This window comes from Equus quagga, chromosome 1, assembly GCF_021613505.1.
Source record: "Equus quagga isolate Etosha38 chromosome 1, UCLA_HA_Equagga_1.0, whole genome shotgun sequence".
NCBI classification, from domain to species: domain Eukaryota; kingdom Metazoa; phylum Chordata; class Mammalia; order Perissodactyla; family Equidae; genus Equus; species Equus quagga.
This window is the reverse complement of record NC_060267.1, coordinates 180,676,392-180,795,106: the sequence shown is the minus strand read 5'-3', so window position 1 is coordinate 180,795,106 and position 118,715 is coordinate 180,676,392. Positions and strand designations below refer to the sequence as shown.

The 118,715-nt window shown below is 42.1% G+C and overlaps 2 protein-coding genes across 8 annotated transcripts; one reads left to right on the top strand and one right to left on the bottom strand.

Annotated features, from left to right (window-relative positions):
• The first annotated feature begins 13,728 nt into the window (after positions 1–13,728).
• On the top strand, positions 13,729–73,644 carry CP (ceruloplasmin). Of its 4 annotated transcripts, XM_046684862.1 has the most exons (20): positions 13,729–14,086; positions 22,115–22,362; positions 24,140–24,352; positions 25,886–26,059; positions 27,650–27,904; positions 29,218–29,389; positions 32,068–32,207; positions 33,882–34,034; positions 35,305–35,516; positions 46,489–46,639; positions 47,955–48,167; positions 49,259–49,469; positions 50,772–50,911; positions 52,016–52,144; positions 54,523–54,629; positions 56,058–56,274; positions 56,683–56,822; positions 57,891–58,053; positions 68,167–68,271; positions 73,191–73,644. In XM_046684862.1, the coding sequence occupies exons 1-19, from the start codon at positions 13,944–13,946 to the stop codon at positions 68,268–68,270; spliced, it is 3,285 nt and encodes a 1,094-aa protein (XP_046540818.1). In that variant the 5' UTR covers positions 13,729–13,943; the 3' UTR covers position 68,271; positions 73,191–73,644. The 4 variants fall into 4 exon arrangements, with proteins under 4 accessions (XP_046540818.1, XP_046540837.1, XP_046540827.1 ...); XM_046684881.1 differs by lacking the exons at positions 68,167–68,271; positions 73,191–73,644 and adding an exon at positions 66,946–67,079; XM_046684871.1 differs by lacking the exons at positions 68,167–68,271; positions 73,191–73,644 and adding an exon at positions 61,289–61,429 and having other exon boundaries at positions 13,730–14,086.
• On the bottom strand, positions 62,101–100,742 carry HPS3 (HPS3 biogenesis of lysosomal organelles complex 2 subunit 1). Of its 4 annotated transcripts, none has more exons than XM_046684913.1 (17): positions 100,392–100,742; positions 93,613–94,104; positions 92,883–93,054; positions 92,689–92,774; positions 89,116–89,308; positions 85,296–85,377; positions 82,217–82,371; positions 80,361–80,469; positions 77,908–78,089; positions 76,508–76,688; positions 75,398–75,631; positions 73,721–73,906; positions 73,188–73,376; positions 71,611–71,718; positions 66,928–67,134; positions 66,168–66,258; positions 62,101–62,927 (listed from the first exon to the last, which is right to left on the bottom strand). In XM_046684913.1, exons 1-17 carry the CDS (start codon positions 100,606–100,608, stop codon positions 62,800–62,802), a joined length of 3,012 nt encoding a protein of 1,003 aa, XP_046540869.1. In that variant the 5' UTR covers positions 100,609–100,742; the 3' UTR covers positions 62,101–62,799. The 4 variants fall into 4 exon arrangements, 3 of the variants coding, with proteins under 3 accessions (XP_046540869.1, XP_046540890.1, XP_046540881.1); XR_006891882.1 differs by having other exon boundaries at positions 62,795–62,927; positions 66,168–66,262; XM_046684934.1 differs by lacking the exon at positions 93,613–94,104.
• Between the last annotated feature and the right edge of the window lie 17,973 nt (positions 100,743–118,715).

Genomic DNA, 118,715 nt, shown 5'->3' with positions numbered 1-118,715 from the left:
AATACCTATTTGTGGTGTTTAAAAAAAACCAACCAGGCTCAAAATGGAGTCACTTATGCTAAGACCCACGTCACCAAACTGAGGCTTAATACTGAATTTAATTACAGTTTCAGCCTCTCTCAGGAATGAAATCTTAAAACAGTCAGTTAACCTGGTCAGTACTAGTGAGGTCATCTGCCTGACAGACCCCTCCTGTCTCCTAAAGGAAGATGACCTTGCCACAAACAATCCCTTCTTTGCTAATATAACCTCCTTGCTCCTCTCCCTTCTGCCTATAAAAGTTTTTAGCTCTGTATAGCTCCTCAGAGCTCCTTTCTGTCTGCTAGATGGGGTGCTGCCTGGTGCGTGAATCATTGAATAAAGCCAATAAGATCTTCAAAAGTTACTCAGTTGAGTTTTCTTTTCTAACAGTTTTGGTAGCAGTGATGGGATTTGAAGGAAACTTCTGACTGCTTTGGGGACAACAAGAAACACAGGCGCTGGTACTCAAAAACCCTTTGAGTTCTCTGTCTTTCCACTGTTTCCAAGGGTCGTGGATAAGTTCCTCTTGGTTCTGAGCTTCCCTCTCTTTGCATAGAGCTCCTGATTGGTTTTCCAGTCCAGGGCAAGTCAGCTTGAGCTAGCAGACAGTTCCACCTGGAACCCAAGCCCCTAGCCCTTGGTTCAGCCTGCAATTCCCCATTTGACTGGAATCCCCTCCCTTGGGTTAGTCCCCAGATTACATGTTGGGAACTGCAGGTGGCTCAGTCTGCAGTTCCCCGTTTGACGGGAATCCCACTCTGCAGTCCCCATTTGTTGGGGTCTACGGGTTCAGTCCATTCCCCATCCCTAGTTCCACATTGGCAATTGCTGGTGGTGCACACAAAGCCTTCTTGTGGCCAGTCCCCTGTAACATGTCTTTGGTTACTGCTGGTGTGTTAATATGCACGTGAGGTCAAGGCTATTGCAAGGGGAATCTCGGAAGCCAAAAGCCACAAAACTGGTGGGCACAGGTGGAGCACTAAAAGCTGTCAGAGCACTTAGCACCTACCTCTAAGACTCCTGTGTTAGGATAAGTTGGTCACAGAATGGGGTAGATTGACACTATGTCACCCACTGATCTCAAGAAAATTTCTATGCAACAAAGTACGCTGTAAAACACCACAAAATCCCCAACCAGTGGCACATCCCTCTTAGGTGTTAATCTGTTTCTAAGAGACCCAAGGCTCAGCTAAAGAAATGGGATCTTTAATTTCCAAAGAGTTGAGCACACCATCTGCCAGCACACCTGCTTACTTCATGTCTAAGAGCTGTGGTCCTGGACTCTGTAGATGTCTAGGAAAATGGCAAAATCTTACCAAGATAACCTAAAATTACAATGGTCATCATGAGGAATGTTCCAATTAGATAAGATCAATTAAAGAAGTGCACTTGCAAGCAAAGGGTCCCAAATCAAACTAACAGAATGGGACACCTATTTCAACTGGCATGCAGAAGCCTCCAAATGACTTCGAAATTCCAAAATAGCTTCATTGAAAGATTCAGTGCAACAGGCTAATGAAAAATTAAAGACACAAGAGGTACCTGACACGGAAGCTGCTAAACTAACGTGACTCCGACTGCTCCCCTCTGTTTTCCTTGACTTCAGTCCTCATTTTCCTAATCTTCTGAAATGTCTTTCCACTCGGAAGAAACTACATAACCACAAACAGAAGTCTGCTGAGTTAGTGGCCTTACAGGCACCCCCATACCTACCGTCAAATGAGGGCCCCCATATGGGCCCCTCCCAGGGTTGATGGGACTCTGAGGGATTTTGTGTTAGATTGCTAGGTCATTCCCTTAAACAGCCAAGAGGAGACCAAAGCTAAAATTAATGGAAAACCTTGCCAAATTCTGGTAGACACCAGAGCCTTCAGATAGGATCCTGGAGAAACTGGTAGAAGCCAGTGAAGGGCGAGAATTCCCGCCAGAGTCAGCTCTCCCAAATCTCTGTCTGTAGGGCCCAGTCAAGACAGGAAAATAAAATTTCACATGTTCCCTGCCTTTCCCAAATCCATACCCATTAATTATTGATCCTTTCTCTCCCAGGAACAGCTGTTACCTTCTTGTTCATCTTGTTTTGCGTTCTAAGAACTTGGCTTGGTAACTGTCAGGCTGGAGACCACAAAATACAGCCCAACAGAAATTTGGTTTGCACCCCATTTGCAGCTAGATATGGCTGGACAGAAACGTGAGTTGAACTCCAGTTGTGGCTAGAGTCTATTGCCAGCCCCCAGAGGAATTGTCTGAGTCTTTCTTTCCTTTGGCTACGTTTGGGAGTAGCTCTGGACCTTCGGAGGATAATGTCTCTTGCACCCCCTTTGGAGTTCTTCTGGAGTCCATGGGGTTGTCTAATACTCGAGGAATATTTACCGTTTGTTTGAAACCTGACAAGAGATTTGAATAGATTTTTTAAGTAGCTCTATGGTCAGAAGTTGGCCAAATTGGAAGCTGACATTCACAGTCTGACGGGATCCTTATTTTTAGGCCTTCTCTTAGTTAAAGGTACCCAGATGGAAAGAAAAACATTCCAAAGCCAGAGCTCTAAATCTAGAACATAGGAATCCTTTTGACTTTCATCTTAGTTGAAGATCTTCTCCTTGACGTAAAGAAGCAAATTGAGGATACTGTAGTTGAATGGCGGTTCAGCCTCTTGATATCAGTTAGGCTGCAACCCAACTCTTTGAAGAATTGAAAGCAGCTGTCCTTATCTTACAAATCTTTGCAAAATCAGAAATGCAGCTCTAGAAACAGCTCAAAGTTCACCTAACCTTTTCACCAATCCCAAAACCTCACCTATTTATCTCAAAAGGCTCGGTAATTTGTAAAAATTCTTGCCTTAGGAAACAAGAGTTCTTAAAGGAACTTGCATTCTCTCCCTGTGCCTTTAAGGTGTAAGTGTTCTACCTGGTCTCCAGGAACTCTTATCCAGGCCATCTCTTTGAAGTGAAAACTTCAATGAGGTAATTCTCATTTTAAAAAAAAGGAAAGGCTATTTTAGAAATTAGGTGAATAAAAATACTTTTGTCCTCTCCACAGATATGAATAAAAAGCTTTAGCCATGTAACCTTAACTTATCCCATCTTCCAGAAACACAATTTGGATCCAACTACTCTTTTATAAACTAGTAAGTTTTGCATTATCATACCTGTCTTTTGGCTAAAACTTTAAAGTGAAAGCTATAAGATCTCTGTTTGTGTTTGTCTGAAAGCTTGTGTATGTCTGTGTATGTACGTTTGAGATGTGTGATATTTTTCTGCCTCCAGATGGTGTTGCTAAAATTCATTTGTAAAAGAGCTCTAATTAGCTTAAAAACAAGGAAGCACATATATGAATTATGGACTCTTAAAATGGTAGGAAATATAGAAACTAACCCAAGTATTTTTCAAGTTCACATGATCTGATGTAATCTTTGGTAAATGAAAGCTAGTTTAAGTTTGTTGGTTCAATTAAAACAGATATGTCCTTAGAGTTGTCAGCGCTGAAAATACTGCAGGCATATGACTTTTTTTCTACCTTGGTTTAACTCGTCAAGTAAGTTCATGTTATCTCTGTTACAAAATTTGTCAGCAAGAAAAATAACTTGGTATGATGAAATTTTCATGAGTAATCTAAACAGAATTGTTAAAAACAACTGAATTAAATAAATATAATTGGGATACAAGTTTATAGGTAAACTTTTCAGCAATAATTATGTTTTATGGTATGTGTACTTAAAAATAACTTCCAAAACCTTTTGGAAACTTCCACCTTTGAGGTTTACTAGGTTAAATGATGGAATCCACTGAGTATCCAAATAAGATAAAATAATGAAATATTAATTACTGAACATAGATTTATCTAGTTTTGCCTTCTTATTACCGAGAAACTTAAGATATTTGGGTCTATTAGTAAACACATTTCGTGCCACACTGAAAATTGACTATGAGGAAGAACGTACTTTGAGAAATTATAAAATGTATTTGTAAGTCTGCAATCCATGGGATGCTAGTGTAAGAGTCCATAATTGTTTACTTTTTAGTTTTCCCTAGGAATTAAGGATTCTAAGGGTTAAGAATTTGAATCCGTATATGTAATGAAAATTACTTAGAAATAATAGGATGACGAGAAACAACTGTGTATGGAAAGCAGAATAATTGGTTGTTCTAGATTAAGAAAGAGGAAAAAACATAGGAAAAAACTGTAGAAGTTTTGTGGAAAAGGAATTTTGGGAAATAAGTTTTATGTGTGGTCAAGCTGGCTAAGATTGGAATGAATTTATTTAAGTTTAAGAAAAAGAGCTTTCATATCAAAAGTACACTGGTACAAAAACAGAATTTTATTTTCTCCCTGTTAAAAGGGCAAAGTTTTCTTGTCCTTTTTGTCTGCTTCTGGTAACAGATTGTGAAAGTTTCTTTACCTTTTAAGTAATCTGCCTGGACAGTAAAATATTGTGTCTTACCAAAATAATTTACTGCGCTTCATGTTGTCTTTATCAGGTCTTTGATTACTTAGGAAAACCCAATCTTTTCAATGTTAAAAGAGCTAAGTTTTGCTCACAACTATGTAGCCTTTTGTATTTGTCTTTAACATCTTCCATCATCACTTTGATTAAATGGATATTTTTGACAAACTTCCCAAAAGTCAAACTCTAAATGAAATCTTTTTGACCTCAAACTAACTGAGATTTCCCAGAGGGCCCTTAGAACATCTCAAAAGATTTGTTCTCTCTTCTTTTTTAAAGATGATGAGATGTTAAAAAAAAAAATGAGGTTTATTTGGCGTGTTAAATTACATAGGAAGCATTGTCAAATAAACCTTCTTTATGTTGTACTTGTACAGGTATATGTTATAAGTGTTCCAGAAATTGTGTGAAATTTCTAAAGTCTGATATGTCTTGATATACTGTTATCAGTTATAATTCTAGTTGTTATCTTAAAATGTACGTTACAGAAATAACCAAATTTCCTTGTCAAGTCCATTATAATGAACTCTCATCAGATCTTACCAATGGGAATTTTTAAGTCTTTTGTCATTTACAGGCAGTTATTGTTTTACTCTGATGCTTTGCAAAAGTGAGACTTGTAGAAAGGACCCTACCAAGAACACCTGATCACTAACAGTGCTGTCAAATTACAAGATGTGGAAACAGCTGCGTATTTTACCGTGGAAGAAGGCTCTACCTGATATCTGATCCTGTGCAAATGCTGGAGACCTCCAAATCAAATTGACTAGAAAGAGAAGTAGTTGATATCGAGGTAGATTGCTTCTACCCATGACACTGGATCAAGACTTCATACTTTAACTAAACATGAAACACTTTCTTTTTCTCATTCTCTCCTTCACTCTGGCATTGGTCTGGAAAGATAACACCATCACCTGTATCTCCCAGGCCATTGCTAATGGGGTGGGGGTGGGAGGTTAACTTTCGAGAGGCTGGATTTGTCATCAAAAACTCTGACCTACTCCTGATGCTAGAAAACCTCTGGTCCTCCCTAAGACCAATTTTCTTCTATTCCCAACGTCACCATAAACTACAACTGACCTCCCTTAGAAGTCACTTACAGAATCTGACTTTTATGGGCAGAACATCCAGTGCCTTGTTTTTACTTTTCTCTGATTATAACTGTACTTGCCTAATTAGACACAAATACCTACACCACTTGTAGTACATTTGCACCCCCACGTTCTTCTTCTTAAATATTGGCACCTGAGCTAACATCTGTTGCAAATCTTATCTTTTTTTTCTCCTCCTTCTCCCCAAAGCCCCCCAGTACATAGTTGTTTAATCTAGTTGTAGATCCTTCTGGCTCTGCTGTGTGAGACGCCACCTCAGCATGGCTTGATGAGTGGTGCTAGGTCCACTCCCAGGATACAAACTGGTGAAACTCTGGGTCACCAAAACAGGGGCGAACTTAACCACTCGGCCATGGGGCCGGCTCCCACCTGCATGTTCTTATGATTATCTAAATCAGATTTGCCCCAATCGTGAAAAGATCTCACAACACCATACATCTTTGCAAGGAATTTAGTACAACTTTTTATTTCAGACTAGAAGAGATACTTCTGGAATGGGCTGAAAAATCTGACCCCTGGTTTGAATGAGCAAATTCAACAATCTCTGGGAATGAATCCATTAACAGTGCCACCTTAACAGGAGTGGTTTTTGCCCTGACAGGATTCATCTTTGTCTGTGGTGGTCATTCTCCTTGGGCCTATGAGCGCCTAGATGGCTAGCACAAAACTGTGCAATGCCTCTTAGTTATCTAACTGTCCACAAGCATGAGATACCTCACTGGTCACCTCCCCTGAAGTTACATTGAGTTAAAAGGGACCTGCCAGGAGGCAGTCATGATTTAGGATTTGCTTCCTTTGGCAGGTCCCTACTTCCCTGGCTAGGAATAAGTGTGAATGAGGCTACAATCAGGAACCCCTCCTTAACTCTTGAAGATGCCGCAGAATCTGCTCTAAATCAATAGCTGGTCAACAAAAATCTTCAGACTCTCTGGCCAAGGTTATTCTTGTTAATAAGATAGTCCTTGATTATCCTTAAGCTGATCGAGGAAGTGTCTGCACTATGGCCAACACCACCTACTGTACCTGGATTAACACTTCTGGGGAAGTTGAAAGTCAGCTATGTAAGATCACTGAACTTGGCGTAAGAAAGTGACTCCTCCAACAGAATCTTTCTTTGACTTATTTGACTTTGATTGGCTTGGGTCCTGGGAACATGGCTCCGAAGTGCACTCCCAACATTGGGAATTATCCTGCTCATAATAATCATTGCAGTCTCCCCAGTGCACCGTATTCTCTCAAAAGCTTTAAATGCATGCTCACAGCTGCTAACCACAAGCAAATAATCTCCCTAAGACTGAAACATCAGAAAGGGAATAAAGAAAATGACTGACTTAAAAAATGTGAACCTGAGGTTGTGACCTGAGAATTCTACAGAGATTTGGCAAAAAGACACCATGACCTGTAAATAGCACAAAGAGGATCAGCAAAAACTGCAAGAACTTCAGAGCAATAGCTGGAAATGACACTAATGCCTTAAATTTTGATCACGTCTCTCAGTTAAGATGTGATCAAAAGGGGGAAAACTGTTTAAAAAAGAAAAAAAAGGCATAGGCCCAAAATGGAGTCACTTGTGCTAAGCTCCACATCACCAAACCAAAACCTAATGCTTAATTATAGTTTTGGCCTCTCCCAGCAATGGAAACTTAAAACAGTCAATCTGGAATTACCCAGTCAGCACTAATGATGTAATCTGCCAATAGACCCCTGCCGTCCCCTAAAGGAAGCTGACCTTGCCACAACCAATCCATTATTTGCCAGCATAACCACCTTGTCCTGCTCCCTTCTTCTTATAAAAGTCTTTCATTTTGTACAGTTCTTTGCAGCTCCTTTCTACCTGCTAGATAGGATGCTATCTGATTCATGAATCATTAATTAAAGCTGATAAGATCTTCAAAATTTACTCAGTTAAGTTTTGTTTTTTAACAGTGGTATTCTGTAGGCAAAATAATGGCCCACAAAGATGTCCACATCCTCCTCCTGGGCACCTGTGAGTACTTTATCTTACATGGCAAAGGGGAATTAAGGTTGCAGATGGAATTAAGGTTGCTAATCAGCTAATCTTAAAATAGGGAGATTATCCAGGATTCTCATGGTGGGTCCTTAATAGTAGAAAAGGAAGCAGAAGAACAGGTCAGAGTGATGCAACGTGAGAAGGACTCAACCTGCCATCCTGGCTTTGAAGAGGGGAGGGCGTCATGAGCCAACAACTGTGGGCAGCCCCTACAAACTGGAACGGGTCAGGAAATGGGTACTCCCCTAGGGCCTCCAAAAAGGGACACAGCCCCACTGACGCCTTGATTTTAGCCCAGTGACACACGTGTCAGATGTCTGACATACAGAACTATAAGATAATCAATTTCTGTTGTTTTAACCCACTAAGTTTGTGGCAATTTATTACAGCAACAATAAAAAACTAATACATCTATCTAATTGGTTGTTGTGAGGATTAAAAGAAACAGAACTCTTTTTTTCCCCAAATAATTTTGTTAAGACCATAATGGTTTATAATATTCAGTAATGGAATACTACTCAGCCATAAAAAAGAAACGGAATTCTTAAAGCCCTTGGCACTCTGCTGGCATGTAGCAATCATCTGATAAATGTTAGTGACTGATTGCAGTTAAGATGTATGCGTGTTTCAGTGTTTATTAAGCCAGGTGCCAAGCATTATGTTTAGCGCTTGGGATTCAATATAAAATAAGGCAGAGTCATTGGCCCCAAGGAGGCCCAGTCAAATTGATGAGATGGTCACAGAAACAGATAATTCTGATATAAAATATGCACTAATCATATTTTTAATTTTCAATATTTAATGATGCTTTGACATCTTTGGGGGGCCCTGCTAGCTGGGGAGAGAATGCCTCTTCCAGAGCTAGTCAATTCCTAGAAATAGTGAACAACTTGCTAGTGAGCCAGACTTCCATATTCAAACCAACCAATCCCAAGTCCATGTTCCCAACAAGCTCCTTTATCTAACCCTCACGCGTCAAGCCGATGTTTCCCATGCCCTACATCCACCAGAGCCAAGCACCAGACAGCTAGAGACAGTCCCCAGGCCCCCAAGGCCGCTGGAATTATTCAAACTAGTCAGTTCTGAGCTGCTCACTCAGCCTTGCCTTCCCTTTCCCACAGAAACCCCAACAAAGCCTGTGGCTCTGCTTCCCCCTGGTTCTGCCTGCCGAAGAACTCGGGGACCTCCCCATGTGGCCCTGCGTGACGTGTGCCTCTCATTTCTAGGGTAGCTGTGAGTAGCAATAAACTTTTCCTTCAATGGCATTGGCCTCTTTATGCCATCACTCAGTCACCTTTTATAAATTAAGACCCGGGCACAAAGCAATGTTTTAAGCGTCATGCAGAGTGTATTCCCCCAGCACAGAATAGAGGCAAGAAGGAATGAGATAGGGTACAGCAAGGGAGGACGACATTTCAAGAAAGTCACCCATTGAAGTTCAAATATAGTCAAGCCTTGTGAATAACCTATTCCTTAATCTTTCATAAAAATAATTCTAGTGTTGTGGTCCTCTTTCACTGTTAAATCATATGCTTTGATTTCTACATCATTCAAGGTAGTAGAGAACGAGAATGAAGGAGTAATTGAAATCCTTATGCCATTAAAAAAAAATTCCCCTTTCCCATAGTACTGTAGACACCGACACCATCACGGCTTTCGCTGGATTAGAGGCTGGGCTTTCTCTCTTTCCCTGCCTGTGACCCCTCCACACTCCAGGAGAGGATGAACAGGGCCCTGACCCACTGATGGGCAGCCAAAGAGGATGGAGTGACCAAAGAGCTATCCGCACGATCATCCCCTGAACAGCCACAGGCTGACCAACAGAGGAGAAGAGGGTCAGCCAGACTCATAGGGTGCTGGCTCCAGGCAGGGCGCTCAGCATCAACGCGCTGTACGTGACCACACTCGCTGACGAAATTCCAGAGTTACACAATTTCCTGTAAAAAACACAGCACAGGGCAGTCAGACTGGTCATGGACAGAAATGACCTGCTATTTTATAGTTAGCGTCTCCTGCTGTTGCAAGGTGAGGGGCTGTCCTTGGTGGTTCGTTTCTTAGTAATTGTGATGTCATGGAGTAGAAGGTAAGAGCCAGTTCTAGACAAGATCGAGGAGAAAGAAACTAGAGGGTAGAAGCAGGAGCGGTAGAGCAAGAAGAGACTGCATCTTGCCAGACAGAATATAAGCCGAAGTGATGTTCTGTGAAGACTGCTTCCTTGATTTTAGCCATCGGCAGCCCCAGAATCTTGACTGCTAAATGCAGGCGAGACTCATCTCGTCCAGAAATCTTTAAGATGACAAGAAAAGAAATTGAGGAAAATTATTAAAACTTGTGCCACGTAACTCTACTCAGGCTACTAAACAGCAAACGTAGGGATACGGTAATTATTTATAACGAACTACAAAAGCATAGCCTAAGGTTCTGAGATAAAAACCTTCTGACAGGCACAGCTGGAGGACAGGCTGCTTGTTCCTGTCTAGAGTCCTCTCTTCTCCTCTTTCTTGCAATGCTCTAAGTCTGCTGAGCCTTGGCTGGTGGGCCCGCTGCTTCGCATGACATATGACACCCGTCTATGCTGTCATAATGCATTTCTCGAGTGTGGAAATTCTCAGTTGCAACATTATTCAAAGTCCACTTTTATAAACCAACTCTGGAGTCACTGTAGTGAAATTCCCAGTGTTAAACAACTCTGTCAACGGCTGGCCACTTATTAGCCCCCAGTGGCTTCTCCCTCTTGTTTAGACTGTCCTGAGGCTCAGAGCCTTCTCCCGACTTCCTGCCGCTCAGCAGCTACATGCCCTTTCATGGGAGGACTGACTCTCACCAAACAGCACAGAAATATGGACCTCTTGACCCTGTCTGCGTTACACCACAAAGCATTCCCACGTGCTGGTCGGGGGTGTTCCCGTTTAACCATTTCATTTCGCCGCCAGAGTGAGGGGCGCTACAAGTACGTCCTGGAGCCCTCAGCTCAGTAACTCTCTGAGCAGTGTTTTGGGATAGAATTTGCTGGAAGAAGTGACTCCAGGGAATGGTCCTGTGCTCTGATCACTGTCCTTCCACCCCACAGGGCTCAGTAGGAGCGTGGAGTAGGGAATGAGAAAGAAGGAAATGCCAGGAAAGCTACTGGCTCGCATAGTGGCTTCCTGCCAGTTTGAACAAAAGCTCCCCTCTGGGAGAACGGGCTGCTCAAAGATGCTCCTCTGTGGGGACCATTTGGGAAAAGGAGCCCTCTGGACACCAATTTTTAAAAGGAGCAGCACCTTGCCCTGGCACAGTGTTTGGCCCATGGAGTCTGGGCAAGATATTAGCCCCACACAGGTCCTCTCAGTGGGCGTGAGGGCACAGTCATTTAAGAAGGTTCGAGAAGTTCTTGGGACGTCCTGGGGGCTGTAGCTGTCAATTTTCTGTAGCAGGACAATTAGTAAAGATCATTACCAGCTGGTGAGAAGAGCGTCTCCCCTATGTGCCTTAACATGGACCATTTCATTAGGCTGGACAGCAGCCCTCTGAGACTGAGATTTTACGGATGAGGAAACTGAGGCAGGGGTTAGGTCGTGGCGCCATCAGGTTCAGATCTTCCTGATGCAGTTTCCGGGGGACTCATTAGTGTCCTTCCCGGCTGACGTTTCCCTGCGGCACACTGCTAACACTGCGTACTTCGCGCTTCGTCGTCTGTCGTTGGTCTCTCCCCCGTGGCCTGGGAGCTGAGGAAGGCAGGCTTCCTGTCTGCTTTGTCCACTGCTGCGTCCCCAAGTGCAAGAACAGGGGCTGGCACGCTTGGGCTTTCTCAGCAGTGCTCACTGAGTGAATGGGCTGTTCAAGGGCAGGGCGCCTGCTCCTGGACCAGTCTATTTCCATACACTACTTTCGGCAAATACTTACAGAATGTGTTCAGGTATTCTAGAGAAAAAGGTTACATTAGCACAAAACGTGCACCATTATCATCAGGTTTTCTTCCGCTCTAAAAAGCTACGTCGTGACTAAAGACAAGGTTTTAATAATAACATTTTACCCTAAAATTCACATCCACATCAAAGAGAGAAATCCCAGGTCAACAACTAGGGCACTTTCTGTTCACTAAGACCAACCTTTGCCTTTGAAGACAGTTTTATTTATGTCCGATTTCTTTGATGATTAAAACATAATTATCGAGAAAGGAAAGTCTCTTCAATAAATCGTGTTGGGAAAATTGGACAGTTACACGCAAAAGAATGAAACTAAACCATTATCTTATACCATAAATAAAAATTAACTCAAAATGGATTAAAACTTGAATATAAGACCTGAAACCATAAAACTTCAAGAAGAAAACATACGCAGTATGCTCTTTGACAGCAGTCTTAGCAGCATCTTTTTTTTCTTTTTCTTATTTTGCTGAGGAAGATTCGCCCTGAACTAACGTCCGTTGTTAATCTTCCTCTTTTTTTTCTTTGCTTGAGGAAGATTAGCCCTGAGCTAACACCTGTGCCCATCTTCCTCTACTTTTTTTTTATATGTAGGTCACCACCACAGCATGGCTGAGAAGTGGTGTAGGTCCATGCCCAGGATCCGAACCTGTGGACCTGGGCTGCCAAAGCGGAGTGCACCAAACTTAACCACTGCACCATGGGCCGGCCCCAGCAGTATCTTTTTGAACATGTCTCCTCAGGCAAGGGACACAGACGCAAAAATAAACAAATGGGACTACATCAAACTAAAAACCTTCTGCACAGCAAAAGAAACCATCAACAAAATGAAAAGACAATTTAATGAATGGGAGAAGATATTTGCATGTATGGTTACACATTCAATACAAGGTTAATATCCAAAATACATAAAGAATTCATAAACTAATGACAATGACAAAAAAAACTCAAGTAAAAGAGGGACAAAGAATCTGAACAGACATTTTTCCAAAGAAAATTTACAAGTGGCCAACAGGCACATGATAAGATGTTCAACATCACTAATTATTAGGGAAATGCAAACCAAAACTACAATGAGATATCACCTCATGCCTGTCAGAATGGGTATTATTTTAAAAAAACGAGAAATAAGTAATGGAGAGGCTGTGGAGAAAAGGGGACCCTTGTACACTGCTGGTGGGAATGCAAATTGATACAGCTGCTATGGAAAACAGTATGGAGGTTCCTAAAATAATTAAAAATAGAGCTACCATATGATTTAGCTATTCTGGGTACTTATCCAAAGAATACAAAAACATTAATTTGAAAAGACATATGCACCTCTATGTTCATTTCAGCATTATTTACAATAGCTAAGACATGGAATCAACCTAAGTTACCATCAATGGATGTATGGATGAGAAAGATGTGGCATGTATTTACAACGGAATACTACTCAACTATAAAAAAGATGAAATCTTGCCATTCATGACAACATGGATGGAACACGAGGGTATTATGCTAAGTGAAGTAATTTAGATGGAGAAAGAAAAATGCTGTATGATTTCACTCAGATGTGGAAGATCAAAAACAACAAGAACGAGCACACATATAAACACATATAACAGATTGGTGATTACCAGGAGAAGTGGGGTGGGTGACAGAAGGCAAAATGGGTAAAGGGGTATTGGTAAGTGATGTATGGAAACTAGAGTGGGTGGTGAATACAATGTAATGTATCCAGATGATGAATTATAATGATGTACACCTGAAATCTCTATGATTTTATAAACCAATGTTACCTCAATAAGAATAAAAATAAAACAGAATTATCAACCCCTATTATGCTCTGCTAGTTATTTACATACAGCAATCCAGAATAATCTGGTAAATTTTCTATGCAGATATGTTCAGAGCTTACAAAATAGATAAATCCTTCAAAATAAAATTTTTATTTTGGTGTACTTGTGTTTGGCATGCTAAATATCACGTGTTGCATCTTAAAGTTGCAATTAAGTATTTTTAGGCTTTTCAAAAGTAAAGAGCTACAAGTTTTTATTCATTTTGCATAATCTTCATTCTGATTTATTACAGTTCACTGTGTGCAGGGCACTCTGCTGTGGCATATTGTTGGAGAAACAAAGAAAGCATTTAGGGCTGATCTCTGCCCTCCTGGAATTTGTACAATGAATGGACGAAGGCACAGAGTTATGCACACTCTAGAGCCTCCAACAATAACTGTTGACTTTTTGTTTGTAATCGGAGAAGCCTGGCAAGCGAAAACTAGTCTTTTTCTGGGTTTACGAGAACAGAACCGGAGTGGAAAATGTTATTTACTTCAAGGAAACAATTTATTCTTGCGAAACATTAAATTTGTCAATCAAGCAAATAAAGGAAGAAAGCCTTATTTATAAAATTGCCTGCTTCTGATTTCATTCCATTGCTTCTAAGGCTCCAAGAGGAAAAAAAAAATGAAGACTTTTTTGCTTGGTATTTTTCTTTTATGTTGTAACTCAGCCTGGGCGAAAAATAAGCACTATTACATTGGAATTATTGAAACAACTTGGAACTATGCCTCTGACAATGGGGAAAAGAAACTCATTTCAGTTGACACGTAAGTCACTATTTTTCTTGTTTATAGACCAACTTTATAAATTATCAATTTAAAAAATAAAGCCTATAAGATAAAATGTTTCTTTGTTGTATACAAAAACTGCAAAACGTGGACTTGAAACCCAAGACACTTTAGTAAACCTCCCCCAAATTCCCGGGTTTTGTTTGTGTCTCGGAGAGGCTGCCCTGCTCCTTTCCCCGAGCTCCTGGGAGCTGTGCCGCCTTCGATTACCTCTCCTCTTGCTATTGCATCTCCCACCAGGGTTCAGTCTTTCTGTCTGTTTATGCAGAAGTTTTTAAATTTAAAGAATGTATAAAATGTTGCATTTATTCTACCATTTACTGATTAATAGTGGTAAGGATAAAAAGTTTTTTAATCCTTTGACACATCTTTTATAGAAAGCAAATATAACTTTAACAGATACGCCTCTGCCTAATGCTTGTTGGATGACTCTGGACAGTTCACTGTGTTCCTCTCTCCCAGCCTCAGTGTGCTAATCTGTAAAACGGAGGTAACAGAAAAGCCTCATCCGACTGTCTGAAGAGCGGGTGCATGGAAAGCTCTTAGTACAGTGCTCGGCACGTCATATATGTGCAAAAATGTGAGGTATCTATTATGATGGCCCCCCCCCAAAAGTGGATGTAACTTAAAGGTTTTCATGTTTCAGTCGAAAGCCCCCTTATTTCAAGTAATATTTGCCATACAGAAAAACAGAGTACATTTCTCCTTCAAGTTTTTTGTGATGGAAGTTTATCTATACTGACGTCATCATTTTTTTGCTCTTTTCTTTGCCTCTACCCCTGCTGACATCACCGCCCCTGGTTTTTTTGGGGGGGGGGGTTTCTGGGAAAGATTTGCCCTGAGCCAACATCTGTTGCCAATCTTCCTCTCTTTCTCTTTTTTTCCCTCACCAAAGCCCTAGTACATAGTTGTATATTCTAGTCGTAAATCCTTCTAGTCCTGCTAAGAGATCATCATTTTTAATAATGTTAATTAAACATTTACCACCAAATTGAAATTTGGCACTTAAAACCAATATTCATTGCATTTAAAAATGTATTTTAATGGTGATAAATGTATTTTAGTGGCGACACGTAAAAACACATGTTAATTATGATAAATGAGCCCAATGACCACCAGCTGCTAAGACTGTGTCTTTAAAAAATAGCTAAACAGGTATGCCAAATTTCGTGATTGTTGATTCTGTTGGTGGGTATATACTTTTCTCATTAACTGTATGTATCTTTGAAATTTTTCACAGCAAAAAATAAATGCAAAGCTGATAATAGTATCTAATTGTTAAGTTAGTAATTTAGTAATATACAGTAAGGAAAGTTTCTGACCTAAGGGTAACTGATTATAAATCAAACTAGTACTCTTGAAATTTTTTTTAACTGGTTTTGAGGTGGGATTCTCTTCTTAGGAATATGACATATTTTCATGGCTTCACCAGAAGCATTATTTTGTGTGGATTCAGTATTTTCCCTGATTAAATATAGTGTAAATTATAGGCAATTTTTATAGGAAAACCAGACACATTTAAACAAAATACTGTCCTACTCCAGGCCCCTCCTACTATCCCTCTACCATTATTCATGATCAAAACTTGAGTCAGCTTTACTAGGCATAAACTAAGCACAAGACATTGTCATGAGCACGCTTCAGTAAAGAAGGTTCTAATTCTAGAAATCAGAGAATAGAAGAGAGCGGGAGCTTCTTAAGCATTTTTTTGCGGGGTGGCAGGGAGAGAATTCCTTGTTTTTAAGCACTCTTGTGTCCTGTCTGAGCTGGGCACGTCATGCACCATTGGCTTGGTAATCTCCTGCGGCTGCAAAACAGCCTGGAGTCGTGCAAAGTCTAGACGGCACTGCTCACTGCCTGTGATTTTTTTATACATCTGAACAGTGAATATTGGATAGAGCTTCAGCACTTTTGCCAACACTATGCTAAATGTTTCATAGAGATGAGTTTAGGTGGCATCTTCTCGCTCCCTTGTTTGTCTCCGATTACCAGCATGACCAGCTGTCTTGGTCCGTTCTGGCTGCTATAACAAAATACCACAGACTGGAGAGCTTATCAACAACAGAAATTTGTTTCTCACAGTTCTGGTGGTGGGAAATCCATGATCAAGGCACCTCACGGTCACGTTCTAGTGGGAGCTCTCTTCCTGGTTCATAGCCTTTTCACTGTGTCCTCACATCGCGGAAGGGGCTGAGGAGCTCTCTGGAGTCTCTTTTATAAGGCACTTATTCCACTCAGGAGAGCTCCACCCTCATGACCCAAGCACCTCCCCAAGCCCCGTCTCCGAGTACCACCACATCAGAGGTTAGGATTTCAACAAGTGAATTTTGGGGAGGACATAAAACATTCAGGCCTGGCGCCCATCCAGTCAGCAAAGGATGATAGGCTATCACCAGATACGACTGGCTTCCTTGTTGCATGACAGCTGAAAAGGAGTGGAGACAAACAGGCTGAGAAACTAGGCTGAGAGAATGCAAGATGGGTGCCAGGCAGAGGATTAAATTTAAGCTGAGGTTGACCCTGAAGATCTGGGACAATGCAGAGGAATATGTGTATGGAGACGGCAGGAACTCTGTGATGTTTACTGCTTGGTCACTAGTACCTAGAACACAGGAGACACTAAACAAACATCTGTGCGTAAATGAAAATGAATGAATACAAGGTATACAGGAAATTAGAAGAAATTATAGGCTGTGTTGTAAAAACTTCACGTACTCCTAATGTGGACAGATTCACATGGCAGAGTAACTCAGACAACGAAACAAAACAGGAAAAATGAGTTTATAGAGTTACGTATAGGGTTAGTAAAACTGAAAACAATGACAGCTATTAAAGGAGAAAAATGTATGGATTTTTGGTTTTTACTAGTAAAATAGAATTTACCTCTCTTGTATTAATACCAGTAATATTTATTTCTGATGAGATGAGCTGGAAAGTAATTTCCTTATATTCAGTACTGCTATTTACTTAGGTCTGTGCCTTATCTGTCACATTAACAAATCAATTATAGTTAAAGATTCTATAAAATATAACTCCTGCTCCTGTTACTTATATTTAAATAAGAATAAAAGACATACATCTAAAAAGCAATTAGTAAACACAATGATGTGTTCTGAGACCATAATAGGCATTAATTAAATATTTATTGAGTTTATTGGCTATCTAATAGCAATAAATAATACTCCTGTTATTGGCAAGTTACGTATTTTTCTGGTGACATACAGGAAGCTAAAAGTAAGTGAAAAATTATTTAAGCACAAGAACAGCCATTGCAAAACCCTTTTACATCGGCTTTGAAGGCGCTCACTCAGGCTTGGTGACTGTCAGTTAACACACAGTTCTTACAAACTTTGTTACCTAGTTTTCCAGACCATTGTTTGAGAAATAAATCAGAAATGGTATACTGAAGATGTCATTATAAGCAGAAGCAATCACCAAAATGAAATAACGGCTCAAATTCTGCCAAAGAAATAGAGAACAAACTAAGAACGTCACCCCCGCCGGTATAACGATAAGTATTATAATTATGATATGGATATAATGATGATCAGGATGCCAAAAATACTCAATAAATTTTAATATTTACAGTTATCATCAGAGAAAAAGTTGAAATGTTTTTCCAGAATCCCCTGTTTAAGAAAACAGGAAAGGAAACTAAATATTCTTAAAGAAAAACTTGCACTGAAGGCATTCATTTTACCCCTTCAAAAATGGTCTTAAATTTTTTTAAATGATTCTTAAAGAGGTACAGTTATTAGCTAAAATTATCGGGAAAAGTCACTTATAATGACTCATACTTCAGGGTCGCCAAATAAAACCTTGTAAGCAACAGCTAGTGTGGGACAGACACTTCATGCACGACGGCCTGTTATGAAGGAGCTCATTAGGAGACCGTAACATCTCACTGTTTTCAAGCTCTGCAATTTATTATCGCAGTCGCTATTTTCTCTCAGAACTTATCCAGAAGGAAGTTGACAACTAGATGTTGTTTTCTTGCTGTACTGGTGAAGTGAGGCTAGTTAGCACCTATAATTCACTTCAGTTTGTGCTATGTACACCTAGGCTGAGTCTTTGTCTACCAGTTAGTTTTTGACTGTTTTCCTTGTGGTTCCGATGTGTAGTAGGCAGAATTCTCTAAATAGTCCCCAAAGATGTCCTGCACTAAATCGCCAGAATCTGTGAATATAATGAGCCATCACTCTCACGATTTAGGTTCTCGTCGATGGCACAGTTGATTTTAAAACAGGGAGACGATGAGCAGAGAGTTCTCTAGTGGAAGAAGAGGAGGTCAGAGAGATTCAGAGATCTCATGGGGAGTTAAAAACTGTTGCTGACTTGAAGATGGAAGGGGCCTCTTGAGAAGGAGTACGGGTGGCCTGAAGGAACTGGGAGAGGCCCTCGGCTGACAGCCAGCAGGAAACAGGGATTTCAATCCTACAACCACAGGGAACTGGATTCTGCCCATAACCTGAGTAAACTTGGAAGTGGATTTTTCCACTGAGCCTGCAGACAGGTACTCAGATCCGTCAACACCTTGATGGCAGCCTTGTGATAACCTGAGGAGAGAACCCTGTCTTGCTGTGCCAGACTTCCGACCCGTAGAACTGTGAAATAATAAATGGGTGTTATTTTAAGCTGCTATGTGATAATTTGTTATGCTGCCATAGTAAACTAAGATACTGTCTCAATTAATGAAGCCAAGAATCCGGACACTTTCCATGTATATTACCCACATTTTAGTAACCATTTTTAAACAGAAACCAAGACCACTTGAGTGCATTCTGAATTTATGGGCGAGAGTAGCGTTATTATTATCTTACTAAGTCAGTATAAAATTTTTTAAAATTTCCCTACCATTGAAAACTCACTTCTGGGTCTGAATCTACCAGAAATTCTAGGAATTGGCTATAGGATTATAGGAATTGGGGGGCTAAAAAAGAGGGATGTGATTACTAAGAAGGGGATATATCTATTTTAACGAGCAGAAAAGAGCACGTTACAGTTGTCAACAGGAAGAACTACAATTAATATGAATTATTTGTTTGGTTCAAAGAACAACTATAATAGATTCTTTAGACTGAATATGTGTCTGGCAAGCTTCCTGCATGCTTTCAGTAACTGACCCTTTGTCCCCAAGCTGTGCTCCTGAAATTAAATAAACATCCCCTAATGACCCTTTGATGTTCCTCTGAAGACAGAACATGAGCAAATAGACTCCCCCACAGGGATCACATGGTGTGAAATATTTCCCAATTTGGTGAAGACAGTTTTGTTTCCCAAAAAAAAGAGAAGACGGGAAACATATTTGTATATTGCTATGTATATAATAGGAATTTCAAATGTTAAAAACCCTGAATATATTATAACTTCAGATCAATTATTTTAAAAGTAATTTTCACCCCCCTAAACATCTTTGTATATAAAAAATGAATCCCAAAGCTTAGGCCAGGCTCCTCCTATTCCAGGAAATGATTAATTCAGTAGAATGTCAACGCAATGAAAGCATTTGGACAAAGCCCACCGAGGTTTATTGAAACAGGATATGACATATTCCTAAGTGCCTTAGAGTCACATTCAGAAAACATAAATACACACTGTATTTAAATGAGGCCTTAAGAATTTGAGGGCTATTTTTAAACTTTGGCCTTATGTAAGATGTGCATCAGGGCATGATAGAACACAGATTAGAGTCTCTATTTAAATATCATGGGGACCAGGCTCCTCGCAACAGGAGTGCATGCAGACCCTGGAGAAAGTTTACCCCCGGGTTTAGCCGGGCCTGTGGGCGATTCAGTGGTCCGGGCTCCCCTGGTGGCAGCGGAGAGGAGTCCATCGCTGCACACGGAGCTTTGCGCCCCCTCGGTGTGCTCTGACTGAAGCTGTGCTCTCGCTGACCTCCTCTCACTGTGTGGACTGGAGGATTCTACCTTTAATCTCAGCGGCTTCAGTGCCTTGGGATTTTGCTGTTCATAAAACGTCTAAGACTACTCCTGTCCATGAGAATGCTGAGGTTTCGGGGGAAGTATTCATACCCCTGTCCGGCTGTTTTGTCCGTGCATTTTGATGTCCTTGAAGTCTCTTGGAGCCTTCCTGAATTTCTTCTTTCTGTTTTGTTCTAACAAAATGGAAACTGCAACAATTAGGAAATGAAGACAAATAGGAGCAATGAAGGCATAAGCATAGATTTGCCACTCCACTCCGGTTATGCAAGATGCCTTTTCTTTATTCTTCTAACTTCCAGCTTGACTCTCTTCACACCAGGATAGGGGGTGGGGACCCCAGCTCATTCATTTGTCAGTGAACAATTTGACAATCTTGGGGTTTACACAATCTGGGAAAATCAAGGCCCTCGGAATAGGGTGACAACTATGAGATGCTCATTGTCCATGCCCCTTCGTCAGTCCAGAACATGGAGGCTCTGTTATCTCCAACACCTGCTTCCACTGCCCAAACACAGCCACCAGGACCACTGCCAAGCGGCCATACCCACTGGTCCCAGCGCTCAGGTAACTCTGATATCCCCATGCAACCACACCAGCAGAAGTCTGGTTACTACCAGGGCATGGCCTGGAAACAGAAACTGCTACCTTTCTGTTTCACGGACTCAAGGACTCCCACTGCCTCTGGGATTGGGCAGCTCTCCTCCCCTTCACCTCAGAGCCTACCCCACTCAGGTTACCCACGAGCCCAGAGCGGAGGGGTGTTTGTTAGTAAATGCAGGTGCCTGGGCCCCACCCCAGATGCACAGAATCAGAATCAGTGGGGCAGGGGCCCAGGAACTTGCATTTCATCAAGGTCCTCAGTAGATTCCCATGCACATTGGAGCTTAAGAAGCATTAGGCTCGAGCCCCAAATCTTTTAAAAACCAGGCCCTTAAACTCTGCAGCAGTGAAAATCAATCCAGAGCTGCAGACGAGACCTACTCTTGTCTTGCAGAAAGGAAGGGAAAATCTCTCTCACTCTTTCCGATGGGCTCACAGCTGAGGCAAAAAGAGAAAGTGTATTCCTCCATCAGGTTAGCCGGCCCCACAGGGGTGAGTGGAAAATGGTAAAGCATCAAAGGTCACTGAGATGAAAGTGGGCAACACACACACACACACACCCCCCCAGATCATCAGCCTGAGTGTTAGCAGTCTTTCGTCTGGTGAAAGAGACCTCGGCTGTGCAGGTTTGGCAAAGTCCAGGTTTTAGGTGGGTCCTCCTAAATGGCTGGATGGCATTGCCCCCAAATGGATCCCACGAGCTCTCCAGAGCCTTCTGTTAAGGACAATAACATAAGAATCAGTTCAGAAGTTTGAATACCAAACTCTCTTTCTTTCCTTTTTCTTTCTGGCTACAATTTGCTGATATTTTTAGAAAAGTTTTGAGCAACTATTAATCAGCCACTAACCAGAATATAAACATTCAATGTTCAAGTATTTTTGGCAGCAAGGGATTAAAAGAACACGGGGGTAATTTGAATTCAAAGGTAATTTTAAAACCCACACACATTGCATGCCTAACTTCCAACCTTGATTTAACGCTGCTGAAAAAATAAAAATGATAGAATTAATTTAGCATCATTAATTTTAGGAAATATATATACACACATGCTTTGAAGTTTCAAATATCCAGATTGTTTATAAATTCAAATTTTTACGGTAGCTGAAAGAATGACATCATAAGTGAGTAATGTCTCAACTGCTTTACGTAATATTTCCCTTTTATTTTATATTCTATCCTATAACGCCTCTCTATTTTAATAGGAAAATCATGTAGGAAATACTCTGGTAAGATACATCATATTTTTATGGCACATTCACAGATGGTTCTCTGCCACATACCGGATGTGGGACATCTCCCTTAATTAAAATAGCAGGGTTAGTGCCAGTTCTCATCTTCATTTTTTGGAGGCATCCTGTAACAATAGGCAAACATTTAACGTGATATGGTCATTAATTTTTCTTTAATTATAATGTTATTCCTAGAATGATGGCTTCTGATAGAGTTGTCTTTTTTGCTTTTCAGGGAACATTCTGACATCTATCTTCAAAATGGCCCCGATAGAATTGGAAGGTTATACAAGAAGGCCCTTTATCATCAGTACACAGATGGAAGCTTTACAACAATTCTAGAAAAGCCTGTCTGGCTGGGGTTTTTAGGCCCCATTATCAAAGCTGAAATTGGAGATGAAGTTCACGTACACTTAAAGAACTTCGCCTCTAGGCCCTACACGTTTCATCCGCATGGAGTAACTTACTACAAGGAGCATGAGGGTAAGTTCAGCTCATATTCCAGCTGGAGTTTCCTTACTTTTCAGTGAGAGCACTCTTTAACCTCTAAGATTATGGTCTCCCCTCCTGGATAAGACCTGTAACTATGCTGTTTAGCTCTACACTATTTTATTAATAGGTGTTTTGGTTCATCGTAATAATGCCGTGTTTCTCTTTGTTCTGCTCGCTTGTGTGCAGTGTGAATGGGGTTTCTGGGATTTCTGGGTGGACTCGCATAGAGAGAGTCAGTGAGAGCTGGGACTTCCCTCCCAGGGCCCAACTCCTTTCCAGCCAAATAGTCAGAATAAGAGAAATAGGCAACGTGCATTAAGGCCTAGAAGAGGAAAAATTCAAAGGGAAAAGAAAGGATTCAAGACAGGGATTGTCTTATCTCTGAAGTTCCTACATGTGAACATACTGTGGCCACTGTCACCTCCCACCCTAGCTTTGGATGAACTGTCCCAGCTGAGCAGCTTTGTAGTCTCATACATCAGCCAAAAGGTGCACATGACCCCGGAGTCAATTCATCTAAGACAGTTAACTAAAAGGGTCATTTGAATGTAGGAGTTGGAAGCCTTAAAGATGGTACAAGAAGAACGAAGAGCAGGTTTGCTGCCTGTGGTCTCATTCTTAGGATTTCAGGATGATAATGAAAAGAGGTGGGGTTCTGTTGTGGTTAAGAGCAAGGGCTTCGAAATTAACAGACCAAGGTTCAAGGACAGCCTTGCCTTTTACTAGCAGAATGACCTTGGGCAAGTTATTTAAATTCTCTGCACTTCAGTCTCCTCGTTTATAAAATAGGGACAATGAGAGTACATAGTAATAGCTCAATAAATGTCAGCTATTATCATAAGCAAAAATGCTGGGGCCATGCTATAGTTCATTGAAATCATAAGGATCAACTCTGGAAATTAAGATAAAATTAGACTTGATTAATTATTAGTCTTCTTTTTTAACAAAGTATTGCTTTAGAAGGTGAATGTTTTGACCATATATTTTTAGATTGTTTTTCTGAACCAAACAATTACATTCATAGCATAAAGGCTGATGTCCATCTCATTTCTTTTTTACAATTTCATGATATATTAGGATATTAATCATTTTTAATTATCTAATGATAACTGTATCGTGGTTATGTTAAAAGAAAAACAGAGTTCTTATCTTTCAGAGATACATACTCAAGTATTTGTGAATACCTGATATGTTGTCTGTGATTTGCTTTAGAATAAGTCGATGGGGACGGGAGTGGGTGAGAGTGGGTGTCAATGAAACAAGATTGGCCTTGAGTTGATCATTGTTAATGCTGGGTTGATGGGTACATGGAGGTTCATCATATTAGTCTCTCAACTTTTGCATATGTTTGGAAATTTCCAAAATTAAAAGTAAAAAATTTTAAAAGTCCATGATTACTTCCTGGGCAAAAATCTGATATAAGAAATTTCAAATTATGGGAGAGGTTGGCCATTTTGCTCATGCTTCCATATCATGCCCCTAGGGCAAAAGTGGTGTTCTAAATTGCAAACCGAAAGTTGCTATTCTCCTGACCTATCTATTACTGCTCCCTGAAGACTCAGTCAAATATAAAAAATAATAACAAAATCTCCTGTGAAGCTTCCAGACCCCCACCCATTAGCCTTTGTGTTCAAATAGGAAATCACTGCATCCCCAAGATGGCACATACTAGATGTTGAATAAATGTTTGCTGAATAAATGAACCATCTATTCTCTCATTTAAGTTCAAAATATCCAATTTGTAATTTCATTGCATGTTGCCTCCTAGGGGCCATCTACCCTGATAACACCACAGATTTTCAAAAAGCAGATGACAAAGTGTATCCAGGTGAGCAGTATACATATGTAATGCATGCCAGCCAAGAACAAAGTCCTGGTGTGGAAGATGCCAACTGTGTGACCAGGATTTACCACTCTCACATTGATGCTCCAAAAGATATTGCCTCAGGACTCATCGGACCTTTAATAGTCTGTAAAAAAGGTACATTTTCTCATTGTTACTCACAATGTATAACCAAAAGACAAGATACAGGGCAGTTTGTTTTTTAAATATGTCAAGTCTTCCGTGTTATGATTAAGTAGGTAAGGTAGGGAGGTGGTGGGACAAGGAAAAAAGAAAAGAAGAGCAGCACAGGATAAGGAGAAGAAGGGACAAATGGAACAAGTATTTATATACATCACTAAACTGCAAGAAATACGCTCTCCTTGGGAACAGGCTCGCTGTATCTAACTTCCAAGAGTGGCGTTGAAGAGAAGTGTGACCTCCTTTGTGGCCACCAGGGTGATAGATCTGTAGTTATTTGTTTTGTGTTGGGATATATAATATCTATTTCTAACATCATGAAAAAGACAACATAGGTCAGGAGCTTGAAATCTAATTCTTACTCGAACAGTAATTAGTTACCTGCAAAGACATATTGTCTCAACTCGTGGCTTACACCAGAAGATGTATACACAACTTTGAATTCTAACCTTCTCATTTGCCAAAAAGCATTTAATGTGGGGCCAGCCCCGTGGGTGAGTGATTAAGTTTGCGCACTGCACTTTGGCAGCCCAGGGTTTTGCAGGTTTGGATCCTGGGCGTGGACATGGCACCGCTCATCAAGCCATGCTGAAGCCGCATCCCACATAGCAGAACTAGAAGGACCTACAACTAGAATATGCAGCTATACACTGGGGGGCATTGGGGAGAAGAAGAAGAAAAGAAAGGAAGATTGGCAACAGGTGTTAGATCGGGAGCCAATATTTTTATTTTTTTTGTTTTTTTGTTTTTTTAGAGATTTTATTTTTCCTTTCTCTCCCCAAATCCCCCCAGTACATAGTTGTGAATTTTCTTTTACTTGTCGGTCATTCTAGTTGTGGCATGTGGGACGTTGCCTCAGCACGGCTTGATGAGTGGTGCCATGTCCGCGCCCAGGATTCAAACCGGCGAAACCCTGGGCTGCCGAAGCAGAACGCGCGAACTTTACCACTCCACCAGGGGACTGGCCCCAGGAGCCAATATTTTTTAAAAAGCATTTAATAGTTATGTGATCAGTGGACATCAGCATATATACGAGTGTCCTCCAAGCCCTGGATACTGAACATAAAATTTCTTAAGTGTTTCCACATCTGTAAAACAGGAGTGACTAGTCCAGATTTGTGGTTTGTTAGGAAAATAAATACTAAAAGTTTTAAAAACTATAAATCACATGCTAAAATACCTGCTAAAGGTTAAGTACTGGGGCCGGCCCTGTGGCCCACTGGTTAAGCTCGTGTACTCCACTTTGGCAGCCCAGGGCTTCACCAGTTCAGATCCTGGGTGCAGACATGGCACCGCTTGTCAGGCCATGCTGAGGCGGCGTCCCACATAGCACAGCAGAGGCACTCACAACTAGAATACACAACTATGGACGGGGGGGCTTTGGGGAGAAGAAGAAAGATTGGCAACAGATGTTAGCACAGGTGCCAATCTTAAAAAAAAAAGCTTCTAAAAAAAGATTAAGTTCTACTAAAATAGTCATTTTCATTTCAGATTCTCTGGATAAAGAAAAAGAAAAAAATATTGACCAAGAATTTGTGGTGATGTTTTCTGTGGTGGATGAAAATCTCAGCTGGTACCTAGATGACAACATTAACACCTACTGCTCGCAACCAGAGAAAGTTGACAAAGAGAACGAAGACTTTCTGGAGAGCAATCGAATGTATTGTAAGATTACAGAAGATGTGTTAACTTTATCTTATTTTCTTGACCCATTAATTCTGCTGGGTTTATTCCCTCACATGAGTAAACGGTGTGTTTCTAATCTGTGGTCCTTATAACAAAGCATATTGGACATGCAACTTCATACTCAGCTAAACAAGCCAAATCGAAACTCTCAGCCGGGTAAAGCCAGATACACCAAATTGTTTCCAAACTGATAAAGACAAAACATCAATTATGGCTTAATGCATATGCATGTTACATTTATATATTTAATTATCCTCCAAGGTCATTCTAAAAATTATTTGAGGCAGCCTAAAATTATTAAACTAAATGCTTAAATTTATACTATGGTAGAGCATCGAACTGTATTTAGGAAATTGATTCAAACCTCTAGTCTGAAAAGGTGTTTCTTTTTCATGTACATTGTCCCTCTCCGCTCTGCATCATTTTTTTCTATATTTTAGTTCACTTTATTTGTTCTAGAAATGCTTTCTCCACTGCCTGGGCTTCTCCTTAATTCTCAGACACAGAATAATGAGCTTAGTAAAATTTTCTATCACTCAAAATTTGCATAAGAAATCAAATCCCTTAACACCAACTAGATCAATAAATATAGATTTTTGTTTGTTTGTGTTCCACTTCTTAAAAATAATCTTTACTCAGAAACTGAGAATACAAAAATAACTGTACTACCCAAGCAGATAAACTAATTAACAAATGCAGATTTTTATTTCCAACTTTTGCTTATTTCTGGCTGGAAGGTCCTCTTTCCATACTTTCATCCCGCCTTTGCGATGTGCTAACAAAAACAGATGTTAGAAAAAAACACTCACACTTCTAGTCCGGATAGGTCTGCTTTGGTACCTCTGTTGCGTCTGGTGCATTCCTGGCGCCTTCCGGAAGAGATTTCCACCTCCCCTCTAGGACCACCCAGTTTGAACAGTGACCCCAAGTTCCTTCGAAGGGTCTCAGGCCACCCTGCTTTTGAACATTTAGGTCTTTGTGGATCTGGTCACTGGTTCTTCCCTTCCCCTGCGTCTCTTCTTTCCTCCTTCATATCTCTTCCGATTTCGTCTTCCAGTCTTTAAAAAAACAAAACAAAACTTTCTTTGTGTTCTTATTACAAAAGCAATTCATATTCATCGTAGAAAATTGGAAAAGTTCTGATAAGCAAAAATAAAACATTGAAATCATCATACTACCACTGCCAACATGATTAATTTGATTTCTAAATTAACGTCAGTCTTTTTTCAATTCATTATATGTGTGTACATTTTGTATACACATATGTATATATGCACACACTTGTGTTTCCAAATACACACACACCAATGTGTATAGTTTACAACAAAGAGAAAAAATAGGTTTTATCCTCAGTATTGTGTTCATCTGTTAATCTCAAGGCTAAATTCAGGTCCAAAATGAAAGAGTGCTGTGATTGATTAGCAATGTCTGATGTGGGTACAGGAGGGAGGAATGGCAGCATGTGTGCCAGGTATTTTCCATCCCAATTGATCCTATTTCTGTAGAGGTAACTATCACTATCCCAGGCACCAATGCCTGCTAGTCACAAGCTCTGCTCTTGATCCACAGCTGTGAATGGACACGCTTTTGGAAGTCTCCCAGGACTCTCCATGTGTGCAGAGGACAGAGTGAAATGGTATCTTTTTGGTATGGGTAACGAAGTTGACGTGCACGCAGCTTTCTTCCACGGGCAAACGTTGACTAATAAGAACTACCGTATTGATACAATCAACCTCTTTCCTGCTACCCTCTTTGAGGCTTTTATGGTGGCCCAGAACCCTGGAGAGTGGACGCTTAGCTGTCAGAATCTGAACCATCTGAAAGGTAAGGCATCTTTACCTGGAATTAGGTGTCTGCTGAAAAAAGAGGCATGTCTCAGTGACTCTGTCAATGAGGTGAATATTGGGAATCAGAATCTAAAGCTCAATGTCTCTGGAATGATCTGAGCTTTAAACTGGTAATTTAATTTTATTCCTATGATGGGATGCATCATAATGTAATAAAGAAGACTGGAACATTAATAAAGTAATGAAACATGAAAATACATTAATTTTTGGAAAAAGAACAATTGGCCCTGAATGTATAGTCCTGCTCTAAAAGTATAGTACTATATACAATTTGTCAGCTTTGTAAAACACACAATATTGTGAACACCAGATGATTTGCATATTGTGCTGAAAAGTACCTTGTTTTTTGACTTGGTTCCATCAAATGTAGCCAACTTTGTTGTTTATTTGAGTCCAGCTATTCCACGGTTTAACTTGCTAAATCTCTCCAAGTCTCTTTAATATAAGGCAATAAAACATTTCTAGTTCTTCAAAAATATTAGTTTGCAATATTGGTCTCCTGAAGAAATTAGGTCTAGTCTGGATCTTAGGGTGTTTTACTTTGATCCTCAAACATAATCGCGCCTATTGAAGGTGACCTCGGCCACAGAAGGCCCAGCACAGCGGGTGCACACCCACTTTGTCTGAGAGAGCAACCGTCCCACCTGCTCATTCTACTCCTCCTCTGCCCACCCTGTCCTTTAAAACATGGCAAAGCCTTGGTTCATCACTGGTCTATTAGTGTGTCCTTTTTTTCTCATCAAAAGACTTCCAAATGAAACCCCATAGAAAGAGGTCCTATATTTTTGAAAACCCTAGTATTCAATATCTCTTCTCTGTGCCATATAGAGACATTTTCTTGTTTTTTTGGTGAGGAAGATTTGCCCTGAGCTAATATCCGTTACCAATCTTTCTCTCTCTCTTTTTCTTTTCTGCTTGAGGAAGATTAGCCCTGAGCCAACATCTGTGCCAATCTTCCTCTGTTTTGTATGTGGGATGCCTCCACAGCATGGCTGATGAGTGGAGTATGTCCACACTTGGATCCCAACCCGTGAACTCAGGCCACCCAAGCAGAGCATGAGGAACTTTAACCACCTGGCCATGGGGTGGGCCCGAGAAGTTCTTTTTTTAAACTGCTTGAATTTTCCATCAATAATTTATTTACAACTGTCTATTCCAGTTTGTAATGTTGTTTCTAGCTTTCTATTTCTTCAGTTTCCATCTGTCATTTCACCAGTAGTGTTTACAAGGCAATAGGAGAGGAGAAACATTGGCTCCATTAACCAATGTCTCCTTCTGTGTGTTTTTCAGCTGGTTTACAGGCCTTTTTCCAGGTGCAAGACTGTAACAAGCCTTCATCAGAGGACGATATCCGTGGGAAACATGTTAGACACTACTACATTGCTGCTGAGGAGATTATCTGGGACTACGCACCCTCTGGCATAGACACCTTCACCAAGGAAAACTTAACAGCACCTGGAAGGTAATTCAGAAAAAAGACTATTGTTTCAAAATATGCCTCCCCTTAAAAAAAGACTCATAAAAGGCTCATTCAGAAATTACAATTTTAATTGGTAGGTGAAATTAAGTAACTAGACTGTTAAATATTTATTAAGGTGTTTGGTATGAGTCTGAGTTTGAGAAATATGACCTTTGAGTCCATGAAAAAGGATGGGTTTAAAAGTGATCAAATGCTCAACAAAGTCCTCAGAAAACACTCAATATAATAAGACAGATCAAGTCATTTGCCTTCCATTTCTGAAAACATAGCGTTGTACAATCCAGCAGCTTTAAGTACATTCACAAGGTTGTACAATCATCAACACTGTCCACTTCCAGGACTTTTTCATCATTCCAAATAAAATCTCTGTATCCATTAAATAATAACTTCCAATTCCTTGATTTTCTGTCTCTGTGACTTTGCCTCTTCTAGGCACCTCATACAAATGGAATCATGCAATATTTGTTCTTTTTTGTCTGGCTTATTTCACCTAGTATAATGTTGTTAAGGTTTATCCATGTTGTAGCATGTATCAGAATTTCATTCTTCTTTAAGGCTGAATAATATTCCATTGTACACATACACCACATTTTATTTATCCATCTATCTGTTGATGAACATTGGGTTGTTTCTACCTTTTGGCTGTTGCGAATAATGCTGCCATGAACAATGGAGTATGAGCACCTGTTTAGGTCCCTGCTTTCAATTCTTTTGGGTATACACCTAGGAGATGAATTGCTCAGTCATACGATAATTACACTTTTAACTTTTTGAGCGACCTCCATACTGTTTTCCACATCAGCCACAACATTTTACGTTCCCACCAGCAATGTACAAGGTGGATTTCTTGCCCACATTTATTTTCAATTTTTTTGATAATAGTCATCTTAATAGATGTGAAGTGGTATCTCATTGTGGTTGTGATTTGCATTTCCCGGGTGATTAGTGATGTTGAGCATCTTTTCACTTGCTTGTTGGCCATTTGGAGAAATCTCCACTCAAATTCTTTGCCATTTTTGAATTGGGTTGTTTCTTTTTTTGTTAAGTTATAGGAGTTCTTTATATATTCTGGATATTAATCCCCTGTCAGATATTTGCTTCTTTGCAAATATTTTCTCCCATTTTGTGGGTTTTCTTTTCACTCTCTTGATAGTGTCCTCTGATGCACACAAACTACTCTTTGTACATGTCTGATGACTTCCACAGCCTCCCAGCTCTTCTTCCTTCCTCAATTTCCCTTTCCTACTCTCCGCTCTCCATAAAGCAGCTAAAATGATCTCTCACTCCCAAGTGTCAGTGAAATTATGCCACACTCCTGCTCCAAGTCACTGCTCAAACATCACCTCCTCAGAGAAGCCTTGTTTGCCACCTATCTACTTGGAAAGGTTAAGTAATTTACTCAACGACGCACAACAGGTCAATAGCTGAGCCTGGCTCTACCCCATCTGTGACTCCTGAAGCAGAGATTTAAGTCCCACGCTACACTGACATCTGGATGCAATGACACCCAAAGCTGTATCTCCAGCCCAGAAGGCTCTTATAAATTGCTGATTTGCACTTCAGACTGCTTAATGGACGTCACACTTGGATGAGGCCCCTCCAAATCAATGTGTCCAAATCTGAACCCATTGTCTTCCCCACAGATCTGAGTTTCCTCCTCTCTGTGAATGGATCACCATCCACCCATTGATCAAGCCCAAAGCCTGAGCACCATCCCTGACTCCCTTCCTCCCTTCCTCCTTCACCAGTCCCTCCTTCTCTCCTCAAGTTCTGCCTCATTGTGTCCTAAATATCTCTGAAAGTTGTTTACTTCTCTCCATCCTCTTTCCCAATTCTTCCGAAGTCATCACCGCCTCTCCCTGAGATTTTAAAAGCAGCCTCCTGACTGGGCTCCCTACTGCAGTCTTGCAGAGTCCAACACATTCTCCGGGCAGCCGCCTCAGAGATCCTGAGAAAACACTAATCCTGAAAGCTTAAATCTTCCCCGAACCCCAGGAGAAATGCTCCATAACACCCTGTGCTTATTACAGGTTATTATTTTGATCGGTTCGTAGTCTGTCTTCTCTGACTGACGTAAAGTTCCTGTGGACAGGGACAGCTTCAGCTTGCTTATGGTTATGTCATCAGCACAAAGCAGGGTTCCTGGCAAAGACCAGGTGTTCAATACACTTGTCAAATGGAAGAAGAAGTGAATGGGGTGGGCTTGGCAAGTCGAATGCCTTTCTGAGATTTTATTTCTTCATTTGTCAAATGGGGAGAATAATACCAACTTTGTTGCGTTGTCACGTGAGTTTTGAATAATAAACGAAAGTTCCTGAGCAACTGGCTGGTGCTAATACACAATAAACAGTAGCCGCTGTATTTTTAAATAGTTCACAGTTTGTTAAAAAGATTCTATTGGGGAACAATTTACTAACTGTTGGGTTGACACAGGCCCTCTTGAAATTTTTTCACTTCTCTTGAAAAAGTGCAACCTCTCCTCAGAATTCTCTGCTCCTTCCCCGACCATCATGCTGGGAAGTGAAGGGCCCGTACTTCCTGCTTCTGTGTGAGGATTGGTAAATCATGGGTAGAATTCTGTGAGCACTGGCCAGAATCGCTCTCTTCGATTGGCATCCTACGTGAATACATGCTTTCACTGCCACCTCTTCTTTTGGCAGTGATTCAGAGGTGTTTTTTGAACAAGGTGCTACAAGAATTGGAGGCTCTTACAAAAAGCTGGTTTATCGTGAGTACACAGATGCCTCCTTCAGGAATCGAAAGGAGAGAGGCCCTGAGGAGGAACATCTTGGCATCCTGGGTGAGTCCGTGTAGAATATATATGACTACTGTACTCCCGCTGGGGTACACCAACCTCAGAAAGAACAGAAACTTCCGAACCCGCAGTGTGATTCCTACATATAAACCAGGGTCGGGGAAGATCAATCAACAAAGTACAGCAGCTGATTACTTTTCCGAATGTAAATTACTGATAGTAAGCCTTCATCGTTAAAGGCCACGCTGACTTCAAAGGATGATTTTTTTTCCCTCAAAGAGATAAGGGGAATTGTGTGTTTATGTGACTTTGTTTAGACAGACAACGAAGCTGTTAGCCTCTGCTCTTAGCTGAAGTTACGTTCCCTTAGAAATAAAGTCCAGGCCACTCCGGAGACAGGCAGGGTCCGTCTGGGAGCCTTTTGCAGACTGCCCTCAGGCAAAGCCCGGAGACCCCTTCTTGCTCAGGGACTTGGGCTGAGTAGCACGTGGGTGGGTGCAGACCGTCCTCGCTCTTCGCCTGTTAACTGTGTGACCTTCGAAAGGGCTCCACTTTCTGCGCCTATTCCCTTTCTATAAAATGGGAACGATAAAACAGTCCTTGCTTCATACAGTTGTAAGGATTAAATGAGTTAATACACATAAACACTCAGAAGAGCACGTAGGAAGCTCTCAATAAACACCATTTTATGTATTGTAGAAAATATCTATGTACTATATATCTATGTTTTTATTCTATATTTGGTAATAATATTAATTTTGGTGATGAAAAATCCACAGCAGTGTTACTCTTCACATCCAAGACAATTTAGTTTACCTATCCCCTTTGGGTGGTCAAGGTTCATAGCACCCCCTGACTCTTGGGACAAATAACATTGTGTAGCCAACAGAAGGCTAGGTGAGGAGAGTGTTGTAGACCCCCGAAATAGTTCTTTTTAGATGTAGAAAGCTTGTGAACTGACTTGGGTACAAATGGTAAATTTCATTAACCTGAAGCTGAATCAAAAGCCGTGCTCATCTCTTCCAGCCTCGCCATGTCAAACTGATAATGACTTTTTAAAAAGTCAAGCTTTCCAACTGCCACACATAAGCATGTTGCTCCCAGTGGTTCTTGCCAAAGGACAAGCCAAAGAAACAAGTGTCTTGTGAATTCTGCATGCTACATACCAAGGGAATGTGGGGGACTGGAATTGGCCCCCCCAAGATATGTCTCTTTGGCATGAGGATTATTTTGGGCTGGTTACTTTTAAAAACTGCAGACAGGAAAGAAACTCTGAAAAGTAGAATTTACTTACCCTTTGATAAGAGACATTTACATTTGCAAAGGAGATATCCATCTGTAAAGGTGTCTCAACCTCTGTACCGAGAGGAAGAGGGGATGAACTTATCTCTAGAAACTCTTATCATTGCTGCATAATAACCTTACCCTGTTTACTGTGCTTTTCTGGTAATCTCCCATAAATGACTTCCCCCACCCCCAACATCCTCCTTTGCCTTAGCTGAGGGTGGTATTTAAGGGGAGAGCTTCCTCCATTTTGGTGAGTTTCTCAGTTTTCCTGAGCCTCTCCCATGTATACATGTTATAAAGCTTTGTTTAATTTTCTCCTGTTATTCTGTCTTACGTGAATTTAATTTGATGTCCGGCCAGAAGGACCCAGAACAGGTAGAGGAAATGTCTTCCTCTTCTACAGGAGAATAATAATTGTCTCTTTGTCCCTAGGTCCTGTCATTTGGGCAGAGGTGGGAGACACCATCAGAGTCACCTTCCATAACAAAGGAGCACATCCCCTCAGTATTGAGCCGATCGGAGTGAGGTTCAGCAAGAGCAACGAGGGCACATACTATGAGTCACAGTACAAGCATCCGAGAGGAAGTGAGTACAGCACTCTGTAACCAAACACCTGTGTCTAATGACCCTCTGTGCTGGTACCGCCGGGAAAACTGTCCTGCGAAACTGAGGGCAGGAACTTCCGAGGAACCCGCTTGTGTATCATTCTCGGGCATCACCAGGAAGCAAGCAAACCTCTTCTCCTACCATTTCCAACCGATTTATGGAATTTTGTCCTGCTTTTGTTGGATGATGATTGACAACGTTAGTGGTAACTTATTTGGATTTTATCAATTATACATTTCTAGAGTATTATTTGGGTGATTTTTAAATTTGAAAAATGTTCTCACAGTTATAAGAAGATTAGATGCTTATTTTAGAATATTCAAAAAATATTAAAAAGTATAGCCGAAAATATTATCCATAGTTCTATAGACAACCACTATTATATTTTTATATAATTCCTTCACTCTTTCATCTGTGCACATTTATATGTGGTTGAGATAGTAGTGTATAAATGTAATTTTAGTTACAATTTTGTACCCAGAGGTTGTTTTCTTAGCACTATAAGCATTTTATAAATATAATTTCAATGATACAAAATATATTCCATTATGTGGACGTATTTAGATATTTTTATAAGTCAAGGCTGACCAGTGAAGACTAGTGGCTTTGCCACCCTTCCAGTATAACTGTGGGCAAGTTAGTCAATCTTTCTGGCTTCAGTTTCCTCAAGTATAATATTGGGAGATTTGAACAGGATCATCTGCTAGGTTCCTTTCAGTTCTAAAATTATTTTCAGTTCAGTTTTATTCAATAGAAAATTTATTGATTACCCCCTATTTCCAAGTGTTATTCCAGCTGGTGGAAATATAGAAACAATGCTCACTTTCGATAAGGTTAAGTTCTGTTTGAGGAGGAAATATGCACAATGTAAAGTGAACGGTGCTAGTGACATTCTCAGGGGCTGTGAGGGCACAAAGAGGGGCACTGTCTTAGTCCATTCGGGCTGCTATAACTAAATACCACAGACTGGGTGGCTTATAAACAATAGAAATTTATTTCTCACAGTTCTGGAGGCTGGAAGTCCAAGATCAGAGTGTCGGCATGGCTGGGTGACGGCCCTCTCTGGGTCTCAGATTTGTTGTTGCGCCCTCATAGTCTGTGACCTAAGACAAGAGCACAAGTAGGATTACATCCTAGTTCATTACAAAGAACTCAGGAGTGGGTTACCTAGACTAAACCCAGTCTGCTTTGTGGCTCAATGGCCACGTTAGAAAGCATACTAATCTCTCCAATATGACCTTTCTCACAGGTGTGCCTCCTCCTTCAGCCCGTGTGGAACCCAAAGAAACATTCACCTATGAATGGACTGTCCCCAAAGAAGTGGGACCCACTTACAAAGACCCTGTCTGTCTATCTAAGATGTATTATTCTGCTGTGGATCCCACCAAAGATATATTCACTGGGCTTATCGGGCCAATGAAAATATGCAAAGAAGGAAGTTTACAAGCAAATGGGAAACAGGTAAGGCCAATCAGGGAAAATGGAAATGATTTCCCAATCTCTTTGAATTATCATTATCTTAAGGGAAATTCTCGATTTTGAGGCTGTAAGGATTCTACACATAATGTTTTTTGTAAATTTTTCTCTGATTTATTAGATCTTATTGTGCAGAGTTTCCCTGGCTAAGGTGATTGTTCCAAGATAAGTTGAAAACAGGTTCCCTTGGAATCCAAGGTTTTTGTAATACAATTAGACTTCAACACACATATTTTAAAAATCACCTGTTAATGATAAATGTTACTCAGTATTCACTGAGGAAAATATTGCTTAAAATATTTTGGGGGGCCAGTCCTGGTGGCCTAGTGGTTAAATTTGGCACACTCGCAGCCCAGGTTTGGTTCCCACTGTTACCTGCCATACTGTGCTGGGGACCCACACACTAAAAAATACAGGAAGATTGGCACAGGATATTAGCTCAGGGAAAATCTTCCTCTGCAAAAAAAAAAAGAAAGAAAGAAATTTGGGGGGGGGGATCTGTGAAAATGATCCTTTGACTAGAAATAAAAATACCTAACCCCATCATTATTTTTATCTCTAAAATATATATTTTAATATGAATTTTTAAAATATAAGGAATCTTTCTAAAAATACCTCAATACAATTATCATCCCTTAAAATAATCATCATAATAATTCCTTAACATCAATCAATGTTCACATTTCACCAATTGCCTTTCAGTTGTTTCAAGTTTGTTGTTTGAATCAGCACCCAATTATTTACACACATTACAGTCAGTAGATATGTTTCTCAGGATTATTCTCTTGCATTTTTTCTGCTGCTAGTCATTTATCCTGTGGAAATTTCCCATGCCTGGCCTGGAACGTTTGCCTTCCTGTGGTGTCATTTAGCATGTTTCTCTCTCTCCCTCTGTTTCTTATAAACCAGTGCTTAGATATTTGGTCTGCACCAGGCTCGGGTTAGACTTTTCTTTTTGGTGAGACTACTTCATGAGTGGTGCTGCTGCTTCTAGCAGAGAGTGTGTAATGTGTAATCGTGTCTCAGTTGAGGATGTTGTTGGCCATTGGTAAGCATTTCCTCAATTCTTAAACTAACTGGGGGCTGCATAATAGTAGCATTCTGATTCCATCATTCCTTCTTTGTTTATTAGCTAATCTATTTCTATAAACAGAACCTTCCTTTAATGCACTGTTTGGTTACCCTGAGATTCGTATTATATAAGAAGGGAATGACGAATGCTTGATTCTTTCCCTTTCTTTACAAGTTTTCAAGTTAATAGTTCTCGAGCATACTTCAAAGATTCTTAATAATTTCTTTGTAAGTCCTATCGTGAACTCATGGATTTAAGCCTATTTGGTGTATTTCAATTCATTGCCATCTTTCTTACTGATGCTCAGAGTATCCTATTTTTTTGCCCCTGGGGGACTTGTTCAGATTGCCTCCTTCATTTTTACATGAATTTAGTAGTCTGAAACTTCTTAGGTTCCTATTGCACATTTTCTGAGCCTGACCTGTGTTCAGCCATTTCTCCCAAAAAGCCCTGGTCTTTTCAGTGAGAAATTATTTTTATAACCACAATCTGGGCACTAGGAGTGTCATGACTATTGGATTAATCATTGTTTCTAGGCCTTTTCAGAGGGCAGAACTGGAAAAAAATTATTTTAAGATAAAATTCATCGTGAGTTCATACTGATACTTTCTATTCAAATTCAGGTCTACGGATTTTGTTTGTTTGTTTTTTACTTAACCTCATTAATTTTACACCTTTCTCTCCCTTCAACTGCAGTGAAAAATCTTAGTTCTCAGTGATGCCAACATAAATGTTTACTCAATTCATCCCACACTATACACACATGTCTCAGAATCACTGTTACAACATGACAGCTGATGATATAATGACTGACAACAGGTCAAAGTTTGTTTGTAGCCCTTTTTGTTGACCTTTAGGTCAATCCCATGAGGGATGTTCAGTCAAATTACGGAGTTGAAGTTATTTGGAAGAGTTCCTATCTGTTTGCTCTTGCCACCCACCAGATGCACTGGTTTATTTAGTTCATTTTACTTCTATATATTTTTAGGGATTGCTTTTAAAACTGTAATATTATTTTATTATTGTGTAAAATATTTACCTGGTTCCAACATCAACTCTACAAAAAGAGATATATTCAAAGAAGTCTAGTTTCCATCCTCTCTCCCCTCTCACTGTTCCCTTGCTACAGGTAACTCTTTTTTTTACTTCATAGTTTATTTTTTTTTGCTTTTTTATTATTATTTTTATTGAATTTACTCTTTTAGAGCACTTTAAGGTTGACAGCAAAATTGAGGATAAGGTACAGAGATTTCCCATATACCCCCTGCCCCCAACACGCACAGCCTCCCCCAATATCAACATCCTGGACAGAGTGGTACATTTGTTACAATTGATGAACCTACATTGACACAACATAATCACCCAAAGCCCATAGTTTACATTAGGGTTCACGCTTAGGGTTTTTACATTCTATGGTGTGGACAAGCGTATAATGACATGTATCCATCATCATGGGTCATACAAAGTATTTTCACTGCCCTGATAAACGCTCTGTGCTTCACCTGTTGCTCCCTTCCCCCAACTCCTGGCAACCACTGGTCTTTTCACTCCCTCCCTAGTTTTGCCTTCTCCAGAATGTCATATAGTTGGAATCACATTGGCTTTTTTTTTTTTTCTTCCCAGATTGGCTTCTTTTACTTAGTAATACACATTTAAGTTTCTTCCGAGTCTTTTCATGGCTTGATAGCTCATTTCTTTTTAGTGCTGAATAACATTCCATTGTCTGGATGGACTACAGTTTATTTATCCGTTCACCTACTGAAGAACATATTGATTGCTTCCGAGTTTTATCAATTATGAACAAAGCTGCTATAAATATCCACGTGCAGCGTTGTTTTTGTGTACACATACGTTTCATCTCCGTTGGGTAGATTTTAAGGAGCCCAATTGCTGGATTTTATGATAAGAGTATGTTCAGTTTTGTAAGAGACCACCAAACTGTCTTTGTAAGTGGCTATACCATTTCGCATTCCCACAAGCAATGAATGAGAGTCCCGTTGTTCCACATCTGCACCAACATTTGGTGATGTCAGTGTTTCAGATTTTGCCTATTTTAATAGGTGTATACCGATATCTCATTGTTGTTTTAATTTGCATCTCCCTAGTGACATGTGATGTGGAGCATCTTTTCATATGCTTGTTTGCCATCTGTATATCTTCTTTGGTGAGGTGTCTGTTAAGGTCTTTTGTCTCTTTCTTAATTAGGTTGTTTGTTTTCTTAATGTTGAGCTTTAAAGAGTTCTTTGTGTATTTTGGATAACAGTTTTTATCAGATGTCTTTTGCAAATATTTTCTCCTAGTATGTGGCTTGTCATTGTCTTGACATTATCTTTCACAGAGCAGAAGGTTTAATTTTAATGAAGTCCAGCTTATCAACTATTTCTTTCATGGATCATGCCTTTGGTGTTGTATCTAATAAGTTACTGCCATATCCAAGGTCATCTAGATTTTCTCCTATGTTATCTTCTTGGAGTTTTATGATTTTGCATTTTCCATTTAGGTCTGTGATGCATTTTGAGTTAATTTTTGTGAAGAGCATAAGGTCTGTGTCTAGATTCATTTTCTGCAGGTGGATGTCTAGTTGTTACAGCACCGTTTGTTGAAAAGACTATCTTTGCTTCATTGTATTGCCTTTGCTCCTTCGTCAGAAATTAGTTGACTCTGTGTACATAAGTCTATTTCTGGGCTCTCTATTCTTTCCATTGATCTATTGGTCTATTCTTTCACCAATATCACATTGTCTCGATTACTGTAGCTTTATTGCAAATTTTGAAATTGGGAAGTGTCAGTACTCCAACTTTATTCTCCTTCAATCTTGTCTTGGCTATTCTGGGTCTTTTGCCTCTCCACATAAACGTTAGAATCAGTTTGTTGATATCCACAAATAATTTGCTGCAAGTTTGGTTGGGATTGGATGGAACCTATAGATCAAGTTGGGAAGAACTGACAGCTTAGCCATATTGAGTGTTCTTAGCCATGAACATGGAATATCTTTTTATTTAGTTAGTTCTTCTTTGATTTTATTCCCCAGAGTTTTGTATTTTTCCTCATGTAGATATTGTACATATTTTGTTAGATTTATACCTAAGCATTTCATTTGGGGGGATGCTAATGCAAATGGTATGGTTTTTTGTTTGTTTTGGTTTGTTTTTTTTTGAGGAAGATTAGCCCTGAGCTAACATCTGCTGCCAATCCTCCTCTTTTGCTGAGGAAGACTGGCCCTGAGCTAACATCCATGCCCATCTTCCTCCACTTTATATGTGTATATAAAAGTATATCCACTTTATACGTGGGACGCCTGCTACAGCATGGATTGCCAAGAGGTGCCATGTCTGCACCCGGGATCCAAACCAGTGAACCCCAGGCCACCGAAGCAAAATGTGCACACTTAACCGCTGCCCCACCGGGCTGGCCCCTATGGTATTGTTTTAAATTTAAAATTCCACTTGTTCATTGCTGGTATATAGAAAAGTGATTGACTTTTGCATATTGTATCCTGCAATCTTGCTATAATTGCTTATTAGTTCCAAGAGTTTCTTTGTTAATCCTTTCAGATTTTCTGCATAGATGATCATGTCATCTGTGAACAAAGACAGTTTTGTTTCTTTCTTCTCAACCTGTTATGTCTTTTACTTTCTGTTGTTGTCTTATTGCATTAGCTAGAACTTCCAGTATGATGCTGAAAAGGTGTGGTGAAAAGGGACACCCTTGTCATGTACCTAATTTTAGTGGGAAAGTTCTGGTTTCTCACCATTAAGTATGTTCGTCGTAGCTTTTTGTAGGTATTCTTTAACGAGTTGAAGAAGTTCCCACTATTCCTAGTTTACTGAGAGTTTTATCATGAATGAATGTTGGATTTTATCAAATGCTTTTTCTGCATCCATTGATATGAGCAAGTGATTTTTCTTCCTTAGTCTATTGATCTGATGGGTTACATTAACTGATTTTCAAATGTTGAACCAGCCTTGCATACCTGGGATAAATCCCACTTGATCATGGTGCACAATTATTTTTATACATTGTTGGATTTGACTTGCTCATATTTTGTTGGGTATTTTACATCTATGTTCATTAGAGATATTGATCTGTAGTTTTCTTTTCTTGTAATGTCTTTGTCTGGTTTTGGTATTAGAGTAATACTGGCCTCATAGAGTGAGTTAAGCATTTCCTCTGCTTCTATCCTCTGAAAGAGATTGCAGAGAATTGGTGTAATTTCTTCCTTAACTGTTTGATTGAATTCACCAATGAACCCACCTGAGCCTGGTGTGTTCTGTTTTAGAAGGTTATTAGTTATCGATTCACTTTCTTTAGTAGATATAGGCCTATTCAGGTAGATTGTCTCTTCTTGTGTGAGTTTTGGGAAAGCGTGTCTTTCAAGGAATTGATCCATTTTATCCAGGTTATCAAAGTTATGGCCATAGAGTTGTTCATAGTAGTCCTTTATTATTCTTTTTATGCCCATAGGATCTGTAGTGATGACCCAACTTTCATTTCTGATGTTAGTAATTTGTGTTCTCTCTTTTTTTCTTAGCCTGGCTAGAGGCTTCTTGATTTTATTAATCTTTTCAAAGAATCAGCTTTTGGTTTTATTCCTTTTTATTCTATTGATTTTGTGTTTTCAATGTCATTGATTTCTGCTCTAATTCTTATTCTTTTGTTTTTTAAATAAACAAATATGTATGTGTGTGTATTCACATCTTCGTGATTTTTTCACACAATAATAATCTGTAAGTCCCTCCATGGTAATATATGGAGATATTCCTCATTCCTTTTTACAGTAGATTTTACCCCATCTTGTAGACATTAACCCATTATGTCGACATACTACAGTTTATACAACCAATCCACTGCTTGACGAGTGTTTGGCTTGTTTCCAGTCTTTGCTTTTACAAACAAAATACAATAGGTAGCCTTGTTCATATGTCTCTGTATTTTTGCCACATACCTTTGGGATACATTCCTAGAAGTGGTGTGACTGGGAAAAGGATAAATACGTATGTAATTTTGCTAGATATTTCCAAATTCCTTTGCACAGGAATTGTGCTGTTTTGTATTCCCACCAGGTATTTGTGAGATTATCTGTTTTTCCACAGCCTCAGTACAAAGTATATTGTTAAATCTGGAGATTTTTTTTACCAATCTGATAGGACACAAACAGTATCTCTGTAATTTTGATTTGTATTTCTCTTACTATTAATAGTTGAGCCACTTTTCAAGTGGTTAATAACCATTTTCACTTCTTTTATGTGAAATGTTCATTCTGTAGCCCATTTTTCTATAAGGTTATTTTTCTTCACCGATTAAGAAGCTCTTTATGTATTAGAGGTAGAAATCCTTTGTCTTAGATAATAGTTGTAAATTTTTCTTCCTAGTTTGTAATTTGCCTTTATACTTTGCTTATAGATGTTGTTGCTTGCCAGGTAAAATTTTGATTTTTGTTATCTTTTCTTTATTGTTTATAGATTTTGAGTCGTAGTTAAGACAGTTTTCCCAATGCCAGGTTATAAAGGAATTCACCCATACTGCCTTCTAGTACTTGGATGGTTTTATTTTTCACACTTACATCTCTGTTCCATGTACAGTTCCATGTACACCTCTGTTCCTGGTGTACAGTTGAGGAATGGATCACATTTATCTTTTTCTATATGGCTGTCTACTTAACTCAACACCATTTATTAAAAAGTCAAAATTTTACCCATTGATTTAAATGCTGCCTTTATCCTATGCTAAAATTTTCATACACAATTGGGTCTATTTCTTGATTTTCTATCATATTCCATTGGTCTCTGTTCAGGCACCAATACCATTCTATTTTAATTATAGAACCTTTATAATATGTTTTAATGACTAGTAGCCATACCTCATTTTACATTTTTAAATCATTTTAATGGCTATTTTTGCTTCCTTATTCTTTCTAATGAACCTTATAAAAACTTATCTGGCTCCAGAAAAAAAGCCTGTTAGTGTTTTATTGGGATTGCTCAAATATACAAATTAACTTAGGAAGAACAAACAACAGTATAAAGTTGAGTCTCCCTACACAATAACATATATCTTTCCTTTGTTCAAGTCTACTTCTGTGTTTTTCAAGAGTATTTTATAGTCTCCCTTATATAGGTTTGGGATATTTTTTGTCAAGTTTATGCCTAGATACTTTATTTTTATTTGGCTATTGTAAGTGGTAAGGCCATCAATTAAAAATTTTAAATACATAACTGAGAAAAAATGGTCTTCTGCCTTTGGGTTCCCATTCTTTGATCTTGTGCTTACCTTGGGAAGAAGTAAAAGGAGACCAATGTTTACTGAACTCCCTCCAGGCACTCTCACACATATTACTTCACTTAATCTCCACAGCGACCCAAAAGGCTAAGTATTGTTTTCCCCATTTTTGCAAAGGAGGAACTGATAATCAGTGAGTTGAGATTTAAAATGTGTTTTATCCTCCACATATTTCATTGTCTCTATTTTGCAAATGAAGGAATCACAACACAGGAAGTTCTACAGAAGGCATTAAAAGTCCTCATCCTGGCTTTTTCACTTATAGCCACGTGGCTTCAGATTGGGAAGAATGTTCAGAATAGTGTCAAATAGTGCCTTGTTTTGTGTCTGATCTTAATGAGAACATCTCTATTATTTTACCACTAAGTGAGACATTGGCTACTAGTTGGTATTTTTTATTCTATTTCTAGTTTACTGAGAATGTTTTTCCATTTGAAAAACAAATTACTTGAGCTGCTTAAAAAGCATTGTGTGCTAGGCACAAAATTCGTCGATAAATAGGACAGGTCAGCTCTCTGCTCTAACGGGGTTACAGTCTAGAGCGTAGGGTGACGAAGGGGCAGGGGGCATGGGGGAGGCAAGGAGAAGGGCTGAGCGAACACAATAAACGAAAATAAGTAACTTCAGAAAGTGACAAGTGGTTTAAACAAACAAAACAGGGTAACGTGAGAGTGAAGAGAAACCCTAGTTTAGGTAAGGCGGAGGTAATATTTGAGGTGAGATCTAAATTTCAAGGAAGGAGCCTTCAAAGACGTGGGGGGAAAACAAAGGCATCAGCTAGTGCCAGAATGTCAAATTTTATAAAAATTTCTTTTTAGATTTCATTGAAATTATTATATAGCTTTTCTCCTTTGACTATAAGCGTGACTTTATTATCCAAAACCACATTAAGGATTTCCTAATATTGAATGATCCTTGGGGTTTTTTCAATATATTTCTGTGTTGAATTTGATAGTGTTTTATTTAGAATTTCTCATCTAAGCTATAAGTGATATTCGTTTAGATTTTGTGTGTTTTTCAGGTATTATATTATGGTTATACTATCTTCATTAAATGAATTGGGAAGATTTACAAGTTTTTAATACTTTGGAACAGTTTAAATAGATAGGAATCATCTGCTCCTTAGAGATTTGAAAGAACTTGCCTATAAAGTTATTTTGACTGCGTGGCTTTTAAAAAGAAGTGGTCAGTTTTGTTGTTTATGTTTTAATCATTAGTTTTATTTCACCCATGGATATTGGTCTATTCTGGTGACTCCTTCTTAGTCAACTGATCACATTTATTGTACATAATGGCCTTAATTTTTTTTCTCTCTCATATATCTGGTTATTTCCTTTCTCATTCTTAATATGACATATTTGGGTTCTCACTCAATTTTTTTTTTAAAGACTGGCACCTGAGCTAACATCTGTTGCTAACAATCTGAGCTAACATCTGAGCTAACAATCTTTTTTTTTTTCTTCTTCTTCTCCCCCAAGACTCCAAGTACATAGTTGTATATTTTTAGTTGTGGGTCCTTCTAGTTGTGGCATGTGGAATGCCGCTTCAGCATGGTCTGATGAGGGGTGCCATGTCTGCGCCCAGGATCCAAACTGGCCACCAAAGCGGAGCGCACAAACTTAACTACTCGACCAGGGGGCCGGCCCCTCGCTCAGTTTCTTAATTAGATTTGCTAGAGGTTTGTGTATTTCATTGATCTTTTCAAAGAATACATTTTTAGGTTTAGCCTTCTTAATTTGTATTCTAATTTATTAAACACTTCCGTTTTTGTCTTTTTTAATTCCTTTCCCCTTTCTTCATTTTATTTTTCTAAAATTTTCAGATATTTACAAGACTAATTTTTATTTGGTTTTGCTTAAAATAAAACCCATTTCAGACTCTCAGTTTATAAATTTAGTTACATTCCATACTATGACTTGTAGTGTTCTGGTGGATATTACTTACTAAATACTTAGTAATTCATTTGTTTCCTCTTTGATCTAAAAGTTATCTGGATCAAATATGATCTTTTTAATTTCGCTAAATTTTTGTCCTTTTATTAGTAATTTTTAGTTTTGTTGCATTATGATCAGAAAATGTGACCTGTAAACTTTTCACTGAAGTTTTCTCTGTAGATCAGCATATAAGTGATTGTAGCAGTCCCTTGCTGGAATGCATACAGATCTGAACATGTCTTTTTTGTTGTTCTTTGCCTGGAATAGAATTTTTATAGCATAATCTTTTCCCCTCAAAACCGTTAATGCTACTCCATCTTCCTCTGACAGTTATTGTACTAGAGAAGTCCAATTTGTGGTTTTAAAATGGATTATTGCAGAAATTTGTCTCTCTCAAATTCCAATTTTTTCCAGAGCATTTTTAGATATAGGTCTCTATTACTAATTTTGCTTGGTTTTCAGTGAAGCTTTCGAATCTGAATATTCCAGTCTTTTCCCTTTATGGTGAACATTTCCACTATTATTGATTATCACTATGCCTTCCTCTTTTATAACTTCTCTAAAATCCTTATTATGTGTCTACTTTTTGTTTGTGTGTTTTTGTTTTGTTTGTTTTGCTTTAGTGAGGAAGATTGTCCCTGAGCTAACTTCTGTGCCAATCTTCCTCTATTTTTCACGTGAGATGCTGCCACAGTACGGCTTGACAAGCAGCGTGTAGGTCTACACCCAGGATCCAAACCCACAAACCCTGGGCTGCCGAAGTGGAGCATGCAAACGTAACCACTATGCCACTGGGCCGGCCCTCTACAAACAGTTTTTTAATCTTGAATCTTTTCTTCTGACTTATGGGAGCTTTCTTAAGATCATCTCCATCATTGATTCCATTTTCTGCAGGATCTAACCTTCAGGTCTCTGTTTTAGTTGGATTTTTAAAATTTGATAATCATGCTTTTCATCTGAAAAATTGATCTCAGGAAAAAGACATGCAGTAACCTCTAAAGCGTTCTCTTCTTTGAGAGAGTAACTTGTTCTCAGCGGCTCATATGCGTTGATTCCTTGGACTGATTGCCTTCGTCTGGATTCCTGAATCATCTCACAGACCACATCTCACAGACCACATTTCTGCTTCCCTGTTTTTCACCAGCGGCAGGGAGAGGAGGAGTGAGAATGTTTGCCCAAACGGCTGGCGACTGTGAATGCCTGTCCTGGTTCACTTGGCAGGCTGTTTCTTTAGTTAAGATGACTCCTCCCTCTGTCTGCATCCACTTGCTCTGCCTTCCAGGCATTCTTTGAGTTCTCACGACTGTAGACAGCTCTTTCCCTGATTTCGTGCACAGGCACACATTCCCCCCTATTTTAACAATTGATTTTGGTGGGTTCAGTCAGTACGGGCGGAGCTGCAGAAAGGTAGAGAGAGGAGAGTCAGAACTGTTAAATGCAGAGAGAGGCTTAGATTATTGTGTTGAACTGAAAATCCACTACACAGATACTGATGACAACTCTGGTGGTCAACTGGAGTATTTCGTGAGCCCAGTTCATAAAGAGAAATGGAAATTTATGTTCTTATCCTTCCTTGAGTGTGTTTGTGCACAAGTAGTATTGTGTGCATGTAAGTCTTTCTGCTGTATTTATTTATTCTGTCTTCACCTCATTGTTCTTGTTTGCTTTCCAGAAAGATGTAGACAAGGAGTTCTATTTGTTCCCCACAGTTTTTGATGAGAACGAGAGTTTACTTCTGGATGATAATATTCGAATGTTTACAACCGCACCTGACCAGGTGGACAAGGAAGACGCGGACTTTCAGGAATCTAATAAGATGCACTGTAAGTACTGCATCATCCACCAACAGCAGGTCATTTCAGTGCTGCACTCGTAATGCTTCTAATTAAACCAAAATGCTAATAGCTTTGCCCATCAACTTTCAACAAATGATTAAATACAATAGTGCTCTGAGGGTAATATCATTGATTATCTAATGTATCAATTACTCCTCATTTCACTTAATTCAGAATAATAAAACATACAAAATATGTCAATTAGATGCATGGTCCTTAAAATGTGGTCCCTGGATGAGCAGCCTCAGAATCACCCAGGGCCTTGTTAGAAATGCACATTTTTGGGCCCGGACCCTGACCTGCTGGATCAGAAACATTGGGTTGGAGCCAGCCACTGCCATTTAACACACCCTCCAGGTCATTCTGACACATGCTTCAGTCTGAGAACTACTGGGTCGGATGCTTCTCTCATCTGTGGCTTAACAATGACAGGCTCGTTTCACTCTTCATTAGGAAGAAAGATCTGATCTCTGCTGTCAGTGAACTTCAATGACTTCCACCCTTGACTACCCTTCAGAATCCCCTGGAAAACTATTCCAACTATTTTTAAAATGCTCAGGACAACCTCCAGAGAGTTTTATTTAATTGGAACCTAGCATCAGATATACTTTTGAGCTCCCAGTGTCATTCTAGACGCAGTCAGGGTTTAGAGACAGTGAGCTAATTGTTCAAAACGCCCACACCACTAATGGACAACGTATGAAAACCATTGTGGCCAGAAGAAAAAAATGTAAAGTTGTGTTACAAACTGATGTTGCTTTTTTAGTTGGATTGATACGAGTTGCACTACCCACACTCCTTAAAATATTCCTTTTGATCCTGCCTTTTTGCATTTTGGAGGAGTCAAGGATATTATCTGTTGGAAATAGCAGTGACAGAAAACTTTCTGTGTAGAGTCTTACCTGTGATTCAAGATGAATCAGAATTTCCCAGCTAGAGCGACACACACATCCCCCGTCTAAAGCGCCCAGAAAAAGCTCTTATTAATTCTACATGTGGGTGTCCACACATGCCCTCTGAGGGAGCTGAGAAGTGGCTGACGGGAAGCAGCGTGAGCCCCCCAGGCTGCAGCACTGCACCAACCCAGCTTTCAGCTCTGCGGCTCCCAGCTGGGCCGCTCTGGACATGCTGGGGACAGCAAGGAGTGGCAGGGACACTCCTGACACACGGAGGGGCGGGGTGGGCCTGAACGGGTCTTTTAACAATTAAATAAACACAGTTGGCTCTGGAACATCTGGGAGGTTGTCATGTAGTAGGATCCAAGATAATCCACTTTCAAGATGTTATGTTCCAACTTTCACAGCCATGAACGGATTCATGTACGGGAATCAGCCTGGTCTCAACATGTGCCAAGGAGATTCGGTCGTGTGGTACTTATTCAGCGCTGGAAATGAGGCCGACATACATGGGATTTACTTCTCAGGAAACACGTACCTGTCAAGAGGAGAAAGGAGAGACACGGCAAACCTCTTCCCTCAGACAACGCTCACACTCTCCATGCAGCCTGACACTGAAGGTGTATTTCCGTAGTCAAGACCAGTCCCTGCTAGATCAATTCCTGTGCTTTCTGTCTAAAATCCTGTTGGGTGACAAGCTCATCCTTTCCCCAGGCCTCCCAAGTGCCCTTCCTTCCCTGGGAAGAGCAAGTCTGTCTGGGCCACCACCAGCTAAGGATACGCCAGACAGGTCCCCTTCCTGTCTGTTGGGGGAAGGGGAGGGAAGGACAAGAAAGGCTGGACTCTGGTTGCTTCCATTTCCACATTGTAGAACCCTCGGGACATTCTCCTTTTAAGTTATGGTCCCTTTAAAGATAGCTGGTAAATCAGACTAGAAAGGGAATGACTGCTGTGAAGACTCGCGTCTGAACCTTCTGTTGTCTCTCTGTAGCCTCGATGTAACGTTGACTTGTTGGGTGTTTGATTATCCTGTCCTAGAATGATGGCCATGCAAATTCAGAGACACTCCTGGCCTGGCTCTCAATGAGTAAAACAAACTAAAGCAAAAAAGAAGGAATTTTAGCCAAAAAGTAAAAATGTGCCAACTTGCTTCAAGCTTTATTTGGTTATTTGTCACAAAAATGTAAGACAGGTCGAGTGTCAGCTCTTCCTTTATTCATTAGACAAATGTAAATACAACGGTGAACAAAGAGATGAAGTGTCGGCCCTCATGGAGCCAAAATCCTAATGCAGGGAGGCAGACAAGCAACTATATTAAACAAATTTATATCATGTGGTTATAGTTACAGGAGGAAAAACAGGGCAGGGGAAGGGGCTGGTGACTGACGAGGGAAGGGAGGTAAAAATTCTCTGAGGAGGTGACAATTAAGGAGAAGTCTGAATGAAGTGAGGACATGAGCCATGTGGATATTTTGGGGAGACGTATTCTGGGCAGAGAAAACAGCCAGTGCAAAGGCCCTGAGGCAGGCACACACTTAACCTGTTCTAAGAACAGCAAAAGGGCCTATGTGACTGGAGCAGAGAAGTGGTATGTGATGTGATCCGAGGTGTGGGCCAGTGTTAAGGACTCTGGTGTTGATTCTGAGTGAGGTAAGGAGGCACAGAAGGCGCTGAGCAAAGGAGTGACATGCTTTCTTATTTACCATTCCAGGGACTTTTGATGTCGAGTGCCTCACAACCGATCACTACACAGGCGGCATGAAGCAAACATACACTGTGAACCAGTGCAAGCAGCTGCCTGAGAGTTTGAACTCCTACTACCGGGGAGAGAGGACCTACTACATCGGAGCGCTGGAGCTGGAGTGGGATTACTCGCCCAGCAGGCGGTGGGAGGAGGAGCTGCACCACCTCCAAGAACAAAAGTAACTCTCCAGCCCGGGCTCCCCGTGTTTTCTTTTCTCTTTCAGAGAAGTAAGAACTATGCTAAGTCTCAGGAAAACAAACAGCTGCAGCAAACAATAACAATAGAAACTATAACAAAACGCTCCCAGGACCCTTCCTCCTTCACTTCTGCTTCTCTCAACTTTCTCGGTAGCCCTCATGGTACTTTCTCTTCTGTTGGGCTGCCTGCTCATATCCGTGCACCCTTATCTTGCCCCTGATTTTCAAACTTAAACCAAAATTAATGTGTAAATTCAGAGCTAAAATATTATCTTCCTTACCAACTGTTTGCTGCCTATCTTTCCTCCAAAGATTTCCTTATTAGTCTAGTAATCAGTGATTTCACATTCTTAAAACTATTATGTACGGAAGAGTATTTCCCATTCTCGAGGGCAGTACAGCAGATATAGTCTCGGCCCCCTAGGAACTTACAGGAAAACACGGTTCAAAGCCACCAATAACGTGCACATTACGGAAATGTAATGAATACGTGTTATGAATAAGTGTCAGTAAAGGATGCTCATTGGAGCTTGAGAACTGCATTTAGAGCAGTGTCCCCGACCCTTCTAGTTAGTCCTTTTAGACTTTTCCCCTTGGTCAGCTCACATGAAGCACTAGCTCTTTGCGGATGTGGCTGGAGAGATGGGGATGCGCGTGTGCTCAGATCTGCGGTGCACAACTGGTGACCTGTAGCTGAGTAATGGTTAGCTGGTTGTTTTGACTGCGATGGTGAGTATGATTTGTGGGGAAAAGGAGTAAAAGTTATTTCAGTGACTGGGGTAAAATAGTCAAAAGGCTCCAGGATTCCATTAGGAGTCAGTGGAAAATTCAGGTAAAGCAAGTGGCCGGAAAGTCAGGGCCATTGCAGTTCTTATAGACCAGAAATATTGCGGTAACCAGAGAACCCTTCACTGGTGAAATCTGGACCCATAAAATTCTAGAGCCACTGAGAAACCTTAGAGATGGCCTCATCCAATCCCCCCTTTTAGGGGAGAAGAGACCGAGGCTCCAACAGGCAGTGGCCGGCTGGGGGTCCTTCCAAGTGTGGCAGAGTCAGGGCGGCACTCAGCTGGCTCACGCCTGGCCAGCCGCACTTTCTACCACATCTGTCTACTTTTAAAGTCTTATTCTCTCTTGCTGAACAGAAGAGTGATATTAAAAACTAGCATAATGACTTAAATAAAAACTATATTTTTATTCAAAATTTAAAACTCAACTTCCACTTTCATGAAGACAAATACTAACCTTGGCTTTCTGTGTGTGTGTCTGTGTGTGTTTTTAAGTGTCTCGAATGCATTTTTAGATAAGGGAGAATTTTACATAGGCTCAAAGTACAAGAAGGTTGTGTATCGGCAATTCACTGACAGCACGTTCAGAGTCCAGGTGGAGAGAAAGGCAGAGGAGGAGCACCTGGGAGTTCTGGGTACGTCCTCGGGGCTCCCCCATCGGGTGTGGTTAGCCACGGGCTGCTATGCACAGCGACAGGCCAGGTATATGGGTTTGATTTTCTCAGTTCATATAACAAAGCTATTCAAAAAAAATAAAAAACATGTTATTCAGTAAAAATGAGAAGCTTATATTTACTAAAGAATATGGCATAATAAAATGTTACTTATTTCTGTCAGAAACAGTGTGTCATCCCATAGACTAACGAAATAGTATAGATTGGGTGTTTATCAAATTGATGCCATAGTTTTGGTGAAATTCCTAGAAATTCCTTTCTAATGAAATTCTTAACCAAATTCTCCCTGTTATCCCACCCCTCTAAAACTATATATATAGCTATTTACTTTTAAAATTAAGATGTAAATGACTAACTCCAAGAAGAAATGTACACATAGACAAGGAACTAAGGAAAGAAAAAACTGTTACTGTGCACAATGCAGGGGAAAAGTTGCCTTCAATTTTTCATTTTAAGACAGGAAGTCTAAGAGCTTGACCAACACTGGTCTTGGGAATTTTCTTGAAAGTCATCAAGGTCCCTACTCTCAAACCCTCTGTGTTCCTACATGGTCAGCGTCCCCTGCGGCCTGGTTATCCTCAGCCCTGGAGCGAGATGCTAGGGAGGGTGCCTGTGCTGCTGGGTCACAGAAGTTCTCCAGGCAGGGGAACACAGGTAGAAATGGGAGAAGCACGCGCCTGTCAAATGCAGTCCTGCCCTGAATTCACACTCAGGAGGGTCTGGAAGACCCAGTGCTGAGAGTTGCGAGCAAGGGCTGCAGAGTGACGCCTGGCCAGGGCGGGCCGGCTGACTCACCACCCGGAGACCTTCAGGCCGAAACCTCCCCTCGGCCTCCAGATGCCGGATGCCCTGCGGTCTCCAACTGTGGAGGCAGCTGTTACCAGCGTTTTTATCCCGAATCCTCTGGGACGGGGCATAAATCCAAGAGGACCACAGCATGAAGCCACAGGGAAAACAGACTCCAACCTTAATGCTAAGAAAACTACCGGATCTTTGCTTTTATTACTGATGGGAACTTCCAATCTGACAAATATATAAGTCACTCTTCCTTTTCGCTTTTGCCAGGTCCACAACTCCACGCGGATGTTGGAGACAAAGTTGCAATTATCTTTAAAAACATGGCCTCAAGGCCCTACTCCATACATGCCCACGGGGTGAAAACAGAGAGTTCCACAGTTACACCCACCTCACCAGGTACTCATGGGGGCCGGGGAGGGGGGGGCGGGGGGGGGGCCATTTTAATAGACTTTACAGCCTTTCCATAAACCACTTTACCAGAGAGGTATGGTGTGCGTGCTGAGGAAGTGCAGGAGGAGGTGGCAGAGAGGGGAGGCAGGGAGGCGTGTCCGTGTGTATGTAGGACACGTGCATGTACCAAAAAATCCACAGGACTGTCAGGAAAATGTCCAGGGGACTGGACAGCTACAGATAGCCACGGCTGAGTCGGCAGAGACGCTCTCAGGCTCAGCTAGAACCACCCGGACAGACAGGCTCCTAAGGGCAGAGGGGACTTCCCATCCCCGTATCTAGTCCAGTATCCCGCGTGTACTGGGAGCTCAACAAATGCTTCTTTAATTAACATGGAGTAAAAGCTGAGGTGGATCAAATACAGTGTGTATTTCTTTAATAAAAACTGTACTTTTCTTCCATTAGTTGTAAACTGGCTTGTCGGAAGGGACCACTTCTCAGTAATTTAGCAGTTCCCAGAAATATCAAGTGAGAAAAAACAAACTACTCTATGGAGTCGCTCGTGTCAACTCGGGGGATAGAAACAAAAAGCCTGCCCTCAAGACCCTCACATTCTTTCAAGGGAGGTACCCAATAAACATATACATAATATCAAGGTGTGAAAAGTACCAGGAGAAAGGTTAAGATGGGTGAGAGAGAGGAAGTGACAAGGGTGCTATATTCGGTAGGGTGGTCAGGGGGCTTCTTTGAGGAGGTGCTGCTGGTGAGAACTAGTGAGCCACAGGGAGTGGTGGGGGGAGAGCATCCTAGGTCCCGAGATGGGAGCAGGCTTGGTGTGTCTGAGGAACAGCAAGGAGGCCGGAGGGCAGAGGTGAGCCAAAAGGGGCAGAGTGTGAGGAGCTGAGATCCAGGGGGGGCAGGGGCCTGACGCAGTAAGAGGGAGGGGGACCTGAGGGCATGGTTAGGACCTTGGATTTGATTCTAAAATCCGTTGTGAGGGTCTAAGCTGGAGAGTGATGATCCGATGAATTCTTTTCAAAGAACTGCTCTGGCTGACGTGTGGAAAAGTTACTGTAGGGCACAAGGGCAGAATCAAGGATCAGCCAGGGGACTGTTGCAATGATCTGGGTAAAACAATAACCAGGCTTGGACCAGGGTAGAAGCGGCTGAAGAGTGGGCTGTCCTATTCTGGCTCTGTTCTAAAGGTGGTGCTAGAAGGACCTGCTCAAAGAGTGGGCGTTAGGGAATGCCAGGGGAGGAGGAGTCAAGGACAGCCCCAGGGTTTTGGGCATCGACCACGGGTGGCAGAGCAGTTTCGGGAGGGAATGGGGGGAGAGGAAATGCTACTTTTCAGCCTATGAGAATGTGAGTATAGATGAAGAGACAATATGCTCAGTGGTGAATCTACGCCTTATATTCTCACTGAAATGTTCTGCTTAGAAAAAGAGTGAGGACACGGGGGGGTCCGATGGGGGTCTTGAGGAGAAAGGAAAAGTCTACCACAGCCTTGAGACCGTCCCTCGCGTCCTGCTTGACAAACCCAGGGACGGTTTCTCGGGCTCTGGCTAATTGAAGTCTGACAGCATGAATATGTAACGGGGAGGTTACATAACGGAGTGGGCAGCGAGTGGCCATGGCTGAAAGTCAAGGCCTTGTGAGCAGCTGTGCGGGAAGCCCTGAGGTGACTGGAAACAGATCAGTCTGGACAAGAGCCCAGAGCAAACGGAAGACGGTAAAGGCCTTGGCAAAGGGAGGGTGCAACAACCAGCCATCTTCAAAGTGTCAAGGTCCAAGGTGTGGTCATGTCCTGTAAGTGACAGAGTTGTGACAGAACAGTGTATGGCACGACAGAGTGGGGCGGACTAGAGAGGAGGTCACTGCGACAGGTCAGTGACCCATGAGATCAAGAGGTCTAATGGCTCCTCGCCAGGATCTGTGGAATCACCAAGAACGATGGTGAGGCCGAGAGATTACATAGGATGGGCCAGACACACAGACACAGAGAGGACATGGGGAAGGTGCTAGCACTGGGGAAATCACTGGACAGTGGAAAAGAAAAATGTGTATTAGAGAAACATACTTCCAGCTGAGAAAAGATCTGTTGCAAAGTTTCTTTAAACCGTGATACTGGAACTGCCACCTCCAGGTTTCGTGGTATTGCATGTGCGTCATGGCTAGTTAATTCCTAACTGACCAAGAAGAGAGAAAAGGATGTCTTACAGTTTGTCTTAAAACTAAATTCTGAAGACAATTTTGAGTTCCACTACTTTTTAAACCTAATTACCTTGTATTTTCGGTTTCTGGGTCACTGGTTATCAAGACCTGGTATGTATATCAAATATATAGTAAATATAACCAGATATGTTAACACTTAACTAATTTAGGTGAAACTCGCACTTACATATGGAAAATCCCAGAAAGATCTGGAGCTGGAAGGGAGGATTCTGCTTGTATTCCATGGGCTTACTATTCCACTGTGGATCAAGTTAAGGTAAACTTTAAATCATTTGTGTTTTGTGAAAAGTCCCAAAATAGACACACAATTGAAGGAAGATGAGGTTAGAGATTTCCTGTGGTCCAATTCTATGTTAAAATCCCAGGAAAGTAAGCTGATCTACAATTCACTTTTGTTTCACTTTTTTGTTTTGTTTAAAGATACAGTTATATCAACTCTGTGACTGCTGATTATGGGAAACACAGAATTAAATCTTAACCAATACAGTATTTTATTTCCCTTTTGATGTGAAAAGACATTACACTCAAAGAATTGAGGTACCTGATTTCAGAGCTCTCTTATTACGTGATAATAAAATGATGATCTCAGCAGTCACAGCACAGCTAAAGCTGCTGTTTGATTAAATATTTCAAAGCCAGCAAAGCACTCAACAACTACAAATCAGCATGTGTACCAAGATTCTTTCGTGGAATTAAATCTCTAGTCTAAATCTCCCTCCTGAGTTCCAGACCTGTCTATACACCTGCCTACTGAACCTCTCCACCAGCATGCCGCACAGGCAGGGGAAGCCCAGCACCTCTAAAATGGACACTGAGATCCTCCTCCATCTCTATCTGTATTTCCTATGGTAACACAGCACCACAAGTACCCATCTACTCAGCTGTTCAAGCTAGAACCCTGGATATGAAGAATCTTCTTCCCCCTGGCTCCCCCTGGCAGTTCACCCACCTGCACAGAGCTCAGTCCGTTCCCTCTCTCCATCTCCACAGGTCAGGTCCTTGCCATTTGCCTTCACTACTGCAATGGCCCCTCCAAGCCTTCCTCCCCTTGACCACCAGGATCGTTGGTTTAAAATGCAAATACGGTTACCTGTGACCCACCAGACAATCTAAAATTCCTGAGCATGATACAGCTCAAAGGCCCTTCAAGACCTAATCCGCCATTCCCCATGCCCAGCTAAACCAAACTCCTCGCAGATTTCAGTCAATTGTGGCCTTCCTCCTCTGTGCCCATTAGTACTTCGCATACCTCCATGGCAAGTGGTTCATTTCCTCTATTCCTCTATTTTCCCTCCTACACTGAGTTCCTGGAGGGCAAGGGCTTTGTTTGATTCATCTCTGGATCTTTAGCGACTGGCATGGTGCTTGGCTTATGGAATAGGCAAGCCAGCACTGTTCATTTGGGGGTTCTTTTAAATTGCTGCTCATTAGCTGAGCCAATATTCGGCCTCTGCACACATTTCTGTTACTTCAGCATCACCCACAGGACCTACCTACTACTCACCATTGTTCCAATTCAACTACTTCCAGTGGAAAGTTACTGACTTGACAGCACCACACGGGGCAATGTCTACTACCTACACCAGTCCCTCTAAAATTCCTGAGGTCGTGGGCGATAAGGTCCTGGGTCTCTGAAATCCTGACCTATGTTACAAGGCTGACTGAAGTTTTTGCTTGTTTTCAGGATCTCTATAGTGGATTAATTGGCCCACTGATTGTTTGTCGGAAACATTACATCCAAGTATTCAATCCCATAAAGAAACCGGAATTTTCCCTTCTGTTTTTTGTTTTTGATGAGAATGAATCTTGGTACTTAGATGACAACATCAAAACATACTCTGATCACCCTGAGAAAGTAAAGAAAGATGACGAGGAATTCATAGAAAGCAACAAAATGCATGGTATGATACATTATTCTAAAACGTATTTTTTCCCTTTTCTTCTTTCAAATACAACTACTCTGGAGACTATTCTTGTGTTTCATTTCATAGTAAACCACTTTTCTGCCTCACTTTGTGAGGCAGAATTCTGTTCAAAGCAAAAAGGGGACTATATTCAAAATCACCTCTCCCAAACCCAACATCTCATTCCCTTTTACATAAATCCACAATTAGGACTAAGGCTTTTGGTGCTAAGTGACGAGAAAAGCAATGTGGCCTTAAAGTATCCATTTCCCTCATCTGTAGTGAAATAAGTTCTACTCCCTTAGAAAGATCCCATTCATTAACCTAATAATCAGCTTTTTTGGTGAAATAGCTGTTGGTTTAAAATATCCTGGAAGGTAATAAAGGATCATGTGCTTTCCCCAGCTATTAATGGAAGAATGTTCGGGAACCTACAAGGCCTCACAATGCACGTGGGAGATGAAGTCAATTGGTATCTGATGGGAATGGGCAACGAAATAGACTTGCACTCGGTACACTTCCACGGCCACAGCTTCCAGTACAAGGTAAGAGCCACCCACGGTCGTTACATTTGCTCTCTTTGAAAATGTTTTAATACAAATGAAGAAAATATTTCCTCACAGAGACTTAAGTTTCAAGAGACAACTGAATTATTTTCAGAGTGTGGCACACAGCAATTTCAGTTGCCATTACCAACTTGTGTTACACCTTGCACTCTTCCCTGGATTAACAGTTTTTACTAGACTTTCATGGAGTTCTGCTCATACGTTCCTGGGCAAGGCATTTGAATGGAACTGTTAGCAGAGAGGGTAGGAATGTTCCCATAATGATAGATCAAAGGTGTCTTCTAACCTTTGCCTGTTCTAAGTTCTGGGTCTTAAATGGCCTGAAGGGAACATGATCGTCCGTTTGGTGTCAAGCAACCGGCAGGTCCTCAGTCTCCATGCTGCTTCTACTTCCCACCCAGGGCTCATTTCACCAGGAGTCAACAGCCCTTTTGGAAATGCTTTTTTCTTACCTTTGAGTTAATGTAGCAAATTCAGGAGCTACCAGAAAGCACACTGCAGAAAAGGCCATTTTACTATCTGCTTTGGTTTACATAGATGTTATATATTCTTATGGGCCTTTCAACACCCCTGCAGAAACACCCCCCACGTACTCTGTCCAGTCGAGACTCTACCCGAACTGCCTCGGGTTCTGGCTCCTCCGTTGGCCTCCTCTTCTGCTCCCTTCGTTATCCTCCTTGTCCTAAAGTTTCACAAACTAATCTAGGATAGGTTCAGCAAAACCGCGATTAGGGGTGAAATGGGGCCACAGTTGAGTCCCCTGTGTGACTCAAGTGCTCTGATAAAAAGGCAACAGGTGGTCCTGATTGAGGAAGTCGCTCGCCACACCTTTCCTTCACACCCGATTCATGGCCAAGGGGTTAGCAGGAATACAAGAAGCACATATCTCACTGTTTGTATTAAATACAGAAATATGCAGGGTTTCATTTTTTTTTTAACAGATTTATCCATTTTTCTAAAATCCCTGAGCTGGCCAGTGAAAGATTATTTGAATGAATTCTCACTTACAATAAACATGATATAACATTTGTCATTTTTCTAATTAAGCTCAAGGGCGCTTATAGTTCTGATGTCTTTGACATTTTCCCTGGGACATACCAAACCCTGGAAATGTTTCCAGCAACACCTGGAATCTGGTTACTCCACTGCCATGTGACCGACCACATTCATGCTGGAATGGAAACTACTTACACCGTCCTACCAAACGCAGGTGAATATCCCATTAGTAAGTCTAGTCACACATCACAGATATAATTAAGATGCACCGCTTTGCCTGAATACTTCCCCAATATGAAGCATTTGTGAATTTGCTGCCCTGATTTCTTCCTTCTCTGCCTGCACACAGGAATTTTCTTACTGCTAAATGGTGTGGGATACTGCTTTTCTTCTGACAGCTGGTACCGATAACAGCACCAATAGCCTCTAAGCGAATACAAATTGACACCCGCTTGACGCAGTGTAATTTTTTCCAAAACTGATATAAGGGAGTAGTCGTCTTTACAAAGAAACCAACCATGACTTACAAAAGACATATCTGGAATTTAACTTCTTTCTTAATAGAAAACATTAACTTTTCTAGGGAGTACCTGGTACACATAAAGGACTTCCCACCCTATCCCCCAAATAATCACTATAATAGTCAACCTGGCAGAACAGTGTCTGTCTGCGCTTCTCAGGAGAGGGAAGGCATTACTGATTACTGTTCGTCAAAGACTGTCTCAGTCTGTTCGGGCTGCTACGATAAGACATAAGATACCAGACCGGGTAGCTTATAAACAACAGATGTATTTTCACAGTTCTGGAGGCTGTCAGGCTGGGGTCAGGGTGCCGGCACGGTCGGGTGAGAGCCCTTTTGAGGTTGCAGACTTATTATTGTACCTGAGCACGGTGGAAAGGACAGGCCGGCCCTCTGGGGCCTCTTTATAAGGGCGTTCCCATTCATGAGGGCTCCACTCTCACGATCTAATCACTTCCCAAAGGCCCCAGCACCTAATACTATCACCTTGGGCGTTAGGTTATCAATATATGAACTTTGGGGGGACACAAACATTCAAGTCCATAGCAAAAATCTAGGAAAAAAACAGAATCTAAATTCCCTGCTCCCCCCACCCCAGCAACAACACTCCCTCCCCAGGTAGGCACATGCACACACACACACAATAAAAACACAGGAAAACAGACAGCCCTTTTATGGATAAGCACTAAGGAACCATGTTGTATAGAGAGTGAAATTCCTGCTCTGTGGGTGCAGGCTGTGGTGTTTCCTGGGTCTGCTGAGTTCAGAATAGCTGGAATTGGTAATGGCAAATCTAACAGGCGGAAACGATGCAGAGAAAACAATTCCTTGTGTTTTCTCCCCAAAACTGGCATAAAAGGGGACAAAATAAACAGAAGAAAATACAGAAGTAAATATTATTTCAAAAATTAAAAATCCTGAAAGGTCAACCATTAGTGCAAAAGAGAAATTTTAATTTCTGCTTCTAGGTCTTAAACCAATACCTCATAGCCTGAACAACGACTTCCATTAAAACCCTTAATTACAAAAGGCAGTACTGAGGGCACCAGCACAGCAAGGATCGAACGGGCAGAGACCACCGGGTTTAACACCGTTCCTGCTGAACAAGATGAAGTGTCAAAGATGAGAAAGAAAACTTTGAGTCACGCAGAGAACATTAGCACACACGTAAACCACACGAAAGGATGGTCCTGCTCAGAGAACAACCAAGAGTGAGGGAACACAGAGGCAGACATTCTGGAAATTCATGTGTGCAAATGCCTGACGTGTAGGGGACACTGCCACAGGCTGATCCTACACACAGACACTGACAGGTCCCTCCTGGATCATCAGCCTGGAAGGAGAAGAGGGAGAGGACTGCTTAGTCCAAAAAGGGGAGACTTTCTTAAGAGCCCCAGAGAAAAGTGTAGAACAAATAGCAGATGTGAAGGGAAAACACACATTAGAACAGAGATTGAAGAGAAATTTAGCTTTTACAAAGAGAAAAAGTATCGTGTGGGATTGAAAGAAGCAGTAATGAACACAAAGGATGGTTTGAACTGTACACAGAAAAATGGGGAGCCATGTTTATCAGTCTGAATTATCTTTTTAAAAAAGCAGATAAAGCTTTGGGCAAGCCGACATTAATTCCGAATCTTAGGAAAATGTCTGCCTACCATGACACAGCAAGAGAGCACATGAGGTTAGAGAAACCTCTCAACATCACGCAGCAGGAGACAATTTCCTCTGCAAAGAAAAAAAGTCATTAGAAAAGAATGTGGACGTCCTGTCCTACTTAATGTAATGCTTCATTTCCTCTACCAGCGGAAGCATAATAAAGAGCTCCTAGGACAAATATAAAATGTCCTTTTTTTAGACTGGGACATTTCTACAACAGTCAGATAACCCCTAGAGCAGTCTGTAGGAAAACAGCTTGCTGAGCTTTAAGTTCCTAATAGGCAGGGACTGTACATTCTGTATTTCTAGTAAGTACCCAAACCCAGTACAATACTCTGTTGGTAAATATCTAACCACATATTAATTGAATCAAAAGGAATTTTTTAAATGTTTTGGACATAACATCAGACTTACAGAAAAGTTGCAAGAGCAATACAAAAAATTCCCGTATCCCCTTCACCCAGATTCCCCAAATGCGAGCATTCTGCACGGCCACACGTGCTTACTCCTGCTCTCTCCCTCTCCACACGCTATGGTAAATATAGATACCCACATTTCTTAAAAAGAAGGATATTTTCATATGTAAACACAATGCACCTATCAAAATCAGGAAATTAAAAGTGATTCAATACTACCAACCCTTTTCAAATTTCACCAATTATTCTAATCATGTTCTGCATAGCAGACAAAGGACCCGCTCACACGTTGTGTTCGGCTGGCACACCTTCAGAGTCTCCCCTGGTCTGGAACAGTTCCTCGGTCTTTTTTTGTCTTTCACAACTTTGACATTTTTAGAGAATACAGGGCAGTCATTTTGTAAAATGTCCTTCAATTTGGGTTGGTCTAATGTTTCCTCATGATTAGATTCAGGTTATGCATTTTTTGGCAAGACTCTCACAGAAATGATACTGTGGTTTTCTCAGTCCACATGTGAAGACACAAGACGTGGATTTGTTCCCTCAGTGGTTAACTTTGAGCATTTGATTAAGGAGGTGTCCGCCAGGTTTCTCCACTGTAACGTTACGATTTTTCCCTTTTTAATTAATAAAGATCTTGTGGGGAGGAAAGTAATTTTTCTTTAAATAAAGCAGTACTGAAATGAGAGATCTGTTTTTAAACATATAAAAAGCAGAAAAGTATAAATGAATCAAGAATAATTAAAATAACTAACATTTAAAAAAATCAGAATACATTTAAAGCATCACATACTAATTTTTTAACCATATGATTTATACTATTTTTAGTAATGGTCTTAAAATTTCTCTTTCTGTAGAGACCAAGTCTGGCCGAAAGAAATAAATTGGTGATAAGTGGAACAAAAAGAAAAAACAATGATTCATAACAGTGTGTGTGAAAGTGAATAGAACGTTGACTTTGGAATGGCTAGAAGCATTAAAACAAGACTGAAAACACACACTTCTGTGCATTTGTGGGGGGAACTGTGTTACCTTGTTTCATATGAAAAGGTCAGCAGACTGTATAATCAACTCACATGGGCCACTCATGTCACCACCACCAGGGCTTTACAAAACTGTACTCCGAAAAGAAAACAGAAAAATCCATGACCAGAGTTGTCCTGGACGGTCCTCAAAGAATCGCTAGCAGGAGTCATTGAAGTGTTTCCCAACCACTGGATTCCCATCGCTCCCTCTAACATGCTGCTGACATCATTCCTAATGAACCAATGGACTAGGGGTACAGATGTAGAGGAAGTAAAATTAAAAATTAAATTAAAATTAAAAATAAAAATAACAAAATAGATAAAATGAATAAAATTAAAAATAAGTTTTAAAAATATAATAATAAAATAAAAAGATGCCAATCTGAGTTTTGTGAACCCTTGAAGAGATGGTCAAAAGTATGTTAATCTGTACCTGGAGAAAGGCAGAGCTGACAAACAATTCTACAGATTAAATCCTGGTAAAGATGAACAGTGCCATCAGGAGAAAAGTTTCAAAATACAGCTGTGGCAGACGCCGGGTGAGTAGCACTTCTGCCCAGCCTTAACTAAGGCAAAGCACACTATCAGTGCGCTGAACTCGGACTTGAAATAGTTTAATAAGAGGTTAAAAAAGAAGACACAGCTGTGGACACACGATATATGCCTTTATTTTCACATATGCTGTAGTTAGGAGAGCAAGAGTAGATACACATCAACCAGAGATGGAAACAAGGCTCTGGCTGAAGAACACGCATTCAACAGATCGTGTGAACAGCCAGACAGGAAGAAAGTTAGCTCTGTAAAGGTCTACTTCATTTGTTTCAGAGAGAAACATGGCATGAGTTTTAAAAGTAACAAGGAAATAAAGTCTGAACTACTTTACCATGGGAAAACATTAAAGTCTTTCTCAAAGCAAATTATTTCTTTTTAAAAGTGACCCCACAGAGAAATCTGGAAAAATCAAGATTAAATTCTGGACCACTTGGGGTGATATTCTTTCAAGCATAATTACAAAATGTTTCTTGGATGAAAAAGATTGTCATGTCTCCAAAAACCGTGAATTGATGTTCCCTGGAATAAAAGTCAGACTCTCTCTTTAAAAATATATGCCTTCTTTGAGGAAATTATGTCTTGTAGCTTTTTTATATACCGGACAATTAAATGGATTTGGGTCATAAATTAAGAAACTAATAATACCATTAAATGGTAAGGTAAGCAGCTGGAAAGCATTTGCAATATATGTACATATTCAATATGAAAATCCTTTATTTATATTTTCACCTGGCATTCAGTTTTTTCAAATTCAGTCTCATAGCCACTGTAGTGTTTTTCAAATGATCCCTTCAAGTCAATGATTTCTTTTGGCTGCAGTAAAGAAGATACGGCAAGAAAAACGCTGCGGTGCCATCTTCCGGGAGGACGTTCACAAAATCCCTCAGTTCTAGTTCCACGGCAACAACAGACAGTGTCTCTGTTAGCAGGAGAGAATATCTGAGTCAGAACTCAAAGTCTGTCTTTCATTCGATCTTCTTATCAAACTCAATCAATTAGCTAGTTCAGGTAACAAAATGTTATAAATACAGAAGAAAAAAAAATTAGTCTCCTAAATCCATAGACTACTTTATGGTTTTAACAACTTCTTACTAATTCTTTCTAGAAGGCTTCGAAGTTTATTTTACATTAGTTCCTCGTAATTTGGATTTACTATTTCATTGCTGGATTATTACATTATTTTTCAATATATTTCTATTATCCTCTAAAGAAAAATACAATCATTAGAATACTGGTTTTAGCATTAGGACTATACTGCAGCTCATTTATAAAGACTGTTTCCTAGGACAGGAAATGTCCTTGCTGAGAATTTCATGTTATTAATAGACACAAACCTGTTTTCGTAACTATTACCTTTTTTTCCCATACTGCAAAATAATGTGCTCTAGCGTATGTCTTCAATATTAAGGAACTTAGTGAACATTTTTGTAAAGATAACTATGAAATTTTATGATTCTATTACTTCTTGACATGTACATGCTGCCCTCTGCTGGAAAGAGAGGGGGTGACACATAAGAACAATGTTCCCAAGAAACCTACTTCAGCACCATTCCCTGTGTGATCTGGGACACCCACCACTTACTCCATTTGCAGGGATGCAAATAGAAAATTTCCTGCTCAGGTGTGTGTGCATCCATCCAAAGTCATCTGTCCAATATCCAGGAACCGAAATCATCCTTTACAGAAAGGAATGACGTGCCCTTGGTGCTAAAAAGTTAATGAATGGAGCAGCAGTGGAACATGGGAAAGATGCCCAGCTCTGGAATCAGGCAGACTTGGGCAGCAACTGGACTTGCCTACCTACACTCTGGGTGACTGTAACAAAGTTGCAATCTCCTGAGTCCCAGTTTCCTCACCTATGATGTTGTGGTGCCATCTGCTAGCTTCCAGAGTCCTTTGAGAATTAAATTAAAATGAAATGATGCACATCTGACATATAATAGAAACTTAATAAACAGTAACTCCTAGCTGGTTTGAAAACTCACATGAAAAACAGGAATTATCAATGCTTTTCTATCAAATCAGTTTATTTAGCCTAAATGTGGAACCTGTGAGTAGTTTCCTAGATAAAAAAAACTCAGTCAGGGGCCAGTGTAGCGAGGTTACAGAGCCAACAGAAATCCTGCCGCTGCCCACTTCTCTTCTGCCAACCAGGGAAGGGCGAAGACAGGTCACAACTCCAAGAACAAGGTCAATATCTTAAATCTCTACAGTACTTTAAATCCTCCTGCATGTCTAGGAAATGTGTCAAATGTTGAAAATAGTTATATCTGGCTGGTGAGATTTTAAATGACTTTTTAAGCTGTATTTTTGTGATTTATCATACTACGAGAAGTTTTAGGAATCAGCAGAGTTCATTATGACAAAAACAGTAACAATTATTTCCTGGAAACAAGTCAACCACTGACCCCAGTTCCAACGGCTCTGCATTAGTGCAATGACTCTCAACCAGTACAATTTTGCAAGCCCAGGGGATGTCTGTAAAGTCTGGAGACTTTCGTTTGTCGTAACTAGGGCAGTACTGCTGGTATGTGGTGGGTAGAGGCGAGGGATGCTGCTAAACATCCTGAAATGCACAGGGGACACCTACACACACAGTCTAAATTACCCAGTCTAAAATGTCACTAGTGCCAAGGTTGAGAAACAGTGCATTAGAGAGACAAGAAACCCAAGATCCGAAGCATACCAGTCCCTGACTCCATCTCCAGCCTTATCATCTTGCAATTTGGTCTCACACTTTATTCTAGAGTCAACTCTGAACTTCTTATTAGTCCCAGGATATTTAAAAATTGGTAAGCAGCAGACCCAGAACTCAGTTCCGATTCTCCAGACTCCAATCGTGGTCTGTTCTCGGTGCATTACGGCTGCCGACAGGAAGACCCCCTTGAAAATGGACCTGAAGTTGTTCAGGTGTCTCCCCTTCAAATCAATAAACAGTTACGGAACGTGCTTCCTATGGACAGGCATATTGCCGGTGAGGAGGGTGCAAGAAGAAAAATGAATAAAACTCTACTCCAGCCCTCGAGGTTTTACAGTCTAGCAACGGCAATCACACACAGCACAGTCCCAGGAGCCACACACACACACATACCCACATGTGTGCACACACACAGATTGTGAAGATACAGAAAAATGGGACATTTGGAGGAATGATTATGGGTAAGTTAGGGGCAGACAGTTTGCGCGTGTGGATCAGAAAAGGATGAAGAAAGGCTTTTGACTAAGATAATGATGTTAGTGAGGTGTGAAGACGGCGGACCTCTGTCCTGCAAAGTATCCACCAACACAAATCATCAGTACAGAGAGGGCAGGGCACTCAAACCCAACATGTGCACCTTCTGAAAACCAATCACCCAGGGAGGCAAGGTGGGCAGGACAAGGTAGCATGAAATCACCTCCTCGCCTTCCCAACCACAAACACACAATTTGACTTAAATGGGCAGCTTCAGAAAAACACCCTCTAATGGCCACTGGCTCTGTCTAACTCTTGAAAAATCAATGACCTCAACTGGAAAATACAGTTCCAATGCTGTCAATCTAATATTTTATGCACACTGAAATCAATACAACCATACCCTTTGTCATCAGACCAACAATTAACTAGTAACGTTAACACACAGAAGTAGAGAAACTGATAACCATCTATCAAAGTTTATAAATGACTATGAATTATGAAAATTCAAATAACTACCTATGCTGTAAAAATACTACATAATTTAGAGACATTTAACTTTTAAATCCTTAAGAACCTTGTCATTCCTAATACTTGCTTATAATTAACAAAAATAATCTTAATTTCCTACATGAAGTAAATTAAGCACCAAGATCATTAATAAAATATGTAATTCCCTTAATGTCTATTCGAATTTTTAAAATACTGAGGTTCTGAGTTTCTATGACTATGATAATTTCTTAAGTGTTTGAAAAGGTTAAACTAAAAAGCACCAGCTCTGTAGATGGAAGAGATACACGAACACCAGATGTGGAGGGTAGGGGAGCAGATGAATCTGAAAACAAGCTCTCCAGATGATTCACTAAGGCGCCCTTCACCTCAGGTGAGAATGACATGAAAAAACTAGAAAAAGCAAGGCTTCAGATAATTATGGAAACTAAAACTAAGACTCTTAATTTCTAATCAAGCAAAAAAAGGTCATTTTACCTTTTAAGGACGACAGGTAAAGTTGATTTTTCTCTCCACCACATTTTATTCTCTGACAAAGTTCAGGCAGTAGTTTTTTCCACCACAAAGTCTATCTTAGAAAAAAATGAATAAATTTTTAGTTTGATGCATTTTACTTTCAGATTTCCAATAAGACTAAGAAGATTGTGCAGAGGGCAAAACACATCATTTTGGCTAAGGCGCCAAACTTTGTTATAAGAGAAGTTACGTCAGCAGCCAGTCTTCTGCTTACACTGTAACATGTCAGGTTTATAACTTGAAAACCTAATAATATGTCTATAGCACGTATGTACATGGCTATTTTCCTGGAGAAACATAGACATGTCCTACTATCATCTCGAAGTGGGGTGGGGCGGGGAGGAGGATGGACGGACGGATAGAAGGAAGCAAGGAAGGAAGGAAGGAAAAAGTCCTAAAGGCTAAAACTCTTCTAATTTGTAAAGTAGAGACCATATAGCCCAGAAAATATTTTCCCATAATTCATTACATTTTCCAAATCTTCAGGTTAGGCCTACTTCACCTCCAAAGAAGAGATTTTTAAAGAAGATAACCATACGTTTTAATAGCCTCTAACAGTACTCAAAACACCTAACACATTAAACATAAGTGCCCACTGGACCTGCACAGCCCTGGAAGGTTGGTCTGGCATAATTTGTCCCCATTTTGCAGATAAGGCAACAAGATTATCAAATCTGATTATCACTGAGCAAGCCTAGAAAACATAATCTGAATAGCATACCCGGTTGTCTTCTTTCAGCTCGTGATTAGCATATGGAATGACAGCCTCCGGGCATCTCTCTAACAGCGTGTCTATGCACTGCTCATACTCTTTCAAACGCGTACGACACAGAACATGGACACTGAGGCCAGACAAAGTGTCTTCCGAGAGCGGCTCCAAGAATGGGACAATGGACGCTATGTCAAATGAAGGACCACACATAAGAGACTATGAACAGAAAAGTGAAATGTTATGGAAGGAGGCATCAAAAAACTAAGCACAACATATAGAACACAATTTTTTAAAAAGACTAAATCTCACTTGCCAAAAAAAAAAAGACAGGAAAAGAAGAATGCAATCTTAAAGCACATGCATATGACACTTATTTTATAAGTCCAAGTGGACTCGACTACTAAATAATCTTAAAACGACCTCTAGTTTAAAGAATAAAAATTGGTTTAATTTAGAAACAATCATTTTTAAAATAACATGATTTTATTTGCTTTGGAAAGACTGCAAATTAAAACTAATGGGGATGCCTTAGGACGCCATTCTAAGGAAATAATAAACATTGTGGTCAAAGATTTATGTCCAATGATATTCACCACAAGAGTATTTGTAATATTAAAAAAACAGAAGTAACCTAAATATTAAAAAGAATGGATGAGCAAATAAATCATGGTACATTCATATCATGGAATATTATACAGCCATCAAAACTGTTTTCAAAGGCTTATTTTGAAATTAATGACAAAATGCTCATGATAAAATGATCAGTAAAAAAATCTCAGTACAAAATTATATTCAGATCATGATCCATTTTGCAAAATCTCCATAGATACATGTACATGTAGAAATGCCTTTGGAAGAGCACTGAAATTTGAAACAGAGGTCAGCTCACTGGATGGGAGGACAAAGCTCACTTTTTGTTTTCTTTTCCACACTTTCTTGTATTTTTCAAATTTTCTATAATAAGCATGTACTACATGTGCAACCCAAAATAAAATTTAACATTTAAGAAAACTACAGCAACTGTTAAGACCCTAATAATTTGTACCAATACTATTTGCTACAAGCTGAATGACACAGAGCAGGTACTATTTCAGTATTCAGAACTTTACCAATATTTCACTTCTAAGCATTTAAATAACTACTACTTTTGATTCTACCACCAAAATAATCTCTGCTTTCCGTTTCCTCTGGATAAAGATGAGAGGGTGACATCCTGATTTTCTTCTTCCTGTATCCCTTTTCCTACAGCGTCTTCTCAGACTCACAGGAGGATATGGAATGTGAACTACCCATTTTCAGTCAGCGTGATTATTTTACTCCAAGCATCTACCAAGGAGTGGCTAGGAGAATAAGGTTGGTCCCTTTCCTTCCTGCAGGTTTAATAATCACCTTCATCTGAATAATTTCCTGACAACAAACAGCAAACATGAGATCAGGTGATCACCTGCTGCTCAGAGGCTCTCCCCACATGAAAGAAAACACAGATTATTTCTGTATTCGACTCTTGATTAATCGGGATAAAGGGCAGGGCAGGAAGGAGCAAGACCTGGGAACCCAAACCATGATTAAAACGAAGCCAGCCAAAGTGCAAAATGGATGACCCATAACTTTCATTTGGTTTTCCTCATATCATTAAGAAGTTTAAAAATAAGAAACAGCTATATCGCTGGATAAAAAAATAGTCCAAAGGTTACTAGTACTCTTTAAAACACTCTTCATGTTGTCTGCTTCTTAGCACAGCATTTCTTTCAGTACTGGAAACAGATTCCTCTCCACCCCAAACGCATGCACTATTGGTTCCCTTCTCTGATCTGGATCCCTCACCCTCAGCCCACTCTGCAGGCCTGGAATCCAGAGATTCCTCTGACCTCTCTACCTACCCGATCACACCTGCTGCTCCAAGGAGAGCTGGTTGGCAAGGTGGGGGAGGGGACCAGGACTATTGTGGCAAAGGGCACCACACCTACTAGTCCCCATGTCACTCCAAATAGAGACTTTTTTTTTTTTAAGATTTTTTTTTTCCCCTTTTTCTCCCCAAAGCCCCCTGGTACATAGTTGTATATTCTTCGTTGTGGGTCCTTCTAGTTGTGGCATGTGGGACGCTGCCTCAGCGTGGTTTGATGAGCAGTGCCATGTCCGTGCCCAGGATTCAAACCAACGAAACACTGGGCTGCCTGCAGTGGAGCGCCGAACTTAACCACTTAACCACTCGGCCACGGGGCCAGCTCCCAAATAGAGACTTTTTGATGTGTGGATGATTTATAGATTGTTGTTAGGTTTTGCACAAATACACTATTCCAGAGATTGAGGACAAGAGACAGAGACTCCTCTCAAATCTGTGGGGTGCGGGGAGAGCACTCATACAATTTTGAGAAAGCTCTCCAGGTGATTCTGAACCTCCCCATTCCTCTAGGTGCAAACAAGTGAGATCTTTTTGTTTCTTGATGTTTACTTTCTTCTTAATGACTAAGACTAATCAACCCACAAATAATCTAGAAAGCAGCAGAATTAGGAAAAGGACTCAGAAAAGTTTAGGCCAACTACATTTCTATCCTTTAACACAAAGATTCTCAGAAAGAATGGACCCTTTTTAAATACTTTAAAGCAGCTTTTAAAAAATCACTGAATTACTCTTTTTCTTTCTTTTTTGTTTTTTTGAGGAAGATCAGCCCTGAGCTAACATCTGCCAATCCTCCTCTTATTGCTGAGGAAGACTGGCCCTGAGCTAACATCCGTGTCCATCTTCCTCTGCTTTATATGTGGGACTCCTACCACAGATGGCTTGCCAAGCGGTGCCATGTCTGCACCTGGGATCCGAACCAGCCAACCCCAGGCCGCTGAAGCAGAACGTGCACACTTAACCACTGTGTCACTGGGCCGGCCCCTGAATTACTCTTTTTCAAGCTGTGATTACAAACATGCTTTGAAGCTTTATCAGGAGAGATCTGGTAGCACTTACTACAGTCAGGATTTTAGATATGTCATTAGCAGACGCGTCCCGGGAGGGCGAGGCCCTTGCTGCCCCGTCCGACTGTACGGCACGCCCACAGCACACGCTCGCGGAGCGTCCGTGCGATGACCAAACTGTGGTTAGGCCCTCAAAGGCCTCTGTACCATAAGGGCACCAGAGATAAGAACCAGGAAGAATCTTCTTTTGCAATTTTTTAAGAATGCCTGGAGACAAGACAGGTTGTCTGAGGCTGAGTCTAAGTACAGTGGTCTCCTGAGCATCCCTCCCTGACCGCACCCCAGTCTGACTCGCTGGCGTCTATCAGCAATGCCATGCTTCCTCCAGTGCCCCGGGCGAACCAGGGTGGCAAACCCAAAAGCCCCAAGAGGCCAGATGATGGAAGGGCAGGAAGGTGGCTGGGCATGAGGAAAACGGACATCAGTCACTCACTGTCTGGACCAGGAAGGCACGGAGATGACAAGTGTGGCCGGCAGGACAGCATGAGCACTGCCTGAGGAGGGGGCCACCAGCTGGCTCCAACTGTCAGGTCTCAGAGGCAGTGAGGGCCCAGGATGACCAGTTCTGCTGGATTTTCCAAAGAATCGTAACTGAGAATTCTCAATTTGAAATCTCAGTTTTTATATGTTGGCATCATATTGGGCAAAGCAAACAAAACAGACGTGGGGTTGTACTCAATGGTCCTTGGGCCACTGGACTACATGAAATAAGCTCACACCCACGTCTAGCGCAGCCTGAGCCCCCAAGTCAAATGTGCGCTTCATTTCCCACTTCCGGTCAAACACTGTCTGCTCAGAATTCTTTTTTTTATTTGCCTTTCTCTTTTAATCCCCTCCCTACTCCAACTCTCAAAAAAGTACCCAGAAATTAAACACAAGCAAGCTCAAGAGCCCAGTGAAGCCAGCCCCCGAGCAGCAGGCTCCCTCCCACAGGGGCCAAAGTCTGGGCGCTGGGTCTCCACGCAGAGCCTGCAGTAGAAGCGGGCGCAGAATAAGGCGGTTCCAGAGGCTGGCAGTAACTGGGCCTGGAGGGGCCTTCTGCCATGGGGCACCCCGAACAAGGCCAGGCAGCATAAGAAGTGGTGTTGGTTGGCTCATAGGCATTGGGAACTGGGCACCATGAGCTCCATGGGAGGCCAAGCCTAGGCCCTGGCACCCAGGAGAAAGCCGCCCCTGGCCTGGCCACCCGTAGATGGTCATGTGCCTGACGAACAAGCTCATGGTCAGAATCCTTGTAGAATGATCTACATTGTCTGATCACACTACTTACTTTTAAAAAAATTCTTTTCAGGAGCCAGATAACTGGCTGCTTTGACCTATTTCCTATAAGACAGACGGCAGTGGTTGGCTTGGGCTGGAGGCCTAAAACATGTGAGTGAACACGAAAAAAAATCACATCAATAAAAACACTGCCAAACACTTGCCATACTTCCATTTCACAAAATGTTTTCAAGCACATCCTGAAAATGAGGCAAGACGGTCATGGGACTCGGTGACACTCACTCATCTACCAGCCACAAAATCAGCCTTCCCGGAGCCTCCAGCCCTCCTGCTGGCAGCTCCAGGCAGAGCAGGAACTCCCTCCCGAGCTCCTGAATACGCCTGACGACGGACGGTCCCCACAAACTACACACTCCAGATTAACAGGACACGTGAGGTCTTATCCAATTTAAATCTTATACTATAATATGCACATTCATAAGAAAAAGAGGCATTTTTATTTACCTGTAATTTTGAAAGGTCTTCTGTATAATTTTTATCAGCTAAGGAATCACATGATAGTAAGATATTAACCCATGGATAGATTAAGCCATAATGACCACAGGCATTTATCTAAAACGTAAAAGAAATTTACTGTCAACAAAATACAACAAAACAAGACTCTCTTCACCCATCCCGCAAAGACAAGCCATCGCTCACCATCTGCCACGTCACAGAGGCAGGAACACACTCTCCCGGGAGTGGAAGGGAAGTCTTTCAGAACACATTCCCCTGGGCAAAGTTTCCGCCTTGCTGCTTCTCACTGAATAAATCTGCACTAAATATTTCCCTATATTTTAAATTTTAAAATATTCCTAAGAGGCACTTTCTAGCAAAAAGAGCAATACTGCTTTTAAGCTATATATTATACTGAAAAAAAGTTAACAGTAATGGTGGAAGTAATTTTTATTTCTTCTACTTTTCTTGGTAGGAAAAGCTCTTCCATAAATTCTCTGGGCAAGTCCCAGAAAGTCTCGTTATTCAAGAAGTTGGTGCCTCTTCCAGCGACCCCACATGAGCCATGGTGTCCACGGAGGCCCAGGGGCCGGGAGCGGGTGGCGAGCAGGAAGGGGAAGAGCAGAGCAGTCAGGCTGCCGCGAGGGCGGCAGAGCAGCTGTGTGTGCAGCTGTCAGGAAATGGGGCCCAGGAAGGAAGTCTCCCCCACAAGCCTTCGCAGTTCCTCTCCCATCAGGGAGGTCTCTTCCCTCATGTCCTGCCTGGTGATCATGCCCTGAGGGAGCACAGACACGTTCTGGGGAAGGCCCCGCCCCACTGCCTTGCTACTGAGGCAGCAAGTAAGCAATACAGGAGCAGGAGGGGAATTCTTTACATCATAAAATTATTGAAAATGTGGTCAACTTCACTCATGGACAAGTTTGTTTGTTTTTGGGGGGCGGGTTTTTGGTGAGGAAGACGGGCTGTGAGCTAACATCTGTTGTCAATCTTCCTCTGCTAGCTTGAGGAAGATTCCTCCTGAGCTAACATCTGTGCCAACCTTCCTCTATTTTTTATATGTGGGATGCCACCACAGCAGGGCTTCATGAGTGGTGTGTAGGTCTGTGCCCAGGATCCGAACCCATGAACCCTGGGCCGCCAAAGTGGAGCATGCAAACTTAAGCACTATACCACCAGGCCAGCCCCAAGGACAAGTTTTAAGTGTATTTTTAACTCCTGCTTTAAAAAAGATATCTGGTAATATAAATTAGGTTTGATTCTAAGCCATTAAAAGAAGGTAGGGGCTGGCCTGGTGGCACAGCAGTTAAGTGCAAACATTCCACTTTGGTGGCCCAGGGTTTGCTGGTTCGGATCCCAGGTGCAGACATGGCACCGCCTGGCAAGCCATGCTGTGGTAGGTGTTCCACACATAAAGTAGAGGAAGATGGGCACGGATGTTAGCTCAGGGCCAGTCTTCCTCAGCAAAAAGAGAAGGATTGGCGGCAGATGTCAGTTCAGGGCTAATCTTACTCAAAAAAAAGAAAAGAAGAAGGTACATTATTGTAAAGTGTAACATACAAGTTTAATATATTCTTCCATTATCTTACCAGATCCTTTGATGTTCGCAATGGTATGGTGTCAGGGGGCTGCCTTGTAGATAATCTCCAGATGTACTGTGATGTGAGCTTGAAGAAGAGTTCCTGAAGTACCACATCTGGGAGACACGCTACTAGCTGAGCTTCCCAAAAGTCTACCAAGAGCTGAGGAATCTTATCTTCATCCTTACCACAGAGCACCTTGAGAACAGTGAAACAAGCGCCGTGTCCCACATAAATACAGCATTGGGCGAGTTACAGCTGGTCTGAATACACTCCATCATGTGGGCCACGCATTTAATAATTTATCACTACTATCAGTGTCATAGCAAAGCAAATTTAGACATTTTAACAGGAAACAGATTCTAGGTTGCATGGAAGGAATTTTTATAGATCCATTCTTTTAACCTGTACTTTTAATAAATTGGTTATGTGTAAGTCTGTTTTTTCAATAAAAAATGAAAACTCTCTTCTCTTATTCTGCTCCCTGCCTCCCAGCAATTTTATCAGGCCATTCAGAAAATCACATTTTCAAAGTGACAAACCTTAAAGAAGGAATCTGCTTCTTCAATTCCAATTTTGTTGTTCTTCTGTAAGCCCAGGACTGAAGCCACAAGCAATGCAGGCTGAGTGTCCTTCAAGTGTGCTGCAAGCTCAGCTGGAACAATCTGTCCTTTCCTCTGTTGGATCAACAGCCGAGGCTCCAGAATGAAGCCACTTACCAACTTCATCTTCAGAGAAAAAAGACATTTAGGAACAAAATGTACATTGCATTCATCTTGGAAATACAAGCCAGTGCATTCCAGATTCGTGGTTAAACTGTAATAGTTTAATCTCAATTTTTTCTGTAACTACAAAGACTAGTTCTCCCTCTAAGAAGGACATGATTGTTAGCTATCCTTATAAAAGTTATTAATATTTAATTAAGCATTGAGATGTCCTATTTTTGTAGAGAGCTTTATATTTAGATCTACTCGATTTAAAAATAATATACTTTAAGTTTTTTCAAAATTGTGGAAAGAAAATTCATCTTTCTAGAATCCTATTCTTCAAAGCAGAGGCCACCTCAGTGTTGACTTGTTTTCCTCGTCATGACAAAAATGTGTCATTTATACAGTGATAAAGGACTTCTCTTCTTGCTTTAGAAACTAAAGTCAAGGGCCGGCCCCATGGCCGAGTGGTTAAGTTCGCACGCTCCACTTCGGAGGCCCAGGGTTTCGCCAGTTCGGATCCTGGGTGCAGACATGGCACCACTCATCAAGCCGTGCTGAGGTGGCATTCCGCGTGCCACAACTAAAGGGACCCACAACTAAAAATACACAACTATGTACCGGGGGGCTTTGGGGAGAAAAAGAAAAAATAAAATCTTTAAAAAAAAAAGAAACTAACGTCATACTGTGGGCATTTGACCACAGTCAGGCAACGAAAGGATGACATGGGAGCGCAGGGTGTCAAGCCAGACTGCCGGCTTCAAATCCCGGTTCTGCTGCTCACAGCTGTGTGACCCTGGACGAGCTAACCTCTCTTTTTCTTAGTTCCCTCTCCTGTATAACAGGTATAGTCACAGCATCGGCCTCATAGCATTGCTCCGAGAATTAAATAAGATAACACATACAAGGGACTTGGAACAGACCTGGATAGAATAAGCACTCACTTAAGGTCCCTTCCTCATTTCTTCCCCTAAGGATTTACATCTTTGCTCATGTCGCTAAATGGCCTCTCTTCAAAGGGAACGCTCCCTTTGCGTTGACACACCATTCACATGCCCAACCCTCCATAAAGCCATTTGTGATTTCCCAAGCGCAGCTATTTCTGCAACTACCGGTGAGGCTCACAGTTAATACCCCACGTGCTGTACTTGAACACAGATCACTCTGTTGTTTTCAGTGGACACAGCATATCCCTCATGCCAGATCAGGCTGTGGACTCGGGGCACAGCCTGTACGTTCTTCAGTACCAGGCTCTGTGCTCTGACCACACATGGCACTAAGTTAAGAGGGCTTTGGAGACCCACTGCTACCATTCACCATTCTTATTGCTTTTGATTTGCCGGATGCAAAGCCCAGGCACTCTCACTTGGGCCAGCTCCTTTCTAATATTAAGTCTGTCTTCCTTTACCACTATGGGAAAACGAGCTGGACAGAAGCCAGAAGAAAGCCACACACCTCAGGACTGCCACGTCCCGTTTCAGCCTGCTGTTAACACCAGGCCGGGCTCCGTACCTCTGAATGGATTTCCATTTCATTTCTGTACGTGTCCAGGTCCCCCATTCTCAGAGCCATTGCTGCCTTGGTCAACGTCACTAAGACGGATGAAGACCCAGAAGTGTCCAGTTTCCTGAGATAGCTCACGGCGGTTAAAGGATTAATATTCTTCAGAGAAGGACTACAGAGAACGTGGGGCAGCTGCTTCGGCTCAGCCACATGAAACATGTGAACCACTTTTGCTGCCAACTCCTTCGGTGAGCAGGAACAAGAAAGAAAAGGTCAGTCAGCAAGAGAAAGCAACAAAATCAGCCCAAAAAGATACAAAGCCAAGAGATAAACATTCCACCTAAGATAAAATTATGGTATTAGGTTTTGATGAAAAAAGACAGAGTTGATGGTGATAACATAAACACCCGAGATAACTTGAAGTGATCCCTGTGCTGAGTTATAATGAAGAAAAAGCAACGAAAAATATACCAAGTTGTGGCCAGCATTTCTAATTTTAACAAGAGTTCAGAAGAATACAATAAATATTGGATTAAATTACACTCAGAAGTTCACTATATAAATTTACAGCTTAGTACAAAATCCATTTGAGGTAATTTACACAAGAAAATTTAATTTCTCTCAAAACCTTAAAACATTTGGTGTCACAATATCCAACTTTGCATATTTGCATTCAACTCTTTTTAAAAATACATGCAGGGCTAAAAATAATCTTTAATAATGTCTAAGGCCTCTGGGCCAAGATTTCATAAGTGCAAGCCGTGGCCACGTGGAGGGTGGGGTGACTAGGGCTGGGGTGAGGCCTGCAGACAAGAAGAGGAAGGCGAGACCCATGCTCTGTGTCGTCCTTCCAAAGGCATGCATGCCACCGCCACACTGGGCAGGTCGCTCAACCACAAGGACCCCATTCCCCCATCTATCTAATGAGAAAGTATGTTTCCAAGCTATAATTCTATGACTACTAATGAAGAAAAGGGCACATTAGTTACCTTTTTAGGAAAAGAAGAATATCAAAGAAAAATATTTGGAATTTGACTTCTAAACGGTATTACATAAAATAAATCGCTAAAATGAAAAGTTAAAAATATTAGATATAACTAAATAGAAAACTATATTCACTTCACTTAATTCTTCATCCAGGTTTTCATAAAGTGAATGATTAATGTAAAAGATTAATCCCCTCTCGTATTTCTGCAATGCATCCTCGACTGTCCAGTCCACTCGGGCCAAAACTTCAGCCATAGACAAACCAGACATCTTATAGTACGGCAGGGCGAGGTGCGAATGCTGGCTGTCAAGCCTAAAGAGAAGGAAGCAAAAGACCCTCAAATTGGTCATTTTTAAGCCTGGACGTCTATCACATTTGATAATAAAACAGATGTTTTCCAGAAGACAGAAATCTCAAAATACTTTTCTACCGCTTAGTGGTTGGAACAAGCTCCTAAGTTTCATTCTGCATTCACTCTAATTAATGCAATTTCTTTTTGCCTGCTCATAATAAAAATAGAAAAACAATTCATTAAGTGGATTTTAACATTCATAATGTGGCTCTAAAATAATGGTGTTTATAGGAAGGAAAAGTCTGTTTGAATAATTTATAATCATTCCCATGGGTCAAGTAATCCTTTGAAACAATCATACACAAAAAAATTTATAGGGGCTGGCCCAGTGGCATAGTGGCTCAGTTTGCATGCTCTGCTTCGGCAGCCTGGGGTTCAGGGGTTCAGATCCCAGGCACAGACCTACACACTATTCATCAAGCCATGCTGTGGCAGCATCCCACATACAAAATAGAGGAAGACTGGCACAGATGTTAGCTCAGGGCCAATCCTCCTCAGCAAAAAAAAAAAAAAAAAAAATTTATAGGGGCCAGCCTGGTGGCACAGCAGTTAGGTTCACACATTCCACTTCAGCGGCCTGGGGTTCAGCAGTACGGAGCCCAGGTGCAGACATGGCACCACTTGGCAAGCCATGCTGTGGCAGGCATCCCACATTTAAAAAAAAAAAAAGAAAAAAATTATAAACATCATTCTCAAAAGTATAAATCACTATTCTAGGATCCTAGTGTCCTTTTCTGACATCACAAAAGCATTGACTACTAAGATTAAAATCACAGACTGTCCAACTCGTATCTCTCTCCCTTCAAGGTAACAGGCAATAAACAAGTCGTATGGCTGTCTCAGGGAATTTCACTGCTCATGGGCCCCCACAAAGGCCTAAAAAGAAACTTCAAATCCCAAGTTAAGTGGTGGGAGACTCACGAACTTGAGATTCACTGCTCATCTAACAAACCATAACTCCTTGAAGGCAGGGAACAGGTTGTGTTCATCCTTGTACTTCTGAGCTTAGCACAGTACCTGGCACATAGTAGGTGCTCAACAAATGCTTATGGAATAAATGAATAAATGAACCACCTCCCCTCGCGCATTCCCCCATTTATCAGGTAACTACCAGAGAAGGAAAAGTCGTCTGAAGCTCAAGATGGCTTCTCTGACGAGCTTCCTAGGAGCATCACCAACCTGCTGTAGCAGTCTCCCAGGTGCCCACAGCTGTCTTTGAAAGCTTCTAAAAGCTCCGCTTTCTCTCCAGGCTCCAGCTGGCCGGCATCCATCAGGGCAGCTCGCACTAGCAGATGAGCCTCGCTCAGAAGGTGGATGCAGCCCTGGGTCTTTGCAGTCTTGTAGGTATTACTGTAGTCCACCTACAACAAAGACAGCAAACAGCGCGTGTCACTGCACAAAGACTCCCCAGAGTCTCCCGGTTCTATCTACATATTTTGTAAGTAAAGTTAATATTTGGACACATCAAATCATAAAAAAAAAAGCGGTTATTTATCATTCTAACAGGGCCTAGCTGAAGTGTTTTTCTCCCCTACAACCTACGAGCCAGTTTCATACATACATGATTGTAAACGCTCCTTGTTAAACAGCACGAGGCATTAGAGAAGGTACAAACAGTACTACCATACTAATAATACCACTAACTTAGCAATAACTTGGTCACGAGTTGCTAAGAACATATCTGAAATAGCTAAGTTTTTTTTAAGTTCTGTGATTTGAATCTTTCTCAAATTCAGACTGAGTATCCTTCCTTTACTTTAGTTTCAGTTGGTGAATTTAGGTCCTACCACATCCATTTCTGGAACTCGCAATGGGCTTTCAAAAATTATCACTAGCTAATGTAAGTCAATCAGAATTTTTAGGCTCCAGGAGGCAAATTATCGAGAAGAGATCTAAGACTTTCAACTCAGCAAGACTAAAAAGGCAGGGCCAAGCTGATGTAATTATCAGCATTAAAATGCCACGGACAGATGAGGCAAAATCTTGACCTGATGATAAAATTACCATCTCCAGTGAGGCGGAAATGGACATCATGCGCCTCCCAACGTGATACCTGAGAAAGACACCGTATCACTGACACGATATCCTGGCCGAGGAGAATATATAACCTGAATCAAATCATGAAAAAAAAAAGGTGGAGGAGAGAAAATATATTTCTCAAAAATATCTACATCATAAAAAACAAAGGTAGGCTATGAACATATTCCAGATTAAAGAAGGCTAAAGAAACATAACAATTAAATACACTACCCGACACTAGTCTGGATCCCGGACTGGGGAGGATGCTATTAGGCCATTACTGAGTCAAGTGACGAAACTGGAATATGAACCACAGACTAGATAAAGTATTGTGTCCACATTAAAGTTCCTGAAGCAAATGACCACACTGTGGTCATGAAGTCAAAGAGCCCGATTCTTAGGACACGCACACTGAAGTATGCAGGGGCATTAGGCTATGACGTATGCAATGTACCTTCCAGTGGATCAGAAAAAAACACACGTACGTGTGTTTAAAAAGGTCAAGAGCATGGGGCCGGCCCAGTGCCACAGCGGTTAAGTGTGCACCTTCCGCTTCGGCGGCCTAGAGTTCACTGGTTGAGATCCTAGGTGCAGACATGGCACCACTTGGCATGCCATGCTGTGGTAGGCGTCCCACATATAAAGTAGAGGAAGATGGGCATGGATGTTAGCTCTGGGCCAGTCTTCCTCAGCAAAAAGAGGAGGCTTGGCAGCAGATGTTAGCTCAGGGCTAATCTCGCCACCCCCGCCCCAAAAAAAGGGGAAGAGCAAATAAACAAAGAGACAGAGAAGTGAAAGAGGTATGGTGTTGACTCTGGGTGAACTGTGTGGAGAATATTCAGGTTTCATTTATACTATTCTTATTCTTCCAACTTTTCTGTAAGTTTGAAATTATTTCAAAATAAAGAGTTAAAAAAATTGTCAGGGATGAGTAGGCAGCTGCCACTCTTAGAAAAGGAATAAGGGGGCCAGCCCAGTATCGCAGTGGTTAAGTTCACACACTCCACTTCAGCAGCCCGGGGTTCATGGGTTTGGATCCTGGGTGTGAACCTACACACTGCTCATCAAGCCACACTGTGGTGGTGTCCCACACACAAAACAGAGGCAGACTGGCACAGATGTTAGCTAAGGGCCAATCTTCCTCACCAAAAAAGAAAGAAAGAAAGGAAATAAGGATGCCCACTCTGGGCCCCTGCCCACAGGACAATACTGCAATCTGCAGTGCCCTGGAACAATCTGCTAATATTTCAAATAAGAGCAAGACAGGGATCAATGATCGAAGATTTCTTTCAGCTCCACGTCACGGTTCTCTTTGCTAGGGTTCAAAGTAAAAGCCAAAGGCTGTTTCTGTTTAGACTGGCTAATGGATCTTTGTAGGGTGGGTATGAGTAACGGAGTCTAATTTCATGAAGGGAATTTCTTTCTACTGGCTCCTCAAATGTCAGGAGCTGTGAAAACGAGAAAGGGAAAGAAGATACACACTCCACCGTCAGACAGAACCTGGAAGCTGGTTGGCTGTGGCATTCCGAATGTGTGACAGTCAGAATCAATCTCTGGTCATCAATTCCACTCTACATTTCTACAAATAAGCAACAGAAGTCTGAAACGAGTACCATTTCTTTGTACAGCTGCACTGGCGAGATGGTATTCACAATGTACAAATTCCACCCAGCCTCAGCTGCAGGAGGTGCTTTGAGCTTAACACTGGTACCTGTTCTAGAACTGAAAGCAAAACAAAGGACAAGAATTGTAAAACAAGACATATTATTAATAAATGGCAATTTTAAATGGTAAATATTGGATACCTAAAATAATGTAACTTTGAAATCATTTTCATTTAGCATTTTCTTCAGTGATTAACTGCACAGTACATTTTTATTAGTTCACAATGCTACACAGACCTGCAACGTTTAATGTTCTACAACTCTCACGTACTGATAAACCAATCACTTCCAATTCATTCCAGAAGCATTCTTAAATGGGCAATAAGCTCAAAGAATGGGCAAGACTCCTCAAAAGGAAGAGGGACCTGGCTGTGAGACTCCCTATGTCCAGGCTCTCCTGCACGTGGCCTCCCTGAGTCTAGCATGCCCCACACCACAAGTCTGAGCAGAAGCTCCAACAGAGCAACAGGCAAAACATGCACGGCTGAGGGAAAATGCAGAAGACACATTTAACTGGAGGCCTGCTTAAAGCACTAACCTATCTCTTGCGTTCACTACGTGATGCATTTTCTGTAGCATATAATCTTTTTAAACTGTAGACCTTTGACCAAATGAATTTTCAAATAAATAAGGATTTTTTAAAATCATTTAAACATTCGATACCTTTTAAATGTCAAACGTGTAAGATTACAAGTTGTTTTTCCTCTCGCCACCAGCTTTTAGAATGAGTTCAGGCCACTCTGTGCCTACACTAAGCGACCAGTTACCCAAGCCAACCGATTACTCCTGCTGATGGGACAAAGCACAGGCTCAAATAATTTGAAAAAGCAAAAACTTGGGTTAAAAAGAGAAACTGGGGCGCCGGCCCCGTGGCCGAGTGGTTAAGTTCTCACGCTCCGCTTCAGTGGCCCAGGGTTTCGTCAGTTCGAATCCTGGGCGCAGACATGGCACCACTCATCAGGCCACGCTGAGGTGGCGTCCCACATGCTACAACTAGAAGGACCTACAACTAAAAATACGCAACTATTTACCAGGGGGCTTTGGGGAGAAAAAGGAAAAATAAAACTTTAAAAATAAATAAACAAACAAATAAATAAATAAATAAAAATAAATAAAAAAATAAAAACTGATGGTTAACTTGAAATACACTGATGGTTAACTTGAAATACACTGTATGTTTCTTCCCCCAGATTTCTTCTGATTAAATTTCACATAGAGGAATGCTCAAATTAGACTGCATGCCTTACAGTTCACAGTATAGAAAACTCAAACAGAAGCACAACTAGTCTGGAATCAGAGTTAGTGTTATCAAAATGCTATTTTATTTTAAGGTAGATCAGCACATATCTATACATCATGAATGTGCTTTAAGGTAAAAAACGCATCGTTAACTTGTTTTGAATTGAAATACCAGAAAATAATCTTTGGATAAAAATGTAACCACTGGAAGGTAAAAGAAGAAAAAGAGGAAAGAGCCTTCTAGTTCAGATTAACATCTAGGCTCTTCTCACATGTTAATTATACAGAAAAGCATGTCCTTCAACGTCTTCTTTGAAATACCACAGATTTTTATTGAAACTATTTTACCACTCATTTTCTTCTAAAAGTTCAAGGTCAGTTATGAAGAATATTATAGAGGTCATTAGAACCTTCTTTTCTTACTCTGGAAAAAGAACACCATAGAAAACCATCTGATCATTCAAAGTTTTGATTTAAAAAAAGATACACTAAGACACACACAATATCCCAGGACCGATTCATTCCAGAAACACTGGCAGGACTATCTGGCAGTGTGGGGTGCTTACAGAAGCCTCTTGGGTGACTCTCTTCTCTCTGGCGCGGCCTCAGGGTTGGCCTTGGTCAAAAGTACCACGTGGTTTTTAAAGTGACAGATGGCTTTCAAGCCTATGAAAAGCTGTATCCTTAAAGCACAGACATCCATACTGACAGGTGGGCAAGCCTAGCAAAGGAAAAAGCACAAATTAGCCAAGGAATAAAGTACATGAACTTTAATCTTCAAAAATCAATCTACTGGATAAAAATCTCTCCTTCTCCTCCCGTCCCCAAAATAATCCAAATTCTCATTCTTATCAGAGCGAGGAGGTTATCCTAGCCAAACTTATGTACCCCATATCTATTTCATACCTGCCCGCCAAAGGGCTACTCAGTGCTTGGGGACTTAATGAAGGCAGGAAGCAGGGACACCTGAGGCCCTCACAGCTGCGGGAACTCCCGGACGCGGCCCAGAGCGGCTCCTGGAGCGCAGCCATGGGCTTGTAACCTGCCACCCGGGGACTCCCCACTTGTGGGCTGGCTCGGGCGTAAGCCCAAATGTGGGTTCTAGGCAAAACCAGACACTGTAAGAGGACATTCTACTGCACGTTGAGCACATAAATGGTTTCTGAGTGTGTGGGTGTACGAGAGAAGTGCTTGCACACTCAGATGGCTCCTCAGGTGGGAACACTGCCTGGAATGGCTCACAGGCTGGGGTGTGTCAGGTAAGCTGAAGGAAGCCCTGGACCAGGAGCCAGGCTCCTTTCCTTATACAGGACCATTAACTCAAGTAGAATGGATAAGGAAGATAATGGAAGAGCTCTTTGTGGGAGCTCACAAAATGCTGCCAGGCGTCTTCCCTCTCCTCCAGTAATTCTCCAGCAATTCTGAGCTCATCTTCACCACCCCTTTGCACAAAGTGCTCGGGGAAACACCTCCGTCTATGTTTCATTCCTAAGAATGGTTAAGATGGCCTTGGCTAGTGCTGAGGAGTCGGAATCTCAGAGGAAAGGGAGAAAAAGACCACGTGCGCCCTCGACCAGGCTCCAAGGTTGGGGAATCTTTTGCACACACCACAGCTCCTGAAGCCTGAGTCAGCAAGCGGGCTCCATGACTGCATGCTTGTCCGGGTGGCATCTCGGATTTCAGAATAGGGGAACCACAGGGCAAGGGGAGCCACAGGCGTGACCATCCCTGCCCTTCCCCCGCCACCCTCGGGAGGACTGGCCTCAGGGCAGCAGGCCCTCCCCCAGCTGCCGTGCCTTTTTTTTTTTTTTTTTTAAAGATTTTATTTTTTCCTTTTTCTCCCCAAAGCCCCCCGGTACATAGTTGTGTATTCTTCGTTGTGGGTTCTTCTAGTTGTGGCATGTGGGACGCTGCCTCAGCGTGGCCTGATGAGCAGTGCCATGTCCGCGCCCAGGATTCGAACTAACGAAACACTGGGCCGCCTGCAGCGGAGTGCGCGAACTTAACCACTCGGCCACCGGGCCAGCCCCTGCCGTGCCTCTTTTTTCCTCCCCCTTCTCTGCCTTGATTCTTCCCTCTGAGAAGACCTGGAATTATGATTTTTTTTTCAAATGTAGGGTGATTCCATCTCAATCTACTATGCACCCCTCACTCCACCATCACCACGGACATAAGCCTAAGTCATTCCGAGGTTTAAAACAAAAAACAAGCAAAGTGCGGGGAGAAGTGAAGTTCAAAGACTCTGTCAGCTTCCTACTTTTACAAGGGACATAACTTTCTTTTTAAAATAATCTCTGGAAAAGGCTCTGTGTGCATCTTAAATGCAGGCAGCAAAGGCCTGGGAAACCTGCGATCTGCTTTCCCAAGAGGCTGAAGGCGGGCGGGCAGCCTGGGAAGGCAGGCCAAAGCAAAGGAGGCACCGAGAGCTCAGTCTGCAATTCCTGTAAAATGCTCTCACAGAGCGCAACTGGGGCAACGGGGACGGTGGCAGAGTGCCTCAGACACATCAGGCACCACACAGGCAGCCGGCCTGTTGACGTAACCATCATTACTGAACACTTATTTTTTCCAGAAAAAGGTGTCCCAGGTGCCAGATGGACATAAACTGATTTGTGAAATAGAGGCCATCGTAAGCTGGGGTGCCCTGCAGCGTGTACGTTGACAACAAACATCCATCCCAACAGCTTACACTTCAGAGGTAAAAAGCATAGGATGCGTATTATGAAAACGACCAGTATATTTCTGAGAACAGAAATTCAAGGTCAGAAAATATAGAATTTCATCATAAAATTGTCTATGTTCATTTTGTGGTCAGGAGCTTTCCAGAGACTAAGCATATGACTCCTCACTAAAAACGAGGCTATTGATCCAGCATATCCATTAACTCTCAGATTAAGACTACGGAAATACAGAAGGTGGTCGAAGGCTTGTAAAATGACAGAAGAATTATAGGCATATCTGAGAACAGTATAAATAATCAGTATATTAACAGTATAAAAAATCAGTTTAGTGCACTGTATTCAGTTTTTTTGTTTCCTTTTTTTTTCTGCTTTTTCTCCCCAAATCCCCCCAGTACATAGCTGTATGTTTTAGTTGTGGGTCTCTCTAGTTGCGGCATGTGGGACGCCGCCCCAGCATGGCCTGATGAGTGGTGCCTTGTCCGCGCCCAGGATGCAAACCAGCGAAAGCCTGGGCCGCTGAAGCGGAGCGTGCAAACCCAACCACTCAGCCACGGGGCCAGCCCCTGTGTTCAGTTTTGTGCTCCTGAATATACTGATTTCTGTACTGTTTTGTTAACTGCTCTACACAATTGCCGCCAATAAAAAAAATAAAAGAATAAAACTGTAGTTATCTACAGTGGTGAAGTGCTCTCTCTGAAGGTAGACTATACGTATTCTTTATTAAACTTTAAAAACTATTCACTATACCTAAATTCTAAGTGAAATGTTTTCAAAGTAATCTTAAAAACTGTCACCTAAACCATGAATTGCAAAGTGCTTATTTTCCATCCCAAAGTTCTACTTCAATAAACAAGATCTTAAGACCGTCAACGTTTGCCAAACTCAGACCCAAGGGCAAATTTGCAAGCACTCATTTGTTCCCCTTTGCTCTTAAGGTTTCGCTGTCATCACAGCCAGTTCTAACCTTCAGGGTGGTGTCCACGTACGGGTCCTCCTCCCGGGCTGCCGCCGCGCTGCACCGCACGGTGAAACACTGCAGGTTGTTACTGAGGGAGAGGAGAGAGGCCGCTGAGCAGAGCCGAGGCCCATGACCCACATGCCCACAGCTAGAAGGATTTCACAGGTGAGCAGAGCAATGGCGGGGGGTGGGAGAAGACGCAAGTATCTGTCAAATGCTGACAAGTCAGACTTCCTCTTAACAAGAAGAGTACCTCAGAATCCCCAGGGACTGTTTTTTAAAATAAATAACTGGTCACACCTCACTCTGCTGAATGTCATCTCTAGGGGCTGAATCTAGACAGGTCTATGTCTACAAAGCTCCACATGTGGCCCTGACATATACTCCTAGTTAAGAACCATAGACCTGGGTCAATACCCTCAATTTATAGACAAAATGGCACCCCTAGGATCTGCCCAAAGTAGAGAGAGGTGACTATCAAAGCCAACATGAGCATGTGCGTTCCCTGACTGTTATTCTATCCACCGAGCCTGGGTTATGCTGGGCAGCACACTTGCGTTATGCAAACACAAATCCAGCCAGAGACTGTCTGAGGGCATCTTCAGCATTAACTAGTTCAGCACTAAGCAGCTCGTTTTAAAGACTAGGGCATGGAAGGTTCAGGACTGGTCCAAGGCCTCCCTGGAGAATGGAGCCAAATCAGATCTGGGTCTCCTTATTCCTCCAGCTCTTTCCACAACCCTAGGCTGCCTCTATACAGTAAAACAACGCAGGACCCCAGTAAGTACACAATAGAAGCCTGGTGACTGGCGGATAAGTCAGCACTCCAATACTGACATGAAAAGCAGCAGTTAACTTAGAAATTACTACAAAATCCATCTCATAGTGGGTTCATAGAAACAATTTTTAAAAACAAATTAGAAAGTGGGAGAAGTAAAAATGAACTCTGTTGAAATAAAAAAAATAAAGGACAAAGCAAACCTAACAATGACCTTAAAATAGAAGAAATACTTCTTTAACAAGAAAGGCATGCAGACATTTTCACAGCCGCGAGACTGCATAATGGAGGCAAGAGCTATCGGTCGGGACTCGCTGTCTGTTTGCTGGGGCTTCCACTTCAGCCCCCGCCCACTGCCACCTCTGTCCATTTCCACAGTGCTCTAGGACACAACTTCTGGAGTCATGGCAACAGCTGGGAGAGCAGCACCACCACTACTCTGGAGGAGAGAGTTAGTGCCCTCAGGAAGAAAACTGAACGGAAGGGACTTGGAGACAGCAGGGCACCTGCAGCGGGGCCAGAATGACAAGTGAGAGTAGCTATGACCACAAAGGGAAATGACCTTCAAGTTCTAGAGGTAAAAAGCCCAAGTACTCATTCTCACCTCCACCAGCAGTAATCCAGCCATTGGCTAGTGTTGGAATATAGCGGCAGTGTAAGAGAAGACTGAAGGGAGCCAAAAGCATTGGCATGGAAAGATGTCCAGGATATGCTGCTAGGGAAGCAGTATGTTGCTGAACAGTGCACAGCATACGACCCACCTCTGTTATATAACTACTGCTATTCTAACTTCTAACACTTCCCTAGTCAAGTTAATGATGTCGGAGTATCTTTTGGTGCTGGTATTTAGAAAAGCTTCAATAATGTCCTACCTGGAAGCAGGCAAAACCCACACATTTTAAGTCTCTTCAAATCCTCATAATGCTATGGTTTTCAGGATTCTACATTTCAAACTGGTTCATGACTGATACTTGAGAGAAGGAGGAATAAGTTTAGAGGGTCCACTCACTGAATTCTCAGTGTCCTGAACATCTACGCAATCACAGGGAGAAAAGGTAGCCTTTTGCATCAAAATTTGGGGACAGAAATTCACATTTTACACCTTTCTCCCTCTCATTTTTCCTTGGTTTCTGAGATGCTGTAGTTTCCTAGGTTCTTCCGCATCCTTGAAGATCCTTCTCTTCCTCCCCTTGCTTCCTAAATATGACCTTCCCCACAAGTTAGTTCCCCATCTACTCTTCTCTGTCTCTATTCTCTTGGGGCCAGGCTCACTACTTTGATAATCAGCTCTCTTTTGGCGGTAATAAAATGTCTAAGCTTCCCTCTCTTCCCTAATCTTCAGTCCTATGTGTCTAAAGCCTACTTAAGATTTCCTTTCAATATTCTCTAAGCACCTCAAACCCAAATGTCTAAACAAAACTTCTCTTTTGCCCCACACTGCACCAGCCTCCACTCTTTCATAAAAGCAGGCTCAAAACTCTGGTGGGGTTTTTCATGCCTCCTCCATTCCCATTATCCCGTCAGATACCAAGTGTTGTAGTGGTCTCCTTGAAGCCTCTCCCATGCATTCTTCCTTCTCCTCTCACTGCAACTGCTCTGCCCAAATACAGACCCCATTATCCTTCCCCGAACCATGTCAACAGCTTATTCACCTATGTTCAATCCATCCTCCACAATGGCCATCATTAACTTTCCCAAAGCAATGCTCTGATCATCTCACTTTCTTTGGTCAAAACCTTAAAAAAATACCTTAGTTTAATTTCCAAAGCCCTGAGCTATCTCTCAAGCATCATTTGCACCATTTCTCTACGTTTCAACTTCTTTATTTTTAAAGAACATCACTACACAACACTTTGGAAATTGAAAAGACTAGCTACCTCCATACTGTTCACTTAAGAAACACACAATAGCATTTGAGAGCAGGAAGAGAAGAGAGCATCCCTATTAGGAGAGGGTTTCAGAATCTCCAGGTGGGTCCTGCGCTGTTTCAAACATATTCCAGCAACTGCTGGAGATTCTGATACTACCACTCAGCCAAAAAAACCAATCACCGTCCCATCCAACTAATTATTGGACGCTCCTGCAAAACTGGACCTAGCCTTTGTTGGCAGTCTTCCCTCTATCTATAACGCCCTTCCCTTCCAATCTCCATCTGTCCAATGCTAACCAGCTTTCAGGACTCATTTCAAACACAAAAAACTTTTCCTGTGTGACTCAGCCAGAAGTAATTGGAACCACAGCCTACTCTACTTTCACAAAGTCTTAAGACATTTTTCACAAAGCTCCCCGTGTCTGTGTCCCCTGCGTGTGTCTCCGGCCCTCCCTTATGTTGTTGCTTTAGAAAGTGGATGGTCTATCTTATTTACGGTTGCTTGGCCAGAGGGCCCAGGGCAGGGCCTTGCACATAATCTAAGCTCAAAAAACAGGAAACAGAACCAAAAGCATCACTTACTACTGAGATGAAAGGAAATGAGATTAAAGTCCTGCTCAGGAACCCAGTTGACATGTCAGCATACTAGAGGAAGACAGCTTGGAAGACATCTGCCACCAACTAGCCACATGACCTGGACCAAGCCCAACCTTTGGATTATTCCCCCATCAATGCTAATCAGAAGGTAGAATCAGATAGCCTTTCTGGCCCCATCACAGTTCTAAACCATTATGAAATATCTCAACTCATTCAGAAAGGATACAACAGCAATGAAAACAAATTAGGAAATCTAAAAAGAAATCTAAACAAATGCCCTGGTTGGCCCCACTGACTTTTTATTAGAATTCCTTATGAAAATCCCCCCTCAAGAACCTTACACTTCCTTACAAAGATCCCCATCCAGTCTAAGAAAATAAAACAAAGGCAGAACCAGAATCTAAATCTTCCACATTGAAAAGGCAGGTACAGACCATAAAAACAAAATAACAGATGTATATCATTCAGTAACAGTGCTATATACTGGTTCACACAACTCTCATTCAAAGATCTAGGGAACAGCTCAAGAATTTACAGAAAAATAAGTGACTCAGAGGCCAGCAGGTGACACTGCAACATACCTTGTGATGACATGCAAGAACTGTGGCGTGAGCACTGCCTGCTGGGACTTCTCGGGATACTGGTAGACTGACATTAATTCAACAGATTTGACAACCATGTAGAGATAGCCCACATGAGGCAAGGAGAAAAAACAAAAGAGACTCAGCAACTCTTTTTCCTGAGATGAATTTTTTCTATCAGAAGTAAGAAAACCTGTATGAGAAAGTGAAAAAAATAAATAAATACCACAAAACCAGTAAATAAAGAGAATCAGTATCTTGACTTTTCTATGTAAAAAATGTCTATTGGTGGATAACCAAGGAGCTGCTGAGATGAAGCTGCTCTTTATAGACGAATGCCAGTAAGAAATGAAAAAGGAGTGATATAATTAGAATATCACCATTTTGCAGCCCTAATAAATTAACAGATCTAGATAATAATCATCAATGGTTGTTAACATCACAAAATGAGTAAACCAGATACTGTGTACCTTCCAAGAGAACTCAAAGCTAGCTGTGTTACTAAAAAATCATCATCATCACCACCATCATCTGGTCAAGCCTGTCTAGACCAGCACTGTCAACAGAAATATAATGGGAGCCACAGATGTAATTTAAAGTTCTTCTAGTAATGACTTTTTAAACATTTTATATATGCATACATATTTGTTTTTTTGCTGGGAAAGATTTGCCCTGAGCTAACATCTGTTGCCAATATTCCTCTTTTTTTTTCCTTTCTGCTCCCCAAAGCCCAAGTACATAATTGTATATTCTAGTTGTAGGTCCTTCTAGTTCTTCTATGTGAGCCACTGCCACAGCATGGCTACTGACAGACAAACGGTGTGGTTCCACACCCGGGAACCAAACCTGGGCTGCCGAAGCAGAGCACACCGAACTTTAACCACTAGGCCGTCAGGGCTGGCTCCCTAGTAACCACTTTTTAAAAAGTAAAAACAGCCAAAATTTTAATAATTTATTGTATTAACCCAACATATCCAAAAGATTACCATTTCAACAAGCAATCAATAAAAATATTGAGATAATTTATATTCTTTTTTGCTGTACCAAGTCTTCCAGATCGCGTGTGAATTTTGCACTTACTGCCTGTCTCAATTCAGACTAGTCACAATTCAAGTGTTCAACAGCAACACGTGGCTAACAGCTACCACGGTGAACAGGGCAGCTTTAGATCTAACTACCAAACCAGAGGGAGACACAGAGGGCACAGGAACATGACAAATGACCCCGCAGGGAGTCAATCAGCAAGTCTTAGAGTGTGGGAAATTCTACAGTAATAGTCCAGTTTCTTGCTAACTAAATTGCAAAGAAAAGAGAAAGAGACAGGAAGGGAGAGCTACATGTTAAAAGTGACTCAAAAGACACAGCAACCAATTGCAATGAATGAACCTTACTTGAAATGTGATTCTAACAAATTATAGAAAAAAATTTTTAGACAATCAGGGAAATTTGAACACTGATTGGATGTTTGATGATATCAAGGAAATTTTTTAAAATGTAAAATGATATTTGGGGTTTGTTTAAATAAAAGAATCCTTTTCTTTGAGAAACACATGCTGAAATATTTATGGATGAAATGGTATAAACTCCGGCATCCGCATCAAAATAATTTGGTATGGGGCAGGGAGTGGCCACAAGGAACACTGCGGAAGCTGTGTGACGGCTACATGGGGTTCGCTGTACTATTATTTTCTCCACATCTATGTGCTTAAAATGTCTCATAATCAAAGTTTTTAAAAAATGTATAGCTCTGATTGACACCTTCAAGGACACCCATTAATAACAGAAGGTCCAATTCTGCACTCTCCACAACTGGCACAAAGCAACCCGCCCAGTTTCTTCTCCGTCTTCTTTCCCCTACACCCCTGTGCTCTGGTCAGACAGAACTGCTCACTAATCTCCAAACACACATGATGATTTTACACCTGGCACATGTTGGTTCCCCTTATGTAAGATCTTACCAAAACCTCCATCTTCTAAAAATTCTACTCCTCCATTAGGGTCTAGCTCACATAATGCACTGCCTACCCATTCATCTATCTCTAAGTAAATATTTGTCAGGTACCTACCAAGAGCCACTGTTCTAGGTTCTGGGGACACAACAGTGCACAAGACAAGGTACCTGCATTCATTCTGTGTTGGGGACTGGGGTGGTGAATAAACAAACTCTGCAGTGTGTGGAGAAGGGACAGTTAAATTGAGAGGTCAGGGAACTCCTTTGTGGTGAGGGGACATCTGAGCTGTGAGTTGAATGACTTGAAGACACCAGTCACGCAAGATCTGAGGAAAGTGCATCTGAGCAGGTCTTCGATATGAGTGCACAGGGCATGTCCGAGGGACAGAGAAAGGACATATGCATGGAGAACAGTAAGCAGAGTGAGTGGGACAAGATGAGCTCAGAATTAGGGGTATGGAGGCCACGGGAAGGCTCTGGGATTTTATTCCAAGTGCTAGGGGAAGCCACTGGATACAGTTAACCCCTCACCTGGCTGTGGGGCTGTCTGGTCTCCAGCCTCGTCTCACACCCCCTCCCTTGCTCCACTCTCCTCAGTCTGGCTTCTCTCAGTTCCTCAAACAGAAGCTTCTCCCTCCACCACAGCGCCTTTGCTGCTTCCTCTGCACCAGCCCCATCCTCGAATCAGCCCCATGCACTCTTCAGATCCTCTTTCTCAGGAAGCCTTCCCTGCCCCCGGATGAGGTCAGGAGATTTCTTATAGGCTCTCAAGGCAGGATCTTTTCTCACAGAGCACTCATGTCAGTATGTAACTGTATACTCCCGCTGGTGATTATTTGACTAATGTCTGCCTCCCCCACCAGACAATAAGCCCCATGAGTATAACAACTCTGCCTGCTTCTGCTTATTATTGGCTCCCTGGTATTCAGCCCAGCACCCAACACAGCAGGTACTCAACAAATGTTTACTAAAAGAAAGAAAAAATAAAGAAAGGTTATAAACATACTTAATCCGAATAATGTTTCTATCTTTCTCTAGGCAACATCTAAAGATGTTAAGCAGGCCAGGACTAGGCACAGAACCCAACGGTGATTCTCAATCTTGGCTGCCCATTAGATTCCTGGGGAGCATTCAGAAAATACTGATGCCCAGGCTCCATAGTTGACCAATTAAGTCCGAGTCTCCAGCATGCAGAGCCTGGGCATCAGTATTTTTAAAGCATCCAAGTAAGCCCACTGTGCGGCACGGTGGAAAACCACTGCTCTCAATGACTTTCCCTTCAGTCCACATGTTCCCACCTTCCTCACAAGGCCATCACAAGCAGCTCTGCCCAGTACCCAGCTGGAACCCAGATAAACCCTAGCTACAACAGGGCTCCAATTTCCCTTTTTGGGCCTAGTGACCGTTTCAAGAAGGGCAATGAGTTTCGTCTGTCACTTCCTCTCCATGGCTTCTCCTAGCAGACACGACTTCCCTTTCTAGTGCTCACAGGTATTTGCTAAGGAGCTTGTCCAAGGCCACAGGGAAACTCAGAGGAGGAACCTCACCCATCACCCATATCGGTCTCCCCTCCCAGCCCAGAGCCTGTTCACCTCACTGCACTGTAGCACTGTCATACTTACCAGTTTGATAAATGGGTAGCAGCTGAAGTGAATGCAACTTGATGTCATCAGACAAGACGTAGGATGAGATATCAGGAGCAAAACGTCTATGAGTTTAGAGAGACAGAGAGAGAGAGAGTGAGAGATCTAATTTCCATGCGCTTTAACCAAGTAAATACATATTAAATGCTGGTGAATAAAAAGCTTTCTAATACCTATAGAGCAGGTGCTGAACGTGGAAATATTTTATTTTTTCATCAGCTAATCCTGTTGACTCCAGCGTAACCGATACTCCAGACTGTTCACTTTTTTCCCCAAGGAGTTCCATGGGCTTTTGGCAGATAACAAAATCATCTGACTCAAGCTGCAAAGTTTCATTCCTGGTGCCTTAAAAAATAAAATTTAAGAAAAGAGTCTAACAACTCCAAGTACTACTTGAATGAAAATTAGATTTCATAACATCCCCCCACCAATTAAACAGGCAGTAATTTTATTTATTTATACACACACCACTCATATATTTAGAAGGCACCATGGTTTTGAAAAGTCTTAGCACTTACTCATTTATTCCTCAAAACAACTGATAAAGTGCAACAGAATATTATTATCATTCCCATTCCACACATGAGGAAATTGAAGCTCAGAGATGGTATTCCCAACTCAAGGTCATTCAACTAGTAAATACGAAAACTGGGACTAAAAACTCCTCATCTAGCTGCAGCTGTTCCATCGTTTCTATAATAAATATACACTGAAATACATTTACATGCTACAGAATAAGCCTCGGCCAGCCAGACCATAAACCCAAATCCCATGTATTAGGAATGACTAAATCTATAAATAATGTGGTTTGGCAACATGTATGCTAGAGCCCTTCAGACATTGCCAGAAGTAAGGGGTTTCTTTACACCTAAAACAAGAAAGCAAGCTAAATTCATTATTTACCTTCTGCCTGTTTCACTGGCTTGTTGGTCTCATGTGAGTAGTGACTAATGCTCTCTCCATTTTTAGGGTCTGACTCCAGTTTTACGATTAAGACTTCTAAGTCTGACATGACAGCAACATATCCAACACAAAAAGAAATTTCAATAGGAGTGATATTATCTATGTGGATGATTAAAGAGCGTTCAAAGTCCACTATTGAGAAGTCCTCATTAATGATCTGATACTTCAGACTAAACAAGACTAACTTATTTGTGCAGCCAACAAGAAGGTCTCCTTTCGCAGGGCAACAGGAAATGCACAGGGGGGCCTCGGAAAGCGGCATTTCCACAATAGACATCTGGTCTCTGAGGGTCTGGCTGAAGGGCGCCTCCACCTTGTGCCCCACCAGGCGGATGCACACTCGAGAGCTCTCAGTCCTCTTACTCCTCCAGTTCACATACGCACGCAGAAACGTAGCTTTGTTTTTCTCTTCAATCGCTACCAAATAGTCCCCTGAGAAGGAAATAAGATTATACTTAGAATTTGTAATTAGAAATAATCACTTACCTTATGCCATGAAAAGGAACTATTAATGAATCCTAATGTGAATGGCTGAATTAAAGATTGCTTAGAATAAAATCCTACATAACAGGATCTCGGGTGTATTTTTAACTGACATTAGGCATTTAGGTCCAAGAAATACAGTTTCCGCCTATTTGAATGTCTTAAGATGACCATTAATTATTCATTAGCTGATAGAGAAGTTTTACATTTTACTTCTTACATTAGCTCAGTGTTTACTGTAGCTCTGAATCTACAGCTCCAACAAAGCTCTCCTGACATCAGCAGTCTTCGTGTGAGGTTAAAATTAGGTGTAAATTAAGGAACTGAGGAAGTTAGCACAACTCACCCTATGACCCCTCCCGGTCCCACAAGTCACATCTTCATGTAAACTCTGAGAAATAGGACAAAGCTGGACATAGTAAATGAAATTTAAATCCAGGTTAATTTTCCCTTAATTATTGCTTTTATTAGATTTTTTAAATTACAAAGTAATTTTGTAATTACTTTCTGTTATGAGAAGTTAAAGTGGTAAAGAGCTGCAAAATGAAAAGCATACTGATCTCTCTCCTGTAGTCCGACCCTGGGAGCCAACGTTAACACACAGCCTGATGCGTCCTTCTACACCTTTCTCTCATATAAACATAAACAGAGATCAGAGTGGTATTTTGTCTGTTTTTTTTTTTACCAAAATAGAATCACACTAAATATATTCCACAATCTGCAACTTTTAAGAATACGAATAAATCTTTCCCTCCAGGTCAATATATGGATATCTAACATCCTTTTCAATATCTGCATAATATCTTGGATATACAGGTGCCAAATTTATTCAACAATTCCCCTACTGATATACGTTCACATAGTTCCAGGTCTTTTTGCCACTATACTTCAATGCTGTAATAAACAGACCTATATCTATGTATTTATTTACTGGGAGTTTGTTTCAATGGCACAAATTACCAAAAGTGAGAACGTTGGGCCAAAGGGCAGGTACCTTGAAAATTCTGATAGTGCCAGATTACCATCACAGTTACGTAAGAAAAACTCATGCTGCCAGCAGCACTGTTTGAACACGCCCGCTTCCCCACATCCTCACTGGCACTGACCCGATGTGATGGGGGAAACACGGACTCTCACAGTTATTAGAGCTTATATTTTTTCGTATGTTTATCAGCTATGTATAATTTCTCTTCTGCAAGTTACCCACTTTTTATTAGGCTGTTTGATTTGTTTTTCTTATCAAGGAATAGCAGCTCTCTGGGCAAAAGTGCTATTAATCTTTTGTTGGCCATAAATAGCAAATTGTTTTTGGTAGTCTATTATCTGAGTTTTGACTTTGCTTATGGCATCTTTTACCATACAATTTTTACACAGTCAGAGATGAATCTTTTCCTTCTTGGCTTCTGAGTTTCCTAACTTCCTTAAACAGTTTCCTACATCCTCCAAATTATATAAACATACTCTTACATATTCTAGTTTAGTGGGGGTTTTTACTTAAATTTTTAATTTTTACAACTTTGTGAGTGAGCTGGAGGGGAGATAAGTCACAGGTCTTCCAAACATAGAACCTACTACCTACTAACATTATTAGATAAACAAGCCCTTTTCCAGTGAACTGAAATTGAAAACACTGCTGTCAACACACCGACTTGCCACATACAGACAGAGCAAGGAGGCAGGTGCAGCTCCTTTCTGCAGACACTCACTGGGCTGGCCAGGTCCCCTCCTCCTCCAAAACAAGCCAGACTTCAAGAAAGGCATCTCGTGATGCTGGTCCCTCTGATGCCACAGAGATGGAGCCTGCACCGGTTCTCTCCCTGAGAGCTTGGTAGAATGCCTAAATACACCCTCAGGCTCCATGCGTTTGCTCACTATGTTCCAGAGAAGCAGTCTGGATGGAGCTGGGGTCAAAAGATGTCTTGTGGCCTCTATTTTCCTAGAATTCCCTTGATAAATGAATTTTTTTTTCAGTTTTTCTATTATGGAAAATATACATAAAATTCACCATTTTTAAGCATGCAATTAATTCAATGGCATTAATGACATTCAGATTGTTGTGGAACCTCACCACCACCCCTCTCCAGAACTTCATCTTCCCCAAAACTCTGTATCCATTAAACAATAACTTCTCACCCCTTCTCCCGAGAATCTAACCACCGCCATTCTGCTGTCTCCATGAATTTGATCACTACAGTACCTCACATAAATTGAATCATACAATATTTGTCCTTTTCTGTCCAGCTTATTTTCACCTGGCATAATGTCTTCAAGGTTCACTGTGTTGTAGCATGTGTCAGAACTTCATTTCCTTTTAAGGCTGAATAATATTCCACTGTATGTATAGCCCACATTTTGTTTGTCTGTTCATCTGTCGATGGACACTCGGGTTGTGTTCACGTCTCGTCTATTGGAAGTCACGCTGCAGCGAACATTGGTGTCATGAATATCTGCACAAGCCCCTGCTTTCCATTCTTTTGTGTATATACCCAGAAGCGAAAATTGCTTATGGTGATTCTATTTTTAATTTTTTGAGGAACTGCCATTGTGTTTTCCACAGCAGCTTGACCATCTTACATTCCCACCAGCAGTGCACAAGGGTTCCAATTTCTCCACATATCTCAGCAACGCTTATTTTCTTTTTTTATAACAGCCATCCTAACAGGTATGAAGTGGTATCTAATTTTGGTTTTGACTTGCATTTCCCTGATGATCAGTGATGTTGATCATCTTTTCATATGCTTCTTGACCATTTGGAGAAACGTCTATTCAAACCCTCTGCTCATTTTTGAACGGGCTTGTTTTCTTCGTTGTTCAGTTATAGGAGTCCTTTATATATTCTGGACATCAATCCCTTAACAGATACACACTTTGCAAATATTTTCTCCCACTCTACAGCTTGCCTTTTCAATGTATCAATAGTGTCCTTTGACGCACACAAGTTTTTTTTGAAGACGTCCAATTTATTTATTTTTTTCTTTTGTTGCCTGTGCTTCGGTATCACATTCAAGTTAGTAAATGAATTTTAAAACTACGAACATTTGTTTAGTTATAAGAAAAGCTTTTTATTCATGAATTTATAAATATAGGCCTATTTCACTTATAAAGTCTATATATCAACTGTTTATATATAATCTGCAAACTGTAGATTGTGCCCATACTGTCTTGTACATTTTCAAATTAATAACATTTTATAAAGATGTACTAGAACGTGCTAAGTGTGTCTACCTGACAAGCCTTATGATCAGTGCTCTAGAGTTCTCTCACGTAATTCTCAGGACACACCTACAAGATATCATCTCCTTCTCCATTTTCTAGATCAGGAATCTGATGCTCAGACAAGCTAAGTAACTTGCCTAACGCAACACAGCCAACAAATAATGGAGCTGGGACTTAAACCTGGATCTCAGTTCAAAAGCCAATGCCTATTCCCCAGTAACGCTGTCTCTCAAAATGTTACAAAGGAGATATGAATCTAGAGGATTCCATGGATCTTACAGCCCTGTATAAGAGAAAGGAACTAAACTTTTCAAAGCACTGTGTGCCCAGGGCTTTACTTTACTTATTTTATTTACAACAGCTCTATCTTCATTAAGTAAATTAAAAAATCATTCTCATATTTACTCTGAAGCTGAGACTCCTTTTATGTAGCAAGACCATAAACTTGGTTAACACTAACACTAAATAAAGGAAAAGGCTGCACTCCTATGACAAACTTGACATCAGAAGGCAGACAAAATACATGATACATTAAAATATGTTTTATGACTTTAGAAAAACTGAGGGAGGGTAGGGCTTGGTGGAGAGGTGACAGACAAACTAGTGCTGGTTTAATACACTTGTGCTAAAGGACGGGGGATGAGGGCCATGTTTTCTGCTTGGGTAAGAGACCTGCAAAACACGTACGGTAAATATAAATGGTGGCTGTCACACTCATTCTGTTTCTGGCAGGGGGAGATTTGCTACAGAGGAAGACACTGGGCGCTTCGAGCTGGAATCCCAGGTCCAAGTTACCGTGAGTGGGAGGAAAGACACCAATACGAAGAAGCTGAGAAGTGAAGACAACTTATCTGGATATTGAATAGCGAGAAGTCCTACATGCAGACTAAGAGAAGCTGCACCCAGGGGCTGAAGTTCAAGCCGAGGACTGAAAGTTACCCTTCAGCTATATGACCCATGCTAATGCCATACCCCATGACTCCTGAACTTTAAGATCGCTAGCTGGATTATAAAAACATCTTTGTTTTTCAAGGCCTCGTTAATGAGGTTACCATGCTATTCACCGCCTGCAGCAGCCAGTATGGCTCTAGGCCAGCGGTTCTCAACCCTGAGTGAACCTTAGACTCACCCCAACGCTGGGCCACACCCCAGGAAACTGACAGTTTCTCTGCGGATGTGGTCCAGGTGTTGATATACTTTAAAGCTCCTCCAAGTGCTTCTTATGCACAAGCAGCGGCATCCAAGGGTCCCCAGAACCATCACTCAACAGGCAAGAAAGCTAGACGTTTTTACAGATGCCTGTCACTTCCAATTCTGGAATAAATGCCCACTTGGAAGAATGGGGCAAATCATGTAAACATAAGGTCTGTTTCTCTCTCACACACATACACACACTGAAACTGAAACCAGTGAGTTTGCCACTCAGTAGAGCTCTTGAAGGTGAGAACTCCCGTGCCTAAAATGGGGGTGGGATAGGGGAAGTACAGATATTGTGAAATCACTGCGAAGGATTTCATAAGAAATACCAGAAAATCAGAATCTTCTGCTGAAAGAGAATTCACATATCTAATAACTGGTTTTCAAACAAGTCTGTGGACCAGTGCAGGCTCCTGTTGATGTCTTCACTAGTCAAAAAGAAAAAATAACAAGAGCATAGTAAGCTGCTCATAAAGCCAAGACATCCAATGTTTGGGGCTGCTTTTTCTTTTCTAAGTAATGGTGATAGCAAGTAGCCAGGCTTTTCATTTTTAAAAATATATATCTTGGGGCTGGCCCATGGCTGACTGGTTAAGTTCACATGCTCTGCTTCAGCAGCCTGGGGTTTCACTGGTTTGGATCCTGGGTGCGGATGTGGCACCACTCATCAAGCCATGCTGAGGTGGAGTCCCACACAGCACAACCAGAAGGACCTAGAACTAGAATATACAATTATGTACTGGGGGACTTCAGGGAGAAGAAGAAGAAAAACAAAGATTAGCAAAAGATGTTAGCTCAGGTGCTAATCTTTAAAAATATATATATATATCTATAGCTCTTTACTTGACAAAATACAGTCAGGTACTCTGTATGGCAGCCCCACAGTTATTCACTGATCCACAAAATCCCAATGTCTGGAAATCACTGATCTTGTAATTTAACTTACTTTTTTTTAATAGAAACTGAGACCCAAAACTTGCGATAAACTCACACCCATCCAGCTGCGGACAGAGGAGGGGTTAGCCGGTGATCCCCCATCCTCCCGGTTCCCGCTCTCCACTTCATCAGTACCTCAGGCACCGGCGGTTCCACCGTAAATACTGCAAGTTACACCTTTACACCTGTCTTAAAAAGCTGGAATCGAACTTTAAGTGTATCCTTAGGCAGTTAAAAGACTCCTATGGTGGATCCTTCTGTACTCTTAAGTACCTATTTTTAAATGTTGGATTTTTCTAAAATGCGGATACACCTACACAATACCCTCTTGGTACTGCTTCGCATTTCTGGGGGAAAAGTAGTGGATGCTGCTACGCCGGGTGAGTGAGTGAGGTCCAAGACCTGAGTTCTGCTTACATAGATTTAAAAATCAGCAAATAATGCAAGCTTTCAAAAATCAACAAGAAGTGAATAAAGGTATAGATGGAAAAAGCCTGGCCATGATTTGGGACAACTGTAGAAGCCTGGAGTACCTGGGGGTTCAGAGCCCTATTCTCTGTACTTCTGTATGTGTTTGAAGTTTTCTAGAGTAAAGGTTTGTTTCTTTCAGTGTCTGAGTTGAGCGAAATCCAGCCACCCAAGCCCGGGCCTCTCTGGCGGGGACGCCAGCCCAGGGGGTGCCGGCAGCGTCCCCCGCCCCCAGAGGCAGGCGCACACCCGCGTTGCCACGACAACTGCAGAGCTCAGCGCTCCCGCGGCGATCCGCCGCCCGACTCCGCGCGACCAACCGAGGCGTTCTGGGAGGCACGAGGTCCCTTCCCACCCCGAGCGGCCACCCAAGGGGCTCGGTCCTCTAGAAGGAGGCCCCGGGCCCCGCCGCTACTCACCGGCCTCGCTGTAGGCCAGGCGCAGCACCCGGCCCAGGGTGGAGAAGGCGCATCTCGGCTGGCACAGCTCCTGGCCGGACACGGCGAACGCCTCCACCTTGCAGCCCGCCGCCACGAACAGCGCGTCGCGCCCCCCGCCGCAGAACCGCTCGGGCTCCAGCTTGCAGGGCACCACCTGCTGCGACCCGAACGGGTGCAGGTTGTACAGGTGCACCATCTCGGCGAGCGGCTGCGGGCCTGCCCGGCGGTGCCCGCCCCAGCCTGCCCGCCCCGCGGGGCGCCCGGAGCCCCCGCGCCGGCTGCGGAGGCTGGGCCACTTCCGCGAGCGACTGCGCCAGGCGGGTCACGTGAGCGCCAGCCGGCCAGCCCGCCGCCCGGCTTCTTAAAGAGGCCGCTCCGGGGCGAGACAGACGCGGGGAAGCGGTGGCCCCGCCCCGCCCCGCCCCGCCCCCCGCCCCGCTCGGCCCCGCCTGTGCCCGGGAGCCCCTGGATCCCAACGCCTGGGACCAGGCCGCCCAATACTGGCGATTGCGCTGTGCTCAGCGGTTGGCGGCCGCAGGGACCGCTGTGTCCTTTCCGTGGTCTTTTCACGTTACCGCTTTGGGCCAGGTGCGATGTTTAGGCCCTGGAGGACGTTTTAACACCTGCCCGTCTGCTCTCTTGTAGCATTTCGTATTTGCTTCAGGGACTTTACTCCTGTCTCCCCAATAGCCCGTGAGCTTCTGGAGGATAGGGCTGCAGAAAATTGAAGTGTGGGGCACTTGGCTCAACTCGGGGCTAACCACATCGAAGGGTTGCTCAGAAATACTGGAAATTCTAGAATGGTTTAGTTGGAAAGAGCAACGCCTAGAACGTGCTGGGCAAAAAATATATGCATATGTGCTGAATGAAAGAATCTGAGAACATCATCTAGTGCTCTAGGTATTTGACAAAGATTAGTCTGAGCCCTAGAGAAGGCTCTGGAGTGAAATCCACTGGCTCTCAGTCCCAAAACGATCACTGTAATCTGTACCCTGTATCTATTCTTGACATCTCAACGTGGAGTTTGTGGTTGCAATTCCAATTTTTTTAATGCAGATTTAGATGAAATGGTTGTTGTGGCTAATCTTTCCAACTCATCCAGAAAATATTTATGTAAGTATGGATTGAGGGGTGCTATCTAATTTTTGGCATGCTAGGGAGCTCTGTGAGATCTCTTTTATAAGAGTATTAATTCCAATCACCAGGGCTCCACCCTTATGACCTAATCACCTCCCAAAGGCCCCACCTTCTAACACCATTACATTGGGCATTAGGATTCCAATATGTGCTCAGCATCATAAGTCATTAGGGAAATGCAAGTCAAAACCACCATTAGAGGGGCTGGCTCCTGGCCGAGTGGTTAAAGTTCCACTCACTCTGCTTTGGTGTCCCAGAGTTCACAGGCCCAGATCCCGGATGTAGACCTACTCCGCTCATCAGCTATGCTGTGGAGGCATCCCACATACAAAGTAGAGGAAGATTGGCACAGATGTTAGCTCAGAGAGAATCTTCCTCACACACACACACACACAAAAGCCAAAACAACAACACACCATTAGAAACTATTACACATTTATTTTAATGACTAAAAAGATTGATCATAACAAGTGTTGGTGAGGATATGGAGCAACTGATGTGGATGTCAAATGATACAACCTTTGAAACAGATTGGCAGTCTCTTAGAAAGTTAACATATGCCTATAATGTGATCAACTGTTCTACTCCTAGGTGATTCCCCAGGAGAACTGAAGGCACGTATCCCTAAAAAGATTGTATACACATTTTCATAGCAGCTTTAGGTGTAAGAGTCAAAAACTGTAAACAGCCCAAATATGCATTAACAGATGAATGGATAAACAAATTTTGCTTTATTATATAGAATGAAATACTACTCAGCAATAAAAAGGAAAGAACTACTGATACACACAGCAATATGGATAGATCTCAGAATCATTATGCTGACTGAAAGAGCCAGACAGAAATAGTAGTAGTATTATTTATATAAATGATTCTATTTATAAAAAATTCTAGAATATACAAACTAATCTATAGTAACAGACAGCAGTGGTTGCCTAGGTCTGAGGGAGGGAGGGCTGTGAGGGAGAGATTACAAAGGAGTATGGGTAAACTTTTGGGAGTGATGGGTATGCTCATTATCTTGATTTTGGTCATGGGTTTATGGGTATATACATATGTCATAACTTAATAGGTTGTATACTTTAAATACGTGGAATTTTTTTTAAAGACCACAAGACACACAATGGCTAAGAAACTTACCCCAAATCATATTGCTACTTAGAGGGCAGTAAAGCTCATTGTACGAACCTCAGTTACATACTTCATAAATATTTGTTCAAAAATTTAAATAAGAGAGAGAGGGAGAAAGAGCTATTGTCACTTCCCAATTCAAAGCATTCCAGTGGCTTCCCGTGATATTCAGATTAAAACTAAAATTTTTTAGCTTGGCCTGAAAGGCCCTACATTATCTGGCCAACCTCATTATCTCCCTCATTTCCTACCACTCTCTTCATTACACCCTAGACACAGAAGCCCTCTCTCTGGTCCCTGACCATCCCCGGCTCATTCTCTCCTCAGGATCTTAGCACTTGCTTTCCCTCAGCCTAGAACTCATTCCCAGATCATCCCATGACTAACTGCCTTGCTTGTTTTCAGGTCTTTTCTAATATTACTTCCCTGACATCCATGTAACATACCCTCCATCCCAGACTCTGGGTATTTTCTATCATCTCACCCTACCGTAATTTCTCTTTCTTACTCAGCTTTGATCATTATCTGACATCATATTATATACCATATTATATACCATATTATATATTGTTTGTTTTTTGTCCTTTTCCTCCCCTGGAAAAGAAGCAAATTAAGAGTAGAGACTTTGTCTTCTTTTCAATTGTATCCCCCATACCAGAATCTTCCCTGACATGTAGCAGGTGCTTGATAAGCATTTGCTGAATGAACGAGCTTGGAACCAGTCGAATGGGCCCCTTTTAGTCATACGGTCAAAGTTATTTAATCTTGGGGCTGGCCCGGTGGCCGAGTGGTTAAGTTCGCGCGCTCTGCTTCGGCGGCCCAGGGTTTCGCGGGTTTGGATCCTGGATACGGACGTGGCACTGCTCATTAGGCCACATTGAGGCCGTGTCCCACATGCCACAGCTGGAAGGACCCACAACTAAAATATACAACTATATACATGGGGGATTTGGGGAGAAAAAGCATAAAAAAAAAGTTATTCAATCTCTCACAGCCTTGGTTTCCTCATTTCCTACCCTAAAGGGTTGTGAAGAGGATTAAATGCAATAACGCTTTAAAGCAGTTAGACAGTGCTTGGCACATGGCAGGTGGCTCACACATTCTTTTATTCTTTTGTTGTTGATATATTAACTGTCATTTCTGCCATTTTTCTGTCACCTGTGACCCTTCCCCCTAATTTAGGCAGCAGGAGCCAGGGGATTTATATACTCAATGCCCTCAGGGAAAGGATGACATAGCAGAACCAGAGAATCTAATTCTTGTCTCTTAAGTTTTAAAAATTTAGGTGGATTCATAGGACAAAAAGATTTGAAAAATGATGCCATCAAGAGGGACCGGTTGCCTCCCAAATCACTGACTAGACAAAGTGTGCTAAATTGAGGTGAGAGAGGGAAGGTCTGAGGACAGCAAAGGAGTTAAAGGCAGGTGTGTGTTCCTGAGAAGGGGCCCTGGCTCCACCCAAACCCGGGCTCCCCACGATCACACAAAACAGGCCCTGGGAGGACGAAGTGACAGAAATCGCCCTTAGAGTTAAATAATCCAAGAGCTAAGGACTAGAAAACAACAACAACAAGACAAAGAGCTGGCCCACAGCAATGCCAAAGGCCCTGCAGAAGTGGCTCTGAGGTGAGGATAGACAGTGGCGCCTGAGCAGCCTCACAGGCTCCCTGTGTAACCCAGGGCATGGCAGCCAGGAATAATGTGGAGGTGGGGGGCATACTCATTCCTGGACTGAAGGGGAAGGAAGAAGGGAGGGAAAAGCTTTGCAGTCACCAGGAGAATGCAGCAGCAGTCTGTAGGGACTGACTATGGAAAATAAGTGGAGAATACAAACAGCCCAGCAGATGCCAGCCTGGAGAGATGGCAGACCATGTGGACTCACTTTTCTTCTCTGTGGGTCTGCTGAAAGCAAGAGTAATAATCATAATTGAAACTCTAGAAGACATATTACTTTAATAGAACCCTTGTTATTAATAGGAATTTTAGAGGCCTCAAGCAGAAGTGGGTTCCAGCTGTGGAGGTCTCAGAAGACAGCCAGGGCCTTGGTGAGCACCCCTCATCTCCACCGATGGTCTGGCACATAGAGCCCAGAACGTGCTAAGCTAGGGCACTCAGAGGCTGGCACTCTGACAATAAAGTGACACAAAGATCATAATCTCTTACTCAAGCGAATCTTACTACTTTTAGTGTTTGGATCAGTTTGGTGGCTTCTATAGAAATGGAGCGTTGCTCTCAAAATCGCACATGCTCTTGATTCATGATGAACCCACACTTGTGCTATGAGTGCCCCTCCATTGCCTGTACCCCATCACTTGTTAACAGACTGAGAAGGGGCAGGGAAGTTGGAGTGGCTGTCCTTCAGCCCACAGGAAAGTTTGGGGTTGGTAGCTGCATTTGCAACATTGATCAGTGAATCTAACAAGCCCGGACACAGACAGCAGCACATCATCCAGAGATCAGGAGGGGTACGGAGCAGGGCGCCTTCCACATAATGTCCAATCCTCTGAATTCTCTGCTATAGCAGAGAGTTTGTCTCCATCTTTGCTGTCCATGTCTTTCCTCCTTTTTCTGGTAACATTCCCACACCCACTGACCACAGGGTTGAGTGTGCAATGCATCCCTGGATAACCATGGCAAATGCTCATCTGATCTCCTCTAGCTTCCAATTCCTCACTGAAAAAACTTTTAGGGGATGTCCCATCAGTTTGCTTTAATGGGACATTTTATTTCAATAGTTATTTTATTAATTTAAAAATATAGAAATCAAAACATACGGTTTGTGTTTTAAAAACACAATTGTCCAGACTACCTTTGGGAATCTCCACTCAGGAAACGCTTGTCTAAAGGAAGGAAATATCCCAGCTCAGAATTTCTTACCAATACATCGCCCACGTCTTTTCACAGTTTTCTACTTAAGGAGACCAGCTCATTACGGCAAAAGGCAAGGTGGACAAACCACTCTAGAAGTTTCAAATACCAAATGTTATTAAGGTAGACCTTGTGGATTACTACAGCAACCAAAAGTATCTTGGCGTCCAGAACGTGTCCTGGGCTTTAAAGAAGGGGTGAATGATACTTAGTTTAGAGCCAGGTAGCAACTGCACCTATGCCCGAGTTGCCACCAAAGCTGCCCTCTAGCCCTGACTCCCATCCATGGTCACCAGAGGCCATCCATACGGGCCCTTCTATTTCTCCCCCCAGGGCCTCCCTGAGCCCAGTCTGGAGAGTGTTGTTTGCCTTTTCTTCCCTTCGGCAGCTCCCATCTCTACCCACTCTTTGCCTTGGGATTCCTTCCCGCACAAGACTACTCCTAAAACCAATCTTCTGGCACTCTAGTTTTGAATGTATTTGTTCCTAATTACTAATAGGAAAACAAAATAAACAGGGAGTAACAGGAAATAACAAATATGGGTAGACTCCAAAGGTTCCAGATCCTCACAAAGTTCTCAGAGTAATCCCCTGGGCTAATTCCCATTTTCTTTGAGAAAGTAAATTTCTCCCTACCCCAAATGCCACACACACACACACACACACACACACACACATGCATGCGCATGCACACACACACACACACACATGCACACACACACACACACGTTATTTCTATCCCTACGTTTTGACCCAGTAAAGCAGAGCTAATGGAATAGATGCCTCCTTTGTGCAAAGGGACAATTTACATTTCTGGTGAACTTCAGACCGGGTTATGCCTAGTTCACTCAGTTTCTGTCTTATTCAAGAATAGCTCCTTCTGGAATTTCCTTATATAGAATGACTGCTACCTTCAAAGAGCTGGTAGCATCCTCTACTGGGCTAAGTTATTGCTGAAACTGTATAACTGTGCCTAACACAGAGCTCTCAGATTCAAACATTCTAAGCACATACTGCTTCTTTTCTCACAAAGGCAACCATATATAAATTAACTATACCTAGTATAAATATATCTATTTCATGAATTAACATTATTTTTCTATGAGATGTGAACTACCTATATTAATTTTTTAGAAATAAGAATGTGCCTGTTAAACACACATACTTGGAATTACTGGCTTTGTACTGCTTTTGTCATGACGTCTAATCCTAAATTTTTTTTCTTTTGAGGAAGATTAGCCCTGAGCTAACTACTGCCAGTCCTCCTGTTTTTGCTGAGGAAGCCTGGCCCTGAGCTAATATCTGTGTTATGCCCATCTTCCTCTACTTTATATGTGGGACACCTACCACAGCATGGTGTGCCAAGTGGTGCCATGTCCGCACCTGGAATCGGAACTGGTGAACCCCGGGCTGGCAAGAAGCAGAACGTTCGCACTTAACTGCTGCGCCACCCGGCTGGCCCCTTAATCTTAAATCTTTTAAGAAAGGATTTATTCTAGAGAATAATTATATGGTAAAAACTGGATTGTTGACAAAATACTTTAAGCATTTTAAGTAATTTAAGTGACACTTCCTTGTTTCCAGGCCAGACAAGTCCTAGTCAAGATAATATATAAATAGGGTACCTGATTTTTTTTAAATCCTGTTATAGAAAATCTTTCAAATGAATCTTTTTATTATACAGCTATGTGCCACATAATGACATTTTGGTCAACGACGTACTGCATATATGACAGTGGTCCCACAAGATTAGTACCATGTAGCCTAGGTGTGTAGTAGCCGATACCATCTAGATTTGTGTAAGTACGCTCTATCATGTTCGCACAGTGACAGAATCGCCTAATGACATATTTCTCAGAACATGTCCCCATCGTTAAGTGATGCATGACTATAGTTATATATTTCTTTTTTTTTTAAAGATTGGCACCTGAGCTAACAACTGTTGCCAATCTTCTTTTTTTTTCCCGCTTTTTTTCTCCCCAAACCCCCCCAGTACATAGTTGTATATTTCAGTTGTAGGTCCTTCTAGTTGTGGCGTGTGGGACGCTGCGTCAACATGGCCTAATGATTGGTGCCATGTCCGCACCCAGGATCCAAACCCTGGGCCACCGAAGCAGAGCACACAAACTTAACCACTCGGCCACGGGGCCGGCCCCCTGTAGTTATATATTTCTTAAACCAAAGAAATAAACAGACACTTCACACTAAACCACACTTCAAAAACCTGAGTGAGCATCAGAATCTCCTGGAGGGCTTATTAAAACACATTTTGCTGTGCCTCACCCCCATAGTTTCCGATACAATAATTCTAGGGTGGAGTCAGAGAAACTGTATTTATAACAAATTCCTAGGTTTTGTTAATGCTGCTGATCTGCAAACGAAACTTTGAGACCCATTCACTAAACTCTTTGGCTGGATGAATCTGAAAGCTTATTAAAGCCAAAAATTATTTACAATGGTAACTATCTCATGAAATAGTTTTAAGCTTCCATATGTATAATATACCAACGACAATATGGGTCATTTTGACATTAAATCAGTGCACAAATTAACAAACATTCATTGAATTTGGAAGAGTGCCAAGAGCACTGAGCTGATAGCCAAGGTGACCCGCATTCTCATCCCAGCTTCACAACTCACTGTGATCTTCCACTTCTGCAGGCTGAAGGGAGTGAGCAAGATGACCTCGAAGGTGTCATCCATCTCTAAAAGCACCTGATGAATCTTTGATACTACTACATACAAGCCAGTGTGCTAGTGAAGCAACGGGTGTGAAATGGAGAGCTTGCCCCTTAGAAAAGGATACCAGCCCAAGCCAAAGGGAAAGCCCAAATCATAGTGCTTCAGAATTCCACCCTGGAGGTATGATGTTCAGAAAAGCACCTCTTCACTCAGTCCCAGACTAAGGAAATTTGGACCTGTTCCACAATAGTAATAATATCTTTAGGGGCCTGCCCTGTGGTGTAGCGGTTAAGTTGGTGCGGTCCGGTTCAGCAGCCCCGGGTTTGCTGGTTCAGATCCTGGGTGCAGACCTACGCACGGCTTATCAAGCCATGCTGTGGCAGGGGTCCCACATATAAAAAATAGAGGATGATAGGCAGGGATATTAGCTCAGGGCCAATCTTCCTCAGCAAAAAGAGGAGGATTGGCAGCAGATGTTAGCTCAGGGCTAATCTTCCTCACAAAAAATAAAATAATACATTTAACAGAAGAAACCTTTTCCCCCTTTTCCTTCTTTCCTTCTTTCTTCCTTTCTTTTCCTTTTTGATAAATACTTACTGGGACCCTGGTAAGACAGATGGAAATGCTCTGCTTCGGTGGCCCGGGGTTTCACCAGTTCAAGTCCTGGGTGCAGACATGGTGCCACTCATCAAGCCGTGCTGAGGCGGCATCCCACATGCCTACAACTAGAAGGACCCACAACTAGAAATACACAACTATGTACTGGGGGGCTTTGGGAGAAAAAAATAAAATCTTTAAATGGCACAGAGGGGCATTATTGTCTCCAGTCAGAGCTGCATCAAGCTCGTTCCTAGAAATGCTTCCCTGAGGACTCCTGCTTTTCTCCCATGAAGTTGATACACATAAAGTTTAGATCAAGTGCACAATCCTGTCTTAAAACTGAAAGGAGGGCTTAAGACTGCGGTTCCCAAATTTTGCAGCACATTAGAATCACTGGGGAGCACTTAAAAGTACCGATGCCCACATTGCACCCCTTACTCAGAATGTCTGGAGACGGGCCAGGCATCAGTACCTTTCAAAGTTTCCCATATGCAACAAAGTTTGGGAACCACTGGCTTAACAGACTCCTCCTTCTGTGTTTAGGGTGCTGAATAAATCAGAGCCTTTACCTGGGACATTGTTTGACTTTTCTAAGTAATGTGTATAAAAACCATGAGAGTAACAGGGTTGTTCTCAAGTTGTACGCTACCTAAATTGCTCTTAAGACAAATAGTTAGTCAATAGTGACCTCTGGTGGTGTTATTAGAACCTAAAATGGTCTAATTTTCTTGGTGCAGGAGTGCTCTTAACACAGGAAAAGATGTCAATGACAACTCTGGCCCAGCCCTATGCCCCTCCACCATACACACATATTATCTAGAAAGGGAAACTAAGGCCTGGAGACTAAGTCGACCAGGATCACATAGGAATCCCTGATAGCAGTGGAACTGAAACTTGCCTAGTCCCCCAAGCTCCCCTTCTTTGCAAGGGCTTCCTCCCCCAGAGTGGCCGTATCTTCACTTCCCATTATGAGCAACACCAGTGTGCATCCATAGTTTCTGGGTTCTATTTCTGCCTCTTAAACATGACCTTAATTCCTGCAACTGCCAAACACAGTCATGGTAACTGACCCTAGCCAGAAGGATCTAGAGAGGAGTGGTGGTCTCTCTCCTCTATGCCCTTCAGTTTTGATTTCTCCTGTGGGGTAGAAGGCAAGAGTTACTCTGCTGGCTACAGAAATCTGACTGACTGGGCCTTCTGGTTAAAGACAACTGTCTCCATTTTGCAAATGAAGAGAATAAGGTCCAATGAAAGGTGTTGCCTAGACCATTCGTCTAGACACACCTCTTCTCTCTGTCCTGAATCCAAGGTGCTTCATATCAAGAGAGGAAAGCGGGGCCCAAGTACAGAGCTGTCCTCTCCACGCAGGCTTCTGAAAGCCCCCGGCTACCCTGTAGCCTCAGCAGTAACGGGGCACTAGAAGCCTGACTCTCAATATGACGTAACAATGGATGATGCCCGCCTACAAGGGAGAAGTATGGGATTGTAGGGTCTGAAAGAAGCAGCTAGGATATCAGTGTTGGACGGTAGAGGCTGAAGATTTGGGGATTAGGGGGTGGGGTGGATCCTTGAACATAGACTGGCGGAGTTGAGTCCCTGAAGCAGAGATGGAGCGAAATTTGAGGACTAAAGATCAGGAACAAGGGAGAAGGGGAGTCTGGGGCCCCATTTAGGCAGCCTTCCTGGAGACCAAGACGGAGAACGGCCAGCGGCTCCAGGGCCGCTACCTCGCCTTCCGCAGCAGATGCCCGGTGGCCACCACGGCGTGACTCCCAGGACACTGGGACCTCTCGGGACCAAGGAACCTGCCCGGCCAACGTGAGTTGGAGAAGACCTGGGGGCTGAGGAGCCCCAGGCCACCTGGTCACCTGCCTCTGCTCGGCACAGGGCGGGGTCGGGTGCAGCTGTGGGATCCCCGCGCCTTCCACTCCCTCCAAAATCTCCATTTCTCCGAACTTCTGACACCGTAACCTGTGACCAGTCTAAACGAGGCTTCGCAGACGCCATCCCGCGGAAGCTAGGGACTGCCTCGGTTCCCGCGGCACAGGGACGTGCGGGATAAGCCCGCCTTCTGCGTTCCCGGTGAAAGAAAACCTCCCAAATCCTGAGAGAAGCCCTGCGGGGCTTTCGGGGAAATGCAGTCCCGAACGGGGAGGACGTGTTCCCAGAGGATTCCGGGAAGAGTAGTTTTCGGGCCCCGGATACGGACGCCCAACCCTGCGCGCGCGCCGGCCCTCGGAAGCCGGTGCCTGATCTCGCGCGAAGTGGTCTCGGCCGGCCCCGGAGGCTTGGGTCGGTGCAGCCTGAGGGCGCGCGGGCGGGCGCGGCTGTTGCTTTTCCGTCTGCCTCTTAGTCGAGGCTAGGGTTTCTTCCTTCCAGAGCTCACCGTCTGGAAGGGGCTAACAAGCAAACTGACAGAAGAGCATGGGTGGAACGGCACGTGTTTTAATTGCTGCGTTGGGCGAAAGCGCGCGAGTGGGAAGGTTTCCCAGAGCGACTGAGTTTTGAGGGGAAACCTGGGGGATCCATGGGCAGGAGGTCGCTGGCGGAGGGCTCGCACGCAGGGCCAAAGAGCAGAGCGGAATTAATCAGTAGGACTGCGCCATTTTGTGGGGAGGGGGAGCAAGGTGGGGATGGGGAGAAGGATCACAAAGCAAGCTTAGAACGCGGACGTTGTCGCTAGGGGAATGTGGAGACCTTAGAGCTCTAAGGAGAGGCCTTACCTGCTCTGAAGCGGATTTTGCCAAAACTCGACTCCATTGTGAAGCCGATTGGAGGAGGGGTTGAAGTTGGAGTCAGGAATTCGGGGTAAGAAATGATGGTGGTCTGGACTAGAATCAGTGGAGATGGATAGGAGATGATATTATGGCAATGAGATATATTTCGGAGCTAGGCTAGAAAAAGAGTGGTTATTGGTTTTATGAGGGATGATGGATTACTTTGGGCCGCCATTCGCACATAGGGAAATTCAGACGTGTACTCGAACACTCTTAAACAATGATGGCCCTATTTGTGAATTATCTCACTCTAAAAATAAACCGAAGATTTCCTAGCCATTTATACAACATGTGCATGTGGACTCATAATTTGCAATGTACTGATAAACAGACACAAACATCGACACAACTGCTCATGTGTGGGCACAGAATTAGCTAGGTCCCTGACCTGGGATCTAAGCTCCTTACCCTTCTCCTTACACACCGCTAGGTCTGTTCCTTTTCACTCTATGTGCTTGAATAAGTAATTTAACCTCTTTTGGTTTAGTTTCCAAAAGGCAGCTGCCTACGGAGGGATCTTGTAATGAGGTTGTGACACTTTAAGCATGACCCTGAAATAATGAAGGATTTCCAGTGTATCTGTCCATGGATGATAGCACCTGGAGATAAGAGATTCCTTCCTAGAAGAGAGGAACCCAGCATGACAGGTTAAACAGTAGAGAGAATGGTTGAAATAACATCTTTCAGGCTTTGAAAATGCAAATATGGAATTGGGTGGGGCTATAATCAGGGTTCACTTGTGTTGATTTAATCAGATGGAGATTATGGTGGAGAAATTAACAAACATTCAGGGCCCCCATCTAACCACTGAACTGTCAGCATACATACTGTGTTGTTGAGGAGCAGACTGAGAAGTGGCAGGGAAACAAAAAAACTCTTCTTCTGGGGCTCTGCCAGAGGCAGGATGGGGCCACAGCCAGTGCCAGGCTGAGCCTGCAGGTAAGGGCCTTCCCTGTTAGGTGGATTCTTGGCCAGGCTGAGGAGAGGCTCCACAGGGCTTGTAGCACGTGTCCTTGGCAGGACGAAGATAAATGGGAGCTAGTTTGCCCACAGGGAGAGAGAACTGAGAACTAGACTGATGGTTGTATTCCAATCAAAATTAGAGAAAAGTACAGAGGAGACCTCAAGTTGAGCAGAGAAGAGGAGACGTCCATTTCAGAAGAAGCCCTAAGTCTCCAGTAACATACTCCCTCTGGACTGGCTCCCATGTGTGGGGTAACAGAAGGGGGCCTGCAGCAGGGCTTGGAGGAGAGGCTGGTAGATGGATGGTCTTTCCCTGGGGATTGTATGAGGGTTTAAGTAGCCTGAGGGACTTCCACACCTGGAGAAAATCTTCCCAGATAGAGAAAGTGTTTGTTACTGTTAATTTCTCAGACCTATCCTAGGGGTCCAAGCTGCTTCCTTACGAGAATCAGGACAGACAGAGTCTGTATTGGGCAGTGGAGAGAGGGGGGCTATCATTCAGCAGAACCTCCTATATAGCTAACGCTTGAGAGGCCCTTATAGCCCTAGCAGCTTATTCTTCTGAAGTGGCCTTCTTCCTAGTGACTGATCAATAGGGCAGCCCAATGTATATTCCTTTAACAAGCAGACGGGAGTTGAATCAGTCTGACAGTACTGTGACCTACACGTATAAGCTTGATTGTCAGCTACTTGACACCTTCAGTGTCTAGTAGAAGGCTCTGTCACATAGGTAACCAATAAATAATTTTCAAAAAACTGAATGAAAAATTGAATACAAACAGTATTCAGTGCTATCTTAGCAAATGCAGTAAAATAAAGAGGCCTGAGGGGGAAATTAAAGTATGGTCTTGCCTGGAGAGAAAAGACCTCCTTAATTTTGATAAATCCTAGAAGAGTTACACATTAACCATCCACTATGCCTCTGATTTAATATTTTTTGGATAGGCTAAGTGTTCTTCTTACTTCTTCTTTTAGCCTGGTATTCTCAGGTTTTCCTGCCTCCATCTTCAGAAGAAAAAATACAGGGCTGGCTCAGTGGTGTAGTGGTTAAGTTCCTGCACTCTGCTTTGGTGTCTTGTGGTTCACAGGTTCGGATCCCAGGCATGGACCTAGCACTGCTTGTCAAGCCATGCTGTGGCGGCATCCCACATACAAAATAGAGGAAGATTGGCACAGATGTTAGCTCAGGGCCAATCTTCCTCACAAATAAATACATAAATAAGTAAATAAATACATAAGTGAAAAGATCTCTTCTAGCTGCTGAAGAGTGGAACTAGGAGTAGGGTTGGATGAGGAAAACAGAAGGAAGCAGTACAGTCAGACTATTGCAATATTAAAGTTCAGGTGAGAAATGGTGGTGGTGGGGCTGGCCCGATGGCACAGTGGTTAAGTTCGCATGTTCCGCGTCTCAGTGGCCTGGGGTTTGCTGGTTCGGATCCTGGGTGCGGACATGGCACCGCTTGGCATGCCATGCTGTGGTAGGCATCCCACACATAAGGTAGAGGAAGATGGGCATGGATGTTACCTCAGGGCCAGTCTTCCTCAGCAAAAAGAGGAGGATTGGCAGCAGATGTTAGCTCAGGGCTAATCTTCCTCAAAAAAAAAAAAGAAATGGTGGTGGCTGGACAGGGTGATAACAGTAAAGATGGAGAGAATTAGGTATTTGTGGTATCTTTTGGAGGTAGAGCTAGTAGGAGGGATAAGATGTGTGATGTGAGAGAGACTCAAGGATGACTACAAGTTTTTTGGCATGCTGCTTACTGAAATGGGGGAAACCAGAAGAATACGTACATTGAGGAAGGGGAGAGGTGGGAATTAAGAGTCCTGTTTTAGATTTGTAAGGTTAAGATATCTATTACCTGAGTCTGGAGCCCGCAGAAGCAGTCAGGATTAGAGATACGTACCTGGAAGCGATCAGCATATGTACAGTACTTAAAGTCATGTGTAGGTGCAACTGTTAGGTGATGGTTCTTTTTTTTTTTCCTGTGGAAGATTAGCCCTGAGCTAACTGTTGCCTATCCTCCTCTTTTCGCTGAGGAAGACTGGCCCTGAGCTAACATCCATGCCATCTTCCTTTACTTTATATGTGGGACGCCTACCGCAGCATGGCTTGCCAAGCGGTGCCATGTCCGCACCTGGGATCCGAACTGGTGAACCCCAGGCCGCCGAGAAGCAGAACGTCCAAACTTAACCGCTGTGCCACCGGGCCAGCCTGGTGATGGTTCTTAACTGAGAATGATTTTGTCCTCCAGGGACAACTTTGAAGCAAGCATGAGGAGAAAAGCAAAGTGAGTTGGCTTGAAAATTATGTTGTGTATGATTCAGTGTAAGAGCAGTTGCATGAGAGATTATTTTTGAGGACGTGACATTTTGTAAGATATTGGCAAAATATGACATGATTTTAGTTTTCTACTCCTGCCTAAAATTTCTGCCCTATTTTTATAAGCTGTTAATTTCTCAGGTATTTTCTAAAATGCCTATAGTTTTATGGGGCTGGCCCAGTGGTGTAGTGGTTAAGTTTGTGTGCTCCGCTTTGGTGGTCCAGGGTTCGTGGGTTCAGATCTCTGGTGTGGACCTACGCATTGCTCATCAAGCCATGCTCATCAAGTATGTGGGCAGCATCCCACATACAAAATAGAGGAAGATTGGCACATATGTTAGCTCAGGGCCAATCTTCCTCACCAAAAAAAAAAAAAAAAAAAAAAATTAAATAAATAAATAAAATGCCTATAGTTTTAGTAAAACAAGTAAATTTTTGTGTTTTTAGCTTAGTCCCTTAGTGTGACACCACTTATAAATTCCTTTTCTTTTTGCATTTCTTTCTTTTGATTTTTGTGTCTTTTAATCTTGGTGTATATTTTCAGTTAGATTAAATTGTATGATCTGAGGGAGAACATTACTCTGAGAATCAGGAAATGAGGATTTACACTGTAGACCTTTTGGAATAATTAATCCTCAGTGATGATGAAGAAAAATATGTAATTTTGTTGTGTTTGTTTTGGGACTTTCAACTACCTCAGGATAGAAATCTAGAGCAGTGGTATTTGTAATGCTTCCCTGGCTCTCTGAATAAGGATAGCTTGTAAGTAGATAGAGGAGGATAACAACACTCTAGTTATGCGGTAGTATTGATGCGGGCTTGGTTAGTCTAGGAGTCGAAAGAAAGATTTCTTGGACTCTCAAGGTCTGGCAATAGTGCTCTTTTATTCAGAGGATAGCATGGAGTAGCATGGGGACAGGACCCATGGGCAGTAAAGAGCTTCAGGCATGGGGACAGGATCCATGTGGGCAGGGAGAGCTGCAGTGGGTTGAGGGTTAGAGCTAAATTTATAAAGCAGAGGTATGTGAGTTATTTCTTTACAAGACAGAGGAAAGCTCATGAAAAAAATTGTTAAAATGGTATCAGTGCAGGTGGGGTCTGGTTATTGGGTGGGCATATAACTTTAGATAGAAATCAGATTGGATTAAGTCAGGCCATGTATGCTTTACCTACACCCCCCCCCCCCAGGACGATATAGATCAGGATGTAGGGCAAGACATCTTGAGCTTCTCTCCCTGGGGCAGCCTTGATCCTCAGCATTATTACAGTAGGATTTTTAGGTTAGTGTGGACTTTTATTTTATTGTTTGTGTGGTGTTTAATGTGGGGGCTGGGGGATAGGAGAGGAAATATTTTTGGGCCCAGGTCAGTTATGAGGGGTTACAGCTTGCTATGATGGTCTCTTTTAGTTCTGTTTTGGGTTTTTTGTTTGTTTTGTTTTCTATTGTTTTAGTTTTAGTTTGTTTTGGGCAGAGACAACATCCATTAAGGAAGATTCTTGCTGCAAAGGGTTCTTGTACCTAATCCTAATGTGCATATGAAGGCTTCCCCCCCACCCCCTCCACCAACAAGCATTCTCAGATGCCAGCAGGGTATCTGAGAATTCAACTCAATTCTGACTCTGTCTACTCAGAGATGAATCAGATTCCACAGGTAAAGGGCTCCATCCCACAACACTGTCACCCACTTCAGATGCCAGTCAAAAACCCAGGTTGTTGTCTGTACTTCTGACCAACCAGCTACAAACTGGAGGTTGCAGGACCGCCACGATGCCAGTCGCAAGTCCAGATTGTTATCTGTACTTCTGACTGACTGGCTATAAATCAGAGGTTCCCATGACCCCCTTCTTGGGTTTGATTGATTTACTAGAATGGCTCACAGAACTCAAGAAAACCTGTTTACTCATTAGATTACTAGTTTATTACAAAGGATATTAAAGGATCAACAGCCAGATGAAGAGATACATAGGGCAAGGTCCTGAACAAAGGAGCTTCTGTCCTTGTGGAGCTTGGGGCCAGGAATGGTGGCTCGTGGAAGCCCTCTGGGAAAAAAAGGGCAATCCAAGCTGTCCTTTTGGGGTTTTATGGAGGGTTCATTACATACTCATGATTGACTAAGTCATTGGCTATTGGCAATTAATTCAACCTCAAGTGCCACCCCCGCCACCCCCCCCCCACCCCAAGAAATCAGGGGGTGGGACTGAAAGTTCCAATCCTCTGAACATATTTGCTGGTTTTCTTAGCAACCAGCCCCCACCCTTCAGTGTGGTCCTAAAGTCACCTTTACTAACATAACAAAAAACACATTTATCACCCTCAATACTTAGGAAATTCCATGGGTTTTGGGAGCTCTGAGCCAGGAATTGTGAAGGAAGACCAAATATATACTTGTCATATATATTTCTTATAAATCATAATATTGCACTTGCTAAGTGTGGCATTGATTGCAAAGGACTCCTGGGGTGAGTGGAAGATAGCAGGGCAACCCCTTGGCTTATTAACCTCAACAAAAAGCATGTCAAGCCTTAGTGTTTAGGAAAATATTTACCCTCTTGTTATTTTCATAGGCCACTTCAGATTCTATACTGAATTGATATTGAGAAATACATAACTTAAAGATTTTATTTTTTTTCCTTTTTCTCCCCAAAGCCCCCCAGTACATAGTTGTGTATTTTTAGTTGTGAGTCCTTCTAGTTGTGGCATGTGGGACGTCGCCTCAACATGGCTTGATCAGCACTGTCATGTCCACGCCCGGGATCCGAACTGGCAAAACCCTGGGCTGCCGAAGCAGAGCGCGCGAACTTAACCACTTGGCCACGGGGCCGCCCCATAACTGCATTTTTTCTAGCGTTAGTTGGATGAGATTTTCATTTCTCTGTTTTATACAGTCTCATATTAGACATTCTTTTACTCAAACACTCCATCATCTTTTGAATGGGCTGCTTCTCTGTGACTTGGTGCCTTTTTCTCCGGCTTTGAAGATCCCCTTACAATATACCCCTTGAAATCCACTCATCATTCCCCTTTGGCTTAGCTGCTAACTAGTCCATCAAGCCTCTGAACACCATTTCCCTAGCCCAGAGCACAATATTTTATCTGTTACCCAATTTTGTTAATCTCTCTTGCAGTTTAGTGACTTGTATCTCTTTTTGTGTACCTTGCTGATTTATAAGCCCATGTAAGACATGCATTATTTTCTTTTGTATATTTAGAGATTGTCTATTACTTATCTTTTATACATACTTAGTGGCCATGTACTATTTGTTTTTTGTTTGTATGTGTAGATACAGTGCCTGGCACATAAACCTCTGTAATTCCCAGCCTGAGGCCAGGAACTCCTGGCAAAGGTAAAAATATTTATATACATATTTTCAGCATAAAAAAAAAATTAAACATATCCCCTTAATCAAAATATATAGGTTTGACAAAGCCTTTAAAAATTATATTGACTCAAAATATATAACTTCAAGTTTGTTAAAGGTATTAGAAAGTCTTGATTAAAAACTTGAATAAGGGGGCTGGCCCCGTGGCCGAGTGGTTAAGTTCGCATGCTCCGCTGCAGGCGGCCCAGTGTTTCGTTAGTTCGAATCCTGGGCGCGGACATGGCACTGCTCATCAAACCACGCTGAGGCAGCGTCCCACATGCCACAACTAGAAGGACCCACAATGAAGAATATACAACTGTGTACTGGGGGGCTTTGGGGAGAAAAAGGAAAAAAATAAAATCTTTAAAAAAAAAAACTTGAATAAGCTAATTAGGTTTTAAACAATCTTTCAAAAATAAAGGGATTCTTAGGAAAAGATTGAGAACTATTCTCTTTGGTATT

What these genes read in the sequence shown, in the direction of transcription:
- CP (XM_046684862.1), top strand. Translation starts at nt 13,944, where the DNA reads ATGAAGACTTTTTTGCTTGGTATTTTTCTTTTATGTTGTAACTCAGCC. An exon ending in AGTTACACCCACCTCACCAG is followed by an intron (nt 52,145 to 54,522) that starts GTACTCATGGGG and finishes TAACTAATTTAG; the next exon opens with GTGAAACTCGCACTTACATA. An exon ending in CCACTGTGGATCAAGTTAAG is followed by an intron (nt 54,630 to 56,057) that starts GTAAACTTTAAA and finishes GCTTGTTTTCAG; the next exon opens with GATCTCTATAGTGGATTAAT.
- HPS3 (XM_046684913.1), bottom strand. Translation starts at nt 100,608, where the DNA reads ATGGTGCACCTGTACAACCTGCACCCGTTCGGGTCGCAGCAGGTGGTG. An exon ending in TGGATGAAGAATTAAGTGAA is followed by an intron (nt 75,632 to 76,507) that starts GTGAATATAGTT and finishes TGCTCACCGAAG; the next exon opens with GAGTTGGCAGCAAAAGTGGT. An exon ending in AGCTGAAAGAAGACAACCGG is followed by an intron (nt 66,259 to 66,927) that starts GTATGCTATTCA and finishes TTTCTAAGATAG; the next exon opens with ACTTTGTGGTGGAAAAAACT.